Source organism: Dipteris shenzhenensis, chromosome 23 (assembly GCF_047967505.1).
Source record: "Dipteris shenzhenensis isolate YYH24624 ecotype China chromosome 23, Dip_SZ_1.0, whole genome shotgun sequence".
Taxonomy (NCBI): domain Eukaryota; kingdom Viridiplantae; phylum Streptophyta; class Polypodiopsida; order Gleicheniales; family Dipteridaceae; genus Dipteris; species Dipteris shenzhenensis.
The window spans coordinates 4063327-4191591 of record NC_141618.1 but is presented as its reverse complement, the minus strand read 5'-3'; the positions used below and the strand labels follow the sequence as shown (position 1 = coordinate 4191591).

Sequence of the window (128265 nt, the reverse complement as noted above, 5' to 3'; positions counted from 1 at the left end):
TAAACCCTCGCAACAAAGAAATATATTCGCAAAGCCCACTTGTGGAGCGATGTAGAGGCTTGCGCACATGCACACGAGGCACGTACATACATACATGTACATACATACATACATGTACATATGTATAAAGGCATGCTTGCAAAAATTGTGTACATGCATATGCATATATGTATGTTTGTGAAATGTACACAATTAACTTTCACTCATCGAAGGCGATGACACAACTTTGTTGCTCTCAGCCAACCTTCATGACAACAAGCTCAATTCAAAATCCCACGTTAGTTCACTTGCATGCTGTATAAAGCCCATAACTCCTTAGATGGTTCTACATGCTACATGTCACAATCCTAGGGCCATCCTTAGGTGTATCATTTATCCCTCTCTTGGAGTACCACGTAATTCCATTTGCCTCTTGGCAATTACACAATTCGGTGCACCTAGGTCCTTGATCTCAGAACTATCTAGTCAATGCCAATTCGCCCTCACTAAGGACTTTGACATTGATTCCTTTAACAATATACTTGAAGCGCTATAAAATAAAATACAACGATTGGTCCTCTAAAGAAAAATGTCCATTGATTCTTTTGAGGTCACGTTATCTCGGCTTGAGCATAACATTCATGTCCTCTTTAGGTATCAGCGGCCTCGATAAAATCTGGGAAGGCTCTTTGCATTTGGTATACAGATTCTCAGGTAGCCTTAGATAGAGGTAGACAATGCCATGTAACCAACACCATGGGTATCTTTCAATTATGTACTTGCATTGTTCCTCAGTCTAAAATTCTTGTTGGTTTGCGTCTTGCATTATCCTCTATCTCATGAAATAAGACAATACTCTTGATTAGTGAGTCACGTAGGTAGACCTACAATAAATTTCATGGAAATGCTCTTCCACCTACCGAGTGGTATTTTCAAGGGCAGTAAAGGTTTGGGTGGCTTCACCCGCTTTGCCTTACTCACTTGTCGCGAAAAAGGTCACATATTCATGAATATGTTTTCTCATTTTTGGTCAAAAATCTCGTTTCACGACTTCTCAACTCTTGGATGTTCCACACACAGGTTATCATGGCACTGTTGCATGACTCTTTGCTTGAGATCAAGGTAGTTGCATGACTCTTTGCCTGAGATCATTTTGATACTACCTTGCCATTTCTTTTTAGCATACCATCCCTTATGGTATATCTTACATAAGTTTGGTCTTTTTTGGATGCTAGGTCATCCTTTTTCCCAAGTTTAAGCACATATACCTTTTAAGTTTTCCCAATCTCGGCTATTAGAGCACAATGCATGACAACGCATTAGCAACTTTATTATCCTTCCCTCTTCGGTACTGAACTGGCAAGTTAAACTCCTACATGAGCTCTGCCCACTTAGCTCGGCGGTCTCTCAAGTTAGATTGTTTATAGAAATGTTTCAAAGTATCATAATCAACATCAACATAAAACTCTAATCCATATAAATAATGTCTCCATGCTTTTAAAGCATGGAAAATGACATACAACTCTAATTCATGAGTTGGCCAATTTCGTTGAGAGGAAGAAAGCTTCTTGCTTTCAAAGGCTATTGGCCTTCCCCTGGAGGAGAAGTGGTCCTACCACAATGCCACTTGCATTGGTTTCTATGAAAAACGGTTTTTGGGAAGTAACTATTTTTAACACCGGTCTTGAGACCACAACTTATTTTATGGCATTAAAACTTTTATGTTGATTTTGTCCCCATACAAAAGGTACTTTATCTAAGGTCATATCAGTCAATGGCGATACTATCTCGGAATATCCTTTGATATGCCTTCGATAAAACTACATAAATCCTAAAAATGATCGCAAGGCGGTCAAACTATGAGAGATAGGCCAAGTTAATATCGCGACGGTCACTTTCTTTGGATCCATTTCCACCCCCTTAGGAGTAATAATGAATCTAAATATTCAAGTTTTACCATGCATAACACAATTTTCTTTTTATTTACGTATAGAATGGCTTTCGTCAAAGTACGGAACACTATTCTTAAGTGTTTATGACGCTCAGTAATACTTTAGCTGAAAATAAGGATATCGTCAATAAAATGTACTACAAACTTGATATCGTCAATAAAATGTACTACAAACTTCTCGATATGTAGGCGTAGTAAATCGTTCATAAGCATGATGAATGTAGTTGGAGCATTGGTAAGTCCAAATGGCATTACCAAAAACTCATAATGTCCAAACTTGCTCCTAAAGCAGTTTTATGCACATCCTTGGCTCTAATACGGATCTGATGATAGCCACACTTAAGATCTATCTTGTTGAAAATGATGGCTCCATGTAATGCATCTAGCAAGTCATCGATCTGAGCCATTGGATACCTATGCTTAGCAGTGATATTATTCAGTGCTCTGTAATCTATACAGAGGCGAAAAATATCATCTTTCTTTTTCTTCAATATCACTGGCAAAGACAAGTTTGTGGTCAGAGAAAGGGAGAAAGAAAGAAAAGAAAGAAAGAAAGAAAGTTTATTAAAGTCTTCAGAAGACCGATGGGTCTATGAGACTGTGAAAAACCTGTTACAAACAAGCTGTGGTGGTGGAGCTACTAAATAAGCATCCACACTAATGCAAAATGCAAAAAATACAGAATGATAGTACTAAGTCCTAAGTACAACATAGTCATGTCCGTGGTCGACTGTATATTAACCTCATCATCATCATCATCATCATTAGGACATCAGGGTGGATGAGGCAATAAGGGCATGAAATTGGTGATAGAGTGTTGCCGACCACTCATAGGTATAGCCTTGGCTTGTCTCTTGGTCATAGCTCTACGTCTAACCAAGGCTACTGTGACCCCTGTCGGTCCGGGCTTCGACTCTAAATAGGGAGGGGATGTCCCCAAGTGTGATTTGTGTGTCAACCCTCTGTTTGAGCTGTCGGGTCATTGGCTCCAGGTCATGGTCATGTCGAGGCCTCGTCTCGTGGGGGTCCATATGATCTGGCTGAAAAACTTCGTGATAGAGCTCTGAGAGGGATCAGCCAAGGAAAAAGGCTGCTCCTGTCTCCGTGCTCGAAGTATCCTCTCGTAGTGTTTGAGTACCTCATGAATGAAACCTGCCAAACATCACTAGACTGGGTAGGAGAGGAATTGGGCAAGAATCCCATAGCTATGTGTGAAGAGGCAGTAGAAATGCCCTTGGATCTCATAGTAAACAGGACACCTGAAGATGAAGTGCTCCTCTATCTCAACCTATTGCATGTCACATAATGTGCATATGCGCCTCTCCCTGGGTAGTCACTCTGCTTTGCCGCTCTCGATACGAAGTCTTTGTGAAGAGACTAATAGAGATCCTTAGTGAGTGGGGTAAGTAGATCTGTGTGTATCCTGGGGGGTCAATGAAACCCTCCTATGTAATATGTAAGCAGTGATCTTTGTAGAAGCTAAGCTTCACTAGGAGTTTACTCGGTCCCAACCAGGTCCGAAATGTGTGTAGCTATAAGAGATCCTCACAGATAACCTGGTTGACCTCATGTGCTAGGAGGGGAGAAAACGGAGCATCCATGGTGTACTAGAAGGGAGGTAGTCTATCCATATGGAGCCCCAGTCGCTCAAACCATCTCTTTGTGCATGCATACCAACACCTCTGGTCCCCTCCCGCTGCAAGTTCCATAGAAGAGGACAGTGCTAGCCATCGTAGCCTGCTACGCCTAGAGGTGTAATCCCAATATTCACTGACTCAGTACATTCTTGAACAAAAGACAACAAATGATTTGATGAGCATGTTGGATACATTGTATGAAAAACCATCAGCTTCAATAAGATATTTCTTGTGAGGCATCTATTGAATCTGAAGAAGTCAGAAGGTGGCTCTATAGCAATCATTTAAATCAATTCAAAACAAATAGATGTCAACTAAGGTTTCTAGAAGTAAACTTTGATGATGAGGTTTGAGCTCTCCTAATCTGAGGAACAGATGGCTTACGATGAATCATCCACGCTAACATGAGAACTTGTAGTCGCTCCACACGGGCCCACTCTGTATCCGACAAGTCTGGCCCTCAACATGAGCTGTCGTACATCCCCGCTGGACGGAGCAAGGAGTCAAAAAGCAACCCCTTGGTCCATGGATCTTGGAAGTGCGAGCGGAAGCCCTGCCTCTCTAGTCTGTCCAATGAAGCATATCCTTTGCCCAAGCGTGCCTGTGTCATGGGTCTCATAGTGAAGATGGTTCCGGAAAAGACAACCCCAAGATAAGTATATGATGAAACTATCTCAACAGGTGACCCATCAAATTTGAACTACTCCTCGTGCATGACGGCTCGAGATGTATTGAAGATCATAACCTTGGTTTTACCCAGGTTGACCGTCAAATCATGAGACTCACAAAAGGACTGGAGTGCGTCAAGGTCTCTCTGGAGTCCCTTTGCTGAGGAAGACAAGAGAGCCACATCATCTATGAAAAGCAATATCCGAATAAGCGTGCCCGCAAGAGAGCAACCTACCCCCCCTACGTTTGCGTCACTATCTCAAGCTCATCAATGTAGGTGATAATGGACACCCTTGTTTGACCCCAACAGTGCTCATGATCTCATCTGTCTAGCTAGATCCTACCCAGACTTTGCCTGAAACTCTGTCATAAAGTGCCATGATAGCCCAAATGAACCCAAATCCTATAGGTGCCGTATGAGGCGGGCTCTCGGAACCGTGTCAAATGCCTTGCGAAAATCCACAAAGCAACAATAAACCCTCTGCTTTCATGCCCTTGCCCCCTCGATGATACATCTGAGCCTGAGAATGTGGTCCCCATGGTTCCATGATCAATCCGGCCTATCCTGCTGCTCTAAGTCCTCGACACTCCACAAATCTGTTGACCTCGAAATCAAGTACTGATGCATAAATCTTGGACATGGCATGTCCAATCATAATGGTCATGTAGTTCTTCGGGCTCATGGGATCCCCTGCCTTGTGGATGGGTGAGATAGTGTTAATGGTCTAGGTGCGTGGAAACCCCAAACAAACAGCTTCATTAAAGAGCTTTGTTAAGATCGGGGCTAGGAGGTGCATAGAGCCTCATGATCCTTCGCTCGGCCATTATGAAGTTTCATTACGGGATCCTTTACCCCCCCTAGTGAGATGTGGGGTGTGGCATATGTGGGAGGTTAGGGACTAGCTAATTTGGGATGTCATAAAGTGTGTGTGCATAATCATACTAGACTTGAGTGTCAGTGAGTATGAGGGGGACCGTCCCTCTAGAAATCTCGGCCAAAAGTCCTTAGAGTGTTACTAAACAAAATGTTCAGTAGCTCCTCCTCGTTCCGACGAAAGAATTCTACATACCAGTCGACGATACTCGCATAGCGTCTCTAGCTTGCTTGAAAAACTATTTTTGGTTTCGAATCTGAGCTGACGGCGTAAAGCCTTACACTCATTATTGTACCAGCTATTATAGGGTACGGTCCTAGGGGGTGGTGGGCGGATGGAGTGGGTGGTGTGAGGGAAGGCATGAAGGGTAGCCTTGTGTAGTGAGCGGGTGACAAGGGCAGCGTGATCCTCTAATAGGGGTATAAAGTCAATATAAGTGAGAAGTATGTAAAGACGACGAGAGTAAGTAGGTGAGTATCATGGTTAAAGCGTATATCATGATAGGAGGAGTAAAAACTCAGCGGAGTGGAGGGTGTTGTGCGAAGGGGAGTGGAAGTGCTAAAGAAAAGATAGGTATGATCAACCCCTGGAGGGAGAGGTACTATGGTAAAATCAGTGATGCGAGATGAGAAGGCAGGGGATCCCATGATCTAATCAACAACGCTGGAACCTCCCCCATGTGGAAAGCACATGCAACCAATAGAGGCAGGCCATCTGTCAAGACCATTATAATAATGAGATCATGCATCCTGCTGAGGTCTAATAGGGCCTGCCGATAAGATGTGATCGGACCTCGTCTGTCAGTCGAAACTTGTAGCATACCTACATGCTCAAGGTCAATGTCTGGTAATAGAGTGGAATCATCCTTGAAGTCGAGGAGTGGTACCTGATGGGCTCCTGTCCTCGCGTTGAAGTCCCCAACTAGGAGGACTTCTCCATGGTTAGAAAAGTCAGCAATGGACTAACAAAGAGCAGCAAATGGAGATGTCTCATCCTCACCTTGAGTATCTCTAGCAAAGTGGGAGGTCTCGAGGGGAAGTAGCAAACTACAACAAACAGATCCCAGCTATCCATGTGCCGAATCCAGATCCAAAGATACCTGGAATGTGCATCTCTCTGCTCTACTGAAATGGTCCCCAAAAGTGTGGATCTGTAAAGGATTGCTACTCCACCTGACCCTTGAACTCCCCCTGTATCCCGCGTCTCATCTTGTAGGAAGACTCCCATGTACACATGTTGACTATTGGTAGTGGGCGCTCTAGACTCTGATGTGTCTCTGTGTAAAAGACTATGTCGTGACTTAGTTTTAACTATAAGGTACCATTACAGTTCCAAATGGTGCAGGAGAGGGTCTTGGATATCTGAGTCTCATAGACCCCCCTTCCCTATGTAGGGGAGGGGGCTGGTGCCCTATGGGTTCCTGTAAGAAGACGTCCCTCTCATACCACTTCCCAATTCCCCTCCTTCCGGGCCAGATCTGGCTGATGCAACAAAGAGCATCTCTCCTCAACCGGTATCTTCATCCATTGAGATCGTTGGCTGGTCTCAAAGGACTAACCTGCGTTGTAAAGTAGAAAGTCGTGCCTGAGTGTTATGGAACCGTATGATCAGGGGTTGCTCTCAGTTGGAGTCTCTCCCCACTCACCATGCCCTCTCCCTGTGCTCAACCACACCCAGAGTAGCAGCCACAAAAGCAGTCGCATTTGCCACATTGGTGAAGTCTCAGTGCGTGGGATCCCACGTACTCTGATGTTGAGAGCCTTGCTGGCTCTCTACTGTTGCTGTTGCTCCATGAGGGTAGCCTAAATGGTTACCCTTCTAGGTTCTCGTTTAGCCATGTCATCCCATCTGCCCAATAACACATTGCATGCTCACAATATGTGCCTCGACAACTGGGGTACTCCTTAGGACTATGTGTATGGCTGTGACCTCCTGTCGGAGCTGTGAGATATCTTGTCTGAGTCCCTGAATGAGACCAGCCTGCTCCCGAATGGTGCGAGCCTGTTCCTATATGATGTGGCTCTGCTCCTGGTTGAAGCGGACCTGTATAATGTGGCTCTGCTCCTGGTTGAAGCAGACCTGCTCTTGTGCAAAGCGTGTCAACTCCATCTCACACTCACGGATACTGTGTACCTCCTTGAGCAAGGTCTCCCAAGCCTCTGGTGTGCTAGGCCGCGCCCGTGTCCTAGCTAAAACTAGAATGGCTGTGACATGAAAGTATGGGGATGAGTTTGAAAACTGTGTGGTGACTGGGTGAGGTATGGAGTGCATCGTTAAGAATCCTTTTAGAAAGGTACACCCTATCAAGATGAGCTTCCCTATGACGAAGACCAATCTAGCTATTCATCGAAGTGAAATAAGTGTCTTTAGAAGCATCTACCAAGCAGGCTCTAAGCAGTCACAGCTCTCCACCTCTTAAGAAAGTTCCTAAACCATTCCATCTATCTCTTCTTGTTGCTACCATGTTGAATTCTCCAAGTAGAATAGTGTTGTCGTGAAGGACTTTACCATCCAAAGTGCTCTTTCCCTGGCGAAGTTAGGCACATAAATCGAGAAGATCTGACAAGATAGGTTTGGGTGAATAAATTCCAACCCTACTCCATTGATACCAAAGGTTGGAAGGGCCCTTCCTACTACTGCTTGAGCCAGATGCATCGAAACACCCAGTGGAGCTCCCCCCCTTCCCTCTTCATGATCTGTGTCATACCATACTCTCTTGTTATCAACCTGATTAAGCTGCCACCTCAGTTTAGCTCCTCCTACTTTAACTTCTTAGAGGGCTAAGAAATCAATAATAATACCTCTTGCTCTCGCAGCCATCTTTTGAGTATAGTGGGTCTAAGATCATTGGTCAATCTTTGAACATTGACACTAAGAAAAGAAAATTTATATTGGGATATACTTTGCATCATTGGGAAGCACTTTTATTTCTTTTCTTATTAAAGTTCATCAGATTGAGCTGAGGGGAAAGAGAAAAATCTCTCAACATTCTCTCTCGATAGGGATTGGGTCATTGGATTTGCTTGCTAATGCACTAAGCAGTTGACTTCTTTTCTCTACCAGTAGAGCTTTTTTTCCTTTCACTAAAATAAAAGGAGTGTCTTCCTTTTCCAACCCTTCATGCTTTGCTTGTTCCAGCTAGGCTTCAAAGTCTTATGTCTTAGCAACAAATTCTTCTTCATCTTCTGAACTCTCAGCCATCTTCTCCTTTGCAACCAGCGGGGTTTCATCTAAAATCTTCTTACCCATTTCCTTGTTCATTTCAAGGTCTTTGTCTATTATTGGTTCTTGAGGTTCTGCAATGGGATCCTTTTTATCTGATTTTTTAGTCTGAGTCATCTGAATAGGCTCTTCAGCTTTTTCCTTCCTATAGTTGGCCCTGGCTGGACAGTTGTTAATGAAATGGCCTCCCAAACCACACAAGAAGTAGAAATTGGGTGTATTCTTATAGATAACTTTTTGGATCAGTTCGGCACCATCACGATCCAACACATGGATGGCTTTTGGATGCTCAACTGCGAAACCCATCAGGACATAGGCTTGAGGGTTGCCCCTCGAACTGATGAACCTTTTAGCTTTGAGCTCTAGAAATTGGCCTAGAGGTGCATAGAGGGACTCTAATTAAGGCAATAGGGACAGTAGCAAATCATGAAACTCCACCTAGATTGGGGCTTTGGAGGGGGGAGGCGAGTCCGAATTAAAAGATGGCTCTACTTTAGTTGGGCTCGTTGAAAATCTTTCTTGCCTGTGGAGTGAGTTGTTCCCATGCCATCTGTTTCGGCACTGAGGGAGCTTTAAACAAGCTTCGGCTACCTCCTTGGAGAGCACCAGCATAGGATCCTCGAGGCACCTCTTGCATGGTTTTCCCGACATGACCTGGGGCACTGGAGTTTGCTTGGGAGCTCCATTGGTCTGACGATTCTGGTGAGGAGCTGCAAAAGAGACGGCTTTCACGTTTTGTATTCTACTTGCCCCTTAGTTGAAGACTAGAAAGTTGTCCAGAGCAGCTCTAAACACCACTAGCTATTTTCTTAGTTATGAATCCAATGTATCTTTTTGCAAACTTTGCATGTCGCTTTCCTCCAGGTGGAGTGTGAAGCCAGGTAGTCTAAGAGGGGCTTTTGGATTCGATATTGCCATCTTATCTCATCCGAAATCCTGCATGCCAACATCTTGAGTGTTGTTCAGGTTTGTTCTATGATTGGTTCTGAGCCTAGTAGTCTCTAGCTCACGAGTACTAGGGGCAATGTTGGTGGCAGAGTAAGCGGCAACCCTATTTTCTCCACCATCGCTAGAGGAAACCATTTATTGTAATGAAGTTAAATTCTACACCTCTATAAATCTCAAAATGAGGAAATGTGACATTGTTAGATTCTTTTTATATTTTGAGTATATCATATCACGCTTAACACACTCTTTTTACTTAAGTTCTATAAAATTGTAAACTATTGTCAACGTGATTATTACAAATGCAAATAAAAGTATGAAGATGGTTATAACTACAAGGTGTCCTAGGCCCCACTAGCATTAATTTCTTTTGAGTAGGTTCCTTTGACTAGGGAAATTTTCATCAATATATTAAAAGATAGGTCCGCATTATTGCAAGCATGCTTGTTCAAAACTCAACTGAATGTAGTAGCTCCCTAGTAGGATGTAAAGAAAGCTCGCTTTGACCATCTCGATCTCTTGCACGTTGGGCATGGCTCTATATGCAAGGCTTTACTTGCTCGCACCCACCCATTCATGTTTGTTCAAGCTTCTTACTTTGCCCTTTCTTTCTTTCTACAGGGTTTTTGTTGCGTTAAGGTGATGGTTTCTGTACTTGAATATGAATTGCGTTCTTGCAATGGTTGACCCCCTCGCTCACCCCAAGCACCTCAACCCAAATCTTAGGCCACTCCAAGGCTTCTCCCGATGTTTAGCACTCAGAATATGACATGCGAGCTATGGTGTGAGTTTTGGCATCTCCTTTCCCATTTTGACAATATAATTGATAATAAAAACACCGACATTGAAATCGAAATCAAATTTCTGCACTAGATGGTGCTTCAATGCTTTGGTATTGGAGGGTGGGGTGTGGGTTTGCGATTATTAAAGCTTGCGATTGTTGAAGTTCTATGATTTCAAGTTGTCGCTAAGTTTGTGCACACTTGTGATGGAGGTGCCCAGATGTCGTTGCATTTTATTACATGTTGGTTGCACCAAGCTTCCCTTGCTCTCCTTGCTTCCTATTGCAACATGTGTGTCACGTCCTCTCACATGCATTTCTTTGTATCGTACGCTCTTCTAGGACATTGCGGTTACCTCTTGTCGGCCCCTCTCTTCCTCTCATATACATGTCTTCACACAGTCTTCGAGGAACTTGCGGGTACCTCTAGTCGGTCCCCTCTCTTTCTCACGATAGTAAGCACTTGTATTGAATCTTTATTTAGCCCCTTACATTGCCTTGATAAAAATAAAGGTTTGAAATATACACCAAGATTTGAAACTTTTATGAGAAAATTTAAAGTTATGCCAAAATTCATAACTTTTTCGTTAAAATGCAAAAGAAAATATATAAAATTGTAATATGTTTTACAAATATTGTGAAATTGAAAAACCTAGCTCGATAAACTTTCGCCAAGAGTTTATATTAATATATAAGTATAGCTTTGATAAAAACATTCTTGGCCATGCTGCTGCTATTTTACGTCGTGTTGGGGAGTATACATCTCTATCTAAGTGGGATAAATATCCACATCCACGTCTATGTGAGCGTGTCATGAAACTTGTTTTTCAGTGATTGCCAGTCAAGAAAACAAAGTGAAAGAAAGTAACATTGTGAAATTCTAAAGTGCACCTTCAAGCAAGCGAGTGACTACGAAGTATCTAGTTTTGTCCTAAGCTCATAACATGAATATGAACGCATGCATGCCAAACATAATGAATGTATGCATCTCTTGTGTTGTACATGAGAATGTTGAATATTTAGCTTGTTGCCATTACAACTCATAGTTTGGTGGTTAAGGGGAACATTTTGTCTGATCCGAGAGGTCATAAGGTCTAATCTTGCTTACCACTAGTTATATTTTAACTTTGGTCCCAACTGGAAGCTTTGTACTGTTGGTGTGAAAGCGTGTTGGTTGGTGATTTGTGGCATGGTTTGTTATGCTATTTGGTTGACCTATAAACAATGCTATTTGGTTGACCTGTAAACAATTGGTGTTTGGTGAGAAGCCTACTATGGGCTTCAGGGAGTCAGTTATCAATCATCAGAAGCATGAAGGAATTCCTGAGTGATGTGGCAGAGATACTATGGTGAGCTGGTGTGTGGAGATAGTTTTGAGAGTATGACTTGCTTTTTCTTTCTTTTGAGTTTAGTTCTGCTCCCTAAGCGTAGGTCTAAGGCTTATTCCTTGTATGGGCCAATTTTTGTATTGGTTCTTTTGGGTTTGACCCCCCCTTTTTCTTTAATAAATTCGGTTCGTTTATTAGCACAGCCTTCCAAGCAGCGCTCTACTTACATTTTCTTTTAAAAAGTGTCTCACACAACCTTTTGCCACATGGATTATTTCTAATTTTGTGCTCTCTCTCTCTCTCTCTCTCTCTCTCTCTCTCTCTCTCCCCCCCTCTCTTTCCCCCACCCCCCTCCCTTGCTAGTAGTCCTTCTCTGCCTCCTCCTCCATCTCTCCCGTAGTAAAGGTAGTGCTCATGAGTACTTGTACTCGCTTGTTTTATTACTCAAAGGTAGTGCTCATGAGTACTTGTACTCGCTTGTTTTATTACTCAGGCAGCCTCTTAGTCAACCACATGTAAGAGCCTTAGACGTTGATCTTCCAAAGATCAATGGCCTAAATTTTGCCTCCTTTCTGGGTGTGGATGGCTCTTTTTTCTTCCCCCCCCTTCCTTTTATGTCCAATGAGCATGCAGGTTGCTTTCCACGTGGCCATTACATGTTTCTCTCTCACCCTTTGGTTTCTCATCGCAATTCGATAACGCAAACCTGCTTTCGAGATGTAGTTTTCTCAGCTTTGATCTTGTCATTCGCCATGGTTTTCTGTAGAAGCTCTTTCATCTCATCAGTCCATCGATCCATGGCTTCCTCCATCGCGATCCTTGGTTGCCTCAATGCTGCGCCGACTCCCTCCACCGCCCTTACTCCTCCCGCCATTCCAGCCATCTCCCCCTAATGCTGCTTCCTTCTCCCTCCCTTTCCTACTTGTGAAGCTTTCGATCTTGAATTCAGCCAGTGTCTCAGCCACTTGCAACGTTCGGCGGTTAATGAAAACGCTCTGTGTGACGGCCAATTGTGGCAACCGATTTCTCTCTCCTGTTCAATGATTGAGCATGTGTACTAGCTCTAAGGTCTGAAGTTGTGGCAACATGCAGCTGCGAAAATAAACTTACCCATTTAGAGCCAAATGTAAACTTCATGGCCATGCCCACATCCTTTGCAATCTTTTCCTTGTATGATTGCACTGTTCTTGTGTCCACCATGCTGCAATCCATGTCTTCAAGTTGTGGTGTTTCAATGCATTGAAGATGGCCGTAGCCTAATGCCGTCCTTGGAGTAATGTACTTGGCATTATACCAATATATATTTTTGTGTTTCAAAGCAAAGGACTTCTCTCTAGCATGCATTTGCCTTCCTAAATCCTCATGAATGGCAGTAAACTTACCTAAGAAGCACTCGAATGGTTTCCACTCCTCAAAGTCTGAAGGAATTACATCTGCTATGCACAAGTGCTATTTCAAAATACAATTTCAAACTCACTCATTACACTAGTGCTATTTCAAAATACAATTTCAAACTGACTCCAAAAGCGAACGGACGGAGTCCATTTCTCAGGAGAGAAGTGCTTTATGAAATTTGGAGCTTGGAACAAAGCCTGAGAGGACCACTTGATTTTGGGTCTGTTCCTGGATCGTCTTTTGTTGCCCTGAGGACGTCCATCGAAGTGCAAAGCCCAGTAAGTTCTTGTCTTCTCTTGTAAGTTACGATCAAGTCCAAGAGTTTTCTTCGAGTAGATTTTTCATGTTCGTGTACTGCTTGCAATCATCATCGCGAGTTTCGGGTAGTAATGCTCGTAAAAAATCTGTCTCAAGTGGAAAATCTGCAAAGAAACTCGCATGTCCTATTATTCGTTAATGCCAGTATGTGGAGATATTGATTCTTGCTTTACATGTTAGCAGAGCAGTAGTATAACATTCGGGTGATCTTAATCTGTGGACAAGCGAGCGCCAAAAGGTTGCGTGGCATTGCACATAGCTAGGGGAGGAGCAAGAGCGCTTCATCATTCCTATATCTTGTCTAAATCATCCGGCACTTCTAGAGCTATCGAAGGAGGCAGATCACGAATTTGCATTCACGCAGAAGGTTGGACTGACAATACCGTATCTCAAATCGTGAATCGTACAGTTCCAATTGCATACTCCGTATTCTTTAATAATATTGTATGCTACTTCTTGTCCATCTTTGCATTTTTGGTTTTGCTCGTCTCGGCACTTTCGACTGCCACAACAGCCGTCCCAACGCAGCAGCGCTAGCTGCTAGAGATCTTTCTTTTAATTATAGCCAAGTTAACCTTTAAAAAAGCTTGTAGCTTCGTGGTCTCAGTTCTTCTTCACCTTCCATTGTGTCCTTGCTCAAAGAAGCTTTCTACTTATTTGGTGAAAACTGTAGCTTTTGCTGCTTCTAGCTGAAAGAAGCTTATTTGGTGAAAATTGCAGCTTTCTACTGCTGTTGTTTCTTCACCTTGCATTCTATCCTTGCTCAAAGAAGTTGCAGGCTTTTCTTACTCAAGAGATTCACAACATTCAAGGCACAAAGGGCAATAACAAGCAGAAATAATATCTAAATAATGTTAGGAATGTCATGGCGGACGAGATGCGATGGCAAGGCTAGTCGCAGTGGGCATGAGAGCACAATTTAGGTTCATCTTGATCTAAACCATGTAAAGATTTGAAGGCAAGTATTGTTCCAAAAATTTCTTCTGATTTCCAATCTCCCTACACGGATTCACTAAGCTTTTCAGACGCCAAAAGCCTCTTTTCGGTTAGAGAGGAATCATGGTGAGAGAAGGTCGACATCTGACATGACCGGAATGATTTAAGTCTCTTGGAGGTTCCTTCCCGAAGATGAGGAAGCCAGGAATGAAGTTATTGGAAAAGGGAATTTTCTTGATCAAGCTTCACAGACTGTTAGGAGAGTGAAAGTCCATCGCAATGTAGCAATAGGTGATCCAGCCTTGACCGCTGAAATAAAGTCTTGAACCCCGACTTGTGTGAAACAAGGAGCATAACAAGTATGAAATCCCCCTGCGCATCAACCACGTGAGCAGGTATGGTAAGCCTTGCGCTTAATCTGTCCAAGTTTCTATGCATGTGGAGCTCAAGAAAAGGTTGATGTAGAATCGGCAAGCTGAAGTTCTTCAATTCATGAAAGCACCTTGCCATGAAGTAGCAAAGGTGCAAAGTCTAGCTGAAGTGTATTTAACGTGGCGATGACATACATGTGTTGAATTGTATTTAATTTGGTGATAGATAGGCATGTTGATGGAGGGTCTCCCTCTTTACGTAGGCAGCCTAAGGGAAATTTTAGTTTCTTGAGATCTCCTTGAGCCACTTGTTCGAATTGTTAGCCCTTTCCTACAACACTCAAATCAAAAGCTTTGAAGAGGAAAAGCTAAAACCACTTTTTTTATCATCTACCTTGACATCAAAAGGTATGACTTCTTACACAAAGAACAACCCATAGTGTTCATGCTTAACAAGTATATTTATGTACCTCGCTATTTCTGTAAGTTGCCATGAGAACCTATGCTCCCAACCCTGAACGTAGAGCTGAGGCAGAGACGTCTGCTGCACACGATTCTATAAGGGATGGAAGATCGATGAAATGGAGGAAGCATGAGGATCGAGGACGAGGGACATACAATTTCGAAGAGCACAAAAATCTCTCTCTCATAAAGGCTCTCCATAGGAAAACTGACCCAGTTCCAGGATGAGGCGATTGAGGAACAACGCGACATCACCCGGCCAAGAAACTACATTTTGATTTTTCAAGCTGCATTGTAGTAGCATTTCCTCGATTTGATGAAGAAAACATAAAGGATTGCCTAGATGCACAGCAAACAACTGAGGATGCTTGTAGTCATCGCTTTTGCGATCACAGAAAGGGCTTATAGCTACTATCGTCCCTGCTTTCGCCTTCCTCGTCCCTCGAATTATTCAATAAGGAGCTGCATTAACAGGTATGTCCATGGGAGTGCACAATTGGAGCAGATTCCTATTGGAACATCTCCAACAGCCGCCTATAATCAGCTTGTGGCATCGGGTGCAATCCAAAGAGACGAACATCAAGGTGCCGTACTACAACCTTTCGAGCACTTGTATAGAGAGTTGGAAGATTACGAGCCTCCAACTTATAAGGGCTTAGCGTCACGACTTTTACGGGCTGTGGGTGCTTGTACATCCTGGGAAGCTCCTCGAGGGTGCGCCTTTCACTTATTTAGCAACCGCTTACTTACATTTCGATACCAAAACGTTCTTCAACAAATACCGTCGAGCAGCGAAAGGAGCAGTGCGACAGTTCTAGTGCACTAACTAGTTGCTCATAAGAATTGGAATTCACCACACATCTTTCATCTCTCTAACCATTGATCTGCTTTTGACGGGTGAAACAGGGCTCTATGTTTGCTCCCTTTATTCTTACAGAAGAAATTGGGCGCATTCTTACAATAGAAATGGGAAGTGGAAGGTACTAGTTGCAGAACTTGGAACCCAGCTTGCGAGTTTTCAAGGGTCCAGTCAAACAACCTTTCCACGTCCTGTGATCCGTCAATAGGAACAAACAAATTAGGTCCATGATTACTTGGCCAGCACTAGAACGTTTTTTCAAATTCTTAAATCCTGTGCTTCCACATGGCACAATATACACCCTTAGATTTAAATTCTGAAAGCCCAAAAGCTTTGCTTTGAAAGCTTTTGAAAAGCCATCTGCGTAAAAAGCCAAGCTTTGAAAGCCAAGTAAAAAGCCAACTGCACCTTTAAATATAGGTGAAACATACCGCTTGTCCCTATAATCACCAGTTTCAAGTCCTGCTACTTCACTTCTCTCACGGAAACCAAGACTTTAGCTTAAGGTTTCTCGAACGCGACAATCTGCTAACGCAGCGATCTGCGATCTCTTTCAAGAAACTTTGGTGAGTTGATCTTCTGCTATCACGAACTTCTTTCAATTCCATGCAGCAGGAACTAGGTTGGTTGAGTCCCTTCCCGTTGCGTTGCTTTAAGGCTACGCTGCTCCCTCAGCTTGAAGCCGTTACACAGGCCTAAAGATAATATTCACCGTGGTGCGTTTGTCGTTTCTGAAGGATCCCACCTCCCAATTGACCTGGACCTGCACATGGGACCCAGGGATTTGACCCGACGGAGCTTTACCAGTTCGTTTTGATTGCCAGCCAGCCACTCATTACATTTAATGCACCGTAGTGGGATTCAAATTGTAGCGGGCTCATGGACCTGTGGGTTTATGCTGCGTCTACAGAAATGAATTGGGTTCAAGAACCTGGAGCGCGACTTGACCCATCCGATCCTTTTCTCCAACCCGATTCACAAGACAACAATGACACTAACGTGTAGCGTAACACTTGTGAACGAGATAATCAGCTATTTTCATTCTTCGAGAGAGAAAAGGAACTTGGATCTGTAGAACCAGTAGCAAGTTACGTTTCTAATCCAGTGTAGAAGACAGAGATGATGGGTAATGCAACCTACGATCTCCATTTCAAACGACAGATACCACGCATATGTCAACTAAGTGCCTTTCATTGGCAACGGACCTCCATTATCATTGAGCGTAGTATATTAGCTGCAGCTGATGGCGCTTGTCGCTCAAAAATTCCGAGTTCAGCCCTTCCTTTGCTTGCTGGTTCTTTCACCGTCTATAAAGCCAAAGCATCCCAAACTCGTTTTTCAAAGTTTGTAGTTTCTATTGTTGGGACACCTGATCATATCGTGTGGATCAACGATCAGCGATTTAGGAAGCTGAATCGATGCGAAGTTGCCAACTCCATCTCGGCGTGTCGGCAGAGTTTCTAAATTGATTCCGACAAGGGAGATAACAAAAAGAAATGAGCAACAAAGAAATGAGTAACAAAGATGGTTGGACGGTGTAGGGTTGCCGAGGTAGGTGTGTCAGGGAATTTGAAATCCCTGAACGAGAGATGGGCAGGATAATTCACGGGCAGTGGTGAAGGCGGGTTGTCCCGGGTAATTCCATGCTCCATTCTGTTGAGACTGGAAGGGTCCAATTATCAAGTTGACCCCACAAGTCAGCAACCTTGGAGCAACGACAAACGATGCACGATGAGGATTATCCTCAGGCGTTACACAGATAATCCTTGATCGCAAAACGCAAGAGTCGCTGCACTACTTTCTTGTTTGAACGATACTTGCTTGCTTGCATGGCTTTCTCATGTGGTTTCCTCTTGTTTTGGAGACTGAGCATTGCTACGTTTCAAGGTTGGCAGCCAGCTCTCTTGCCTTCGTCGCCACTGGCCACCTCCTGTCGACCATTCCTTCAATGAAACAAGCGTGATGCTATTCGGTGAGCCAGATGAAAAACTTGGCATGCTGATATTCCCGCTTTGTTGTCTTCTTGAGTTAATATTGTGAGACTGCGTGACATCTTCTCGTGCTGATATTGTGTGGGCTATTGTGTGGCTGCGTGATATCTAAATCGGAAGATGGGGACGCCTCGGCCCAATTAAATGATCAAGGGGAATTGGAATGTTATTTGTCGATGTTGTGCAGCTGTGAAACGTTCCCAATCATGGAGGACTGATTATATAACATAATAGCCTAGAAGCGCAGAGGAAATGAATTCCTTGTCGTCTTTCTGTAGTCCCGCAACTCAAGGATGCGATCAATTCATTTTCCTGATGTTTCTTCAAACGAATTCCTTGTCGTCTTTCTGTAGTCCCGCAACTCAAGGACGCGATCAATTCCAAGCATCTTGGGCTATGTTTCTTCAAACGAATTCCTTGTCGTCTTTCTGTAGTCCCGTAACTCAAGGACACGATTAATTCATTTTCCTGATGTTTCTTCAAACGAATTCCTTGTCGTCTTTCTGTAGTCCCGCAACTCAAGGACGCGATCAATTCCAAGCATCTTGGGTTATGTGATCAACTATAGCTCATGATCCACGGCTATATGCTTAATTGTGCAGGGCTTTTACTGTGTGATCAATTGTAGCGGATAATGTCCAACAGTCCAACGTTGTCTCATCAATTACACTTAATGATCTTTATCAGCTACATAATCAACTTCAGCGGATGATGTTCTTCAGCCTATTCCATTATTTATTAGCAAAACAGAGAATGTTGCTGGTAGTGGAACTGAGCCTCCGAGAGATAGATATCAACACACGGACGATGTCTGACGTTGGATTGTGTATAGCTTTTGTGCTAGAATTTATCATCTTTAGGAAATTGCACATATGCTAACCAACATATCCAAACATGCAAAACACGAGGAATGCATATTGACTAATCATATTTGTTTTTCAGATTCCAACATTCCAGCAAAGAAATAGGCGACTTCTCGTCGAGTTGTGGACATCACAAAGGACACTCCACGTAAGTAGAATGTACGGTCATTTCAATTCTGAAATGTTTCTGCACCGTCTATTGCTCTGGTCCACATTAATGCGCTACACCTCCAACACTGGAGGTGACTATTCGAAACGGGGGGATGGCACGTTCCCCTATGATATATAATTTTTGGAGAGACATGTGCCAGCTCTCCACCATACATTACGTATGGTTTTTTTTTTTTTACTCCTCATCTTGAGCACGCACACTTCTTCGCACATTCTGTTTCCGCAAGGAAACATTACATTTGCTTGGTTCGACCAACATACTAATCATGTCTGCAACACTTCTATTTTCGAGATGTTTGCAGCCTCCAAATGAGTGTCTTCTCCTAAAGGTATGCATAACAAAATGTATTTGCTTTATTCAAGTTATTTTATCAATTCTTTCACCTTCTAAAGATAGATGTTCAGTCCATTTTGGTTTTCCTGTTGCGTTTAGACAAAACCATGTGAGTGAAATTATAGCAAAGTTTCGAATGTTTTTTATTATTAATCCCTGTAGGTGTTTAAACCCGAACATAAGACATCGATTCATGTCACGATGTAGAAATGACCACCGGAAACTCCTTCGAACATGACCATTCGTCAACGCTCAGAGCAGCCAGAGGTCGAGCTCATTAGGAAAAAAGGGAGCTCATTTTGGGGCCTTTTACGGTTTGGAAAAATAAGCTCTCAACCAATCAATAGAAGGCCAACGTAACGTTGAAAATTCACGAAAATAAGAGAAAATAGAAAAAAGAAACAATACTTTATGTAAGTACAAGCGTGCTACATTAATGAGGAGATTGGTTTTTTATTCTTAGAAGATCTTTGGACAAGAAGATAGAATCTAAACTGACATTTTATCTGACAAGATCCTTCCCGCTTCCACCTTCCTTTGAATTTTCAAATGTTGTGCCGCCTTTCGTGCGAAAGGTCTACCATTCTACACCATTGCCTCATTGTGCAACAGCCTTTCTTTTCCAAAACTGCTCCCTTGATCCTGTTTCGCGTAGAGTAAGATGTTTCTCGTCAACTGTCTGTTTGCCCACTTTCTCTTTCTTGAAACTTCAAATTGTTATCTTAGTTACATTACTTTGCTATTGTTACAGATTCAGAAAATCTCCATGGTGAACCAAAACCACGGCCGTTCTTGTGGAAGACGCTCTGTGGATGATAATGCTACGAAGGCAGAATTATACCAAACATCCTTACCCCGTCGACTTGCTTCTTCTATTTCGTCGGTAGAGAATTCAAGTACAGTCAAAACAGAAGGAACTTGGGAAAGGTTTAGTGTTTCGAAAGGAGCATGGGTGCTCATGTAACCTAGCAAAAGAAAAAGACCCCAGACAAAAAACATTTTCTTGGCATCGTGGAAGGGAAGAGTACGAGATTTTAAAATCACCAAAGGGAAGATATCCGTGAAAGAAGTTTTGATTCAGCACGTGTACATGCATAAAGAACTTGTCTTGCGAGACTATCCAAAAAATCTTCCGCAACACAGGCCTAATTGTATATTTTTCTATTGTGGTTTTTTCCTTCATGAGGTGTATGGATTTTTAAGATGAAGCTTTCTCTCTTAACTTATTGACATTCTTGTGTTGTTTTATTTCAGATTTATATCCTTCATCGTATGAGACATGGCAAAACATCGATTGTATTCTGGGATTTATAGATGTTCTGCATGGATCGATAGGAGAACAACAATACCAAGGTCGATGTGCAACGGAGCTAGCTCAATCGGGTATATTTTTTACTGATCATTTTTATCAGTTGTTGGACAAAGCTAACACACATGGTGTATTAATAAAACAAGACCTTCCGGCGTGGAATTCGGTGGATTGGCCTCACCCACATTCTAGTGTTACAGAGGCATATAGGGCGAAGCTTTTTACAGAAGTACAGAAAGCTCTGAGGCCCAATATTGCCACTAGGATAGTAAAAATTTCTTTGTGCATGCCTCTCACAGTTTTTGTAGACTTGTTTAATACCTTTCCAGTAAAGGTTTCAAAAACAATGTTCACAGTTAAAGCAACAAATTCGGCATGCATGCCACAATTTTTGGATAAAGGTTGGGATAAGAAGACATGTAGTTCAGTGTTTTGTGAGGTGGTCCAACCTTCTATGCAACTGAAGTACATGGTTGCATCACAAAATTTTATTTTCTCTTTTTATTACAAGCGCAGTCGAATGCTAGGCACAAAGCTTGTCCCAATGGACCAAGATGAAGAGTCGTTTGGTGCACAAAATAAACTTATTGATATTGATGTTGTTGAGAATGGTGATGTGGTAGCCAATATCTCGTTAAGAGAATGTTGCTCCCTAGCTCAATTGCACAGTGACATTCTGTTTGAGACTGAAGGTTCTATCTCAAACGACTTTTTATTTATCTACAAGAACAGAAAGGTACACCATCTGATTTATCCTAGTCTCTATAAGCATTGCTATTAGTTTAATTTACCACTCTAATTCATATTGCTTTTTTGCAGTTACTCAGAAGAAGAGAGAGCTCAGTTAAATGCAAAGACATAGAAAATTTTAAAATTGAGATAACACAGACTCCATAAAGAAAGGTTTTGTATTCAATCAAGTAAGATTTTGTACAGAATTGTTTAGCTGAATCTGTAGAACATATTTCTAACATCCATTTTCTATTTATGTACAGTTTCATCCAGAGGCTGCTCTACATTTTCTGGAGGATCTTCTCTCTGCTGCTCCATCCTGTCCGTGCTCCATCCTGTCTCCTCCACTGCCCCAGAAGCCTCTCTTTGCTGCTTCTCCACCTTCTCCTCAACATCACCAGCAGGTCTTTGTTCCTGTGTCTGCTCCTCCTCAGCACTCTGTGATTGCTCCTGTGGCTTCTGGTCCTCAACATTAGGTGCTTCATATGTGGGATCAAGGTGTATGACACCTTCTTGTACTTTAGAGCTTTCACCCAGCTCCACAGTAGCTGCTACAATAGGTTTGGGGGAGGCATAGCTCAAAAACCTCCAAATTGTATGAGCTCTAAAATTATGTACATAGTTGGGGCTGAAGCTATCCTCTTTCATCTGCAATGGCAGAGGATAATTTAGAACACTTTGTATCATTATGAATTATCTTCAAGCTAAATGAAAAGTATTTTTCCTTACCAGATCTGGCTGTTCCTTTTCAAAGTAGCTTGAAAGTATATATTTTGCATTGATCAGCACCCTCCATCCACAACTACTTGAATCATTTTGTTGTGGTGTCTGTACAGTTAGAAAAAAATGTTAGAAATTGTGAGCATCAGCACAAAACAAAATTATTCAATAAGTTCAAAGACATAGCATTTAATAGACTTTTTACCTCTAGACTTAATGGCTCTATTGAATCCAACAGAGAGACATTTGGAGGACAATGATCCAATGCATCTAATAGCTTTCTAATACAACTGCAATATGTATAATTTAGTTAGTATGGTATCAAAATAATGAAGTTTTGAGTTCAAAAAGCACACACAGCACTTACAATTTCAGCTCTCTGTGTGTGTTTTTTAGAGAGTTGAATAGAAAGCATTGCTTCTGCTGGATGTCAATAGACACAAAACTCCAGTGGTCACTGCATAAGGAAAAAAGCATAAGAAAATGAAAGGCTACAAGAGTTCCCAATATTAAAGAAGAATCTTAAAAGAAGTAGTCACCCACATACCTGCTATGATATGGAAGTAGCAAAATGTCAATTACTTCAAAATTGCAGTGTTTGAACCAGCTGGAAATACTCATGGGAGTCTCCTTTGCATCTCTTAATCTAGAAGAAATGGCTGGATCAACAATATGGACTGTATGTTGTACAGAGGGGTGAAGCCAGCTGCTCATCATGCTGCATATGATCAGAACATAATTAGGGTAGGTTATAAAAGAGTTACAAGGAGGATTGATTTGCAAAAAATGTAAAATTTAAAGACACTTACTAGAGCATTGCAAGAATGATAGTATCTGAGCAATACTCATTCTTGTTAGCCAATGCTGCTAAGCATTGTTTTGTCAAATCAAAATCATTGACTAAAACTTCATCCTCAATATGTACAACTACATCAGGGCCCAGCTCCTTCAACCTTCTATGTATGTGTAGCTCCTTCTTTCCAGTCTCCACATCTATAACAGATTTTGTTTCTTTTATTTGCTGCTTCAGTGAGTCCTCATAAGCAGCCTTCCCTCTGGTGTTCTTTGAGTGTGTTACCTCAACAACCTTTACCTCATCAACCTTCACCTTCCTTGTAGGTGGAATTAGCAATATATCTCTCATTTTGATGTCCTGCCATTCCACAGGATGAACCAGCTTGTCATATCTCCATCTCACTCTGGACAAAGTGTTGAAATCTTTGGCCATCAAAGTCACCCTGTGAGCATGAGCTGCTACAAGCATTGCATCCTCAAAATATTTCTCCAGGTAATCCTCTGCCATTTCCTGCAAGGAAAGAATGGCAGTTCTATTCCACCTGAACCCAAGGTTCCAACTGTCACAAATTTCTCTCACCAGTCTTTGAAAGGGTGCTTTGGGTATTGCAAAACCTATGGCTTTCTGTTGCCTCCTTATCTCCCTTAGCACACCTGCACCCTTATTCAATCTTTTGGCCTTTTGCTTGAGCAAGCTCATTGGCTTACCCTTCCTGCCATGTGAAGCTCTTCCCTTTGGAGGCACACTAAACTTCTTGGAACCTATCCCAGCTGCTGTTGCTGCAAGACCTGGTCCTTTGCCAACTTGCCTTGCAGTTGATTTGGTTCTTGCCATCACTCTGAAAAACTGCATACAAAGGATTGGAAAGAGATCACAGACATGAAGAACATGTTCTAACAAAGAAAAGGCAATCACAGGGGTGGAAGAAGCCAAATAGAGAAATTTGCAATAAAATGCGATATGAGCAGTTTGGAATTTCAAACAGGTCCACATCGCATTTTGCTGCAAATTTTTTAAATGACATGCTGGTGCACTCCTACAGTGATTTCTATGTTTCTCCAACCAAATACAGTATGAATGGAGGTTATGCAAGAAGATCACATGCAAATATCACACTTGAAGATCTGCATTCCTTCAGTGATTTCACTGTCTTGGTTTGAGCCTATGCATTTCCATACAAGATGTAATTTTTCTATTTTAGGCAAGAAGATTGCAGAGACTAAGGGGAGTCACAAAACCAGAACATGTTCTCACAAAGAAAAGGCAATCACAGGGGTGGAAGAAGCCAAATAGAGAAATTTGCAATAAAATGCAATATGAGCAGTTTGGAATTTCAAACAGGTTCACATCGCATTTTGCTGCAAATTTCTGAAATGACATGTTGGTGAACTTCTACAGTGATTTCTTTGTCTCTCCAGCCAAATACAGTATGAATGGAGTTTATGCAAGAAGATTACAGCTATGGAAGTCAAAAAACCAGAACATGTTCTCACAAAGAGAAGGCAATCACAGGGGTGGAAGGAGTGCACCAGCATGTCATTTAAAAAATTTGCAATAAAATGCGATATGAGCAGTTTGGAATTTCAAACAGGTCCACATCGCATTTTGCTGCAAATTTTTTAAATGACATGCTGGTGCACTCCTACAGTGATTTCTATGTTTCTCCAACCAAATACAGTATGAATGGAGGCTATGCAAGAAGATCACATGCAAATATCACACTTGAAGATCTGCATTCCTACAGTGATTTCTCTGTCTTGGTTTGAGTCTATGCATTTCCATACAGGATGTATTTTTTCTATTTTAGGCAAAAAGATTGCAGAGACTAAGGGGAGAACCCATTGTTACTGACCTGGAATCTATCTGTGGATGTGCTATGCTGCTGAGGAGTAATCTGTGCTGAGGATGATTCTGTGCTGCTGGACAAGATGCTGATGCTGCAGAGTATGGAGGTAGGGAGGCAAGAGAGCAGAGACTGGAGGGCAAGAGTTCTAAAACAGGATACCACAAAGAAGTGCAAATAGAATTAAAGAATCACTAAATCCCACACGTGTGGAATCTAGTCGTTTTTCACACGTGTGGATGGGACCCAGATCTCTTGGAGTTTGAAATTTGGCACGTGTGAAAGTACGCTTTATTCCTTGGAACTTGTGCCATTCATGATTTCATCATCAATACCACAACCACTTTTCCCTCCCCTGGATTCCAATCTCTCATCCCTGCCACGACTCTCTCCTGATCCTTTCTCTCTGATCCTTTCCTACCCAGCACACTCCATCCAGACTGCAACCTGCCTGAAGACAGTACTGCCAGATCTCCAAGAGTGCAAAGTTCAAGCTAGAGAAAGAGCAGGAGATTTACCAGTGCAACTCAATCAGCATGGAAAAGGAAAAAAAAGGCCAGAGTTCTAGTTTGGTTTCAATGTTTTTCAACATTTATTTCTTCCATCCATTGGATTTTTGATGTCCCAATGTCTTTACTCAGCTCCATCCTTCTTCCACAATGTGGTAAATCACCCAGAAATTAGATTGTAGGTAGATATGAATAGAAACAAGAAATTTGCAACAAAATGCGAGGAGAGTGGTTTATAATTCTCTAAACAGCCCATATCGCATTTTGCTGCAAATTCCTGTTGTGGACTCCTTGCTCATGAAAAGTTTCACTCATTCCATTATTTCTCTTGCATATGAGATCATAGTGTCCAGGAATCACTGAGATGAACCAAGTGCTTGATTTGACATGCACATGAATAGAACTTGAGAATTTGCAACAAAATGCGAGGAGAGTGGTTTATAGTTCTCTAAACAGCCCATATCGCATTTTGCTGCAAATTCCTGTTGTTGGCACATTCCTCATGAATAGTTTCACTCATTCCATTATTTCTCTTGCATATGAGATCATAGTGTCTAGGAATCACTGAGATGAACCAAGTGCTTGATTTGACATGCACATGAACAGAATTTGAGAATTTGCAACAAAATGCGAGGAGAGTGGTTTACAATTCTCTAAACAGCCCATATCGCATTTTGCTGCAAATTCCTGTGTATTATTTGTTTCTCACTTCTACCTCATTAATTTGCTATCTTTAGCCCTGTGGAAATCTTCCTTGATGATGAGAAATGTTTTTGTTTTGGAACAGCTGGCTCCCAGGCCCCACCTTTCAAGAGGAAGCTGGACTTTTCTGCTGCTATTATTAGACCACAGCAATCACCAGGTGAGTGATGAGATGTCATGAAGGAATTATCTGGTGATATACAATGCATTCACTGATTGCATATGTCAGCATATAGAATTCATAGTATATAAGTTTTTGAACAGGCAAAAAGAAGAGGCTGGAGCAGAGTGCTGATTCTTCCATCAAAAAACAAATGGAACCAGAAGAGGACAGTTCTCCAGATTTGCTCCTATTTGAGTTTCTTCACAAATGCAAGGCTCAGAGTAACTTCCATTTATACCACAGTATTTTCAACATGGATCTCACAATGAGCTCTGTACTGGAGCAGCACAAAGATTTTCTTTCAGACTATTGGGATGCCTTCAAAGAACTGACAGAGGTAGGAAGAATTGTGGGAGGAGAAAAGGTTTTTGTGCACCTTAATCATATTGTCTCCAATGACAGGCTGAGGTACCATGTGAACAGAAGATTTGACAGCCTGCCTGATCACTATAAATTCAACTGTACTTTGCACACCAGAAAGTGCAGAGTGCTGGAGGAGAGCATGGCATTTCTTATGTACATTGTCTTCAGTCAGGAGTCTTTGGATGAACAAGGGCAGGAAATAGAAGAAGAAGACACATCTGAAGCTTCTGAAAAGGAGGATGTTTCTTTGGTCTCTGAAATGGCAGAGCAAGAAGAAGATATCAACCTTCAGGATGAGGGGCTGCAAGTGGCTGCTCTTGACCTTGTTCAACTGAGGAAAAAAACTCTGAGGGGAGCAGAGCCAGTTGAAGATTTTGATGTTCAGAGCAGCAACTATGCAGTGCCCATGCTTCCAGGTGTGTTGATTGGTGGAAAGGATTATGTTTTCCTCCATGATATAGAGTGTATGTTTGATTTGAGGGAGGACTATGCCATTTCCCTTATTGCCCAGGCTTCAAGGCTTGACAAGAAGGTTGGCATAGAGGATGACCATTCACTACTGGCTTTGGAAACAATGTTTGATCCTGTAGAGGCCCTTTCATTTTGTTTCAAAGAGGCTGAAAAGTTCCAAGAGCCAGATGAAGCTGCCTTCCAGCTCACACAGGAAGCTATGAATCTCTCAGCACTATACACAGAAAAGACTAGAGAAGAGGCTGGACAAGAAGGGAGAGGGATAAATCTTTGGAAAGATGAACTGCTTGTTGCTGATGAAAATGAGAAGGTACTTCAAATCATATACTTTGACTTCTGCTTAACTTTAGTTTTGTAGGTTGTGTATTGTCTCACTCCAATCCTTTGATATGTTGCAGCTACAAATTGAGGATGACACATTCCTCCAGAGATCAAGTGGAAGCAGGCAGGTTGGGTTTCGCAAAATGTCAGGCCTAGCTCATTATATTCATGATCTAGGCAGTGCCAAGATCTTGATTTACCATAGGCAGTTGAGCAACAATGGAGAAGCCATTGTTTACTTCCTAAAATGTTTGTCCAGGGCTTTAGGTGGACATGCTCTTTCATGGCAAAAGGAAAAGATCATTTTGATAGAGAGGTTGTCTGTCATAGATATATTTGGAGATTATGTGAATAAGCAGGCCTCTAGGGCCGCTTACTTTTTGTCTTACACTTCTTATGCATTAGCATGTGGTGTTAAGGACCCCAAATTTTTGGAGGGCTATGGAAAACACCAGCTCGTAAGGTTTCAAGAGCCACCCATGATTGCATCAGGCCACACAGTCCAAGAAGAGGAACAGGTGGAGAGAGCTGAAGAAAAGGATAAAGAGACAGTCGACATCAAGCCAATAAAGAAGAAAAAGACTCCAATCAAGATCAAAAAGAGAGTTCCGATCGGCAGGCCCTGGGAGAAATAGGATTTAGTCATCGAATATAGCACAAACATTATATTAAATTTGAACTGATTTGTATAAAGTCTTTGATATCTGGTATGATCTTGTATAAATGATTAATAAGTTGATGATGAAATGATTTGTACATTTACATAGAGTGGTGTCGTTAAATATTAAATGAACAATATATTGAAATTGTAAACAAATTGTATTAAGTTCAGATCATATGTTTCACATTGAAATTTTTTTCATGCATAACACCAAGAGTCACTTGTTCCACTAAAAAAATTTCTATTGAATGAGTTTGAAAACATGTGGACATAACACCAATAAGTTACAAATGAGTCCTATTCATGTTTACTTGTCCATTTATGGTTTCTAAATATCTTCGATTCCCTCCATTGTCTATGTCTCTCTGCTGCAATTGAATTGTCTAGAGCTTGTCTTCGTCTTTGCTTTTGGGCTAGAAGAAAAGCAAGCTTGATTTTGGAGCTAGCAACTTTTCTTTTAGCATGCAGCCTCTGTAGTATGCCTCAGTAAAACCATTGGAAGACTTCCTTCAGACTATTCGCCTTCTGACTCCCTCCATAGTGTTGTGTGTGTCTAAAAAATGCATTACGTGCCATATAGTGAGACTTCTCCATGCCTTGGGTAGACCAAATAGCTGGGCATCCATACTTTTTGACAAAATAGGGAAGGTGGTTGTATATGATATGCTGTAAGACATAAGAATGCATAGTAAGTAATAAAAAAAAAGAAGATCACACTTAAGTAAAAGAAAAAGACATAACCTTACCATGTAGTGAGTTATATTGCAGGTTGTCCACGCGTCTTTCATTGACTTTCCAAAATGTTTAATTGCCTCCTCAAAGTTCTTGTAATCACTCTTTGTCCATGTTACTTTGTCACAGAACATGAAGAGTTGATCAAGAGACCTCCACACCTCTGCCTTCCTATTTCGTGCTTCCCCATCTGCCTCATGATCTTTCACAGCATTATGGACTTGCTTCCACAATCCATAATTAATCTTTGAAACTGCTCTACCTTGCCTTACTTGCTTACTGTGTTTGGGTCGAGACAAGAATCTTCTTGCCTTAACACCACCAATAGAGGGCTTGATTGGTACCTCCTTGCCATTGGTAGACTTTTTAAAATCCTTTGTGATTTGAACATCTCCTCCATGCAGACCTATATCGGATAACACTTTTTCCAATGCTTGAAGAGCATCCTTTCTATTTTTTTCGGGACGGAGTTTCCAAGCAAATCCAATATATTAAAATACCAATTTCTCAATAATTCGACATAGACCATGCAATGTGCAGATGTGAACATTACATAGTGGAATGTCCAGAATGGCCTTGAAGTCAGGGTCAACTTTATCTCTATTAGGTGCTCTCTTCCACCATTTTGAATCCATTACTTGAGCTGATTCTTTGCAGTAAAGACAAGGAGACTTTGAGTTGCCTCCTTTACTAATGTTATACATGCACATAAGTGTTTTAAGATCCCCGGCCATGTGCCACTCTACTTGAAAATCACCTTTTCCTGCAACATGGAGATTCTCGCCTTGCACTTGTCTTTTGATTATTGTTGGTATTTCCGTGTGATGAAACACCCAATCTAGTGTTTCATGGTCTTCGGTCTTCACCTGTGAGATTATAGAAAACAAAAGTATTACTATATCAGATTTGAAAACAATGACCAAAATCAAGTATAAAACAACCCATGATCATACCTGGAACGAGCCTAACCACCATATGTGTTTCTCTGACTGCACACTAAAATACTTCGAACTCGCTTCAGTTAATGATGTATCAATTGCTCCATTCATCAATGTAATAGTAACTCTTTCCATTTTCTTTTCCTTTACAACCTCACACTCATCCAGTTTGATAACAAATTTCAAAATGCCTTTGCACTCCTCAAATGTTATTCCATAAAACTCGACCATTCTTTTTTGAAGTTGTTGCAGATCTAAAAATATATTGTTCCAAGGATCATACACAGTGGTTCCTTTAACACCATGAAATATTTCTTCAATATGGATATATTGCCCAATAAATTCATCTATACTTTCATTCAAATGACCTCTTATCCTCCACACGGTTGCTGGATTTGGCAGTAAAACTCGTTTAATCCTTTGATCTTTCAAAGTTGAGGATATCGCATGGAAAATCGAACTATATCCCTTCCTGCTAACTCCACTAACATCAAGAGCCTCTTGGATTATAGTGCCATCAACTTGATTATTGGATACAAAGTCCTCTACAACATTGTGTTTGACTGTTTTGTATTTTTTTTCCTCAATCAAACCTTTTGCTACACCGCAAGAAAGCAATCCTTTCATTTGTTTAACAGGAAGAAGGTTCGGGTCCATATTTTCTTTTGCAGGCTCCAATAATTTCCTGTAATAACAACACAATATGACTATATTATTCAGCACCTCCATTCTTGTTTTGCGACAATCAACGAAATAGATATAGTCTGGAAGAGAGCCTTTTTGAGTATACAAAATGATAAATTTCAATCTAACCTTGCTTCCTGAATTCGTCGCTTGCATCCACCAGTCCCAGCAGCTAAAAGAGAGCCGGGAGGCTTGAGATTCGCAAATGGTGCGTAATGCTTCCGAAAATTAAAAAAAAACCGCAACAGTTGAGAAACAGAATTAACGAGTTGCAAGAACAACATACTCATCCTGGATTGCACTTCTCCTGCAGGACTCCTCAAAGAGATCCTTGTCGAGCTTGACATTGAGTTCGATGAGACCGATAGGATGATGGAAAGTTTGGAGGGGCAGAAGCTACTAGACACGAAGATGAAAGGGATCACAGCGTATGCGTGCGAGCTGCTGCATTACGGGTACAACGTATCCTTGGAGTTGCTGAGGGACACGACGCGCGATCAAGCACGCGCGATCAAGCAACGGCTATACTCGAACAATTCATGGAACAATTTGGAGGGACGCACGACTCGACGCACCCGGTGACGACAATGGAGAAGCTTACGTATATTTTCGACAGGGACTTATACGAGGAGTGCTTCGGTATTGGAAACGATCCTTTCACGGCAATAGAGAAAAACCAGGGCAAGTAAATAAATGCATTCTATTATGGACGTCAAACCAAAAAAAAAAAGACCGAAAACCTCGATGACTAACGTAATTGTCAATGTTTACGCAGGTACGACATTGAAAGATGCGAGCCTCGAGATGAAGGAGGAGCCTCCACTGAAGCGGCCGCACAAGGGAATCGCGCAAGCCTCGTCGTCTACTGCATCACGTGCAAGCCCAACAACAGAAAGTACATAGGGAGCACGACGGACCTGCCGCGGAGGATCAAACAGCACAATAAAAAACCACCGGCGAAAATGAAAGAGGACTTGCAACATTACAAGCCCTTCGAAGAAAATTTCGAAATCAAAGTTTTGGAAACAACAGACACCATAGACAAAGCACGAACTTTAGAGCAGTACTACATAAGGAGCCACAACACAGTAGGTCCATTAGGTTACAACACGCTCGAGGGCCATCCGGCCAGAGCGCGGAAGTACTATTTCCTAAAGCGTAGGAACATAATTTGACCCAAAAAATAAACATTTGTGCCTTCGAAAAAAGGGATCCAATGAAGTTGCAAATGGTGCTGGAACTTTTGTCGTACATGCAATGCAGCTTTGGGTTTGGATTTTTCCTGTCACAGTTGCATGCTTCTGGCTCAATTTCGTTTTGATTTATTATTTATACATTTCTAAAATACATCTCCTCGTCGTTTCGCTCGAAGTGGAATGACAATAGATTTGCTTACAATGCAAAGAATAGGAATTTGTCTTTCTCCGAAAAAAAGAAAAACTACGTTTTACTGTCGACATGAACAACATCTCTAAAAAAGGTTGCATGCAATTGAACATCAATCTTCTGCATCATTTCTGACAACGTGACTCATGTGAACCTCAACAAGATAGCAAAAGAGAGAAGTATTCATCAAGAGCCCAGCTGGACAAGCACTCTAGTTCACATATTGTTTCGCATATATGTAGAGAATGCCATCTAGAGGAGCTCAATTACCTACAACTCTCTAGGTTTTGGGAAGACAACTCCTCGCTTTAATCAATGTTCTACACCTATACTAAACAATAAATTTGCCATGAAATTACAAGTAAGGCAGCAAAAGAGAGTGATTGGAAGGATGCGAGAAGGGCGTGCATGATGTCTCAAAAATTCTCTCCAAGAAAATATGTCAGGTTGAAAGTATGCTCACATGATGAGCGGATATGAAGGATTCAAGGGCCTGAGTGGAAACTCTCAAAGTTCTCTGTGTAAGTCCATCCAGATCATATTCTTTTTTGTTGTACAACTGACTAGTTCTAGTTTGTTTGTAGCAAAACCTGGAGCAAAAAAGATATTAGCAGTCGCTCGTGGTGATTTTATCGGTGTTCGACTACGATTATGACTATTGACATTTCAATAATATGTCAATATCTTATCCATTCACGAGACTTATTCTCAGCGCTTAGATTCTCGACTTTTATATTCTCATTGCTTATATTCTTGATGCGCAAAGAAAGGGCGCTTTCCCTCTAATTATAACTCTTTGGGAAAGGAAGCACACCACCTCCCCACCCACACACTGTGCAGTTATAATAATTATATATTATCATACAAATATTTTCAATTTCTCATCCATTCAAAATTGCTTGTTTTCAATCTGAATTCTTACAGCATTCCTCTCTTTTGATGCATGTTGTCGATGCGAGGGAGCAAGGAAATCCAAGATGGATGCAAGATCAAAAGATATCGATACCTTTATTTATATGATTGTAGTACATGTCACAATATTGTATAGACTGCAATGAGGATCCATTATAAGCTCTTATGAGCATCGTCTTATTCATATATTTATTGGGCTTCAACTCCTAAAATGCACAAACAATATGGACATCACCAAGTCAATAATAAATCACCACCCCTGACATTTGCAAGGAGGATCGGGTCCTAACAAACACTGTGTTGTGTTCAAGAGTACGTGAATAATCACAACAAGGCATGGCCTTGCTCTCAACTGAATCCAAGTGAAGTTAAACGATAACTGGGAGCCTTAGTGAGTAGCTCAGAAAAACAGATCGTGTTTTATTCGTAGAGATGCTATTGACTTCTTGGACTTTTGCATGTCATGGTTTGAAGTGTTTATTTGGAGCACATCCAGAGAAACAAAAGTAAACAAAATCCTTCATGTATGCTTTCCACAACATTTTGAAAAGATAACAATTCTGGCTCAAGAAGACTGTTATAATGCTGGACTCGTGGTGAACAGAAATGGAGAGTTGTTGAGTGAGAAGCCTGTTATCTTCAAGGACTTGCCAACCATTTGGAACCAGTCCATGCACTTCTCGACAGCCAACAGTATTATTTTGGATGACTCCTTATACAAGATTTGTAGAAACCCATCGAGAACATGGAGAGTACTTACAAAGTTTGAGATGCAAGGTCTTGAAGAAATATGCTCCTATTTGATGGATGATGTTGCACCGTGGCTATTTTTCTGGCTTCAAATGGAGGATCGATAGTCCTACACAGCATGACATGTTCCATGATACGAAATCCACTAACATTTTGGAGTATATGGTCAAATAAAACTGCTGGATTGAGTTATGAAGATGGAAGCAAAGGCATATAGTGGATACCAACTTCTTTTGTATATAAATATTCAATTTAATGAATTACTTCTTTTTTGCTCCCATGTTGCCTATTTGGAAATCGCAGACTAATTGGATTCCTTTTCTTGTTGCAAAATAGACTCGTTTGAAGTGTTCTTATTTCAACTCTTGCTTCGTGTCTTCAAAAGTTTTATTATATTCAAGCTATTCCAATATAACGTTGTTGCTTAGAAAGGCAATGTTGCTATTATAGTGTAATGTAAATATAATTAATACAATGTCCTTGGAATGCACATAGCATAACAAGCTATCATCTTCTAATGCTATGTAGTAGCACTAGTAGTAGCACCAACCACTAGCAACAGCACTAACTATTAGTAGCATCCCTAACCACTAGTAGCAGCACTGACAACTAGGAGTAGCACTAATAATAGCACTAGAAGCAGCACCAACCACTAGCAACTACACTAACAACAGCAATAGAAGCAGCACCAATCACTAGCAGTTGCACTAGCAAAAGCACTATAGTAGCTACACCAAACACTAGCAGTACTACAGTAGCACTAGCAGCACTAACCACTAGGAACTGCACTAGTAGCAGCAACTGCACCAACCACTACCAGCAGCATTAACCACTAGCAGCAACATCAGTAACCACTAGCAGCAACCAATCACTATGTATATGTCCTAAAAAGATGGTAGCCATTTAGAGTATGAGAAAAGAACCATTATAAGAGGGATGCATGCCAATATTATAGCAACACACACTACTGTAGGGACAATATGTTTATGAGTACATCTACTATTAAATGATGTCAAGGATTATAAGGATGCAAAGAAAAGGAACCATTGATAGTATGATGGACAAACCTGAATAGATTTAAGCAAATCATAGTCAGATTTGAAATAAACATATGAGCATAATGAACCATAAGAAAAGGATGTAGGCTGAAACAACTTTGCAATATACAGAATACCACTTTGCATTGAGGGGTTCTGTTTCATGTCAATATGGCCCTTGAGGGGTCCCCTTTAAGGGCAAGGGCCATATGGACATGCCACATATGTCCAATGGCCAGTTGATATGGACAGAATACACTTTGCATTGAGGAGTTCCATTTCACGTCAATATGTCCCGTGAGGAGTCCCCTTTAGGGGCAAGGGCCATATGGACATGCCACATATGTCCAATGGCAAGTCGATATGGTCCTTGCCCCTAAAGGGACCCCTCAAGGGTCATATCGATTACTTATGTTAGCATACTTGTTAACACACTTATGTCAGGATACTAATGTTAGCATAGCACAAGGTGCAAGAGTATGTGGACTGTCGATTGAGTTGTGAGGAGTTTAAAGGAATAGTGATTTATTTCTTTGTAGAAGATACCTTTAATGACATAAGAATCCCTCGCTATGACGTTTCCCCAATCATCAAGATAGTCCTGATCATATTGCTATTTTTATGCACTGCATTTAAGTAGGCAAAAATCTACACCCTCAACATTATTGGTCTCAGCGTTGGCTGCAAAAGTGTCACCAACACAAAAAGCATTGCTTAACACATCATGATGGCCTTCAAAAGTTGTAGATGTGTATGCATCTTCCTCATCTGTAGTAGGTTGTATATCTTGCAAAGGTGCCAATGTGTGAAAACCCCAACGTTGCACATGTGCTTTGTTGGTACATCTATTCCAAAGCCCATGCATGCATGCATCACAAAAGCATGACAAATTTTTGGTAGCAAGGCCTAATGGATCTTGTGGGTTGTGACCACAAAAAACATGTCAGCTTCACAGTTTCACTTATTTTTCCTGTTCACATCTCCTACCTTTATCTCCCAAAATACACAAGCACACTCCCTTTGTTTGGATGCATAAGAGGCTACAACTCCCTCAGTTAAGTTGGCCTACAGGAAAGCAACAACATTGCTTGCACACTTTAAAATAGTAGCGTCTTTCTTTAGTTTTTCATGCATCAAAGTTCTTTTAATAACAGCCTTTGCTCCATCGTGCTCTCCTTTGCCATGCCCACTTGCAAAGATGTTTCGTTATTTCCATGCCTATCATTCTGCCATACCTAGCAACAAAATAGAAGGGCCTGCAAGCCTTGAACTAGGAGGCAATCCCATCAGATCAAACCCAATGCCATTTCAATGCAACTTCTTATTCTTTCAACCACATCTCATGTAACATGAAACAATGTTATACAAATAATGTGTCATGCTGCCTATCATCTGAAATGAAGAAGTGAACTGTTTTAATATTCTTTCCTACCTTACAGTAGTAAGTTATATGAACAAAAATTGAGACTTGTACTAAATGCCAATGCATTGACTGAATCTCATTCTGCTCTTTGAAAGCATAATTTTCTGCAAAGTCTACAACTGAGACAACCACGTCATCAGGGAATTTGAGAATACATTCCTTTGAATTGAAGCACTTGCCATTGGGCTATGTAGTTGTGTTTGATAAAGGCTTCATTTTACTTTTCAAGAACTGTAAAAAATCCCAACATTGCATGTCTTTGTTCATAATATCTTTCCTCTTCTTCTTATTTCCATGCTTGTCTACAGTATCCACATATTCAAATACTTTCACAGTGATGGTTTTCCCTTCATTGTCTCTAAGGGGCAGTAGGCCAACTTCTTCATGCCACAATCCTTGCATTCACCCATCAATGACTCCCACAAATGAGTGACACATTTGTAAGTGTGCAGAGTAGATGTTGCTTGTGTCATCACTAGTATAGACAATGCATTTGCATTGACATTTCAAATGAATGCCAAATTTTTATTGTGCATCGCATTCAGTGCATCTTTCAGAAAGGACATCTGCACATGGTATTCACAGCAACATGTGTAGTGGTCCTTAACTTGCATACAAATAGAGGCTTCAAATATTCAAATGACTGTAATTGAATCTTGCACTCTGGATTTTTTTATTTAAATCAGTGAAAGAGCTCAACCTGCCATCAAAAGAAAGTTGTTTGTTAGCAATTGTAGGTGTTGATGACCAATCGTAAGTGCTGAAAGGTAGTGCAGGTGCTAAGAGGCAATGCAGGTGCTAACAGGTAGTGAAAATGCTAATTAAAATAGCTAGTAGGTGCAACAACAAGCATTGTAGATGCTAACAGGAATTCCAGTTGCTAATAGGCATAGCAAGTGCTAATTAGCACAATTAGTAGGTGGAATAACAGGCATTGCATGTGCTAACTAGCATCTAGCAGTGGTAGATGAAAATTCTAATATTCATTGCAAGTGTATGTGCTAAAACCCAAACTGGAAGTGTATGTTGCTAGCACATGCATGTTATTGCATGTGCTAACAAGTTACAAGCATTGCATGTGCTAACTAGCATCTGGCAGTGGTAGATGAAAGTGATAATAAGCATTGCACTTGTGCTAACAAGGATGGAAGGCACTAACAAGCATTGCAGGTGTTAGCAACCACAAGTGGCACTAGTAGGAAGTATAGGTGCTAACTAGCATATGGAAGTGGTAGATGAGAGGCAAGAATGGCATGTGCTAACATGCACAAACATTTCTTAGCAACACATGCTAACAAGCACATGAAATTCTTATTAGCACATGTCTGTTATTGCATGTGCTAACAAGCACCTGTAATTACAAGCATTGCATGTGCTAACTAGCATCTGGCAATGGTAGATGAAAGTGCTAATATTCATTGTGAGTGTATGTGCTAAAACCCAAACTAGAAGTGTTTGTTGCCAGCACATGCAATTGTTATTTAGCACATGCATGTTATTGCATGTGCTAACAAGCACATGCAATTACAAGCATTGCATGTGCTAACTAGCATCTGGCAGTGGTAGATAAAAGTGCTAATAAGCATTGCACTTATGCTAACAAGGATGGAAGGTATTGCATGTGCTAGCAACCACAAGTGGTGCTAGCAAGAATTATAGGTGCTAACTAGCTTATGGCAATGGTAGATGAGACTACTAATAAGCATTGCAGCTACTAACAAGGACTAGAGGTGCTAACAAGCATGGTGCTAGCAAGCAGTGTAGGTGCTAGCAATAATGGCATGTCCTAACATGCACAAACATTTCTTGCCAGAACATGCTAACAAGGACATGCAATTCTTGTGAGCACATGCCTATTATTGCATGTGCTAGCAAGCACCTGCAATTACAAGCATTGCATGTGCTAACTAGCATCTGCCAGTTAGCACTCTCATCTCACAACAAACACTTGTAGATGAAAGTGCTAAGAAGCATTGCAAGTGCTAATAAGGGTTGCCAACCAATGCAGGTGCTAACATCTACAAGTGTTTGTTGTGAGATGAGTGCTAATTACAAGTTCTAGCCAAGATTTATAGTGCTAACAAGCATTGCAGGTGTTGGCAAGCATTGATTGTGGTAGCAAGCATTGTATGTGCCAAGAAGCTTATGACATTGGTAGAAGAGAGTGCTAATCAGAATATGACAATTATATAACTAGCATATGACATCGACCAAATGTGAGAGCAAACCATCCCATGGTTTCAGTTAATAGCATATGACAGTGGAAATCAACATATCATATTGTAACTATCATGTTAGTGTGGTAAGTCACAGAGTAGGCACTATCAAACATGCACTTTAGTAGGGCAGTACCTGAGGCTCCTCGAGAAGGTGCACTGTGTGCTTGATGTAAATATTTTTGCCAACTCTTTCTCAGCACACATCCTTCTTGTTGAGGGAAACATGCATCTCGGCCTCCCAAAATGATTGCACAAGTTCCTTTATTTCATCCACTGATTGGGCTAGTGCAGTGTTGATTCCAACATGCAGCCAATGAGAATAGTCCATTACCATCATTAGCCCATGCATAGACTCTGGATCTTGCCTCATACAAGCTATGTCTAGGAACTTGAAGTACTCTTGAGACCTTTGCCAAGGGACTACATTGATTAGAGTTCATCAGCATAGTCAATGCACTTTTCTTCAACAAAGACAGCTCATCTTTGGAAGCTGGCTGCTTTACAATGGCTAGTGTACTGCGAACATTGTCAATTAGGCATGCTTGAATGTCACCTTTTTCTCTTGATGAAAGGTCGCGAAGGCATTGGACCCGAGGATGTTCCAATATTGAATTGAAAAGTTCAGTCCTGAGTTCTACACCCATGCCAGTCATCATGCTATCAAAAAAGTTCACAATTTAACAATCCTTCACTTCTGCAAGTCATCAATTCCATGTATAGTAACCTCCCTCCTGTGTTTGTCTCTTGCACGTTGCTCTCTTTTCTTTCCAGCTTCATAATCCCTTATGACATTGTCCCATACTATTGGTTCAATGGATCTTCCCATGTTGCCTTACATTGGCTCACCTTGTTGGTAGCTCAAATGTAAACCCAAACCCTGCAATTCAGTGCAGGCTAAAACTAAGCAATGCTCTCAATGGTTAACGTGCATCTATCATACAACAGCAACATCGTAGACAATTTCAATAAGATAGGGCACAACATGTATGCACTATACAACATTATATGTGCTATACAAGGCTATACACCCCACAAAATCTTCTACGTAGTGCATAGTGAGTGCACACATAGATGTGGAGCTATGTATACTATATAGCTCACTCTTTGTGCTACTCAAACGTATATAGCAGAGACAATTTCAATATACATAGACGGGCACACCATGTATTCTCTGTAGCACACTATTTGTGCTATTTAGCCCACAGGTCCTACCTCATAAGGCTTCAACTTTCATTGTTCCCACTGTCAATTGCTTAATCAAGCTAATAGAACAACATTTCCTAGTTTTGTGACTTTGAATAATGTAGAGATAATTAACTTGGAGAGGATAGGACTTGGGCAAAAAGCTTTTGATATGATGATTGTTTTCAAGGACTTCAAAAGCAAGTCCCTAGCATCATACTTCAAGTCCTAACTAGCATTAACTAGCATATGACAATCTAGATCTTCAGCACATGAAAACAAACCCACTATATAGCCTTCATGAAATTATAGATATCTCCCATACACTTAGGAGATAGTAATATTCCTTGTAATCCTCTCTTCCTCTTCATCTTGTTCCATTGGCTACCGAAGTGTACTTGGAAGGATCTATAATTTCATTAAAGGATAGCACACAACACAGGCTTCCATGAAAATATAGATCTCTTGTACACCTAGGAGATAGTAATATTCTTTGTAATCCTCTCTTCTTCTTGATCTTGTTCATAGATTGGGGGTTTCTTTTCAGAGGATTGGGACTCTAGACAATAGGGCAAGTGAGGAGACAAAGATGAAGATGCCTAACATAGTGAAGAGGAGACAAAGACTTCAAGACTGTGAGTAATGATTCTATGTAGCACACAGACAAAAATGTGGAACTAAGCAATGCTTTGAGTGATGAACAATATAAACCAAGAATCCATATAACTTTTTGCATCAGCTTACAAAGATTTTGGATGCAAACATCAAGGTTGCAAATATAAGAGAGCCCAAGAGATTTATGCAAAAGTTGGATTCAAGTTATGATCTGGTGACTACATATCATGAGCATACTTACCAAAGCATCAAGAAAGCTTGATTGCAAGGAGATCCTAACAAGAGTGTGGTAGCCCCTTCAATGTAGTCTGAAATGATTTGTCTCATTGGAGAGAGAGTGAGTCCACATGAGAGAATACCCCAACTCAACAAGGATTCTTGGTAATGGAGCAAGCAGGATGAAGACTACACCTCTATGCATGAGAGAGTGATAATGAGAGATAGAGATAGAGACAGAGACAAACACACACACATACACACACACACACACACACACAAAACCTATAACTGAAATTCAAATTCAAAAGATATATACACTCCACGTATGGGCTAAGTGTAATTGCCAGTTAACATTATGCTCACTTATAAACAAAGCCAAAACATGCTATTCAATTGTGCTTCTTAGCATTGTCCATGGACATGCTTTTTTGAGCGGGTTAACGTGCTTCCACCCTTAATAATGTATTGCAAGTTCTAGAGGGGTGTGGTCCTATCAACTACTTTTGCTTAGAATGGCCATATTAGAACTAGGGTGGAGGGAAATTCCTCAAAATCCATCAAGGGAATGCCAACATCATCACATATTGCAACTCACAATCAGCCCCTATCCTCTTACACTCTTTTCCAAATTATACCACAAAGCTAGTAGTATCATATACACCCAAAACAAACTTAGATTGTGCTCCAAGGCTCTTTTGTAGAGTACACATCTCGAAACGACAATGGCCAGTTTTCCAATAGGTTCCTCAGAGGTAATCAATTGTGAATGAGATTCTAGACGAAGAAGGTGATTCCATATATTCACAAAATTTGCCTTCACTAGTTTCCCCCTCTTCTTGTATTCCATACATCCTTCCACTTTACTAGATTCTTAATAGGGATAATTTTTTCACGTTAGTTTCCCATTAGTTTTTTATGGCTTGTGAAAGTTTATATGCTCTTATAAAAATAGAAGCTTAGTATATTCACCACAGTTTGAAACTAAAGTTAAAAAAAGAGCTAGGTTTAGACTTTAAGATTAAAATTTTAAAAATAAACTCCACGAAAATTCGCCAAAGTTTTATATAATAAATATGTATATTTGAAAATTTTTACCAGCATATTAAATATAATTTTTAAAAATTTGGCCAGAGAATTAAGCACCAAAAGAATACTTGTGCAATCAAGTACAATCTAGTGTTAACATTTTATGTTTGTTAGAATGATAATAGTGTGGAGGTTTTATCTATTTGAACATGAAGTCGTTTGATATTGCATAAAATGTAAATGCAGTGTACTATTGTTGCCAATATATCCGAGATAGTACAATTCAATACTCAATCAATACCTTAATTGGGCCAATGCATGGCCTTATATCCAAGCTATATTTGGCTAACTTAAGCCTATGGTGGGCCCATCACCATCACTATGTCTACCCCTGGTCAAGTCATATAGTAGAGATATATGTCTTCATGCTTCTATCTTCAACAAGGACATGGAAGGACACTATATACATAGGTAAGCATAAGCAACAAGTAGATTCTTAGCAAGAAGAATCAAATTATTCAAATGACAAAATTAGAGAATAGCATTTTCTCTGTGGATTTCTTAGGTGAGATTTTCTATGTAGAGTCTGTTAATGTGGATCCATATGGTGGCATATGAGATTAAAAGATGTGTACATGGAGTGTAATGTGTGTGTGTGTGGTTGTTTCTTTGTCATGTATGTGTTTATTAAACTTTATACATATATATGTGTGTACACACACACACAATCCAAGTTTGTAATTAAATAGAGGGATTTGCGGGGTTAGTCATAAATTGGTTTGAGTGTGCCATGTTAGTTAATTTGTAATGATTCGTGATGGGTTGGACAAGGCTATTATCAAGTAAACATCTTGATTCGAATTAAATGGATGTTTTTTCTATATGTTGCATGTCAGTCTACTCCTATAGATTCTGTTATGTCCCATGCTTATTGTCCTACTTATGCTCATATGAAAGAGTGTGGATACTGGCGTGAGAGAGTGTGGGTGAGATGAAGGCATAAATTACCTCTATTGGAAAAAGAGCCCTATTTTCTTGTGTAAGGCTAGCTGGTCGAATGCCATATACTCCTTGTCATAGTGAGCACTAGAGGAGCCACTCAAGTCATTGCATGTTTAGCAAGATAATATTTTTGGTAGTGAGAACTTGTAAGTGCTCAACAAAGCATCAATCACAATATTGTAAGACTGGAACCTTGTATTGAAAAGTAAAGAATGCATCCCTATTCCCAACAAAGATTAGCTTCAACGTCCAATCATCTCAAAGATCCATCCAAAAAAATTGTGTGATAAACAATGATACAGTGCTTATAAGCTCATTGAGTAGTGGAAAAATAGAAAGAATGCAAGAGGTCATAAGCTCACTGAGTAGAGGAAACATAGAAAGAATGCAAGAGGTCCTAGGTAAGCATATGTAAAAATAATTTCAAAACTCTTCCCAGGTCACGTAGCTCTTTGAAAAGGTATATACACATGAGACGCATCCAAGCAAGGAATATTGAAAATGTATCTGCAATTTATGTGAGACGCCTTCAAGCAAAGATTAGAGAATTCAACCTGGTTACTAATTTTGTTCTAAGTGCTATTGGTGCTCTTCATTCTAAATCACCAGAACCTTTCAAAAGAGTCATCAAGCCATCATGGATATCTTATATGTTTTCCTACCTTAATATGACAACATATAAGGGCATAAGCTATTATGAGTCTTCTCTCCTCCCTCCCATATTCCCTCTCCACGAGAGTTAAATTTTAGTGTCAGGTTGGAAGGAAGATGCAAAGTGATGGTTCAAATGATGGGAAGCAAAAGCACTATTGGCATATTTTGATAGAAGAAAAACAAGTTGGAGAGGCCTTTTTGAGAAAACATTTGTTAGGTGTCATGGTAGCATGCAATTCCCCACACAAGATCTTAGTACTACTCTCAAACAATATGTTTACATTATCACATTTACAATATTGTAGGAAGATGAAGCCAAAGAGAAGCTTATATATTTTTGGGATGTATGCAATCAAAAGCTATCTTAAGGTGGCATTTACATAGGATTCCATAAACACCATCAAGATACCCTCTCATGAAAAGAACCCAAAAGTTCAAACATTGAGGAATATGAGGGGCTTTAAAATTAGCGTGAGCATACCAATAGTATACCAACAAAGTTACTATAAAGATTTTTCTAGAAAAGAGAATATGGATTGAGTCAATGCAATGTACACTTCTAAAGAAGAGAAATGGAGTGAGTAATGACATGTACTTCCAAAACATGTTGGTGCCATTCAAATTATCATCTTTACGTATTCCCTTGTACTTTCATAAAATACATGTTTGAATACTTTATTGTAGCCAATAGGAAGTAGTGGCACTTAAAGTTCTACCAAGTACTAAAAAGATTTAAATGCCATAATTATCTTGTTTATTGTGGTTTTAAGTGACAATGTAAATGGCTTAGAAAGCAATTAGTTACTATTGTTCTTTTTGAAATCAAGCAAGTGCTCAACTTCTCCATGGTTGCCACCTTAATCAACATCTATCTGCAGGATTTTGGCTAGTGTGTATCCTTTCCAGCTTCAGCTACCCATCCTCCAAAACAGATCAAATGAAATGATATCTAAGTTGCAAATGTTTGGTTCTTGAATGGAAGGATGAATTCTTTGCTAGATGAATAGCACTCTGGCTATCACTATACAAGCTACAATTTTCATGCTTCTTCCCAAGCTCCTCCATAAACCTCTGCAACCAAATCATCTCTTTACTAACCTTTGTAACTGTAACATATTCTGCTTCTGTTGTAGAAAGTGCAACAACATTTTGCGACTTTGAAACCCAACTTACTGTTGTTTCACCTACAGTGAAAACATACCTGATGGTGCTCCTTCTTCCATCTTTATCACCAGTCATATCTGAATCAACATATCCTTATAGAGAAATGTTTGAGCCTTTGCGGGGAGCCTTCTTGTTATAGAGAGGCTATGATGCGTGAGGATCAATGCAAGTGGGAGTATGCTATGCAATCAGAGATGAGTTCACTTATGAAGAATAAGACTTGGGACTTGGTTTCTTTGCCACATGGAAAGAAAGCATTGCCATGTAAATGGGTCTACAAAATGAAGGTCACAGGTGATGATGTGCCTAGGTACAAGGCCCGTTTGGTTGCTAAAGGGTTCAAGCAAGAGAAGGGTGTGGACTTTGATGAGATATTCTCTCCAGTTGTGAAGATGACCACACTTAGATGCATGCTTGGACTAGTGGCAGTAGAGGATATGGAGCTTATGCAGATTGATGGCAAGACAACTTTCTTGCATGGCGATTTGCATGAGGAAATTTACATGATGCAGCCGGAAGGCTTTGAAGAAAAGGGCAAAGAGCATTTAGTTTGCAAGCTGAAGAAGAGTCTCTATGGTCTTAAGCAAGCGCCTAGAGAATGGTATCAGAAGTTTGATGCTTTCATTCGGTCCCAGGGTTTTAGAAGGAGTGAAATTGATCACTGCCTCTACACTAAAAGGGCTAAGGATAGTAGCTTGATAATCCTGGCACTATATGTGGATGATATGCTATTGGCTAGCAAGAATACTTATGAGCTAGATGCATTAAAGGCCAAGTTGCATGAGGCCTTTGATATGAAGGATTTGGGACTTGCAGGTCATATTCTTGGTATGCGCATCACGCGTGATCGGAGTAGGAAACTCCTTTGGCTTTCACAAAAAGAGTATGTTACAAAAGTATTGCAGCGTTTCAATATGGAGGGGGGGAAGGCAGTGAGTACTCCATTGCCTCCATATGTGAAACTGAGTCATACAGATAGTCCCAAATTAGATGACGAAAGGGCCATGATGGCCAAGGTTCCTTATGCATCAGCAGTTGGGAGTCTTATGTATGCTATGATAGCTACTAGACCAGACATTGCATTTGCAGTGGGAGTTGTTAGCCGGTATATGGCTAATCCAGAAAAGAGGCATTGGGAGGCAGTTAAGTGCATCATGAGGTACATGAAGGGTACCAAGGAGATGTGCATCTGCTTTGGTAAAGGAGACATGTGTGTACTTGGGTACACAGATTCAGACTATGCAGGGCATGTGGATAGTAGGAGATCCACTTCTGCTTATGTGTTCACCTTTTTAGGTGGTGCAGTGTCGTGGATGTCTCGCGCACAGAAGTGCATTGCTTTGTCTACCACAGAGGCTGAGTATGTTGCAGCCATAGAGGGTTGCAAGGAGGCTATATGGCTTGATCGGCTAGTGGGAGATTTGGGGATTCATATAGGTGTACCGACATTGCATAGTGATTCCATGAGTGCTATTCAGCTAGCACGGAATCCAGTCTTTCATGCAAAGACCAAACACATTGAGGTTAGGTACCATTTCATTAGGGAGGTACTTGAGGACAAGCGCATAGAGCTTGTCAAGGTTCATACAGATGATAACCTTGCAGATATGTTGACGAAGAGTCTACCTAGTCAGCGGTTTGAGTATTGTCATGTATTGATGGGCATTGGATAGTATGCTCACTGGTTGTTCTCCCTTAAAGGCACATTGTCCTTTAAGTGGGAGGTTGTGGGGGTTAAAGGTCACTGTGCCTTTACCCCGGTTATGTACAATACTCAAACACATATATAAATGAATGAAAAAGAAGATTAGGGTGGTTCTGCACCCACCGAAACTTGTGTGGCTCTTTGTTTCTCTCTCTCCCTCTTCCGTTCTTGCTTCCGTTGAGAGCACTCTCACATCTCTGCTCCTAATGATTTTGTTATTTTCATAATCCCACAGATGATAACCAAACTCACTACCTCCATATCCAATAAAGATGCACTTCTTGGATTTTGCCTCAAGCTTTGCACTCAATTCCTTATCAACATGGACAATGCTTCACAACCAAAAATCTTAAGAAAAGAACAGTTAACCTTTTTACTTGTCCATGCCTCTTCTAGAATGCCACGATCTAAGGAAGTTGAAGGTGATCTGTTAATCAAGTAAATAATTGTATTCACTGCTTCAACCCAAAGCTGCAAGGGCAGCCCTCCATCTAGTCTCATGCTCCTTGCTACACGCTCCATGATTGTTCTATTCATCCTCTCTAACACAGGATTTTCTTGTGGTGTTCTTAGAGTTGTCTTCTCTCTACGAATTCCATTGTATGAACAGTAACTATCAAACTATTTGCTGCATTATTCACCTCCATTCTTAGATCTGAGAGCCTTCAACTTCTTTCCTACCTCATTTTTAGCCAAAGCTTTCCATTTCTTAAAAGTTTCAAAGACATTAGATTTTCTTTGAATGCAATAAACCCAAGTTTTTCTAGTTGCATCATCAATATAAGTAACATAATAGTGAGAACCACCAAGAGATGATACATTAGCAGGACCCCATACATATGTATGCACAAGCTCTAACTTTTCTCTCTTCTTTTCTTTCCCAACTCTGAGAAATTTGACTCTCTTTTGTTTTCCATAAACACAGTTCTCCCAAAATTCCAAATCTACATGATTCAAACTTGGAAACAACTTTCTTGAGTGAAGAATTTGTATCCCCTTCTCACTCATGTGTCCAATCCTATGATGCCATAGAGCTGTATCTACTCCTATAGAAGCTAAAGCAATAAGGAATGAGCATTACCGGTACATAAATACAACGTACCTTCCTTGGGTCCTTTTGCTATTACCATTGACCCTTTTGTAACCTTCCACAAATTTGCTGCAAATGTGGTTGTGCAGCCTTCATCATCCAATTGTCCTACTGAAATTAAGTTTCTTTTTAAATCAAGAACATGCCTTACCTCCTTCAGCAACCATTGATTTCCATTCTACAATTTTATCAACACCTTGTCCTTTGCAAAAACCTTCAATGCTTCATCGTGACCTAAATGAACAACTCTAAAATCACCTTGAACGTAGTCTTGAAAGTATTTTCAATGAGGTGTAGCATGAATGAAGCCCCGAAGTCCACTATCCATGCATCAATGATAGTATCCAATGAAATAATTAAGGCATCTTGCAACACACTACTTGCCTGCTAAATTTGTTTCTTGCATATTCTTTTATTGTCCATCTCCTTCCTTTTTCTTTTGTGACCAACAGTCTTTCTTCAAGTGCCCTTTCTTCCCACAATGCCAGCACTCCAGGTTCCCTTTGGATTTGGATTTGCTTTTGAATCTTGACTTGTCGTGATGTCTTGGGCTCTTTCCTCTCTCCCTGTGTCTTCTGTTGTTCTCAAGAGTCAAAACATTACTTGATGTTTCACCTGTGCTTTTCCGTTGCATTTTCTTGCTAAGGAAAACACCAACAACATCAAACTTTAAAGTGTTTGACCAAAAGAAAAAGTTACTCATAGTAGCCATGACCAAGCTATCCCAACTTTCTGGCAATGAGCACAAAATCAAGATAGCTCAAACCTCCTCATCAAATTTTACTCCTACAGACCTTAGTTGGCTTGTGTTCATATTGAACTGATTCAAATGATCAACTATCGACCCACCTTTTGACATCTTTAGATTGAATAGGCACTTCATAAGAAATACCTTCTTAGAAGTTGATGGTTTTTTTTATAGTATATCCAATGTACTCATCAAGTCCTTTGTTGTCTTCTGTTCAAGAATGTTGAAAGCCATTGACGCTCCCAAACACACCCATATTGTTCCTAGTGCCTTTCTATCAAGAACCTCCCAATTTTTTGACTGACATACTCGCACACTTATTTGCGATCCCATCTAATGGCAAGAAAAGGTCCTTCTGGTATAGATAGTCCTCAATCTGCTTCTTCCAATGTTGTTAGTTCTTGCCATTGAATTTCTCAATTTTTAGCTTGCCTTCTTTCGTCATTGTCCCACTCGAATCAGGAACCTTCTTCCAAATGAGTCAATAGATGTTGCTCAAACAAACGCTCCGATACCAATTGTTGCAACAATGCAAGACGCAGAATGCATAAAATACACAATCCAAAAAGTGTGCAAAATGGGGAGACAAAGAGATACCAATATATATGGTTCACTCAGTGTGGGCTACGTCCACGGAGAAACTACCAGAGTCCTGCGTCTTTCTTATCAAGCAAGCAAGAAGATACAAAATACAAGCAGTATATCCACTACTTTTTTGCCATGTGAGCCAAACCCTTATCTTACAATTTTGACCACACAACTCATGCACCAATTTTCATGTATTTTTGGCTTCGAGGGCGCTACCCCCGCCCAAGGGGGGCCTAATGCATGTCATCGGCCCCCCCTTGGAACCTCCCGATGATGTCTTAAGGGGGGTGTTGCCCCCCCTACCTAGCCTTCATAGAATGGGTACAAGCATGCCTAGGTCCAAAGCATAATCTCTAAAAGAAGATTAGGCTCCACATACAACAATAACCCCTACACATGGAGCGCATACAAGGATGCTAGCCAATAGAGCAAGGATTAATTTGAATTGGCATCCTTTAAGCTTCTTACCCTTGAAATAAAAGTAATTATATGGAAAACTACGTCTATCACCATGGGGTTGTGGCAAAGTCCACCTAAATGTCATAATGTGGCACACTAACTTGCTCTTTCTTAGCCTCCAAATTAGAAAGATATGGAGCTTTCAAAATGCAACCAATCCATGTCAATAGATGTTGGTCTCTAGTAAAGCAAATTGAAAAGCTTTATTGCTTTACATCTTAGAAGTGAGCCAAAAACATCACCGCCCCTAAAAGTCTCCTTATCTAATCATGTACTCTTGCAAGTTTGACATTGGCATGCCACTCAAATTGCTCAATAAGAAATAGGACTCCATATCCCTTTCCAATTAATGTGTAGTCACTTGAACTTCACAAGAAGGTAGGTACATGATGTATCATTCTCCCCCAAATTTCCATTTAAAAATAAGGGAGAAAACATGTTAATCTTGCATGAAAGGTGTTGAATACTATTACTTTGTTTTAGATTATCTTTGAGAGCTTGTTCTTGACCCTTTGAAATTATATTGCAATAAGAATCACACCATTAGCATAGATCAAAATTGATCCACCCCCTACATTGCATACGTACATCTAGGTCCATTAAAAGTTAATGTATGAACTAGAAAGGACAAGGGACAAAGAGCATGCATGTTTCCCTTTATTGTCATCAAAATTGGCTTGAGTGACATCAAAATGGACTTGGACTTGGTACTTACATTCTCGTATATTTTATCCATAAATGATTCCATATGGGATTCCAAGGTCTCTAGACGGTACATGCATTGTCTAGGATACAAAGTCAAAGACCTTGTTGAGAGAGAGAGAGAGAGAGAGAGAGAGAGAGAGAGAGAGAGAGAGTTTAGATTGAGATATGTCCTGCCAAGTGCAAGCTATGTGAAGGAAATTTTTTTATGCCTACAATGGTTCTATGGGATAATTATGCATGTATTAATATTGTTTTTACTACATCCTTCCTTCACAACATTATATAATAGATTTTTAATGTGTAAAACTAGGTATATTAAAAATACATTTAAGAAATACTTTACATAATTTGGAAGCTTGCAACGCCAATCTAAAAGCATTTTTCCTACACAATTACGACATTTGAGACACATAACATGTCTCCTTTTCTCAAAAAGGATGCACACTAAATATCACAAGCTAGATTGAATTGCATATCACTTGTGATTATGTAGCCAAAGAGGGAAGCTTATATATTTTTGGGACATATGTAAGCAAAAGCTATCTTAAGGTTGCATTTACATATGATTCCATAAAAACACACCATCAAGATACCCTCTCATGAAAAGAGCCCAAAAGTTCAAACATTGAGAAATATGAGGGGCTCTAAAATTAGTGTGAGCATACCAACAAAGTTACTATAAGGATTTTCTTAGAAAAGAGAACATGGGATTGCGTCAATGCAATGTACACTTCTAAAGAAGAGAATTGGAGTGAGCTAATGAAATGTACTTCCAAAACATGTTGGTGCCATCCATATTCACATCTTTACAAATTCCCTTGTACTTTCATAAAATACATGTTTGAATACTTTATTGTAGCCAATAGGAAGCAGTGGCACTTAAAGTTCAACCAAGTACTAAAAATATTTGAATGCCATAATATCTATAGAAAAAAGAGTATGACATAAGGACACAAGTTAGAAGATACCTTTTAGTATAGGTCCGTCATGGAATTTTGATGTCAAAATCATTTTATCTTATCGTATTTATAAAAAACAACTTGCAAAGTAGCTAGAAATCAAAAGATGGGAAAATAACTCTTCAACATATGTCAATTTATTATGGTCAAGACATGATAGTGATACTAGCCTTTTGGATATGCTTTGTAATATTGTGAGCTCTCCCATTCAAAAGCCTTGTAAGGCTAGACAACCTTTGATGAAAAGAACATCAAGTATAAGCTCGAAGATCTTTGCTTTTTAGATTTCTTTTGTATGTTTAGGGCTTTTGGACCTAGAGATTCTCCTCTTTTTAGGACGTAAAGGACATCAATATTAAACTGCTTGAGAGTTATGTTCAATGTTGCCTCTTTTTAACAGTGGATCTCTCAATTCTACCTTCATTAAACATTCCTTCCATAATAATGAATCATGGTTTATATGTCCTTGCACAATGAATTGTATAGGAGAGAAGATTGTTATGTTATTTCTCTATATGGTATTATCATGATATCTTTGTTTTGTCTTTATCAAAAGTGCAATTTGTCTCTAGAGATATCCAATACACCTTCAAATCCATTTTACACACTTGCAACACTAAATGAGAGGAAATGCACATTATAGCTTTCTATATAAGATAAACTAGATGAAATAGTTGTTGCATTTATTTACATAATAAATATAGAGGATTTGAGGTTGAAACAACATAGTCTTACAATGGTAGAAAATCACCCATTGTGATTGTTGTGATGCCAAAGCTAGCATGGCAATAGAAATGAAATATAGTTCATGTGGTAATATGCTTATTGTGTTGTGTAAGGAATTTTGTGAGATTATATTTTATGGTAGGGGCTTGCATTGGCATGTGCTTATAGTGATAGAGATTTCTATTTATTCCTTCTACACAAAATTAAAAGATAATAATTGTTACAAAGTAAGAAAGATGAGAATGGGAAATCATGCAAGGAAGAGAAATTATCTCGAGGGACTGTGAGGAGGAAGGGACAAGTGCACATCATGTTTTAATGCATGCATGTCTTGGTCTTTTATGTTTGCAAGCTAAGGGAGCCGCATAGTGTGTGGTAATGAAGGATTTTGCATGCAACTTATTTCTTATGGAGCTCATCATTGGGGTGAGAAATCTCCAAGAAAGAGAGGGATGCTATATCATTAATAAAGAAGACAATTTTAAGATGAGCAACAATCTGGAGAAATACAAACAATGCGAAAATATTTTTTAGCCTAGCTACATATCATATATAGGCATCAATATGATTGTTATAAATATTGTTGGTTGTGCTGAGATCAAAAGACGGTGACTCCATTTTGGTTACAATGATAGCGTGTTGCTTTAAAAAGAGATAAATGGCATGTGGGCTAGACTTAATGACCAAACCTAGAGCTAGGGATGGCATCCTTGTTGTCTTTAACCACCATGCCATGATTTCTCTATGAGGGAAATGTGTTGGAATGTGGGAAAGATGCTCTGGATATACAATTTTGTGTTGCCATAGGAAACATAACATAATCTAGGTAACTGATGCTAGTGATGGCATCCATGTTATGGTTGCTTCCTCTACTTATGCTTAATGCGCCATGCATTCTATGTGTGAGGGCCATGTGCTTGATTAATGGTAGTAGGTGATAGAGGATTGATGCAATAAACATAAATGCAATTTGGGTGAATGAACCTGCTATCGTTAAAGTGAATGTACTACATAATTTGGGAGGCATGCATAGGGTGCAATGGATGGGGATGATAACAATGGTGATGTGGGAAAGATAATGGCATCTTGGTCAAAGACCCCTTTGACAAGTTGGGGATGGCATCCTATTATTGTTGCCCACCTCTTTTGAGGTGATTGCATGATGTCTTATATGAGTTAGCAAAGTGATGTGGCCACGAGGGTCAACAAGGGGGCAAGCGTAGTGCACTCACTCCCTTAAGGTTTCCAAGGGAGACATTGTTGAGAGTTGTGGTGCCATGAGCACATAGATTAAAGGGCAAATGTATGTGATCAGGAATGTATTAAAGTAGCCACCCTAGGATGTGGACTACATGCTGTGGAGATGTGGATTGAGGATATCCACAAGGAGAGATGTGGATGAGAGGATCCCACATGTGTTGACTATTCAAGGGGCACTCTCTATATAAGAGGCCTATCATGTATTTTTGAGTACAAGAGAAGAATGCACATTCACTCAAGATTCTGTTTATGAGTCCAAGCTAATCTATCTTGGAACTTGTTTGACTTGAGGTACATGTCATGAGCATTCTCTTCATCATGTTTGCACATAGGTTCCATCCACCTTAGAGTGCTCCATAGATCCTGAGACACTCGAGTTGTAATATGGTATCAGAGCATAGGTTTAGCTCATTAGTAGTTCACTAGGATTGCTCCCATTCCTAGATTAGTTGTAAGCACGACTTAGGAACTCATGAGTTCTCCTAGGTTAGTTTTAGTTTTAGATTGAGAGTTCTCTTCCGCTGAGCAAATCTTAGTTCATTTGAGCTATTTCCGTTCACGTGAGAAAGGGTTATCTTCTTTCCTTGTTGTAAGAGAGAGAGAGAGAGAGAGATAGGGAGTGCAACTTCACGGTCATCTCCATCTCCATGATGTGTATCAAAGGCTTCAATGAGCTTCACAGCCATTTCGGGTTTACTTCCTAGTTATTTGGTCCTCTGCTCCTACACTAGTAACCCTCTCTGCACTCAAGGCCACTCCCTCATCCATGTATTGATGCGTGAGCTTCTCTTTCGAAGCCCAGCAACAAGCAAAATGAGATGCAACAAGCATCTATGAAGCTGCAAAGGCCTCTTTCATTGTGGCGGCTCCATCTACTTCTACAACAGCCCTACAACATCTCTAAGTCTCTAAGGCTCTAAGCCCAAAGCTCCAACCTCACAGCAACGAGCAACACAACGCGGTCTCCTGCAGCAGACTATTCAACTGTCGAGTGTGTAGTAGGCTATTCGCCTTCGCAAAGCAGTGGCTACGTTCAATGCCAGGCCTTCAGCTTCCATGCCCATGCACAGTCGCCTCCATAGTCAGGCCCCGAAGCCTACATGACTGTAGCTCTTGTTCTCCAACATCCAACCGACTAAGGATGGACACAGCGCCATTGATGGATTGCATGCACACAAAGGCCCCCTCGAAGCCCACGAGCTCTTTGTCCTCCTCTCTTCCTCCAATTTGTCTCTTGAATGCTTGAGTTTCATCTCTAGCTCTGCAATGCGAGATCTACACTCGAGTATCCTCGATGGCCTCTGAGTGAGCACCTGCCTTAAAAAGCTCATCTGCGTGAGATCGAATTTGTGGGATGCTTCCCTAGTGACCATCTAAGAGCAGCTAGCGCTCCTGCTTCGCGACACTGCCATAGACGTTCTAGTCGACTCAGCTGCCTGGCTCTCCATCCCGCAACAAAGAACAATGCCCTCTACACTCCATCGCCAAAGCTACTCTCCAGCCCGCGTTTACACTCTGTGGCTCTCTCGGCCCTCGGCTCTGTGGCTGTAGCTCAAACGAAAAAGGCAGCTTCCTCAAAAACTTAAACGACAGTCTGTCGCTTCTTCACGACACCGCCTCAGAAACTCAAAGGTTTCTTGAGTCACAAGGTTCTCCACAAACACACCTAGCCAACCCAGGTTAAGTGAAGGAGAAATGAGGTTAAGAGATTGGTTAGTTTTTTGCCATGTGGTAGATAATAACTTACCAGGGTTAGCTAAAAGTACCCGTGGTTAAGTTATTTAACTGTGGTTAGGTTAATGCCACATCATCATGCCACCCAAGCACAGTCCCTTTCTAAATCCTGCAAGCAGCATGTGAACAGCCAAGCCACATCATCAATTGCCCCTCTTCTTCATAAAACTTCGACAAGTCGTAACTTCCAATCCAGGAAGAATTTGGACACGCTCCAAAAAGAGAAAGTGATCATCTTTTCGAGCTCTACGCGTCTATCAAGTTAGAATAATTATTAGCAATTAGACACTGCTATTGAAGCAAAACAAAGTGCTCATGGCAAGACCTTTGCAACAAATGGAAAAGTGACGCATGAATGCAATAAGCATGCCAAAAGCACAAGTGCATGAGATGACCATAGCACGAAGCATGGCATCCACACATAAAGCATCAAGGCACATGGAAGAACAAAGCATCATGCATGAAGCTACACAAGGAAGAAGATTGCAGATTGAATAACCAGCAGGTCAACTACATAGCATCGTCATCAAGCCATGAGCCAAACGGTGACATCAATGGAATGTATTAAGAAACAAATACCTTGCCAACCTTGCCTATGTTTTGTAAATCAAACCTGACCACCTAAGAGTAGCTATGAAAGCACCCAGGGGAGGTATTGACATGTAAAAGCCACACTTTACCACCTTAAGTAGCAATGTATGCACTAAGGGGAGGTGATGGATTTGTAACTCACACCTGACCACCTTATAGTAGCCAAAGGATCATGGCACCAAGGGGAGGTGTTGAGAGTTGTGGTGCCATGAGCACATAGATTAAAGGGCAAAGGTATGTGATAAGGAATGTATTAAAGTAGCCACCCTAGGATGTGGACTACATGCTGTGGAGATGTAGATTGAGGATATCCACAAGGAGAGATGTGGATGAGAGGATCCCACATGTGTTGACTATTCAAGGGGCACTCTCTATATAAGAGGCCTATCATGTATTGTTGAGTACAAGAGAAGAATGCACATTCACTCAAGATTCTATTTATGAGTCCAAGCTAATCTATCTTGGAACCTAATTGACTTGAGGTACATGTCATGAGCATTCTCTTCATCATGTTTCCACATAGGTTCCATCCACCTTAGAGCGCTCCATAGATCCTGAGACACTCGAGTTTTAACAGACGTAACTACAATAACCTACCAAGAGGGTTAGAATTTGAATGAGGTTCGTTTAAAGTTCTAATTCCTTAGTATGGTTAAGAAAGCTATGCTGGTTTTTGGTTTTGTTCCTGAGTAACATGCACAAAGAGAGAGGGAGAGAGATGAAGGTTGCTAGTAGTAAAGTACCAAAGGGCTTCGATATGCTTATTGTTGTGTTACCCACTATGTTAAGAAACTCAAAACTATTCATATTTTGCTAAATAAATGTTACAAAAACACCCTTTTTTGTTGGGTTACCCACTATGTTGAGAAACTCAAAACTATTCATATTTTGCTAAATATTTTTAATTAAAACACCGTTTTTGCTAAGAAATAAGCCTCAAGATGTTTTTGAGAAAACAACATCAAAGTAATTGTCGGTATATATTTGATATGTTTAGATTTTTCCATAATTATATAGATGAATATATTGATCCTCCTTAGCAACAATTTTCATATGTATAGTTTGACTCCTTCACATTTTAATTTACAACATCAATGTAAATTCCATGAAAAACTTAATATAGCAAAAGGTGCAAATACTACTAGTAGAAGTTTTTCTCAAAACTAGGCACTTCCCCTACTAGTGGCCCCTAGTAGTGGAGTACACACAAGCACTCGATGCTAGCCCCATTATTTAAAGTGGCATCCTCTTAGCTTCTAACTCTTTACATAAAAGTAACTATCTAAAAAACTACATCTATATTCATGCGGTGGTGGCATTCTCCACCCAAATGATGCAATGTGGCACAAGCTTGCTCCTAATAAGTGTTCAAATGAAAAAGACATGGAGGCTCTCAAAATGCAGCCAATCCATATCATAGATGTTGGTCCCCACCAAATGGTCCAACATACCAATAAATCAAATCGAAAAGTTTTGTTGTTTTACACCTAGGAAGCGAGCCAAAAACATCACCTCTCTAGCATTTCTCTTCATGTACTCTTGGTTTGACATTGGGCTTCCACTCAAACATCACACTATGCAATAGGGCTCCATATCCCTATTCGATTATGTGCTCATAATTTAATAATTTGGGCCACTCAAACTTCACAAGAAGGTAGGTACCTGATGCATCAATCTCCCCAAATTTTCCATGAAAAAAAAGCAAAAAACATTATTAATCTTGCATAAAAGGTGTTGAACACAGTGACTTCTTTTGGACAAGCTCATTAGAATTTGTTCCTAACCCTTTGGAACTAGATGAAACGATGACCACACCCTCATCATAGTCCAAAATTGATCCACCCCCTACATTGCATACATGTACTAATGTATAGCACATGGGACAAAGAGCATGCGTGTTTCCCTTTCATGTCATCACAGTTGTCTTGAGTCACATTGTTGTGAATGGACATGGTACTTACATTCTCATATAAGTGTCAATGCACAAATGCTTTCATTTAGGATCCTAAGTTCTCTAAATGGTGCATACCAAATGGTACATGAGCATTACCCACAAGACAAGTCAAAGAGCTTGTGCTTGTGGTTGTGTGTGTGTGTGTGCGTGTGCGTGTGTGCGTGAGTGCGTGCATGTGTGTGTGTGTGTATGTGTGTGTGTGTGTGTGTGTGTGTGTGTGTGTGTGTGTGTGTGTGTGTGTGTGTGTGTGTGTGTGTGTGTGTGTGTGTGTGTGTGTGTGTGTGTGTGTGTGTGTGTGTGAGTGAGTGAGAGAGAGAGAGAGAGAGAGAGAGAGAGAGAGAGAGAGAGAGATTGATTTCACCCAAAAAAGTGTGTGTGTGTGCATGCGTGCGTGCGCGCACATGCGTGTGTGTGTGTGTGTGAGAGAGAGAGAGAGAGAGAGAGAGAGAGAGAGAGAGAGTTTTCATTGAGATACACTAAAGCACACATTATTATATATTGAAGAATTGAGACCCTTAGGTTCAAGCATCAAGCATCTACAAAAGGGCCACTTTCATTATGTGATTCTTAAATAACTCGCTCCTTGTGCTAGCTTGAAATGAAAATAGTTTTTCTAATGTTGACTTAGCTCTCTATGAACCCTTAGATTCAAGCATCTATAAAAGGGTTCACTTTGATTATGTGATTCCTACTACTAGCTTGAAATGAAAGCAGTTTTTATAATGGTGGCTTAGCTCGCTATGATCAAACATTTTTTGGGCTAGTTTCTTAATTGTAATATAAAAGCCTAGTAATTTAAACGACTTACTTAACCGATGTTTTTCCTAACCTCTTGTTTCACACTTTCTTTAGATTGAGATATGTGTCCTATTAAGTGTGAGCGACATCAAGGGAGACTTTTTATGCCTACAATGGTTCTTTGGGGTGTTTTGCATGTATTAATAAGGCTTTCACTACATCCTTCCTTTAATAAAATCATATAATAGATTTCTAATCAATAATAATTGATATATCAAAGAAGTTTAAGATATACTTTACATAGTTTGGAAGCTTGCATCTTGTCCATTCAGTTTCCAGATGCTATTGATTGGACTCGAATATCAATCTACAAGTATTAGGACCACACAATTAAGGCATTTCAGATACATCATGTGTCGGATGCTAAAAATAATACATACTAAATATCACTTATTAAATTCAATTGGGTACACTGAATATTATGCATTAGATTCAATTGGGTATAACTTTTGACTATGCATCCAAGGAGAAGTTTATATATTTGTGAGACACACACAATTGAAGGCATTTACATAGGATTCCATAAAACACACCATCAAGAGATACCTTCTCACAAAAGAAACCCAAAAGAGTCTAATGTTGAGAGATAATGAGGGGCTCTAAAATGTGTAGTGAGCATACCAACAGCTTTATTATAAGGACTTTCCTAAAAAATAGAATATGGAGTGAGTCAATGCAATATACACTTCCATAACATGCAGCACATTGGGCATCTTTACATATTCGCTTGTCTTTTCATAAAGTATGTGTCTTAATACTTTATTGTAGCCAATAGGAAAGTAGTCACTTAAAGTTCAACCAAGTATGTGTTGGAATACTTGATTGCCAATAGGAAAGTAGTTACTTAAAAAGCTCAGCCAAGTACCAAAAAGATTTGAATGCCATAATTATCATGTTGGTATAGTTCTAAGCGACAATGTAAACTCCTTAGAAGGTGACGTGATAAAATGAATGCTTTAAAAGTACATTCCATCATGGGTCGTTCCGTGCACCAATAACATATATATATTAGAAAGTGTATGACATAAGGACGCAAGTTAGACAATACCTTTTTGTATAGCTACTTCTTGCAGTTTTGATGTCAAAAGCTTCTTATCTCATTATCTTTACTTGCAAAGGAGGTACAAATCACAAAATAGAAAAGCAACTCTTTAATTTATGTCAATATAAAATTGTTAAGACATGATAGTGGTACTAGCCTTTTGGATATGTTTTGTACTATTGTGATCTCTCCCATTAAAAAAACCTTGGAAGGTTGGACAACTTTTGATGAAAAGATCATCAAGTACAGCTCGAAGATCTTTGCTTTTTAGATTTCATTTGTACAAGTGGGGCTTTTGGATATAGAGATTCTCTTCTCTTTTTAGAAAATAAAGAGAAAACTATGTTCCATTCTCCATCCTGTAAAAGGTGGGGTTTGTTTTTAATCATCATTCAACATTCTCTCCATAAGAACGAAGGATACTTTGTAAGTAAACACAAGGAACTCTACAAGAGAGTAGATTCATACCTTATTGTAGGTGTTATGTTATTTCTGTATGTAGTATCACGATGTTATTTTTATTTTGTCTTTATCAAAGGTGCAATTCATCTCTAAAGGTCTCCAAGACACATTCAAATCCATTCTATATACTTGAAAAAAAAGGTGTGCATCTATTTACATAATCAATATAGAGGATTTAAGTTTGAAACAACATAGTCTTACAATGGTAGAAAATCATCCATTGTGATTGTTTGATGCAGAACCTACAATAGTAACATACTAACATATTGCTCATGACAGTATGCTTATTGTGGTGTGTATGGTAATTTGTGACATTATATTTTATGGTAAAGGCTTGGGCATGTGCTTACAATGATAGAGATTTCTATTTATTGTGATGCAGACTCTCTACACAAGAATGAGAGATAATAGTGGTTACAAAGTGAGAAAAGATGACAAAGGGAATCATGTGAGGTAGAGAGACATTATCCCAAGGGACTACAAGGAGTACACATCATGTTTTTATGCATGCATGTCTTAGGATCTTTCCAAGTCAACATAACATCTATGTTTGCTAGTGAAGGGCAACACCCAATGTTTGGTAGTGAAAAAGAATATGGAGAGAGAAACAATTGCTAGGTAGGCTCGTGTATAGAAGGATGCGTCCAAGGAATCTCGTGCACCTTGTTTCTTATGGAGCTTATCATTGGGGGGACAGAATGTATGCACACATCGCAACTTAGGAAGGTAAGAGAAATCTCCAAGGAATGAGAGGGCTACTATATCATGAATAAATAAGCCAATTTTAAGACGAGTGACAATACGAAGAAAAATCAACAATGCCATCATATTTTCTAACCTAGCTACATATCATCTATAGTCATTGAAGTTATCGTTTTATCAATCTTCGTGGATGTGCTTAGGTTGGAAGATGGTGACTCCATTGCGTCTACAATGATAGCACGTTGCTTTGAAAGAAATAAGAAGCATGCGTACAACATGGCGACCTAACCTAGAGCTAGGGATGTCATCCTTGTTGTCTTTAGCCACGTCCCGATACTTTCTCTATGAGGGAAATGTTGTAAAGTGTGGGCAAGATGTAGAGGATTGTGCTGATATGGGAAAGATTATGGAATCTGGCCAAGTGACGCTAGTGTTGGGAATTGATCATCGTACCTATGTTGAATGTGCCATCCGTTCAATAAGGGCCCATGCATTAGATTATTGGTAGGAGGCGATCGAGCATCAATGTAGGAAAGATAATGGCACACGGGTCAACGGATTGTGCCAAAAGCTAGGGAGGAGCCCTTGTTATTGTCAAGGTAAATGTGCTATGAGGCCCATGCGGATGATAACAAGGTGAATGGCATGACCGTTATGGCATCCTATTATTGTTGCCCACCTATTGTAAAGTGGGCAAGGGTGCATTTGGCAATATCTTAGCAAGGTAAAACAAGATGAATGCTCATAAATCATTCATAAGGCTTGCCTGAGATGTGTAGTGTGGAAGGGTAGAAAGGAGAGAGAGAGAGAGAGAGAGAGAGAGAGAGAGAGAGGCGGGGCATTAGGATATGTCGAGATTAGGACTGAGTAGTTTTCGGGAATCAGAATCCTTAATTTCGCTTGGGGTCTGGAAGGCGAGTTTCATCACGAGGGCTATTGTTGAGCGAGAAACGTGAAGAGGGTAAGAATTGGAATGAGGTGAGGGTAAAAGGGCAAAAAAAAAAAAACCAAGGAGAATAAGAAACTCGAAGAGGGGGTTAGGATGGGAAAGGGTAAGGTAAGGGAAAGCTGGTATGGATTAGAAAGGAAGGTGGTATGGTGTAGCAAGCTATGGCGGTTTCCCGGTTTTGGTGGACAGATAAACATGCACAGAAGAAGAAGTTAGAAGAAGAAGAAGGAAGAAGAAGAAGAAGAGAAGCAGCAGCTATGGCGGACTGTAAGCATCGCCATGACGATGTTGATGAAGAAGCTGTTCAATCTTGGCTTCCCTGGTGCCGCTCTTTGCCCAAGATCGAGCTCCACGCTCACCTCAATGGCTCCATCCGCTCCTCCACCCTCCTGTGCGCTCCTCCCCCTTCCTTTCCTTGCCATTTCTCCCCCCCCCCCCTTCTTCTCCACACATTGCAATGTGTTTCCTGCCTTCCCGCTTTTCGAAGAACATTTATGCTCAGCTCGTTTTGCCCGTCTTTGTCTTTGCAGCGAGCTTGCCGCTGACTTGAGCAACAAAGGTCTTATCGTTCTCTCAGACGTTGAGACTATCATCATGAAGGGTACAATTCTGCTCTGGATACTCGCGGATTCTCAGTTGCATGAGTGAGTTCTTTTCACATTTCAATTCGCTTCTACCTCCTTACGCTTATCAGCTTGTCTCAAACGCTCGACGCATTCCCAGAGGATCGTTCCCTTTCGGAGTGCTTCAAGCTCTTTGACTTGATCCACTTAATTACCACCGAGCATAATACCATCTCCAGGATCACCAAAGAGGTAAATATGTTTCCACTCAACGTGCTGCCTGGTGAGACGTGAACGGTTAGTGGCTGATAGACTTTGTTCCGTTGGCTCAGGTCGTTGAAGACTTTGCGGCGGAGAATGTGGTCTATTTGGAATTGCGAACTACTCCAAAGGTATAACGGGTAAGCCCGCTCGGGCTTATTAATGGGCCCATCTCATTACGCGTTTTGCCGCGAAGAAAAGAAAGAATTTATTCAATTTGAACGTGGTTAATGTCGTGCGCAGTACTTCTACGCTTTAACCCCCAGTAAACAATGCGAACGTGAAATCGCATATGGATACGTCGACCTTCTTCACGGACGTCTAATTAGACACGAACTATTCGATTCTTAATCGCTGGTCAAAGTCAAAGCAGATGGATCAATTGACAAGTAATTAGTTACCGAAGGGTAAGAAAGGATAGACTTCACAGAGACTTTTGGATCAGTACAGTGAGAACGTGCTTTCCATAGCAGCAAAATTCCTCTAATAAACGTATACACAGGCCTAATACATACGACTAGGCATTTGTTTCCATGCAAACTTATTCCCATGTTCTCTGCATGTCTACATAATGCTGAAAGCATGTACCCCTACCTTAATATATAAACCGTGCACACCTGAGCACATGGCTGGACCAAGTACGATGAAGAAACTGTACTAGTCTATCTACGACCAGAAGTAATCAATCACTCTTGCCTGAACTTACTGTCTCCATGGACGCATTTTAATGTAATTAATAATCCCTGGCTGCAGCAAGTAAATCTTCATAAAGTTTTTGTTCTGACTGTCCCATAGGTTTTGTGACGAAGTTGTTTAAGTATTAATATTCTCTCTCTCTCTCTCGGGCTCGGTCACACGCATGCACACACGCACTTGCAGAATTTTCATGATCTTGATTTTATTTCTTACCTTTTCCAAATATGTACACACACACATGCATGCACGTGTGCGGCAAATGCTGATCACTAATAATCGGGCTAAAGATGGACACCATTTACAGGAGGGAATTCAGGAAGCCAGTAGGTATCCAAACAAGGGACGAACAGGCTGGCAACTAAAGGGTGGCTGATGAGTCAAGTTGAATGCCTATTAGCAAGCCACATGGCTCCTTTGAGCAGGCTGACTATGTGACTGTTAAGTTTATGTCATCTCATGTGTAGAAAGAGAGGGCTTCTTTGTTGGTGTGCCCGCCCAGAGAAAGGATAGGCACATATTGTTTTTTGGAGGGGGGGGGGGGAGGAACCTGAGCATATTTGCCAGCAGACTACAGCCTGGTTGGTGGCCTGGGTAAGGCTGGCTGGTAAAGGCCACCTAGGCCCAAGGTCAGGGCAGGGTTGGGGCTGAGTTTGGGCACCCAACCAGGTCGGGTCACCCGATCCGCCTGGTCGGCTCAAACTGACCTAACCTGACCCTGTTTGGGTCAGGTCAGGCCAACCTGCTGGTCAGGTCAGGCCGACCAGACTGGAATGGGGCCTATATACAGCCCCCCCCTCTCACACTTGTACTTCGTCACTTGGCTCCTCTTTCCCTAACTTGTTCATGGTCACTTGGGTCCTCTTTTCCTCACTTGTATTCCTCCTGGCTGAGGTTGCATTCCTGGATATATACAGTTGCCTTTGCATAACTCTTGTCAAATTCTCTCTCTCTCTCTCTCTCTCTTTCACATGCTTCCGCACGTGCAGTTCGTTCACATGGTATCAAAGCGTGAGGTTGACTAGGGACTGTAAGAGATTGGAGCTGGTGTAGTCCCATCTGTGTGACACAGATCTGAAGGGAAATCGAGTGGCTAATCAGTGTTTGGAGAGCCTGGGATAAGGTGATCTAAGGCCGAAGGCATAGGAGGCTGTTTGGAGCACCCTGCCCAAGGCGTGGGAGGTTACAAAGTTCGGAGAAGCCTGCCCAAGACGTGGACAGCCTAAGAGGTCCGCAGTTTGTCGGAGACAGCAGCAAGGCAGCCTCTTCTTTCCCACCTTCCCTCTCTTCTTCTCCGCCCTGAGGGCTGTTTTCTTTCAGGCTCAACAGAGATGTGTGAGGTCGGAGCAGTTCCATGGGACCCTATGTATGAGTAAGGAGGACAAGCTCGACCGCACAAATTATGCCCACAGGTCGGCTGAATATGAAACTTTGGTTCTTCACAAGGGCCTTTGGGATTCAAGAGAAAGCCCGAGCGTCCACGGAGCTCGATCGATTGGGATGCGGGCCACGAGGATGCTTTTCTGGAAGAATTACAAGATGGGGAGAAGTACGACTCCAAGGCACATTTTGTAACATGCACGAGGGTCAAAGCTGTAGCAGTGACACCTGGCTAGACCCCCAGCAACCCTGTTTGGGACCCAGCTGGGTGGGCCGGCACCAGCCCTTGAAGGCTGGTCTGGTTGGGTCGGCTGGTCCGACCACATGGTCAACCAGGTCAGCCTGGCCAGGTCATTCAGATCAACTGGCCTGGTCGGCCAAGTCGGTCAGAGGCCAGCCCTATATAAGGGCAGTCCAGTCCCCATTTGGGGTGTGCAGCCGCCCAATTTGCAGGCTTTTCCAGCATAGTCCATGCGGCCTTTTACTCCATGCAAGCAGCCGTACAGCAGTAGTTAGTTCTGCAATCAGTTCGTATGCTGATTTGGCAAGCATGTACAAGAGTAGTCAGGGCATTTGCGCCATCAGTATGAATAAAGCAGTGTACTATAGTTAGGTAGATCTCTTGTATCTCTCATGCTTGAGTTCTCCTTGTATGTTCATCTATGTTTTCCGCACAGCTAGTCCCCGCATGCTACTTTGGTATCAGAGCAGTATGTTCCTTCTGATCTGAAGTAGGTTGGAAGGAGTCCTAGCAGCAGAGCTTAGTTATGGGGACTCAGTTAGCAGAGGAGGGAGCAGTATGGTTCCTTCTGATTTGAAGTAGGTTGGAAGGAGTCCTTACAGCAGTGTTTATTTTGTCCCTACCCCGGACTAGTGGTAGCTCCATACTCCATTAGCCTCTCCCTCCCAACCTTCATCGTACATATAGGGCCGGCTCCCATCTTCACCCATATGCGTTTACACCTTGTGGGGCAAGGTTAGGAGGATTTTTTTTTCCTTAGGCAGTCAGTGTTGCAGCAGTTGAGGGGTTTACCAGTCTTTCATCATGGACCAGTCCAATAGAGCAGCTCTCAAGCAAGCATTCGGGAAGCAGGATCATCTCCTTGAGCAGAAGAGGCTCTTTTTTGAGCGGCCCGAGCAGGACAATAAGACAAAGGAGAATGCAATGACATTGGATTGTTTTCGGTGCTCTGTTGGAACAGGAACGCCTTGAGGCGGCCTCGCATCGATCTAGATGTCGTGTCAACTTGGCAGCATATGAGATCAAGTGCAGGCTAGACCGAGAGCAGATGCTTTTACAGCACTAGCAGTTTCTCATGGCCTGCTCACAGTTCCTCTCCTCTTTCACAATATCCACAGACCGTGCATCAACAGGAAGTCCTTTATCTGCTCAGGAGTCTTCTATCTCCGAGCAGAGTTCAGTGGACTATTTTGCAGCATGGTTTCCCTTGTGTCTACCAATCCAGGGGACCATGCAGTTTCCACAATAGCTGCATGCAGTGCCTCATGGTCTTCTACCCATGGGGGTAGTGCAGCCATTTTCACAGCGTGCTCTCTGGGGTCTTCCATCCCCGGGGCCAGCTGAGCTCATTCCGCACACCCAAATGATGAGACTCTTGGGTCTACCACCCACGGGGATCATCCAGCTTCAGCAGCTTATTCTCTTGGAGTTTCCACCTGAGAGGATCAGTCAATTCATGCAGTTACGTCGGATGGATCTTTTACTCGTCCATCAGCTTTATCATGTTCAGTTAGCTCCTCTGGGTCTTCCACCCTGGGAGGTCAGTGCGTTGGATCAGCTTTAGCAGGGGAGTAGATGGTTTTCACAGCTAGGTGTGATGGGTCTTCCACCCATCAGGCCTCTTCATGAGCTCTGATCGGTTCCTATCGGGCTTCCACCCTTGAAGCTCAGTTGGCCACATTAGTTTTAGTGGGCATGACTCACATTTCACCTTCTCATCAAGAGTGTTCAGGACTAGAGGGCTCAATTTCTAGTCTCATTGGCCGTGATGCTCAGTAGGAGAGGGTGTCTTAGGAGTTTGCTAGACCAGTGTCAGGCCTAGCAGGAGGGAGTACCCTCATAACTGCAGTCGTAGGTATAGCTATTATCAGTACGGAGGTTGACGATTCCTCGGCTGTCCGTGAGGATAGTCATGCAGCTCCCTCTGCAGCTCCCCTTCCTCAGTGTTTTTGAGAGGCAGCACTTGTAGTATCAGTCAACAAAGAGGTTGACGAGGCCTTTCCATTATTGTGTCTTGCACTTTGGGAGGTTAGTCATACAATGTCCTCTCCCTCAGATCGCGAGCCACTAGCCGTAGCAGTGACTTGTGTCTATACCGGTAGATTGACGAGGCCTTTCCATTATTGTGTCTTGCACTTTGGGAGGTTAGTCATACAGTGTCCTCTCCCTTAGATCGCGAGCCACCAGTAGTAGCAGTGACTTGTGTCTATACCGGCAGTTCCCTTGGTGTTGACAACAGTTTGGTCGATTCATCAGAGGTGTGCTCATCAGCCTTAGTACTTCCTCATTACCTCAAGGGGACATGCTCAGTCCCAGTATCTCGTCAGGAAGAAATGGTGCTGGCCATCTCTCACTCCCTTCGAGAGGCATACCAGTCATTCAGGTGTTCGTAGCAGTTTTGGACATCTCACAGTTCTTTTAGGCAGCATCCCATTCAATTGATCCATTAGAGGGGTGTCCAATAGCTCCTCTGTTCGTTCAGAGAGCATCTAGTACAGTCTCCTCCTTGGAGGGGTGCTCTGCAGTGCCAATCGCCACTCAGCTCCTTGGAGAGACATCCATAGTTCCATCTCTCTCGGAGTTTCTCAAAGAGACAGCTACAGTTTCCGCAGTTCCTGGCATCACTCAGGTTCTTTGAGAGACATTTCCATCCACAATTCCAGATTTTAGGAGGGTGGCAGAGTTTTTACTCTCAACAATTATCACGCCAGCAGAGCAGGCATGTGCATTTCAGCTTTTTCTCTCCGCAGGAGTACCATAGTGCCCAGGAGTGCATGTGAATATCCTGGAGTTTCCACGTTTGGTTGTTAGTGACTTTGTCGTTACCCCAGCACTTCCTTGAGTAGCACCAGCATTTTTATGTTGGTGGATGTTCCGCAATGGGGAGAATGCATGCCAACAGTTGGTAGCGAGTTTCATGCCATTGGACTTCCAGAGTACAGTGCCTTTGCATCAATAGCCAGGTCAATCCTCAACAGCTCACGAGGACAACATACAGTTCATATTTCCAGGAGCCTATTCGAGTGCCATACCACCCAAGGATCAGAATTTCTTAGTAGTAGCATGGTGGGATTGTTAGAGGTCATCATCTCCTAATGTCACCTAGAGAGAGAGGGCCTTGCTTGTGGGTGTGCTCGCCCAGTGAGTGAAGGTAGTTTAGAGAGAGGGCGTGTTGTGGGTGTACCTGCCCCCGTGAGAGTAGGTTGGTGTTGCTTTCCAGTGCCCCTTGCGGGCCCATGCAGTGCCACGGTGGCCATGGAGGTTCCCAGGAGGGGTGTTGAGGAGTATGGCCAGATCTGCCCTGAGGGGCTGCCATGGATGTGCCTTATAGGCACCCCATGTGGGGGCTGGAGAGCAGAGGGTGGGCCGACCTGCAGGTCAGCCACCTTGGCTGTATACAGCCCCTATTTTTGGGTGGGGTGTGCCCTCTTTATAGGGCCATGTGCAGCCCTAGTGGTGGGTTGGCCCAGCTAGGCTGGTCGGCCCTACTACTAGGGGTCGGCCCTCATGTTGCATAGCCGACTAGGCAGGGGGGCTGCCTATATCGGTTGGTTCGATGGTCAGTTAGATCGGCCTGGCCAGGTCGGTCAAATAGACCAGCCTGGTCGGCCAAGTCGACCAGAGGCCAGCCCTATATAAGGGCAGTCCAACCCCCATTTTGGGCATGCAGTTGCCGAATTTGCAGGCTTTTGCAGCACAGTTCATGCACCCTTTTGCTCCCTGCAAGCAGTCGTACAGCAGTAGATAGTTCTGCAGTCGGTTCGTATGCCGATTTGGCAAGCATATAAAATAATAGTCAGGGCATTTGCGCCATCAGTATGATACGTAGATCTCTTGTATCTCTCATGCTTGAGTTCTTTTTGTATGTCCATATATGTTTTCCGCATAGCTAGTCCCCACATGTTACACATTCTGCGATGGTGCGGACCATTTTGAAAGAGGTCTCTCCAGTAGTGCATACCTTGACCGACGCTTTGAAGGTGTGGTCCAAACTGGAGGATCTCTATGCGAGTGATTCATTCATGAGGGCTGTCACTTTGTAGGGGTAACGCTATGGTCTAGAACTAAAGGTAGTCTTATGCAGCCATTCCTAATGCATGGTCGGTGCATAACGAAGGCGGATGTCTCAGTAGACAATCTGCACGGGTGACAATTGATCGTCATTGTACTGTACGAATCACATCTTCAAGGATCATCTATTCCATGCCCTCCAAGAATCCAATTGCTTGACCATTGATTGGTTGGTGCTATCCAATAATTGTATGTGATAAAAAATGTACTTTATTCAGCCTATCCTTCCCATTCCCTATTAATTCAAACGGTGTTTCAAAAATGTTTTTGAACCACCATGTTTCTTGCTTAGAAACGTTTCGTGTAACTTTGGATTTCGATGACTTATGCTCCCTTCTCATAGAGGAGGATTTGGTTCTCGTATCTCAGGGCAAGATGAAGAAGTCTCATGATGGTGGTGAGGCATACGCAGTAGTACAAAAGAAAGGAAGGGAAAGGTGCTATGCACGTGGGAAGAGAGGCATTGGCCAAGGATTGTTAGTCCAAGAATAAAAGTAAGTCTCGGGTCGAGGACACTAAGTCAGATTCACCCGACAAGCGTGTTACTCCTGTCACAGGTTGTAAATATTCCAAAGTCAAAGCATAATTTGACCATTTATTGATTATAATTAATGAGTTCTTTTATTAAATTATGTTCAAAGAGTTACTTTCATTTGGTCAAAGTCTTGACTTCGGTCAAAGATACTCAACCTCGGTTAGGAAGATCTGGCTTCACCACGGTTAACCAAGCAACTAAAGTGCTGACCCTGGTTAGAGAGTATTGACTTCGGTCAATAAGATTAGGCTTATGCCAGAGATGTGCCAACTTCAGTTGGAGAGACCTGTTTATAATTAAGGCGCCTTGACCATTGGTCAAAACCCTTAATTATGAACAAGAAGGTTGACTCCGATCAGTCAGAGAATTAAAAGTATATGTGCTGACGTGTTTTGTTCAGTGGGGATGCCCACAAGTGACTAGGATTAGTCTATAGTTTATTTGCATCCAAAAGCGCTAACGATTAATTGGTGCCATGGCGATGTGTGCTTTGCTAAGGAAGATCATGGCATAGAACTCATTCGTGGCAGTGAGCCACCCAATAGGCCCCCATACAGAGTTAGTGCAACTCAGTGAGAGGAGATTATGGCTTAGGTGCAGGACTTGTTGTCCAAGGGGCTGATTTAGGCCAATTCTTCTCCTTTTTTCTCTCCTGTATTGCTGGTACAGAAGAAAGATGGTTCATTCTGTATGTGCGTTGGTTACCGTGCACTAAATAAAATGACCATCAAGAATAGATTCCCTATTCCACGCATTGATGATTTGCTGGATCAGTTAAATGGGGCTTCAGTTTTCAGCAAGATAGACTTAAAGAGTGGCTATCAATAAGTGAGGATACAGCCTCAGAATGTGCATAAGACAGCGTTCTGCACTACTTTTGGGTTGTACAAGTAACTGGTGATGTGTTTTGGATTAACTAATGCCCCAGCTACTTTCAATAGGATGATGGATTGTATCTTCCAACCCTACAGACAGTTCACTGGTACCTTCTGCGGTGACATTATCGTCTTTTCTAAGTCCGAAGAAGAGCACAAGGAACATCTTGCTGCAGTATTTTTAGAGCTAAGAAATCACCTGCTCTATGTAAACAGCAAGAAAAGTGAATTCTTCCTGGGAGAGATGCATTACTTGGGGCATATAATATCGAACTAGATTTGCGGCAGGCAGTCTTTCCATCGTGGAGCACATAACTACTAACTTGAAATTGAAGCTGAATCCTAGCATTATATCAAATTTTTTAGGGAAAAAAGCCAATGATTAAAATGGTGGACATAAATATCAAGGGTGGTAATTTATATTGATTTTGTGATGTGCATATATTTGAAGCTGAAGTCCAACAAATACATGAATAAGGCGATGATCTATAACAAACCGATCCTCGTTGCAGTCTATGCAATATTGTCACATGGACCACAACCATATGAACAAAGGTGTCATCATCCTTCCCATCTTGGATTTCCTTGCTTCCTCGCATTGATAACATCCATGAAAAGAGAGGAATGTTGTAAGATTTCAGATTGAAAGCAAGTAATTTTGAATTGACGAGCAATTGAAAATATTTATATGATAACATATAATATATATTTATTATAACCACACATAGTGTGGGCAGGGAGGCGGCGTGCTTCCTTCCCCAAAGAGTTATAATCCAAGGGAATGGGCCCTTGGGTGTTGAGATAACATCGAGAATATTAACGCCGAGGCACTCATCTCTTGGGCTGGCTAGGGGAGGTCTACATGCTAATGTTTACTACCTACATCTCCGGAGTCTCGCGAATGGATAAGATACTGGCATATTCCCTAGCTGTCAGTTGCCGTAATCGTATTTCTGCATATTGGCCATAAAGCCTACATCTTTCGTACGACTCCCATGTTAACTTGCGCCCATAAATAGAAAACAAGCAAAGCACATGAGGGTGCTAAAATCAAATTTGGCAAAGTGGTAGTGATGACTCTGCCTCGGAGTTCGAGGGATTCGCAAGTCACGAGAAGAGTGTTGCCACTTCCCCCCCCTCGTTTGCAAACGTATTGATATCTAAATATAGAGTAGGCTTTTCCCCTCTGGAACCAGACGAGGCATTGAAGCTACTGCATGCTCATATCATCCAGTGAGCCAAAGAAATGGACAGCAAAGCATTGTTTGAATCGGGCAAGAAACACTTTGCATGCTGTGAGATCCAATTGGAGGACATCATGCCCGCCAAGCTAGAGCGCCTGGTTTGAGGTGGGGTCTACCTCTTCTTCACAAGACGTATTCCATCATTGGAGATGCGCCAATTTCTCTCGTTTGAATGTAATCTCCCCACTTGTGAAACATAGCTTTTATCAATACTTTAGATATAAATTAGCAGGTGGATCATTGGATTGAAAGCCAAAACTTGGAGGATACATTTGCTACTAAACTAAAAAAAGACATTGCTAGAAGAAATCCTTTTGGGACCAATTTATTGTTGACTTTTGGAGCTATTGTTGTTGATGCCGAATCTCCTGGCGTTGGGTTGCAGAGTGCACACAATTAGTTTAGTCTATGCGGGAAGGGCTTAACTCCTCTCCTGTAGTCTTGCTATTGTCTCGCAAAATTTATAGCGCCAAGGTCTGCAAAGGATCGATTCCCCTTGCTTGAAGCTATTCAGAAAACTCTGATGATGCATTGAGGAAGCCATCTAGGATTGTCAAGAATATTGTTCATTCTCATGATGGTTCCCAAACTTTACGAGCTTCAAGCAGCTCCGCGCAAGCAATGCAAACTAATGCTAGTTTAGACAATCACCTAACTTATCGTATGTAAAGTGGATGGACTTCTTTCGACGGAAAATCTGAAACTGCTCTGGCCAAACAATTCCATAGAGGTTGACTCATTAACTGTCTAGGTTCTGGCTACGATATAACTCAGGGAAGAGTTTGCAGAACTTACCCATGAATCCTTCATGGTTGATCGTTGGATTGAATACTTCTTTCATGTTCCTTTCGTAAACTAACTTAGACAGTTGTAGCACATAGTACCCTGAAAATCATAATGCAGGAATTAGCATCTCGTGAGCATGAAAGTTTTCCAAATTAGTTATGCGACCAAAGAATCCATGGACCCAATCTAATCTTGAAATTTATGGAAGGCATCTACAAAAATAGATTGATTTGAAGTCTATGCCAATCGTTGTGCTTTGTAGTGAAATCTATAATCTTCATATAATGGCTACCATTTCACTCGTAAAGGTGGCCTATTGGCTCGTAGTATGACCTCTTGAGTGTGTTCCTGGAGTATATGTACTTTGGATTTTTTGCAAGCACATGAAGGGCATAATCTCTTCCTTTGGATTTTTTCTACCAAGTGGCCTAGTGTCCTCTTTGCCAACTCCTATGAGTATTGTTCCTCCTCATTGTAAACCAATACTCCTCATTGTAAACGAAAGGTTGTCTTGATTGCAGCTCTCAACACAACCATCCTCATTGTAAATGAAAGGCTCAGTCCTCACGAGTGTTTGTCTCGCGATCCATCAATGATCTTCTTCTTCTTTTGATCCTTGAATCGAATTGATGGATTTTCTTGCAGTGCTCTACAATAGACGGCTCACATGGGGGTGGAGGAAGTGCTGGCAGAGAGAGACGAGGGAGGAGGAGGACATTGCTAAAGACTTTATGGTTACAGCAGCTTGCAGCCGATGACACCCTTCTCTCAAAGCATATTCATGGAGTCTCTTGCGAACGCTCCATGCCCGTAGGAACGTGCGCACCCGCTATCTATCACCGAGGGTTCACTACGTCTGAACGCTCCATTCGAGTGGCCGAAAGGTAAGTTGCTGCAAAGGAGAAGGTCGTTGGCTGAATGGGACTTGTAGAAGAGATGACGAGCATTTATTGGATTTTTGGTCTGGTTTTACCATGCTCTCGACCGAATTCGGAGCTGTAAAGTCAATCGAAGCTGGGATGCATTCATCGATCCTTTAGCACGTAACCTCGTCAATTTAAGTAAGCCTCGTGAAGATCGCTAGACGCTTGTGGATGGGGAAAAGACTAGGGAAAACCTCAAAAGATTGCCAGATGCCTGTGGATAACCTCCGAATCAAATCTACCATCTTCTTGAGCTAGCTGTCGAAAGGTGAAGGTTTGAGCGATGTCTTGGTGCATTTGTCTATTTTGCCTACTCAGTATCTTCCTATTCAGTAGTGTAGAAGCTCTTACTTTCCGTCCAGCTGAGCGAAACATGCCAGATATTGTATCCATTGATTCCAAGAATGCATTCCATAGAGCCAATCAACAACTTGTCTAGGCCTTGTGCACAAGCAAGCACCAAAAGATCGCCAGGCCTGTGGAGGAGAGAATGTAGAAAGATTAGGAAAACCTCAATTCTCATAAATTTGCAGATAATCGTCAATCCTCTGCTACTATAGACAGTCCGCAACCATCTGCTCCCATGAATTACTGAAGATCTTCACCACTACGGAGTTGCAGTGTTCGTGATTGCAAACGCCTTGTCTTCCTTCCCCTTCGTAGTCCTACTGTCTCTCATCCTTGGAGCAATCCTCTACTCAATGGGCAGCCTACACCCTAATTTTGCTCACTTATTTTGCTTCTTTCTCAGCCCTTTCAGCTGCAGAGTTTGCCTCGGGATCTATTTCCGCCCTCTCGAATACATGCCTTGTCTGCTTCTACAATCTATCTCCTCCGTACGTCCACCAACATGCTAGAATCAACATCATGCTCGTTGCTTTTCCTGCGTTTAAAAAAACAAGGAATCCGGCTAAAGGTCCATACTTTAGAAGCCAAAGCTCAGTCATGACTGGTAGGAAAGCTGACGCATTACCCAAAATCGACTGGCTTCCTTGTCAGTCTCAACAAAGAACCAGTTGCTCTTCATGCCTAGTAGATGCTTGCCATGCTTTCTAGTAGATTTCAATATCCAGAGCTTTTATGAGCTCCAACTATGGCGTCGGGTTGAGGTACACGAGCTTGCTTATGAGCTCCGCTGCCATTGACTGAGGTTCTTGGGCAGCAGATGCTCATTTTCATCGCCACCTGTTTGCTTGCTTGCTGGATCTTCGCTTGTTGCCTGCTTTAATTTGTTCTCTGCTTGCTTACTTGCTTACTCCTTACCTATTGCCTCGTTCTACCGTTTTGTTCTCTTTCTTTTGGTAGCTTGGAGTGAGATATTCAGACTGGGGGGTTGGCCAGATCTGGTCGGGTATTTTGGGGGGCCTATGGCCCTAGCCTCTCGAGGGCTCATAGTTCATTCTTTCAAAGATGTTGGGCAGATTGGGGCTGAAGAGAGCCTACCTCAAGGACTATGTCTGGATCAAGGGAGGTGGCTGTTTGGAGCTGACAAAGAGCTACACAGAGGACTTCATCCTAGGCTGACTTTCAGGGCAGCAAGGAGGACAGATCAAAGGGGGAGCTTGGGCCTCATCATTGGCTGTGTTCTAGAGCAGCGAGGAGGCCAAGCATCCAGGTCAAGCACTGCCTTATTTTGTTGCTGTCTGGGAGGTCAGCTTGAAGGTGTGTTTGTGGGGCCCGACAATGAGGCCCACCTAAGCTCAGAGGGAGCATGCAGGCGGAGTGTTTTGGGAGTGCCATGGAGGTAGGAGAACAGTTGTTTTGTTTATGTATAGGGGTTGCACATCTTGATAGCACTCTGCTACTAGAGGGTGTCACATTGGGCATTACTTTTGTATTGTGGCCATTGAGGATGGAAATATGAGTTTTGTTGGTCCACCTCTCTCCTGTGCATAGGTCATTAACTTACTGCACAAATCTGTTAGGAAAGAAGTTTTGGATTCCACATATCTAACACCGCTGTGTGAGTCCCTGGTCTCTATTAGTCTTCCGCTGTGTATACCTGCTATTATGTCGATTTATAACCCTCCCACTCAGTTTACTCCCCCTCTGGCTCCCAAATTATTGTGCCCCTCCCCACTTACGTAAATTATCTCTCCCTTTCATCCTTCTCGCCCCCTTCTCAGCCCTCTCCTCTTCCACCTTCGCTCCCTTTTCATCCCTCTCCTCTCCCTAGTACCTTATCCCCTAATGGGGATTTTGTTGGTTTTTTCACCTTGATCGAGGCATATATGCAGGCCATTGAATGTGTCGCACAAGCTATCTTTTCATCCACAAGTAGTTTTAAAAGTCTTAAGGATAGTAAGCACCTGGGGCTTGGGAGCTATTTTAGCCTGAATATACAATGGTTGAAGAAACTCAGCTGCTTGCTCACATTTTTAGTCCACCATACTCAGGAGGTGAAGTCTTACAAGTGAGTTTGGGTTTAGGACCTTTGAGGAACTGGTGAACTGAGAATGGTACTTAAACAGAAGCTTTCTACCCTGATAGGTAGAGTTTGACAGGCTTTATTTACGTTTAGGGACGTGGTTATTAGCAGATTGTGGACAGGGAATCGGTGCCACAAGATTGATGAGTTGCCTATTCTTTTGTTGGCAGCCTGTCTACTTGGTTGAATAGACTCGAGATACCACCAATATCAGGGGCATTGATGCATTTTTAGTGCTCTTTAAAAGAATGAAACAAATAACAAAAGAACACTGGCTGGCCAACCCTATGGCTGTCTACTTCTATTGTATCATGCCTCCTTGGTGCTCGACATCATTGTTCAGATGCACATTGGTATGCCATAGCTCTCCAATCCACGACTTGCTGTTCTTTTCCAACTCAGAAAGAAAGAACAATGGCTGGCCTGTTAGAATTATTATCATATTCGAGGCAATGGCCAATGTATTGTAATAAGTAGGTTAGGGGCACTTTTCCCTCTTTGAGGTTTTTCCCCCTAACCATAGTCCAATCCCTAAGTACGGTTAGTGGATAGGATAGGGTTTTGTCACTTAGACGAAACCCCTCACTCTTTCTTTGTACTCACTTCATTCCACTATTCTATTCAGTACACTTACGTTTGCTCACTCTCACTCTTGCTCTCCATTGTGCTCACATTTGGTATCAGAGCGGGTTCTCCTTGCTCTTGCTCCTGCTACACAACTGCTTCCAGCTCCAGCCCATTCTGTACAGTCCGTACGACTGTACGGATTCCGTATTGCCTGCTTGTACCGTTGTACGGTTCTGCACGTCACATTCTGCATCAGTGCCGCCATCTGTCAGCCCGTTCGTACAACAGTACGGTCAGCAGCACTATTCTGTTGCTTTCATACACCGCACTGTCAGTCGTACTGTACTGTAGGTTCCGTACTTTCGGTTCCGTAGTGCATTTCATACAGTTGACAAGGCATTCCATACTAGACTACGCCAGTCGTCCGCACAATAGGTCGTGTGGGTGTCCGTACAGTGCAGCGCTCCGTAGATCTGTGCCTTACGTACAAGTTGAAGGTGTCTGTTCTTTTTGGCAGGGTCCATTTGCAGGCATTTGTGCATTAAGCCATTGTTTGGCTGTGGACTCTAGCAGGCATTTCTTTCTAGCAGGTGGAAATATTGGGGCTTTTGCAGGAGACTTGAAATTTGAGTGACATTTGCTCAATTTCAACCCAAAATGTGGGGCTTTTGGTTTTGAGCTGCAATTCAGGCGTTTTTGGGGCTTTCAGTTAATTTGCCCTCTTTTGGATGCAATTTCTTCGAAGAAATTAGGGCTTTTGGCATTCGGATGCAATTTGGCAGTTGAAAGACCATTTGGGAGATTTGCAAGCAGTTTTGGACTTAGTGTGAGTCAATTTGCAGACTTTTGCCACTTTTTGCAGATTTACTTTGCAAATTTTTGGGCATTTGCAGAGTATTGTGGTGCATTTTAACCCTTTGATAGGCTGTGACAATATTTGTCACTGTGGACAGATTTTTTTTGGCAAACTTTGGTTGCGCATTTTACTTGTCTAGTTTGTTGTGTTTTTTGAGTTTATCTGGCAAAAATGGCTCAGAACAACCCCAATGAGGTGTTTGGAGTCCTCACACAAGAGGATAATTTGGATGGCACCAACTACTCCTTGTGGAGTTTTATGGTTCGCAACATCTTGGTTGGCAGACATCTTTGGGACTATGTCAATGGAGATGAGGCAAGGCTAGATTCTGTGGCTACACCTGTCACTCCTACAGCTAGAGGCAGGGGTAGAGGTCAAAATGCAGCACAAGTAATTGGAGCAGCTGTTGCTCCAGTGGCTCCCACAGCATAGCAGAAAAGATGGGATTCTAGAGATGCACAAGCTCTATCTGTAATTTCTCTTTTTGTCAAGAGGTTCATTATTCCTCACATTCGGTGATGCAAGACGTTAAAGGCAGCTTGGGAGATATTAGAGAGTATGTTTGCAGCAAGAAATGATGCAAGAGTTTCCTTCCTGAAGAGAGAGCTATCTCATACGCATATGGATGAGGGAGATTCCAGGAATGCTCACCTCACAAAGCTTTAGGATTCGAGGGAGCAGTTGCTGAATATAGATAAAGTTATTCCGGATTCAGAGATGATTACCACCACTCTGAATTCTCTTCCTGAGTCTTATCTTGGTTTCCACACCTCGCTGAATTTGTCATTAAGGGAGGGTAGCAATCCCTCCTCTTTTCACGAGTTGGTAGGAGTTCTGCTTTAGGAAGAGTAGACCAGAAGAAATATGGCAACATGGGCTAGCAAGCATGCCATGCTTTCTAAGTTTAAGCCCAAGGGAAAAGGATAGCAAAAGCAACATGCCAATCAGCCCACACATCGATTCAGGACAGCCCTCTTATAAGGCTAAAGGTGATGCAGATAAGCCTACGAAGAAGGCCATTTGTCACTACTGCAAGAAGCCAGGTCATTACATTGGTGAATGCAAGAAGCGCATAGTTAAAGAAAAGAAAAGGAATTCAGGTATGGTTGTGTCAGATGCATCAGCTCCTAATGCACATGATGGGGGAGATGTTACAACCAACTTTGTGGAAGAACACTATGCCTTTTTGTCTTGCATTTCAGATTTTTCAGTGGATAGTTAAGATACTGCGGCCTCTATTGAGGATGATCCATATGCTTTCTTGACTTGTAGTTATGATCCTTCAAAGGATGCATGCTCTCTCAATGTCAATGAGACACTGAATACATGGTATTTTGATAGTGGTGCTTCTAAGCACATCACTTCTAAGAAGAGTCTTTTTGCATCTCTGCATCCTCCACCTACTAAAAAGAAGGTGACTTGTGGAAATAATTATTCTTATTCAGTGTGTGGAGTGGGGGACATCGTCCTCACCTCCACTGATGGCATAGATTTCAGAATTTCAGATGTTCTTTATGTGCCAGGTATAAAGAAAAAATTGCTTTCAGTGTCCTCTCTTAATAGAGGAGGATTTCAGGTTATATTCGATGATGCTAAGTGTGCAGTCAGAGACAAAGAAAATGACTATGCTTTGATGTTGTCTGACACTTTGTATCGGGGTCTTTTTCAGCTTGATATATATGAGAAAAGATCCGATCTTGCACTTTCAGTGAGCACTCCCACTGCTGTGATACAGAATGCGGAGTTATGGCATGCCAGGTATGGGCACAGGAGCTATGGCAGCTTAATGACACTTCAGAAGCATGCTATGGTTGATGCATTGCCTTTTTTGGAGTCACCTCCTTCTCATGCATGTGAGGGTTGCATCCTTGGCAAGATGCATAGATTTCCTTTTAAGAAGGATGGTGTAGTGAGAGCTACACGTAAATTGCAGCTCATACACAGTGATGTCTGCGGTCCCATGAGGACACCTACTTTTGGTGGTTATCTCTATTATGTTACATTCATAGATGACTTCACCAATTATACTTGGGTCTATGGTCTTAAGGCAAAATCAGAAGTGTTTATGCATTTCAAACACTTTGTGGCTATGGTGGAGAATGAGATAGGACTCAAGGTGCAGACACTTTGCACACAAAGAGGGTGGGAGTATATGTCTCATGAGTTTGAGGCATTTTTGAAGGAGAAAGGCATCATGCATCAGCTTACAGTGAGGCTTACACCTCAGCAAAATGGCAAAGTTGAGCGCAAGAATCGCACTCTTATGGAGATGGATAGATGCATTGGATAGATGCATGCTCACTAGTAAAAAGTTGCCTCATAGGTTTTGGCTCGAAGGCCTCATGTGTGTAAATTATGTTTTGAATCGGGCTCCCACAAAGGCTTTGAAGACAATCACTTTCTATGAGGCATGGCATGGTAGAAAGCCTTCAATGGATCACGTCAGAGTTTTTGGTTGTGTTGCATATGCCCACGTGCCTGTGGAGTTTCGACACAAGTTGTTCTTAAATGCATTTTTGTTGGGTATAGTGCACAAAGCAAAGGCTATCGTCTCTACAATCTTGCTTCTCGCAAGATTTTTGTGAGTAGAGATGTTATTTTTTCCGAGAATTCAGCACATACACATGCTGAATTTACTATTCCAGCTTCTTCAGATGATGTTTTTGAGGGGATGCTTCCTATAGCATTTAGTTCCTCAGCTGAGGCTCATGCTGAAAATCAGAATTTACAGCAGTCTCCTCTTGATCCACATGCCCCGATTCAGCCACATGCTGATTTTGTTCCTCCACAGGGTGTGGATGAAGTTGTTGGGCAAGAGATTCAAGAAATACATGCAGCCAAAACAGTTTTGGTTGCTACAGTCTCTCAAGGAGAGTAGGCTTGAGGCACCATTGCCTGGCAGGACTCGTAGTGCAGTAAGGCATGCAAGGGGGACTCTTTCAGTTGAGACAGCTTATGCAGGTACTCTTCTTGATGAAGAAGAACCTGACTTATGCAGGTACTCTTATTGATGTAGTTCCATTGAGAAAAATTAGACTTGGGATGTTGTGGATTTGCCACCAGGTAAGCATGCCATTGGTACCAAGTGGGTTTACAAAGTGAAACAGAAGCCAGATGGGTCCATTGACAAGTACAAGGCAAGGCTGGTTGCTAAAGGCTATGCATAGAGGAAGGGCATAGATTATGAGGAGACTTTTGCTCCTACATCCCGGATGATCACCATAACGTCAATTATTGCCATGGCTGCAAATTTTGTTTGGAATGTCCATCAGTTGGACATAAAAACAGCTTTCCTTAATAGAGACTTGCAGGAAGAGATTTATGTCAAACAACCTCCTGGATTTGAACTTCTGGTAATGCACTTTAGGTTTGCAAGCTAAACAAATCCTTATAGACTAAAACAAGCTTCACATGCATGGTATGCCAAGATCGATGCATTCTTGGCACGTAAGGGGTTACATAATAGTCCCACGGAAAGCACCCTCTACATCAAGAAGGATGGGGGGGATATTTTGGTCACCAATCTTTATGTAGATGACATGCTGCTCACAGGGTCAAATGAGGAAATAATTGCAGATTTCAAAGCTGAATTTGACATGACAGATTTGGGCATGTTAAATTTTTATTTGGGGATCCAGTTTATACAAGACAAGCATGACATCGTTATGTCTCAATCCAAGTATGTGCAAAAGCTCTTGGATAGGTTCAACATGCATGATTATAAGCCTATAGCCACTCCCATGGAGCCGGGGCTGAAGCTTACTATGTATGATGTAGGTGAATTAGTGGATGTCACACTTTACAGCCAGGCTGTTGGATGCCTCATCTATTTGTGCAATACTAGGCCCGATGCAATATCTCAAGTGAGCAGGTATATGCACAGCCCAAAGACGCATCTTCCGTTATTTACAAGGCACAAAGTCTTATGGCTTGATGTTTCCCAGGGGGGGTGACTTGCAGATGCATGCTTACAGTGATTCAGATTGGGCTCAGACTATGATACTAGGCAGTCCACTAGTGGTAATTGTTTCTTTTTGGGCAAAGCTTGCATTTCTTGGTTGAGCAAGAAGCAATCTATAGTGGCTACTTCCTCATGTGAAGCTGAGTACAGGGCAGCTTTCACATCAACAGTTGAATGTGCTTGGCTGCGACGTTTGTTTGCTGATCTTCGTCTCTTATTGGAGGTCCTTCTCCCATTCTCACTGATAGTCAGAGTGCTATAGCAGCAAAGAATCCTGTGTTTCATGCTAGCACGAAGCACATTGAGATTCATTATCATTATGTCAGAGAGAAGTTGCATGCAGGGGAGATCAGTATGATCTATGTGTCAACACATGACAATGTTGCAGACATCTTCACCAAAGCACTTCCACGTGAGAAGTTTGAGGCATTTCGCAGTGTCCTAAACTTATCTCCTTTTGGTGATTGATCACGACCTTGTACACCACATTGGCACTGCAGGGGATGTGTTAGAATTATTATCATATTCTAGGCAGTGGCCAATGTATTGTAATAAGTAGGTTAGGGGCACTTTTCCCTCTTTGAGGTTTTTCCCCCTTACCACAGTCCAATCCCTACCTACGGTTAGTGGATAGGATAGGGTTTTGTCACTTAGACAAAACCCCTCACTCTTTCTTTGTACTCACTGCATTCCACTATTCTATTCTGTACACTTACGTTTGCTCACTCTCACTCTTGCTCTCCATTGTGCTCACATGGCCAACCCTATGGCTGTCTACCTTGTATTGTATCATGCCTCCTTGGTGCTCATCATCATTGTTCTGATGCACACTGGTATGCTTGTCAGAGGTCAGCATCTCCTGATGTCACCTGTGAGAGAGGGCTAGTGCTTGTGGGTGTGCCAGCCCAGTTTGAGGATAGGTCAGTCTGGAGAGAGGGCCTTGTTGTGGGTGTGCCCCCCCCCCCCCCCCCCCCCCCCCTCCCCCGTGAGGACAGAGTAGGATAGAGGGAAGTAATGTGTGGCTATCCAGTGCCTCTTCCATGTGCTGCCACGATGGCCATGGAGGATCCGGGAGGGGTGTGGATCTGTGCAGGTATGTCAGCCCTGTTGTGCTGCCATGGGACAGCTCCTGGAGGTGCCTCTTATAGGACCTAGATAAAGGCTTTGGAGCAGGGGGTGGGCTGACTGGCAGGTTGGCCACCTTGGCTGGAGAGCAGCCCCCCATAGGCTGGGGGTGAGCCCTCTTTATAGGGCTGTGGGCAGCCCTAGGGGTGGGTCGGCTCACCTAGGCTGGTCGGCCCCTACAGTAGGGGGTCGGCCCCCCTTCTACATGGACTAGGGAGGGGGAGGCTGCCTATATATAAGCCCCCCCTTTCCTCCTTGTTTTCATCTTCGGGTGGAGCAGTTCTTCCACACGTGGACCAGCCCCTTGGAGCAGTTCTTCCAAGCGTCTTCTGGAGTAGTCCTTCCAGCCCTGGGGTGGAGCAGTTCTTCCATCCTTGTTCATTTGAGTTGTGGAGGTTGTTGAGCAGCGTTCCCGGCTCTTGAGCAGCCTGTTGTGCAGACGTTTCCCCCCAGGTTTAGAGGGGCTTTTGCTAGATATGACTTGCAGTTCTCTTGTTTCCTTCTCTCCCTCTCGGTGTGGGGTGTGTGTGATGCGTGTTCTCTCTCTCTGTTCATTTCTGCTGCACTTCTCACATGGTATCAGAGCCACGGGAGTGGAGCGAGTGTTGAGCTAGGACACAGAGAGGGGGTTTAGGGTGCTGTTCGGAGGTGTCTTTGAGAAGCGTGTGCGAGGTGTGGACTGTTTGGGTGCCTAGCAAGGGGTGACTTTGAAGGGTGTTTCAGATAATAAAGAGGTGTTCCCGATGGACGGATAGCGAGGCGTGAAGGTACATTGGGCTGCCAGCCCCGTCAGCCTCTTCTCCAGCCCTCTCCTTTCTTCCACCTTCTATCACTGTCTATCCCATCCACCTCTTGCAGCTGAGCTTTCTCCTCGACATGGCGACTTTGTCCGAGATGGCAGAGAACAAGACTAGAATTCTAGTTTTGCCCACGTTCTCGGTTGACTGTCAGCTTGATGGGCTCAATTACGATGTCTGGCGGGTCATGATGGAGTCTGTGTTACAGTCATATGATCTTGTAGATTTCATATTGATAGGCGTTGCTAGACCAGATCCCTTTGTGTCCAATCTTGGCATCCTGGAGTAGAAGGAGGTCGAGACCTTGTCTCAGCTCTGGGACCATGTCAATGCAAGTGTAAGTTCGTTTCTTTCCCTTAACGGTACTCCTCAGGTGATTAATCACGTGAAGCACATGACAGTGGCCAAGAGTATATGGGAGCACTTGCTGTCCCTGTATAATCGAACCTCTCCCATGAAGAGGGTCCAGATGAGGTTGTTGGATCCAAATAAGTCTTCATCGATGAGGGACCGCATCAACAAGTTACAAGAACTTCAGCAGGATATCCTCTAGGTAGGGAAACCGATATTGTCTGAGGACATGGCCATAACTCTCCTATCCTAGCTATCCTCTCAGTGTGGGGCCTTCTATTCGTCCTTGATCACAAGTGGCAAGATGAATGAGTTGACTTAGTAGGAATTGGTCTCGATGGTGCTTGACCAGGAGGAGCGATTTGTAGATCGCACCTATGAGAGTCAGCTTGAGGCTTTGAGCTGAGCAGAAAGGCCGAAAGCAGTTGATAGCTAAGGAACGAGAAGCACTCAAGGCATCCTGTACGTGTAACCGATGTGTCAAGAAAGGTCATTATTGGCGGCAATGTCCCCAAAAGAATGGTGAGGGGCCAAGTAACCTGTTGGCCAATGTTACTGCCATGCCGACGTATACTCCAGCCTTTTAGTAGCATGAGGCAGGTGCTGCCAGTTGGCTTTCCGAATTCAGATGGAGGATTCCTTGCTTGTTTGTGGTAGCGAGACTTGCCAATCAGGAGCAAGGGGAATCATTGATCAAGGTAGGCTTTTAGGAAAGACCTCGAGCCAAGAATTGTTCTCGTTGACTCAGTGGGCAGTATGCTACAATTGTGTATTTTGTTTGGACAAAATGACGTGGCAGATCTAGAGGGGTTCTCCTAGTGTTCTGTTGCAGCTATTGTCTGATGCTCTTGGAGATCTGGATGGGTCAGCAGATTGCTAGTGTGGGAATCGTGATAGATGATTGATCCTTGTGAGGTGTTATTTGCCCATTGTCCTTGGAGCACTGAAGCTCATCGATTTGGCGACATTGTAACAGTTTGGACTTGAGAGGGGGCTATCTAGCTCTGCCATGCAAGGAAGTAGACCTTGCATCGGTGGCAGTATCAGTTGGATTATTGTTCAAGTACCTTATATTGGAGTGATGTACCAGTACCAGTAGTTGGATTGTTGTACCGGATGACATATAGTACCAGTTCTAGACCAGAGGAGTGTACCTAGCACCTATGGCCTGGGAGCAACAGTTTCAGGTTTCTCGTGATCGTGTTGAGGCGGTTCGTGCCAAGAGGGGGCTTCTTCGACAGTACCTGAGGTGGTCTTCAACGATGGAGTATCACGATGGATTTCTCCATTTGTCCTAGCGGCACACCCAGCTCCCTAGCGTTTGTGTTCCATCCAGGAGCTGAGAGGGGTTGTTAGAGTTCAACATCTCCTAATGTCACGTGTGAGAGAGTGCCAGTGCTTGTGGGTGTGCCTGCCCAGTGTGAGGATAGGTTAGTCCGGATAGAGGGCCTTGTTGTGGGTGTGCCCGCCCCCTTGTGAGCACAGAGTAGGATAGAGGACAAGACTGCGTGGCTATCTAGTGCCTCTTGATGGTCCATGTGCTGCCAAGATGGCCATGGAGGATCTCGGGAGGAGTGTGGTCTGTGCGGGTAGGCACAACCCCGTTGTGCTACCACGGGACAGCTCTTGGAGGTGCCTCTTATAGGCCTTAGATGCAGGCTTTGGAGCAGGGGGTGTTAGCCACCTTGGCTGGAGAGAAGCCCCTCGTAGGATGGGGCTGAGCCCTCTTTATAGGGATGTGGGCAGCCGTAGAGATGAGTCAGTCCACCTAGGTTGGTTGGCCCCTACAGTAGTGGGTCGGCCCCACTTCTACATCAGCCGACTAAGGAGGCCTCCCTTTTCTCGTTTTCATCTTCGGGTGGAGCAGTTCTTCCACACCTCGACCAGCCCCTTGTGCATCACCTAGAGTAGTTTTTCCAGGCGTCTTTTGGAATGGTCCTTCTAGCCTTGGGGTGGAGCGGTTCTTCCATCCTTGTTCATCTTAGCTGTGGAGGTTGTTGAGCATTGTTCCCGGCTCTTGAGCAGCCTATTGTGCAGAGGTTTCCCCCCAGGTGTAGAGGGGCTTTTGCGAGAGATGACTTGTAGTTCTCTTGTTTCCTTCTCTCCCTCTCAGTGTGGTGTGTGTGTGTGTGAGGCGTGCTCTCTCTCTTTCTATTCATTTCCGCTGCACTTCTCACAATGCCATACCTCTCCAATCCACGACTTGCTGTTCTTTTCCAACTCAGAGCTCTTTGCTTCATAGCTCTCCTTTGTGCTCAGCCATGTGTATTCTCTCGATGCTTTTGGCCTAGATCTCCTCTCATCTGCTTGTAGTTTGTGCTACAGTTGTCACTTGATACTTGTAAGGAAGGCCAAAATTGGGGCAAGTTAGTGAGGGTTAGGTTAAGTTGGCTAGGGGATGTTTAGGCCTAGAGAGGGGCAAAATGGAGATATAGTGCATGGGACTAAATAAGTACACCTCCCCACCCTTTGTCCTCACTTTTGATGTGACACCTAATCCTATCTACTCTCTCTCCTCCTCCCTCCTATTTCGAGCCTACTCTCTCTCTCTCTTCCCCCCCCCCCTCTACCCCTTCTCCTTCCTTCTGCCCCTCATTCTCTCTCCCTTCTGCTTATCTATCCCCCTTTCTATAATCTGTCCCCTACCCCTTTTCTACATGGGTATTCGAACTAGGGAGCCCACGGATGGCCTGGAGATCGAATCGCTTCACCCAAAGCAAGGAGCCTGGTGTTGGAAAATCTGTACTCTCCTTGAAAATCGTGCTGGGATGTGGGAATCAAATTGACTTCATGATAGAGGACTAGAAAGGAACAAAACACAGCGCTAGGGCCCAGAAACAAGGGCTGGACTCCCCCGAGGTCTTATTGCAATTTTATAAGGCTTTCTACAACTGGCACTCACAGGAGTGTAAACCGAGAAAAATCTTAATGATCTAGAGCTCTGAGGCTCTTCTTTTATAGACTTAGCCTTCAACCCGAAAGCAAGAACTTTCTAATAAGCTAGGGCTAGCTTTTAGCTTTTTTGAAGCCTAAATTAGGAATACTTTTCTCAAAAAGTTGAGCTTTCCAAAAAACCAGCTTTAGGAGGTTTTAATGAAAATGGATTTTTTTGCTGATTTTGACTTGTGTGGTCCTCTTGAGTCCTTAAAGTAGGCGCCCAGATTCTTGGTGCTTTTTGCTTTGTAGGATCTGCTTTTTGCACTTTGTCCTTAATTCTAGGGCCTTTTTGCACTCCTCTTGGTCCTACGTAATACCACAAACAAATACCAACCCTTTAACCCATTAGAGGTTAGTCTAATGCATGCATTCTAGTTCTTGGACTATTTCTAGTCCCTTGTGGGCATCCCCACAGTTCTCTTTTTACCAATGCAAGGCAAAAGTAAAAACAATAAAACTTATTCTTGGTTAATGAGCTTCACCATTCTTTGATTGGAGTGAATTCTAATAAAGATTACTCTTTATTTTCTTAGGAGAAGTCCCAAATGGTGACATCCCGTTGGCTTCTAAACAATTGTCCTTAACTGAAAAGCTTCTTGATACAACTGTAGAACTCGAGGATATTTTGAGAAGAATTCCTCATCTACCCAATTGGCATCAAGTGCCGAATAATTCTTAAACTTGACAAGGTATCTACGGGTAATCTTGTCTCTGCGTCCTTTCTTCTCTGTATGATATACAACTTGTTCTGGTTGAAGGATCTCCTCCATTTCCCCACCTCAGGTGGCTCTTCTTGAACTGGTCTTGTGGGTTCTGGTCCTTGATACTTTTTTAGAAGACTCACATGAAAAGCATTGTGAATCTTCCAAGTCTCGGGCAGCTCTAGTTGAAAACCGACTTCATTTATGGGCTCACTAACTCTGAATGGTCCATAATACCTGGGAGACAACTTTGGGTATACTTTATCTTTTCCTTCCATCTTTCTGAGTCCTTGAACTCTCAATGGCTTGTGTAGTAGACAAAATACCTCGATGCCCTACATAAGGAGGAGCATGACATTCTTCCAAAGCTTTGGCTCGATGTCTTGAGTCACACAAAGATGATCATCTTTCATGAGAAATCCGTCTTTTTAAATCAATACGGCTGAAAATCATGGCTCCCTTTAGTCTGTCCAAAATATGATCTATGCGAGGGATTGGAAACGTGTTCTTGACTATCATTTTATTAAGAGCTCTATAATCCACACACATACGATAAGAGCCATCCTTCTTTTGAACTAAGAGCACTGGTGAACAAAAGGGGGAGGAGTTGGGACTGATAAGTCCTTTGGAGAGCAAATCCTGTACCTGTGCCATAATTTCTTCAGTCTAGGCTGTGCTCACACGATAAGGCGTCTGATACAGGGGCTCACTTCTTGGAAGGAGCTCTATAACATGATCTTCAGCCCGTTCTCTCCTGGTAGAGAATCTGAAAAACAATCTTTGAAAGATTCTAGAAAGTGAAAGTTTTCTTTTTCTATAGGACTTATTTCCACTTGAGGTTCACCCTCTTTCTCTGAAATTGGAACCAAACCTTATAAACAGCCTTTAACCCTGATTTACAGCAACTCAGAGGCTCTGGGGAGACTGGATACCCAAACTACAGCAAGAAAACACCTCCTGGATGAGACAGGGTCTTTTGGAACTGATTCATGGGCCCTTTAGGCATAAATCCAGGCTAGAACAGGAAAGGAGGCTGGAACAGAAATCGCAGCAACTAGGGAGCCCATGGATGGCCTGGAGATCAAATCGCTTCACCCAAAGCAAGGAGCCTGGTGCTGTTCTAAATGCTTAAATAGATATGCTAAGAAAGAAGTTATTATCAACCATACGTACAAAAGGGAGATAGTCATTATGGTTAGTAGTACTCCTAATGGTTGCTTCATTTGGTTAGAATCCAAGGTGAACCCTAAGGGTCTCTACCATTTGCTCGTAGTCACCAGAAACGTTTCGAAATGCGAAACGTTTCGAAATGCTTGAGTTTCTAGACCCAAGGTTTTGTTCAGGTATAGGGAAACAGTGTGAAGTATGCCCGCGATGCCCCATAGGCCTAGGGAACACATAAATAGGTCCAAAACATGCAAAAAACATTAGTACTATTGAGTACAACAGCTGAATAGTGGGGTATGTTATTTTCTGCCACAATGTCACTGACTCTGAAATGTTTTGAAACGTTTCAAAATCAATTGAAATGTTCTTTTTTAGTGACCATGCCTTTGCTAAACGCCTTTGTAAAGATCGTTGTTGGAGTATCAATGCTCCACCCTTTTCCTCTAGGTGAGTCTCACTAAGAGGCTTGCAACTGTTGAGGGCCAAAAGCATGTCAAGATTGTCCATGACAATGGAGCTTGGGCTTGTGGGGTTTTGATAGGATCCATCCAAATGCACGTGTTAGGATTGGTGATGACAAAGGTAGGCTGTGTTGTGGGGGTTCCATATAGAACCCATCCAATCACACATGGTCTAATCCCTTCAAGGACAATTATGTGGCCATAGGGGACGCCATACTATGCCTCTAGCAGCTCACATGGGGCTGCCAAGCTGCCAAAATCCTGGCCAGATGGGTGTCGCCAGTGTCGGTAGACCAACTGGTCAGCTAAGCTGTCTAGGTTAACTGTGTAGTAAGGTCTACTAGGCGTCCAATTATGGCTGCACCAAGTCTAAATAGTGGGGCCTTTGCCCTGGATTCACCAATGTATTGAAGCCTTTTGGTTGAGTGCGCAGTTGGAGAAAGCCTCTACTAGTACTCTAGCAAGGCCAACATCAGTGTCAATGTATTATTCTCTCTTGTCCAAATGTATCTTGATCTGGTATTGTAGCCTCTACATGTATGGCTTTAGGGAAGGGAGAAGGGAGGATCCATACTTTAATGATGGCAGGAGTGGTATGGTACGGTCAATGGTTGAATTTTGGATAGAGCTTCCACTTAAGTCTTGTACCCAGCTTCACATCAACCATCTTTTGAGGCAGCTACAAGAAGATCAGTTTTAGAATATCTTATTTGTATGGTTGGATATATTCTGGTCCTATGAAGGCATATGTCAGTTTCGACATGTTGTTCCCTATTGCGCACTTGCTTGGTCTCTTTTAAATTGGGTTTGGTGGCCTCCCCACTTCTGTGTAGCATCCATTCTTTGGTTTATTTTGGTTTCGTATACAGGCCAATTCTGATAAAGAAAACCTTGTGCTGAGTACATTTTCTGTGGGAAATGCCTTGCAACAAGCTGTTAGAGTTTAGGGCATCTCATGGTTTAGTCTAGAGAGAAAGGGCTTCTATGTGGGTGTGCCCGCCCCCTTTAAGGCTAGATTAAGGAGAGGAGAGAACTAGGGTATAGGGCCGGAGGCAGGGCAATTTATGCAAGAGAGGCTTGTGGGCCAGCCATCAGGCTGACCATTTGTGCCCTCTAGCCCCTTTTATAGAGGGCTTGGACTGAGCCAACACACTACTGATGTCAGCCCTCCAGTCGGCTGATGTCAGCCTCCCCCTTTGCCCTATTTATAGGGCTCCTCCACTCCCCTTCAGATCATCACTTGGAGCCGTGTCTTTTTCCCTCTTTTGGGTGTTCCCCTTGCTATATACAGAGTTTCCTTTGCCTCTAACAGTGTCTATTCTGTGTGTGTGTGTGCGCGCACACACACTGCATGCTTCCGCTCATTTGCACTCTCACATGGTATCAGACTTCAGGTTTGCACGGAGCCAGAGAGGGAAGCAACATACGCGATCTGCTCCGAGGCTTTGTGATGGTGCACACGGGAGGACCTTTATGCGAGGGACTCAGAGATGCGGGCTGTTACTCTAATGGTGCAGCTTTATAGTCTTGAGTTCTCCAGCGCTAGTACTATGCAGCCCTTTTTGATGAAGGCTAAGGTCATCCATAACCAGATTTTCTCCATGGGAGTTGCACTGACTTCTCTGCAGTTGGCGGAACTTATTCTTATCAAGCTACCTCCAACTTATGACATGGTCTCTGGGGCCTTGCGCTGTAAGGTCTCAGCTTGTCCTCTCTATTGCTCGAAAAGGAGTCAATACTTTTGTCCCAGGGCAAGCTATAGGTCACTCGAGGCCCTTTTATCTCAGGAGAAGAGCAAGAAATATAGTTACAAGTGTGGAAAAAGAGGCCATTTGGCGAAGGGCTACAAGTCCAAGGGTAATCTCAGGATCAGGACTCCTCATCAGACTCTGACCACTGAGGAAGTACCAAGGTAGTTGCAGCAAACCTCAAGATAATACCATCTTTTTTACAGTAAGAAGTCTCCCCCCACGGGTCATAGCCAGAGAGGGCATGTGAGAGGGTGGATGGGTTGCTTCTGACCCTATTCAGTAGACAGTCTAGCAGGCATAAGAGACAGTGTGGAGCTGTGGACCGGATGTGTTTGGGGTTCACTGTTTCAAGTTACAGTGACTATGGACCGAGGAGCGTGAGTTCATTGTACGGGGTTTCTGTATGTGGTGAGTTCACCGACAGGATATTGGACGTGGTGTGTTCCACAGTTCATTGTCCTCCGTTGGGAACCCATAGTGACTGGTTCGGGATATTGCAGAATGCATGACTTCTTTGGAGAATTAGGTGACATTTCTACAAGGTACCAGGAGGAGGAAGAATCTCCTAGTCCAGGTACTCATGTCTCCACTTTTATCGATGAAAGCTTCATCATGAATCTATTAACTGTTTGGCCACCCATGGCTCATAGGATTCATTCCTAGCACAAAATCCCCAAGAGAGAGAGGCAGGTGAGAGGGGAGGGAAGGGAAGGGAGAAGAAATTCTCTCTATTTTTCTCCTAAACCTATAATGCCTGTTAGCATAGTTAGTGCACCTACTAACTATGTTAATTAGCACTTGTAATGCCTATTTGCACATGCAGTGCCCAAAATGCCTGTTAGCACATGCAATGCCTGTCAATGTACCAACTTACTATGATAATTAGCATCTTTAATGCATGTTAGCACCTACAATGCCTGTTAGTGCACGTGTTTCCCCCAACAAGAAGGATGTTTGTTGAAAAAGAGTTGGTAGAAACAAATAGAGTTGGCACTTGCTAATTAATACTTTCATCTACCACTGCCATATGCTAGTTATCACATGCAGTGCTAAACTGTCATATGCTAGTTAGCACATCCAATGCTTGTTAGGACCAATAGGTGCTTTTAAGCACATACTAATTAGCACTCTCATCTACCAATGGCATATGCTAGTTAGCTATCTTCCACCGGAGAGTCCATGGTGGCATCTTCATTGGCCGGCTCCCTCAGATCATTGTACATCATGAGCTGCAGAGAGGGTGTTAGAGTTTAGGGCATCTCATGGTTTAGCCTAGAGAGAGAGGGCTTCTATGTGGGTGTGCCCGCCCCCTTCAGGCTAGATTAGGAAGAGGAGAAAGAAAGAGTTTATTAAAGTCTTCGGAAAACCGATGGGTCTATGAGATTGTGAAAACCTGGTACAAAACGAGTTGTGAGGGTGGAGCTACTAAACGAGCATCCACACCAATGCAGAATGCAAAAATGCAAAATGATAGTACTAAGTACAACATAGTCATGTCAGTGGTCGACTACATATCAATCTCATCATCATCATCATGAAATCAGGGTGGATAAGGCAATGGAGGCATGAAATCGGCGATAGGGTGCTGTCGGCTGCTCACGGGTGCAGCCCTGTGACGTCTCCTGGTCATAGATCTGCACCTAACAAGGGCTACAGTAACCCTTGTCGGCCGGGCTCCGACTTTGAACAGAGAGGGGATATCCCCAAGTGTAATCTGCGCGTCAGTCCCCTGTCTGAGCTGTCGGGTAACTGGCTCTGGGTCACGATCATGTTGAGGCCTCGTCTCATGGGTGTCCATGTGATATGGCAGGAAGAACTCCATAATAGAGCTCTGAGAGGGATCTGCCAAGGAAGAAGTCTGCTCCTGTCTCCGTGATTGAAGTATCCTCTTGCGGTGCCTGACTACCTCATGGATGAAGCACGCCAAACATCTCTGGTCTGGGTAGGAGAGGAATTGGGACAAAACCCTAGAGCTATCTCTGAAGAGGCAGTAGAAACGCCCTCGGATCTCATAGTAAATAGGGTACCTGAAGAGAGCAAGGGTATAGGGCTGGAGGTAGGGCAATATATGCTAGATGGAGAGGCTTGTGGGCCAGCCATTAGGCTGCCTATCTTTGCCCTCTAGCCCCTTTTATAGAGGGCTAGGACTGAGCCAACTCAGCTGACTGGACAGCTGGCTGATGTCAATCCTCCAGTCGGCTGATGTCAGCCTTCCTCTTTGCCCTATTTATAGGGCTCCTCCACTCCCTTCAGATCATCAACTTGGAGCATTGTGTGTGTGTGCGTGTGTGCACGCGTGTACTGCATGCTTCTGCTCATTTGCATACTCTCACACAAGCATCTATGATACTGAAAATAACATTTTTCATATTCCTTCAATAAGCTTACCCTTTAGCTGGGTTGAAAAGGGGGCGAATATTGCTTTAGAATGACACCTAGCAAAATGCTGCTAAGTTCTTTTTTTGCGGTTGTGGAAGGTAGGCATAGCTTTCCTTGCTATGTAGTTTTCTTTTCTACTTTTTAGTTTTGTTTTCTCTCTTTTCTAAAATCATTCCCTCTTTTGCTCTCACTTTTACTTTGTTCTATACCTCTTCATCTCTCTCTTTCTCCATTTCCCTCTTTCTGTTTCTTTTCTGTCTTACCTTGTTTTTCAAAAACTTTTTCAATTCGCAGGATTATATATTTTTATAGACCTTATGAAGATTTATCACTTATTGGGCTATATCATGCTCTGTATATTTCAATATATGCAGTAGATGTTGGCCCAAGGGGTCAAGTCGAGCTAATTTCTGATCAAGTGGTCTACAAGTTGAAATTGAAGAAAGTCTATTGGAGACATTAGACTAGAAAAGGTTGTTAAGAGGAATCCTTTTATGCTTGGTTTTTAACCTAGTCTTGGCTACTTTGATCAGTTTTCTATACAGTGAATGTCCCTGGGCGATTCTTGGGCTGCTCAGGGTGCTGTCCACTTTTTTTCTTTTTCTTTTTGTATTGATCTAAGAGCCTATCTATTGATAATAGCAGCAGGCAGAAATATGAAATGAATTTCAAATGTGAAAAATATTATGCAAAAGATATCTTGTCTGGCATTCAATGACCTGCAATGGAAGTTAAGTTACCATTGCTGCTTCTAGATCAGATTTTTTCACAGACGCGCGATTTTTATTTTAAATTGACATCTTTCATTGTTGTAATACCATTGCTGCTTCCAGTATTTCACAGACACATGATAATAGCTCTACATTGATTTTTTCATATTATAGCGGCCAAACATATGGTTATTGATGTACATGTGGTGGCATTTTCTTAGTGTAATGTGTCAGTGGGAATGACCAAGAGGTCCTATGTGGAGGCTGTGCTTGCTGGATTGAAAGCAGTGGAAACTGCTATGGTCTTGGGTGGTCCCACATTCCAGGCAGAATGTGATCCAGGGCATCACTGTCCTCCTATGGAAGATGAAAGGAAGATGCCAAAAATTCATGTAAAACTTCTGCTGAGCATTGATCGTCGCGAGAGCACGGAGGCAGCAATGGATACAGTGTGTACAAAAAGTTCTAAACTTCTGTACCCTAATTTTGTCCCTTTGTGTGCCTTTTGCTTTGAGCGGCAATGTCTTAATGCCTAGCTGCTTATTACAGGTGCAACTTGCAGTGGAGATGCAAAAGTTTGGAGTTGTTGGAGTGGACCTTTCAGGGAATCCTCGAGTTGGGGATTGGTGTGTATCTGTAGTTTGAGTGGGTCATGCAGTTCTTTACTTATCAAGCAGTTTTTTGGCCTGCTTGCTTTGTAGAAGTTTTCTGTTCATTTTATATTTGACATATGAAAGAGGTTTCGTTCCTACTGGCTTTGTTCTAGGCAGACTTTTGCTCCTGCATTGACTTGGGCTAGGAAGCAGGGGCTTCCAATAACTCTTCATTGTGGTGAGGTGTGTCATTGAACTTCTTATAGACTTAAATAGTTATAGCACTGTTTAGCCTTCAAATCAGCAGAAGTCGTAGAAAGCAAGATTGTGTAGCTATACAGCTGCCAAAGGTAAGCTAGTTTTAACAGAGCGTTTGTCAATGTCTCACAGGTGCCAAATCCTGAGGAAGTGCAATGCATGCTGTCTTTCCAGCCTGAGAGAATAGGACATGGGTGCTGTCTTGAAGAATCGGAATGGACAACACTCTTGGTGTCAACTATTCCAGTAAGGAATTTTCGAAGTTGAGGATTGCAGCAGCTATGAATCAAACGGCATTTTTCGAAAACTTGTTTAGCCACTACATTATACATGGTGGACATATCCTTGTGTTATATCCCTCTTATTAGCGTCTAAATTGTGGGTTGCTTTAGTGATACAAAGCAGTGGAGGGTACCTTCATGATAAGTACAACCATATTGCAAAAGAAACGTAGTTACAAAGTTATCAACGATGGAAGAGGAATTGCAGCAGGGTGAAAGAGTACTTGAACCAAGTCAATGCTTGATGAGCCAATAGTCACTCAGACTTGACACCAAAATATGTCGAGTTAACACAGTTCTACATGACCAGAAAGCATGGTCCTGATAATACTGTCGGTTTATGCTTCACCCATGCTAGAATTTAACTTCTTTCTGGTTTGGGCAGGTTTTCAGATTCATCCTGCTGAATATTTCTGCAGTTTTACCAGACGTGTAGATATCGCCCTGCAAATTTCCATCTAAGTATCTTCTATTTTGAAGCAGATAGCGTGAACGAAAGAATGTGTATCTAATGTTTAGTACGAGCATTAATCTTGCATAACAGAGGTTGTTTCTTCTTAGAACTTAGTGGCACAAGCCAGGTGAACTGAAACTTACACGGGCTGAAATTGACACTGATATCTCAATAGTACTTAATTGCAAGGGAAATGGTCCTCAATTTTATAGAGAAAGGACTGGGGAGAGGTGCTTCTTTTGTGTAATTCATCTCTCATTGGTAAGGTAGAGCAGTGCTATACTTGAACCATGCCCTTTCCTGCGCGAGGCTTCTTGCTAGGGGTTTGCTCAGTGGGGCAGGCTTGGAAGCATTTTTTTAAATGGATCGTCCATCCCTATGCTTAGTATCTCATCGGCTTCTCTGTATTGCTATGGACGGCTCATCCCTTACACTCATATTTAGAAAACGACAAGAACACGCTTGGTTTGTATACTATCTGTGATAGAGAGGTGGTTTCCAAGCATCCCTTGTCTCCAAATCATCATGCTTAGGTTGATGGCTAGCCGTTAGAGATACAGGTAGAACCAGGTTGGCTGAATGGTGCAGATATGTGGCATCATTCATTCGGGTAGAGATGGTTCCCTTGTGGTGCCTATCCTGGGCACATCATTTAAGTATTCTCTATGGTTTTTTCCCCTCATTTGAAAGAGGGATTCTTCATGATTGACTCATCGGTGTGATATGAACAAAGCCATTGCTTGCGTTAGTGTGTCAAAATTATACATAATTAAAAAGTTTTGGTTTAACTTTTCTATTGAACACTTATAATTGGCAGTTTTTAACTAGAACTAGGAGGTCTTGTTGATATAAAGGTTAGCTTCTTGTCCATAGAGACCTCAAAGAGTATCTTTATAATTGTCTTGTGAAATGGTTTAGAGAGCCCAAAGAGCTAGGTGGGCTAGACACCTTGTTGGCATAAAGGCTTTCAATCGGCCTTAAGAGACCCAAATAGTATCTTCATGATTATCTTGTGACATGGTTTGAGGATTACATATATTGTCATCAACCCTTGTGATTAAAGAGACATAAAATGTCTTTAAGATTAGGATCTATTACATGATTGGTGTGCGTGCATTGGTTGTAGTGCTTGTGTGGAATGCAAGTTTGGAATGCTTGCCTTCAAATACATGATGCTTTTTATGCATGACCAGAAAGATGCTTTGAAGACATGCTTCTAATCATTGCATTGGTTTGAATATCAATGATTGAAGGTTTTTTTTGGAATGCAATTTTGAAATGATTACCTTCAAATAAAAATGCATCCTTCCAACCTTTGCATTGGTTTGAAGATGTGCATGCTTCCAGTCAGTCAAATGCTTCCAATCACCACATTGTTTCAAAGATTAATGCATGTTTAGAATACTATGAATATGCTACCACACAAGAATATATCATTTGAAACCCTTACCCTCTTTACTTGAGCTCTAAATCAATGTCCTAGATCCTTGCCAACTAACCTTACTTTTAAAGTGATCATGGATCAAGGGTTGTGTTATAAGTGTTGCTCAACACATGTGAGTCTTATATCATGTGAAGTCCCCCAATAGTTGTGTTATATAATGTTCGAAAAAATGACAAAAAAAATCAAGTCCCCCGAGCTCTGGCCAAGAAAAGCTCGCAATCAAAGCTCACAAAAAATAAACACCCCTTAGGATGGGGTTGAAGATCATGACCTTCGTATTACCTAGGTTGACCTTCAAATCATGTGTCTCATAGAAATATTGGAGTGCATCTAAATGCCATTGGGGAAATCTATGTATGGTAGAATCAGATTAAAGGGGACAACTAAGGGAGAACACACGTCGTGATGAAGCATTCGAGGTCATTAATGTATATCCAAACAAGGTCAATGATAATTAACAATCTTGTTTTGATCCGAATTGTGCTCATGATCTCCTCTATCCACCTCATTGAAGCCCTAACTCTTGCTGGTACATGCTTGTAAAAGGTCCAATTGCCCAAATGATATCCTAAATTACGCTAAATCAAGTAATTGTCTAAATAGTCAAGCTTGCGGTTTTGCACTCGAAATCTTGGACTGGTTTTCCTCATTCCTTCCCTTTTTTCAAATGTTTTGAATTCCAACCTACTTTTTTGAGTTGGATAAGCACACACATAAAATTTTTGGCTCATTGTGTGATCTATGAAGGAGTACATTTTAAAACATGCTCTCTTATGCTCAATAGGCTAAAGGATTTCACATATTGCATTGGGATACATGCTTTATAGAATGAGCTTGCAAAATACACATCAGCTAGGTCATATTGTATCATCTGAACAAACTTTCACTCTATGGAAGAATAATTTATTCCAGGTCATGTATTGAGCTCTCAACTCCTTAATTAAACGTTCTAATCTGATCACTTTGAGAATCCCTATCTGCTCTTTCCTTTCTGGACTTTTTTCCATAATGACCAAAGTATATATTGGCCTTGCATAGCTGTTTTAGGAATCTATATTGGTCTTGCATAGCCACAGAAATTGATACCAATCCAAATCTCGAAGTCAAATTCTTGCATCACCTTTTTCCATTTGGCCTTATGTCTAAGCAAATAAGATTTTTCACAAAAGTACTTAAAAGGGTTTTATGATTAAGAGCCATCACTTGCAATTCGGATACATACAGATAACGTCTGGACAATTTTAAAGCATGCATTACCACAAACAATTGTCTTTCTGGGGGGAATTAATCTATAAGCTTCCTATGTTGGTTTCCCATCTTGGAACAAGATGGGTCGTATAGCAAAATCTCTAGCATCTATGTCTGCCATAACGGGCTGACTTAAAAGTTTTATTAAACTCTTTATCCAAAGTAAAATGTTGGTTGCATTTCTTCTTCAACCCCTTAAGTTATTGGTCAATGGGAGGATGTTGGACACTCTAGAACTTCCCTATTTTTAAGCATCAATTTGCAACCTTTTCCAGGTCTGATGTGTTCAAGATAAGAACAACTTTTTTTCTTCAACAATTTGCACTCCTATATATGTATGTTTGTATAGATATATACACATGTATGTATATATGTGTGTATGTATATATGTGTTTCTCAATATTTGTACTATAGACTAGTATATCATCCAAAAACACCCTACACATTCCCCAAATATGAGAAAACATCTTCCATTGGTTTTTAGTTGCCAAATGGCAACACTGAGAATTGATTGTCATCCTTGTGTGTGTGGAAGCCAGTTTTGTGAACATCTGGTCCCCTTGATTTTAATGAAGTAATGCACTTTGGTCTATCATCAAGGTTGTCCATCTTGAGTAAAGGATATTGTAAACCCTTTTTAGTTTCTTAGAAATTTTACACATTCTTATTTCCCTATATTTCTTATTGACAGAATAGTGGTTCTCCCCATGGGACTTAATCTCTCACATTGTAAGAAGTTCAGCCTATTGCCAAGTAATTTATACAAGGGAGTGAAGTGCAGACAGTTCTTCATCCTATCATGCTTTCACTGGATTCTTTTGCTGTCTTCAAATCCCAATCCTGAATATCACACAGTCTTTGTGGTGCTTCTGCTAGAGTTTTGATTTGCTTCAAGCAGAAAATTTATTTTTCTTGCTTCTTTCCCTTTTGTGTCTTCCAAAGCCCTATCCTCTATCCATCATGCTGCAGTCATTTCCTTGTGAAAACTTTGCAGGGAGTTCTCCTTTATAATTAATCCATTCTAATGTGAGGAATTTCATCTACTCTGTGATTTTTTCTTGTCTTCTTAATGAAAAGTTCGAGTTTTAGCTCTTAATGGCAAGTCTGGTGATGACAATCGTCTGTTTCTCACTGTCTGACGTTGCAGGTTGAAGTATGCCTCACATCGAATGTTCGGACTGAGACTGTGCCTCAAATACGAGATCACCATTTTGGTATGCTGGCTTTGCTTTAAGTAAAAGATCTATTGTTTTTCTATCGTCTGATTAAAATTTTTCTCCCTTGCAATTTTCATGTTCCTAGTGGTTCTCATAAGTTTTCTTAGGTTTTTCTTGTACTCTTGCTAAATTTTTTTACTGTGTCAGTCTGGTTAAAAGTTGACCTCATCTCACTTTGGAGTTGTGGAAGGCCATGCTGTTTTCCTAATTTTAAAAAATGAATTGCAAAGAGTGATTATTTTGACTTTTGTTTGCACAGTTTTGAATGTGTTTAGAGTACTAAGAGTGGCTCAATTGTAGATGAAGTGATGATGACTTGTGGCTATGACCAATGAGGCTGTGTAGTCTGGAAACTTGGGAACTGCCATGGCAGACACTACTCAACTACCAAATAGTTCTGAATATGGGTTGTGGCGTGTGAAAGCACACCAAGCAACAATAAGGTCTTATGTTTTCGTGATTGTCCAAGCTGCCTTTCAAATTGTCATTTTTCTTCAGCTGGTCAAATGGGGTTGAGAGATGGACTCTCCTGGATGTTGTTTATATCTTCTAGGAGGATTTTTGCTGCAGGGAGAGAGTTTTGCAGTTCAGTTTGGACTGGTCGTTGATACTGAATCTTACTTTTTGTGATTTGCCAACCATATGACTGGCAAAAGCAGATCTTTATAGGGAGACTAGAGAGTGGTTTAAATTATACGTTTGATTTCATGAGGGTTTGGAGTTAGGTCTAGTATTCTCTATTAAGACGCTACTGATTTGGCATTACTGATTTAGTGCAACTAAGATCACCTTGCTATTCAAAAAGTCAAGACTTTGTAGACTTTATGAAATGTTGATTGGAAGTAAGGTCTGATTTTGGGCAAAGACCTATCGCTGTCAAGGACCATCGTGTAGCCTATTAGGGTCATCTCCTGGTTGTGTGTCGTAAACATTTAGACTTTCATCTTTGTTTACCATGGGACAATTCAGGGTCTCCTCGTACCAAATGGACGTTGGGTCCCTTTCAAGGAGTAGAGACTTTGTAGACTTTGTGAGATGTGGATGTAGAGGACGAGGGTTTGCTTTATAGATTTTTTGATTTGTTGCAAGGTGATTCCAGTTCAGTTCCATTGGCATCTTGTGATTAGGTGCGTATTGCCCCTCTTTCCCCAGGTGGCATGCCTACCTTGGGGGACGTTTCTTATGTGTAGCTTTAGGGAGGGGATTCTGCAATCAAACCAGCAGTATACCAATGTGCCAAGTGAAAATAGACAGTATTTTTCTATTGACATGAAAGGAAGTGTAAAGGAAACATTCATCAACATAAACGGAATGAAAAGGAAACATTCATTATATGCTTACAAGCATAAGGTGGGTCTTTGTCCAAGGACAAATGTGCATGCAAAAATGGAATACTCTGGGGTTAAATCACCAATTATTTACAGTTGAAGGCATAAGGAACACGTACTTTGATGATTACGAAGGAGCAAGGATAATGCTTCTTTGAGATTGTTTAAGGTTTTGAGATGGTGAAGCAAGTCCCCTTGGCTGATGAAAACGAGTTTTATGTAAGAGACTGTCAGCTTTTCAAGAACAAAAGATCTTAAATTTTGAGTTGAGTCTTCTATGACCTCACGAGAAAGAACATTTATTAATGTACTATCCTTTTATCATTGGGAGGTGATGACCTCACGAGAAAGAACATTTATTAATGTACTATCCTTTTATCATTGGGAGCTGTAACTCGGGTGTCACATTTGCTAATAAATATTGAAAGAGGGCTGGTAACTATTGGCAGAACGCTTGGGCTCATTTAAATTATAAAAATCATGAAGGAAGTGTTTCGTACTAGAGACAGTAAGAGAGGGGAGATGAGTGTGTGTTTAACAAGGAATCACGGATATCCAAAATCACAAAGGGTTAATTTGAGTATCCTACATTACTTTACCATGGTCATTAACCCTTTAGGCTGAAGTACTCAGAGAAACGTGTCAAGTGTATTTAGTTACCCCTTGCAATCAATCATGCAAGATGTAGAGGTGACTTCCTCCACATTCCGAAGACATCGTCTTTATTTTTTGTGCAAAATGAGCATGCTTCCTTGACTTTTAATTGTGTGATGTATCTGCAACAGAATGCTGCTCTCAGTGCCCACTCCCGTTTTTTCTTCTGATTGGCATCCCTATTGGGACATTCTGCAATGACTTGATCAAAATGTTTGCAGTAAGTACATGTACCTTTCTTGAATTTCGATCTATCCTATCTTTGAATTATGAGCCTGTCTAAAGTACATGTACCTTTCTTGAATTTCGATCTATCCCTATTTTTGAATTATGAGCCTGTCTAGCAACAACGAATCCATCACTCTTTTCCTTATTGCATTTCTGAAGCTTTCCCTTGCCTCGGGCTGTACAATCTTGCTTAGCCGACTAGAAGCGTTAGGAAAGTTGAGACTCTTTGCTTCTCTTTCAACAACAATCCAACCAGCTCATCAATCGTGCATGGAACCCCCCTTAGGAAATATACTGAGAGCTATAACCATTATACGAAATGATGGAGCCAAGTTGAGTGTCATGTGTGCACACAAGTGTGGAATCGGTCCAAATTCATGGCCAAGGTTTAACAAGCACGTGACCTACTTCTTCTTAAGTTATGACAAAACTCTTTTAATTTAATCAACAAATGCTTGACAATTGAATAATGTAGAATGCACTATAATGTGCGATGATCTTGAAAACAAATGCTTCAGACAAGCCAATGTAGGTTCTAAAGGAGCTCCGTATGCTGTTTTTATTGATTGTGACCTCAAAGCTCATGATAGGTTGAATTTTCTGTCTCTTGTTTGAAAAACACATTTGCCCAGAGTTTGATTGAAATTTCAGTCGAACTTGCAAGAAGTTGCACCACAATGCTATGGTTAATGTTTATTTGCGCAAGTGACATTGTTTGGTAAGGGCAGAATGTCACAATCAAGATAAATGGATCATAATGTTCTTTAATCAAGAAAGCAAAGCCAAGTCACATCATTTGGTTTTCTTATCATCTATGTTTGTCCTAAGTACAAGGTTACCTTCGTATGAATGGATGCTCATGTTTGTCGATACGCACATGTGTGAGGCATATATGATGGTCTACACCCACTATGCCCAGTCCCTGCTATGAGTGACGGAATTTATGATTTTCAACCTTGTGGATGATTGCCATGAAGTTAAAAACACTTGTCCATCTGAATGAGTTTAGGCATTTGTTGAATTGATCTAGATAGATACCTCTTTTCTTTAGTTTTTGACATATGGTGTAGTTCATTTATGTACATAGACATCCATATATTGTTGCACACATTTCATCATGTGTCGTAAAATGTGCAATGTGTTCAAGCCATTGAAATATAAACGCCCCTGGCTCATAATCTTTATTTGCTGTTATAGTGCAAACTAGGGCTTGATTTTCCCAGGGGTTTGTTTCTAACTGAATGGTGTGTTACAAATGAAACATCAATAATTGTGGTGACCAGGGATTTATACAAGGTTTGCTCTAGAGGTTTGTTCTAGATGGAATACATGAAGGGCCATGATGAGAACACAACACTCATGTGACCATTCTTTCTATTCTCAGCCCGAAAACAGGCTGAGCAGAGCTGAATCCGAGTTTAGGGACGGGCAGCAAAAAGGGTGGTGGCTGAAGGCTTCCAAGCCAAGAAATGGGCTGGATACAGCTCAAAAAAGGAGCTGAGGAGGGGCAAAACTGAGGGAAAGGCAGCAAAAAGACACCCGTCCCAAACTGAGGCTTGAAGAAGCTCAAAAAAGGTGTTGGAGGGGTTGCCCAAAGAAGGGTTGATAGGACCAGAAACATAAGAGGGAAGGGGGCGCCCAGGAAGGAGGTGAAGAGGGAAGGAAAAAGAGCAAAAAGAGCTGCAAGGAGGTGGGTTCAGGTGAATAATCTTCACCGAAATGTGAGTGACATTCATCAGCGAACAGACAATCATCAGTGAGACAGACAATCATCCGGCTGCAACAGGCCTAAACAGGTTGCACCAAACCCTGGAAAAGGGTGGAAAAGCGCGGAAGGGAAGGGAGGAGTGGTGTGCAGAGAGGGGAGGGGGAAGGGAGGAGGGAGGGTAGGTGGCAAGAGCAAAGCTGAGGGACCAGCCACCTAAATTCTTCACCCTTAGAACAAGGAGAGATTCTCAAAGCACACTTGGTTCTTTACAAGACACTTGATCATTCATTTCATCACCTTTTTTCAATCTTTTAACTTCTGATTCCATAAGAAATCGTGGCATACATGATGGATGAAGTGTAAGTGCTCAGATTTGCTTCGAATTATATATTGAGTCTGTATTTTGACTCGAGAATGGTTTCACAACTACTACTTCAACCACTAACTGTGGTTAGGGGAAAAAAACTTGGAAGGAAAAAGTGCCCCTAACCCTCCTAACTAACTAATACATTGGCCACTGCCTTAAATAGTATAATATTTGTAACAAACTATCTTCACATTGGATCTACTTTTTAAATCTTAAAAAGTCACACGTAAGGGTCGACTGTGCTTATAGCTTAAGCTAGATGTTTCAGAATTCTGAATGTCCTATATTATTGCCAAGGTTATCCCTCAAGCTGGTAAAGAAAGATGGCATATAGATGAGTGACTAGGTCCTTCCATCCAATTCCAATGTGTACACTGATACAATAATGACGTGGAGGGTGGTCTGGGTATGGTCATTGTATGACCAAAGAGTTGAGTCTCTATACGACTTGTTGCCTCTGCATGGCTCTAAATTCTTGCCAAAGGACCCACCAGATGCACTAGCCTAAGTCACCAACTGACATCCCATGTCATTTGATGAATTTTAAGACTCCTTGAATTGAATTCAATGACAATGATTGTGTAAGTTCTTGTAACAAGGAAGCTGCCAGAATGCATGTGCACAAAATATTTAGTGTCTAAATAATGCCACAACAAAATGGCATAAATTTATTATGATGCTGTAACCGGATTTAGTAATATGGGCAAATAGCCTGGGTTATCAGCATGGTGGCCTAATAAGCTTAATTAAGGTCTCTAATTTGGAGAGCTTAGTTGTGGAAGCCTAACAATAGTTAGATCATACATAGTATAACCAATGGGGGTGTGTTTTGATTTAGGGCGAAGGTTGGTCATTAGTTAAACACATGCTTTTGTGAGCTTCAGCTACCTGAGGTGGTGACTATTTATAGTTGAATCCGAAGGGCGGTTTCGGAAAACCTTATGTTCTATAGTTGACTCGGATATAAGTTTACATTGGGATACTGAAAACAATTTTTGATTGCAGCTTCCTTATATAGATCAAGACATCCATTGATTATCTGTACTGATGATCCTGGCATATTTGGAACTGATATTTCCCGAGAATATGCTCTTGCTGCTGTTTGCTTTGGTAAGTTATGCACTTTTTTCATTAGTTCTTTTGAAGATAATTAGTTTATATGGACTGTGTCAAGACCGGTGCTATGCCCGAAGCAGACCAAGGCTTGCACCAACTGTTCTAGAGTTTCTTACAGTACATTAGCCACAATGATGTTTTGAAGTGTCAATGTGTTTTGCAGTATTTGTATGGGCATGGGATCAACTGCTTGTCTACTTCTTATGCTTGCAAGGCGTGGACAATTATTTTGCATGATGCATTTGGCTTGTGGTTTGTTTAAACAGACTTGACGAGATCAAAGTTACGTAGCTTGGCAAAGGATGCAGTCAAGTATATTTTTGCCGAGCATGATGTAAAAACAGATCTCCAAGGCATTTTCGATGCAGCTGAAAAAGATCCAAGTCATACTTAATGAAGATTTTAAGAGCTGTACAGCTCTCAGAAAAGATTCGATTCTTTCATTGTAGCAGATGCAGCTTATTGACTTTTGGAAGACCAATTATGGTCTGCTGTAAAACAAGTGAGCTCTTAATGAAGTAAACATTATATAGTATCCTGTTCATTGATTAACTGTTGTTGCTTGCTGTGCTATTGTGTTGTCTCTCTTTCGGGCTTTTGGATGGCCCACGTGTGCCTTTGAAACAATTGCCGGAACCCTTATGAGTGGCAGAGGAAAGGAGTGGCTTAGCTGTGTCACACATGTTGAATGAAGAACAGGTTGGGAACAAGAAAAAGTTATTATTGGAAATCAAAAAAATAAATCTGTTCCATAGCAGTCTTCCAATATTACAAATTTGGTTGAAGTTTAGCTACATCCAAATGTTTGAAAGGTCCATATGTTTGGTAAGATCCAAATGGCACCCTCCCTTATCCCACCTTAACTGGACTCCACTCTGTACAAATAGCTGATACAGATATGTAGCAAATTCATGGATGTTTTTGCATGGACCTACATCTTTCTGGACCAAAGGGAAAGAAAACCCTCAGTTTGAGCGAGATGAAACTGTCTTGGAGCTGGCTTCTAAGACCTCTTCCAACTAGTCTCTTTTTGGTCTCTAAAATATTAGTCCATTACTTTCTCGTTTAGAAGGAATTTATAAGTTTGATTTTCGAATTACCAACAATATAGTCATCCATCTTGTCATATGATTTTGCCATACACAACAACAATTGTAAAACTACAAATAATGCCTAGAATATGCCAAAAGCACAAGAAGATTCTTATATGATAATGTGATCACATGGTATGGATGTCACAAACAACTTGCAACACTTGCACAAGCATGTGGCCTTTCCCTTTGGGTACATGTTACCATTGCATCTCTTGTCACTCAAATTTGTAATAGGCACATCCTTTCCCTTCATGTGCATGTTTCCTTGAGAGCTTTTTTCTTGCACACTTTCATAAGGCACAACATCTTCATTTGTGTACATCCCTCATGTGCTCCCTCCTTGTGCCTCGTGTGCTCCCTATCTATGCCTCACCTACTCCCTCCTTATGTCTCATGTGTTCCCTCATTGTAATCTTTGGTGATCAGTCCTCATCCCTAGATTGTGTGGTTGTCAATGCATATATATGCATAATTCAAAACATGGAAAGAACATATAATTGAAGCTTTGTTCCAAAATAGATATTTACAGGACGAATATTTCTTTCAATTGAAAAAACACTTTTGATTACCACCCTGTTGTGCTTTTTTAGTCATAGTCTTGTGCAACTGCAAAGCCTTTCGAGTATGAAATGTGGATGTTACTCTCAAGTGGATGTAGAATCTTGATCTCAATAACTATATCAATCTTGTACAAGAATCATCCCACAAGATCTCTTGCAAAAATGTTTTAACAATGTCAAACCCATCTTTTTCTAGAATCCAAATTCATGTATGACATGAAAGGCACTCATCTCGAGGTCCATGATATGAGCATCTATCACATTTATGGTCTTCTGCAAAAGAATTTAGACTCTCCAAAACTATGAAAATCTAAAAGAATAAAAATCTGCTTTTTCCAAATGCAAGCTTGTTTTTCCAAATATTGTCACTTTTAAAAATAAACTCACTTTTAAAAAATTGCATGCTTTTTGTCAAATAGAAGTGCCATCTATTTTAAAAATGCTTCTCCCATTAAAAAAAGGAAACACTGGAAAGTATATGCCACTTTGGAATCTCATAGCTTCCAGACAAAGTTCAAAATTATTCATATCTTAGGGTGAATTCCATCATCCTAGGTCTCAAATGTGCATGGCAATTTCTCACTTCCTTTACGTGTTTTCACATTCATAATATTATGTTCATATAGAATACATACAATCAAAATTGTGGTTATCCAAAGAGATCTAAACTCTCATATAAACTTTTTGGAATAAGGTTCTCACATATGTATGAACCTTCCAAAATGTCTTACATAGATGTATACAATGAAAAATTATGCAGAAGTCATGAATAATCAACATAAAAACTAGGAAGTCATGGAGTGACATGAGGGCTCATGTAGAACATATCAAACCATGCCTTCCAATGAGGCATAGTGTTTTCACCCCCCATTTACATCTCTCTTGTGAAGTAGTCTAATGCACTCATGCCTCCCCAACCTTCTCGCTTGTGATTTGGATTGAGATGAGCTATGTTGAGATACTCTATCTTCTCTAGTTCCATCTTTATATTTTTCTCGAGCACCCATGGCCTTTTGTGTTTGCACCTACCTTAGTTATATATTGTTCCCTCTGTAGCTTGAGAGGAGAGCTACAATTTTCCTTCAGATAGTTCCTATTCTAAGTCTTCTATTAAAATTTATGGTGATTGAAGCCTTTAGATTCTTAGTCCATAGTTTTCATAAGCTTGATAGTTATGTTCATCACCATTTGGAGAGAGCGTTTTCTTTGTGAGAGAGGCTCATTGGGGGACAGAAGCTTTGTCTTTGTTAGCCAGTCAAATTTTGACATTCTTTATTCTATAAGAGACCTCACAAAGAGGACACCCTTGTTGCACAATATATATGATTATGGCTCTCATTGAATTTTCTAACTCCATGTGTAGTTTTTGCCATGTTCCACACTCTCCCCACCACTGCCCATGCATTGTGGATTATGTGCACTTGCAGTAGCCACCTCTTAGCTCATTGCATTTAATACCCTACAAATGGTTCCACATCCACAACCTTTGTGGGATAGACCCTCTAGTGGGCTGACCTAATAATGCTAGTACTAATGCACCCAAACACCCACTACCTAGTGAGCCTCCTTTGCACATTGCCTCTACCCCGTAGGAATTTGGTAGCCCTACTACGGCCCTAGTGCGTTTAGAACCATCGTGCTACCCTTCTTGCCACATACTCCACCTTGTGCCTTGTCCTCAACTCTCACCAACTCTGCCATTTGACTCATCATCAACTCTCATGAACTCGAGAGCTCTAAAAAACCCATGACAGTTTCATCCATGGCCCCATGGCCTCATCCACAACATATATTGTCCCTTGAAGCCATTGTTACCATTGGGTTTTTTGCTCACCTAGCCCTATATTACATTCTCCACCAGCTAGTCTCTTAGTAGTCTTGGTTGTATTCAATGATGGTTGACCCATCTGCACTACCCAACATGTGGAGCATAGTCCAGTAGTAGCTGATGAACTCCTATCTCCACCACATGCTGCAGAAGGTGCTGCTTTGACCTGTAGCCTCTTTTAGTATATATTTGCCATAGTAGATGCCTTCCTCACCATGTTCAATGGTGAATTTATGCTCATAGACTGTCATATAACTTGACATTGTGCCGATTTTGTGGAGGACTAATGTCAACATCATGTTTATGTTGTTTATGGCACAATCATAAAAGTTTTCTAAAAAGGCAAAAGGGCTACAGAACCCCTAAAGGGGTTTAACTCTATCGAGATAGGTAACCACTTTGAAGACTGCATTGAGTAGTGGAGGGGTAACCCCATACTTTGCTAATATGATCTGGGATTGGTGAATTCCTCCATGGATGATTTGAGAAAGAAGCCAAACTTGAAGTCTCTCTATGTCGAACCAATCTATCTCCATAAGTTTGTCCCTCATGAAGGACTACCGTACGTCCCCACTAGATGAACAAGTGAGTTGAAGAGAAGACTCTTGGTACTAAGGTCCTGAAAATGTGAGTGCAAGCACTAACACTCGAGTCTGGCTAATGCATCATGTCCCCTACTCAAATGGGTGTGCACAATTGGTCACATCATAAAGATCTGACCTGAAAAGAGAACCCCCAAGTTTGTATGGCATGCAACAATTTCCACCAGGGAGCCTCATTCGAATGTAAATTGCTCTTTCTCCATGGTTGCTTAGGATGGGGGGATATCTTTTTGCGAGCTTTGCATGTGAGCTTTTGCATTTTTTTTGCGAGCTTTTTTTGAGTTGTGAATGGAAAAAACATGAAAAGGAACACTAAAAAATACACATTTGTGAGCTTAAGGGTTTTCTTGCTATCTTTATTTAAGCTTCAAAGTAAGGATTTTGTGTAGTGAACAAAAAAGAAATGAAATTGGGGGACCCATGAAGCTCCCTCCCGAATTCCCTCTGAAACAACTTTCTGCAACTCGCTGAATTTTTGCTATCCACATGATCAAGGAATGACTAATTAATATGATAGTAAGGATAATTAATGCACATGAGTAAAATGTGTAATAATACAACCAATAAATCATTGATCACCTTATAACCATTACGGACACCAATTATGGATCCCCTTCATGTCACCATGAGCAAGAATAAACTTGTGTGATGGAGCCCCTAGAGCTAGGGATTGTGTTGATCTAGGGCTCCTTTTATTGTCTTTGTTTAGGACAATCTTCCCATGATGCCCTTTTAGTATCATTGATTATGATTTTTTTGAAATTATTGATTATTAATAGCTACTAAGTATATATGTTCAAACTATTGATATACAATGATGGTTGGCAAAACATTATGTCCATGTGTAGCATGATAAGTTCAAGCTCTTATAAACAAAAACCTTGACCGAAACAAACATGGACTACAAACATGACCATATTTGGAGTTATTGGCCAAAATAAGATTAGTTGTTCAAGCCCCCCAAGCCCAGTAGTCAATAAGACTCCAAACATGGTTATGTTTGTAGTCCTTGGCAATGGCAAATGGCATTCTCTACATAGAAATCTTGCATGCACAAACACCCCAAAGCAAAAAACGTGCATAGGGTGGTAGCACGTAGGCCATCGGATCATGTACTCATCTATGATGGGGGTATGGCAAACCATACATTTTGGACCCTGCTACGTAGCAAGATAGCCATTCGATTTAACTATTGTGGCTGTCAATACCACAAACTTGCTCTGTACATGACGAAGTTGCTTCTTGATTTCTTCCTCCCTCATCCTAAGGCACCCAAAGGCTTTCAAATGGGATACATGTGGCTTTCTCATTGAATAACTTTCCTCCGATGTCTTATTATGCACTGCCATTGTAGGCATAACGTAAACTGCACATTGTATTGCTTCTGCCCAATAGTACATAGGCATATTCTTTTCATTCAACGATGCACTTCCTACTTTTGCAATGCTACAATTTTTGTTTCTGCCATGCCATTCTACTCTAATGTGTATGGGCATGAAACTTGTCATTGAATGCCATGCTACTATAAATATGCAATAAACTCTTTAGACATATATTCTTCCCTTCCATCTAAACAGATGGTTATGATTTGCATTCCAGTTTCACGCTCAACCATAGCTCTAAATTGATGAACCTTCAAAATACCTCAAACTTCTCACACATGAAATAAACCCATGTCTTCCGTGAGTAATCATTAATGAATGAGATAATATTTCAGCCACTCATGCTGAGCTGTGAGGCTATCCATGGATCTGATTAAGTAACTTCAAGCTCTAAAATTACCCTCAGTGGGTGGCCAAATGCATCCATAAGTTGCTCCAATTGAGCATAAACAAAGCATTCATGCTGAACTAGAATTAGGCCTTCATATAATCATGCATCCAATTGTGTTTTGCTTCAATGTCAGTGCATTCCCAAGGAATTCAAAGACATGCTACCAAAACTATCACAATACTCATGGTATAATGTTAAAGGCTTTGTAGAAATCCACAAATGGTATAATGTTAAAGCCTACCTCATCGCTCTGAATCCCTTACACTTTACCTCTTAGGTAACATGAGTGTCAAGTATTATTATGCAGATCTGGGGCATAACATGTTGCGATCATGATGGTCATGTAGTTTTTTGAGCTCATGGGATCCCTTGCCATATGGATTGGGATAAGGCTCCAGCGCAAGGAAACTGGTGCAAGCTATCTCATTGAATAGCTCTGCCAAGATTAGGGCTAGAGTGCCAATCCCTCTTGCAATGTACTCAGTGCATAGAACCTCATGATCTTTAGCTCTATCATTTTATAGCTTGAGGGTTGTGTGTTTGATATCACTGGTAGGAAGTAAGGCTTGGTAGATGTGTACGCTAACCGAGAAATTTGTAAAGTGTGAAAAAATAGTGTGCTAGATGATTGGGTTAGTGAGAGGGGATGTGAACTTCCATTCAAAGAAGCTTCCACAAAATATTATCATATAGAATGTATTCTTCCTCATTCTCATAGATAGAATCTCTCTTCTTTCGACGAAGCAGACAACGATAATCTCATTTGGTCTCCATCTTAGTCAGGATGCGAGACGCTCTTGAATCTGAGCTAATTGCGTAAGGCCCCACACTATTACAAGGGATCGGCCCAATAGGTGATGGGCCAGTAAATCTCACTGGTGCGAGAAAAAGGCTAGTGGCATCATGCAAGGAGCTGGCCATAAGTGTAACTTTGTGCTTGAAAGGAGGGATATCTTCAAGATCCTCAAACATAATGGAGAGGTAGGCAACATAGGTATGGGCTAGTGTGTGAAATGATTCTCCTAGAAAGTGATATAAGTGGTGTGTGATGAACTCGGTGGTGGTAGTGTGATGGATAAGCTACAAAGACTATATATACGAGCACCTCTAGGAGGGGTCCGAGGAATATAGGAGTTTGTGATATGAGAGGCGCATGAGAGAGTCATCAACTATGCTAGTCCCTCCTTTGTGTGGAAACCAGGTTCGCCCATTGGAAGGTGGCCATCTCTCTAGAATATTGTATATAATTAGGCCTTGCATCCTACCCATATCAATAAAGGCATGCCCATATGAGGTGACTAGAGATCTTTGATCTGCGGTTGAGAAATACCTTCTTCATGTAAATCAATGTCATGTAACATAATTGAGTCATGTTGAAAATTAATAATTGGTACCTGGTAGGCAGCAGCTCTGGCATTGAAGTGTTCAAGAAAGAGGACTTCTCCATGAATAAAAAAGCCCATGATATCCAGGTATGAGATAGAGTATGGAGATGCCTCTCGAATCTGTGTTAGGTTTCTAGAGGAAAGTACTAGACTGTGATGAAGCATCTTGCCAAATCCAATGAATCTAGCATATGGTCTCATCTCACCGATGTGATCATCCTTTTGAGAGATGATTTATATAAAACAATGACCCCATTGAATCCACGTACTCCTTCACTCTTCTTGGGCTCATCTCGAAAAGCAAACTTCCATGTGTACCCCAAGATTGGTGGTAGCAGATTTTTGTGTAGAAGACAATGTTTGATCCTATGTATGGCTCCAAGAAATTCCCTAGCTCTGATCATCAGGTTCCATTATAGTTCCAAATGGTACACGCTAAGGTCATATCTTGCGAGTCTCCAAGACCAAGTCTAGATTCTACTGAGAGTCTTACTATAGCTAAGACAAACCTAAAGCAATGACGATAAGAAACTACGTGTGGTCCATAGTTTCTTGGTCTACGTATGGTCCATAGTTTCTTGGTCTAAAAAAACAATAAGAAACTATGGACCACACGTAGACCCAGATGTGACCACAAACAAGATGCAGGCCAGCAAGACACAGCATAGCGACTTGCAAGGCTAGATGCGATATGCACATAGTAATGCCTATGCTAAGCGACTTGAATGTTATAACAATTCAAGGCCTACACCACTGGGATTACAACATACAAGCAACACACAAATATAGATCGATCAATGGGCATACATACAAGAAGGGGCAGTGACCAAGAAGCTATCAGTGCAATTGTGACACACAGTAAACGAGCGATGATGGATGCATCTACAAGTAGCATTCAATGACACCCATATTGAGTCGCTCTACTTAATTAAATTAGTCCCTCACCCTTCACTCACACTCAATTAACCTAATCTCATTGCTCATTTAATTAACTTGCTTTCTCCTATAGTTGCCTTGCCCCCTCTCCTCCTCCCTCGCTTAGTGCCCTACTTCTTGCCTTGCTTTCGCCTCTCCTCTACATTGCCTCTGCATCCCCTTCCTTGTCTCCCTCCCTCTCCCTCTGACTCACCCTCCTCTCCCCCTCCCTCTCTTTATAGCTGCGCATGGGCGGTCTCTGAAAGGTTCTCGGCTAAGCACTCTCTCGAAAGTTTGCTAGCCGACTCACATCAGATTAATGCCAATATATGCTTAGCTTAATATGTCCCCTGGTGCCTACTGCCCATGTATGCTTAGCTTAAATTTTTCTCCCTCCCCCTGGACTGATACTAATGTAGGAATAAACCTCATCGTGGGTGCCTACTGACTCTACAATGGTGTATATAACCAAGCAACAACATGAAGTGATGCTAGACACTTCTACCATGACTACTGCAACAAGTGCAAGCATCAAATAGCCAAGAAATTGAGTAGAAACCTCTTATTGGCACCTTGGGGGAAGGTCCTAGGGGATATTGGTCTAGCAACATGGGATAGTAGCCCCACTTGGACTTAAACAAACTCGCGATGGAGCACCTAGGCTTTGATGCATATGTAAGGGTCTAGAGAGGCAACTATAGCAAAGGCTTAGAAAGAGGCCAAAACGGGGGGCTAAAATAGGCATACAAGTGACCCCCCATGCAATTTTGATATACGAGGGTCTGATAGAGGAGATAGGGGCAACCATCCTAGAGGCTTGGATAGAGGGCCTAAGATAGGAAGGTGAACATTCCCTAGAGGCGCATTAGATAGGACATCTTTATAGGAATAAAGTCTCTCTTCAAGGGAGCTACCTTGCCTATTTAAAATTGGGAACATCTTATGGTACTATGATATGAGGATTAAGAAGCCATCTATAATCTGGGATTAATTGAGCCATTGCAATTCAAGCAAGAGGAATATTGTAGGCTCTTTCTGCATAGGCCCTCTACTACTTGTAGGAATCTATAATAGACCCTCCACTACTATTAGGAATGGCATCTCTTAGATATGAAGACCATAAGAGTAGGTCTTTTGATGCACAAGTGTGTCCTTTTAAGATCTTTTTTCTGAGAGCAGCAAATATGCACATGGTCAGGTAAAGTAGATGGCCAAAATAAACCCCCTCCCTTAATAAAGAACACACATGCCATTTCTCATAATCATGATCAACAATATCACAGTTTTAAGGCTATTGTGAGAGAGAGAGAGGAGAGAGAGAGAGAGAGAGAGAGAGAGAGAGAGAGAGAGAGAGAGAGAGAGAGAGAGAGAGAGAGAGAGAAATATTAATGTCCACAGGAGGCCTTGTGGGCCCATGGGACAAAGTATGGAATCAAGTAACTCATATAGACCACTGTGGGCTGGGGCAAACGGCTGGCTAAGGCCCTTGCTGATTGAGTACTAAAATGCTATACTAGTACAAAATATCAAGTGCTCAGAGCTAGAGTCCCAAGTGCATGAATCGGCTCCATGTATCTAGGCTCCATGGTGGCTCTCTGATGAGATGCAAAGATGTTGCTCACATGAGATCAAGTACAATCCAAGTTAATAATTATATGGCTTCTGTCACCAATGACATGAATATAGGGCTCTTCTCCAACCCACCTTTAAAAAGAAGAATGGTTATTTGCTAGAAAGAGATTGAACCACAATGCAAGTTCCAGGGATGTACATTGCTCAACCTACAATGACATAATGCACCATCAACATACACCAATCTAGTAGGTAGGATGCAATCACGTGACCAACACATTAGATATATTGATACAAGCAAGAATGCCCAAAGTTATATAAGGTTTCAAACAACTAGCTATAGAAACTATTTCGTAATTTGGAGTAAGGTTTGCCCATCTACTCATGAGAGTTGCCTACTTGAGGAAGTTAGCTCAAAGAAAGTACTAGTATTTTTACTACAAATGTATTGGTTTGATTTTAAAAGAAATATATAAGCTTATATACTTTGTCTTGGAATTGGTCTAAGAATTTAAATATAACTTAATATGAGAAATCATCGAACCTACCATTCAGGATCTAGTAACACAATGCTTGATTTTGAATCGAATCTGACACACAATAAGAATCTAAGCAACAATAGTAGTCACCAAAATCTAGCCAACAACCTACTACCTAGCCTCCCAAGAGAAGACGAGCTGAATCTTTCGTAGCTCCTCAATTCTATACCGAGCGATGGATCTTTTGATCGACTCCCCACTGGGCCAGCAATGGATCAACTCCTTGGGTCGTATGGTAGTCCACTCTCAGTTCCGCAACAAGCGAACTAGGACTTCAAGATTTTTTATCCTAATGTGACATGCTATCAGGCCCTTTAGGATCCACAAGTGGTACCCCACCCTAAACCTAGTAGCATTTACCAAAACGAAATAGGATAAAGACAATGCAAATTGATAAAGATAATACAGTACATTATTTCATATCATATGAAGTTTCTCGATTCAATTCCAAGGTCTCATTCAAGTACATGCTGATTTATAGTGCCATCTTATGGTTGCTTATGAAACTACTTGAAAGACTCTCTATGGGGAGAACAAATATATGGCCACTATGATAAATAGCCAAGTCTATCACATCATCCAAAAGCTAAGGGTTGACGTCATTCCAACTTGGTATAGAACATTTGAAAGTGTACTTATAATTTTGATCATAATCTTATAAATTCAAATTTAAATTCCTTCTTTTAAATGCACTTGCTATCCTAGATATTCCTTATTGAAATTCTTGGGATTTTGACATGTCAACTTTGCATATGTCCATCAAGATAGGAATTCCATTTGCAAAGCTTATTTTAGCCCTATTGCCCAAGACATCAAGTCCATAATCTTGTATGATTTCAAGAGGCTTATGCTCAAGCAATGTCTAGGCTACCCCCAAAGAGTAGCTCATTTTTGGGTTAAAGCACAATAAATCTAATATTTTTCTACAACTAGTGAAGTTTAATGTGGAGCTATATTTTGGAGCTCAATACAAACTTAGTTAGCAAAATACCTCTTGAATGCCACCCCAAAGCAATCGTTTTCCCATCAAGTAGTTATGGCGCTATGAATAGTGCTCAGTGTTCATGGGCTCAATGAAGAAAGACACCATCATTGATCTCAATGAATAGTCCTTATCATCATTGATCTCAATGAAGAGAGACATCATCTAATTTTGCAATTGAGAGATGCACTCACATTGCAATTACAAACCAATAACCTTTATTTGAGTTAAAGTTTTTTAATTTCACCACTCCTCACTCAAATAGGAACTTAGACTAAGCAAAATCTTGCCTAATAAAATCACATTTGCAATATGCATTCATAGGTAAAGATGTGCGTAGGCTCTTTTTTAATCTTGTTATGCATGCATCAAAGATCAAAGCAAAGAGAAAATGGCCTTGTGCCCAATGATTAGCTAGCAAATTTGGGGGTTGGAAGCTTGAGTTGAGCTTGGCCAGTAAGAGTTGGTAGATTTTGCCATAAAAATGGCAACCATAAACTAGTGATTTGAGGCAACTCAAGCATACCACAACATAACAAAATAAATTGAGCAAGGATGAGCTCAAATGTATTTCAAAAGATGCCTACTCTACACTCTCGAGGGAGTATTTATGTGCCTTGATCATGGATAAAGCTTTCTTTATATTAATGGGCCATTTTCTTAGATTTGGTGATGATTCACTACCAAATTTGCTTGGATTCAACAGCTCTTCATGTCATATTCGGCAATTATTTACTTTGGATTCAATGATCAATCTTATTGGAGCAATTCCAAAACCCAATATTTAAGGCCTAGATTGAAAATTTAGGTGGATCAACTTATCTCTAAGACAACTTTCAAAACCCAATATCAAAGGTCTAGAGATAATTTTGTATCAACTCATCTCCAAAGATAACGTACATTAAATCCACACCAATGGGAATATTGTCCTTCATCCTAGGGATAAGTCATGATTACATGAAAAAGGGTTTATCTCTAGCATAAATGAATAGTAGAAAGATGCTCCTATGAAAAGCGAAGCACACTTTGTGATATAAGGAGGGATCAATAAAAACTCCATTAGCAAAGAGGAGTGAGCATTGGTAAAGAGAAGCTGCATATCCATGAGGCTCTAGATCCATTTAGCTCCATAGACACAATAACAATATCCATACATAAAGGAGGAGATGCTAGAGCGCATTTGAATAGCCTTTAGCACAAGAAGAAAAAAGAAACATGGAATCCTTAGCATATAACCCCTTTAGGCATGATGTAAATATAGCACACACACCTACACAAACAAAAATTTGTGCATAGATTCCACCACTAACCATATCCTTAGTCTAGCTAGTATGTACGGAAAGGGTAGTGCTTCAACTTGTAGATGACCAAGTTGATATAGAAGTGAAGATGCAAATGTTGCCTATGGAGTTGCAATATGGTGGCTAGATCAACATGAGGCGAGACATTGTGTAACAAAGGTAAAAAAGGGCAGATGAATAAATTCAAGTAGAGGTTAGGAATGTGCATGCTTTAATGCAATGCCATGCAAGAACACATCCTCATGTGTATCTACTAGGCATTAAGACAAACATGGATTGGAAGAATGCACAAAAAGGGGCCCATTTGTAGTTATGTGGGCCTTGTGGAGGAGGGAACTAGCAATTAGCTAATGGATCCAAAATATGGTAGCTCAAGATTATGTGCGAATAGATAGTGTAACAAGCTCTACTATACAACTACTAGATTCCTCAATCCAATTATAAAAGGTACCAAGGTACACATAATTTTGAGACACGTGTTGATGAGAGTGGAAATAGTTACGATTTGTTGCCCTGCATCAATAGGCTACAACATGCTACCCATATGTCGTACTTGCCATAATGCTACCAATAATCTTCGACACATTATCCTTGAGAAAACTTGAGTGGCATTGCCTAGGTTTATTTATTCCCACTCAATAAAGTACACAAGAGATACCATACCTAAGTGAAAAGAATGTCTCTTCCAAGTAAACACATGTTAAAAGTGCTATGAGATAGAGTGCACATTACTAGATTCCTTCTACTAATGGACAACTCCCACTATTCACGCATCATAGCCTCTTTATAGTAAGAAGGCTCCCCGCAATCAGTAAGCATCACATAGTCTACCCCTGGAACAAACCTATCAGACGCTCTAGACACTCTAGATGATCTTCTCAAGGGCATTTCAGCTTGCTGTCCCACCTGCATATCAGCCACATTTGGCTCATCATTTCCACCAATAGATGATCCATCATCTACCCTTGATTGTATACCTGTGGGAGTACTTGGTGGTACCATTTCTTGCACATTTGGTGCATGGACAGCTTGTTGTCTATCAACATATGCAGGTGGATTCACATCCTGGAAAGTGATTCTCCTCATTTCCACATCCCTCATGGGTGCCTTATGCATCTTCTTCTCATTGAAGACCACATCATGGCTGCGTATGATCTTCTTTGCTTCTGGATCCCAGAGACGATAGCCCATCTCTCCACTTTCACCATAACCCAGAAAGATGCATTTCCTAGACTTAGGATCTAGCTTCTTTCGAAGCTCTTTTGGCACATGTGCATATGCCTCACACCCAAATATACGCAAATGAGAGTAAGAGGGCTTCTTGCCACTCCATGCCTCTTCAGGAATACCACCATCCAGACTCTTACTAGGTGATCTATTGATCACATGCACTGCAGTCTTCATTGCCTCAGCCCAAAAACCACCAGAAAGACTTGCATTGGAAAGCATGCATTGCAACCTTTCTTGAATGGTACGGTTCATCTTTTCTGCAACTGGATTTTGCTCTGGAGTATGAGGGGATGTGAGCTCCCTCTTAATCCCACGTGTATCACAGAAATGCTCACTGGTTGTTCTCCCTTAAAGGCACATTGTCCTTTAAGTGGGAGGTTGTGGGGGTTAAAGGTCACTGTGCCTTTACCCTGGTTATGTACAATACTCAAAGACATATATAAATGAATGAAAAAGAAGATTAGGGTGATTCTGCACCCACCAAACTTGTGTGGCTCTCTGTCTCTCTCTCTCCTTCTTCTATGGGCTGATTTAGTCTGCTTCCCATAGAGACAATGCTCACAAAATTCAAAATCAGAGAAACTCAAATGCGGTACATAACCCAAACGGCATAAGAGTTTCATTCCATTCTGGCTCATGTGCCCCAACCTGCAATGCCACAAAGAAGTGCTTGGCTGCTCGGTTATTGCAACAACATGATCAAATACCCCTGATACATGTAAGGGATACAAAGTCCCACACTTGGCACCCCTGGCCAAAAGCATAGAGCCCTTCTGAATTTTCCAACTCTGAAAGCCAAAAGTGGTGTGAAAACTAGCATCATCTAGCTCACCCACTGAAATAAGACTCTTGGTCAGCTTAGGCACATGTCTCACATGTTTCAAAACAAATGCAGACCCATTTGCAAAAGAAAACTTTGTCACCTACTCCCACTATGTCACATGCATAGTCATTTCCAAGATGCACACAACCTGTCTTTCCACTATCATAAGTGGAGAACCATTCCCTATGGGGAGTAACATGGAATGAAGCACCAAAATCCAAAATCCAATCCTGGGAATATGCATCATTTGAAGTGGTAAGCAACTCTGCAGATAAACTAGACATGAAGAGAACGTCATTGTCACTATCATGTGTGACTGCATTGATCTCCTCGATCTTCACTTTTCCTTTGTCCTCCCTTGGACTCTCTTCCTTTTGATTTGCACCCCAATTTGCATTCTTTTTCTTATCCCTTTGCTCTCTTTTTAGCTTGTAGCAATCCTTTTTCATATGGCCCTTCTTGCCACAGTGGTAACACTCAATGTTTCGTGCCCTGGATTTGCTACGAGACTTCCCTCTTTCTTGGGACTTCCCCCTGAATTGTGATCTGCCCCTTTGCACATTTAAGGCTGCATCCTGCTTGTTGCCATCCATAGACTTCCGTCTAATCTCCTCGGCCAACAAGCTACCCACAACATCATCAAATTTCAGTACTCCACCAGGTGCAGAGTTATTGACAGCTGTACGGAAGGTATCCCATGAGGATGGCAATGAACATAAGAGAAATATTGCCTTAGTCTCCGCATCAAAATTCATTTTCTGAGCCTGAAGCTGGCTGAAAATAATATTGAATTCATTCAAGTGAGAAGCAATGGAGACCCCTTCCTTCATCTGCAGCTCAAACAACCTCTTCATGAGGTAAACTTTATTAGAGGCAGTTTCCTTCTCATAAGTGGCACACAGTTTCTTCCACAAATCTTCCGTAGTCTGCTCATTCACTACTGTGAAATAAACTGACTCTGCAAGATGAAGTCTAATAGTAGACTTTGCTAATGCATCCAACTCATTCCAATCATCCTTAGACATATTTGCAGGCTTAGCTTCAATCCCTGCCAAGGGTTTAATCTGCTTCTTTTGAATAAGCACATCCCTTATTTGTTCTTTCCACAAAGAAAAGTTTGTCCCATCAAACTTTTTAATGTTGAAAAACTCCGTTTCAGACATAGAAGAGGATGCCATGATGCAAATGAAACAAAATCCCAAATGCTAGTGCCTGCAAGAGAGAATCACACCAAATACCAAGTGCACCCAAATGTGTATGCCACAATAGAGTGAAATATCACCAAAACTCAAAGCTCAAAGCATCTGACTCATGTGCATATACTATGCATCCATATGAGCAAATCTGGCCCAAAAGAAAATGCCAATAAGTGCCAAATGACTCAAGCATGAACACCGTCCACTGGCATATGCATCAATAATGTCTCATCCAAGAGAGCATAGCACTATCAGTGCATCACCTGCAATGTGTCAAAGCTGTCCCTCAGCATAAAATAGCATCCATGTGCAAAGCGTCCATAAAAATAGCATCCCACAAGGCAATTTGGGCCTATCAGCGCATCCAATAAGGACCGCAATGCATCCAAATGGCCTATAAATCATCCACTGCAACCCAATGCACACCACGAATGAGCACACACTGCTCAAACTACAACCAGAGTGATCTGTATAAGGTATGCTCAAGAAATCATAGTCCCACGGTAATGAGCGCTACTGAAAATAGAACCTGAGATGCCTCAAAACATGGGCGCCATTGCATAATCGGACTCAGCAAGAAAATTTGCAAATATCTCTCTTCTGCCAAAACTCCAAAATCCCAACCGATGAGTGCGAAATGGGAGTCAACACTTATTCACTGCCATGTGGCATAAATCTAAGGTTTCAAAACCTTAGAATGAAAAATGCATAACAGAGAGACGAAATCGAATACACAGAGATCTATAACTCTGAAAATCCTCCACCGAATCGCGCAAGAACTAACAGGTAGGGGTTTTTGGGCGTCCGGAACGCAATGGGATAGACGGTTTTGGAAACCGTGGTCTCAATCACTGGGTCCAACACACGGACTGAAAAAACGTTTTTGGAAACAGAGCTGTTTGTAAACTCCACCGGAGTGCGAATGATGAGCAACATAGAAGTTTTAGGACCTCTTGAGTCCACCGGAACTGATAGATCTGCAAATGGTTGCTCCAAACTTGAGTTCCAACACCCGGGCAAAAAACGTAGAAACTGACACAGTGAGTCAGAAATCCAATGAAATGATCCCAGATTCAAGAATGAAGGTGTTTCCAAGCTCCTGAAGTAATGTGGACACTAAAAGCAAGCAATAGTTGCCTCTACAAGTCAATACGGAGTCTCTGTCATCGAACGGAATAGGGAAAAGCTCAAAAAACGACTTTTTCTTTGAAAACACTTAACAGGCTCTCAAAACCACTTCGCAAAGCCAAAGTGACTTTTCCAAAGGTTCCACCAAGGTCTCTGCACACTCGGATGCAAGTAAAGTCGCCCACAAAGCTTCCCACAAAGCTTCTCCTTCCTCCCACAGAGCTGCTAAGCTACAAGCATTCACGCATGCTCAACTACATCACCCGGGCTTTGATACCAGTTGAGAGTGCTCTCAACGAAAGCAAGAACGGAAGAAGGAGAGAGAGAGACAGAGAGCCACACAAGTTTGATGGGTGCAGAATCACCCTAATCTTCTTTTTCATTCATTTATATATGTCTTTGAGTATTGTACATAACCGGGGTAAAGGCACAGTGACCTTTAACCCCCACAGTGGATCCCTCGACATCTACTCTAGCATGATAGTGCCATCCCTCCTCATCTATTCTAGTGATCAGCCCATGCATACATGTGGTGCTATCCAAAAGCAATAAGACCTTTAAGGGTAGATATTGGTCAAAATCCATGACCAAAACATGTCATGAACTTAGTATGGTACCTATTGCTTGTCAATGTCCATCACATGATGATATCTATAGAAAGAATTCCAATTCTGTCCTTCTTCCAAATATGGAGTATAAGAAGGACACATGCAGAGCCCTTGTGTACATTTACCCTATGTATATAGGTCCGCCAATTGAGTCTCAATACATATCTTTGAGGGGGGTCCTTCCCACTCATAGAGGTACCACTATCTGTAGTAGTTGCTTGTTGGGCAAGGTTTGATGGTTTTGTGCTTGTCCCCAACATCCCCACAACTCTAATATAGTAAGTTAAGTGGGTGATCATTGAAAAGGTCCTTTAGATTAGTAGTTGGAGGGAATAAAACACCCCTTTTCTTTGACTACTATTTAAGACTTGGGGCAATTGATTCATTGTGTAATTGCATTTGTATTCCTATTCATCCATTGTTTTTCTTGACTTCGGAGTGATAGTGCACATGATAATACAAAAGCCATCCCTCACTAAGTTGGTGCTTTTGATAGGCTATCTAGAAATAAGAATACTGCATTTGGGGAGCCCATAGCATAGGGAGACTGAATTCATGTGTAAGAAAATTAATTAATATGTTAGTAGCAATTCAGAGCTAACATTTTCCATGATCCAATTGGGGAATCTACACTAGATGTGCCCGTGAAGGAAGATGGAGGGATGGATTCTGCAAGAATGGCAAAGAAACGTCAATACTAACAAAGGATCAAGATGGAAGAAAGTAATTCAAAGGTACTAGCAACTCCCAAAAAAGATGCAATCTTGAAACAACGCCAAGATGCAAGAAGCAACAATGCTAGTGTGGAAGTCCATGAGCAAATAACTGCTTAGAAAGCTACCATCACTACTACTCCTCCAATACAATTTGTATCCTAAGAAGATTGAGCTCATAGCCTTACATCAAATTGTGGAAGGGGAGTTACAATGATCAACATCAAGGTTAGATATCACATGGTTAAGGGAGTCCTCATTGATGGAGCATCTAGAGTCAACATTATCTCAAACAAAGTCCAACAATGTCTCATTGGAAACCATCACCATTTTAAATTCATATGGAAAATCAACAACGATTAGTGATGCTGAGGGGTGACTACTTCATGGTGACATTCAAAAAAATGGAAACGAGCAAGGATACCCGAGGCTACTAGGAAGGCCATGTTGAAACATACAAAAGCACTACACAACTGGGAAAATGATACACACAATTGAGAATGAAGGCAAAAAAGTGCAAATATTGACACAAAAATTCATAAGCATGAAATAATGCAATATTGAATTCTTAGAAGTTGAGGCAGCATAAGACATAAGATGCCATGAGAGTAGCAACATAGATGCCAATGGATGAAGAGGAGAAAAAAGCAACATTTACAAAGGGGATCATTGAAGATGAAGAGGGATAAAAAAACACCTAAGATGATTTTATGCATCATATTAATCAATGAGCAACAATGGATGAACCATTGAGGGGCAAGCCATCAAAGTAATCAAGGTGGGTTCATAAGTAGAGTAAAAGATGACACAAACTAATGAAGAATTTCTTGAAGGGTTCATCACATGAGCATATGAACTCTTCCCACTACAAAACAAAGATATTCATGCATGGGAGTACAAAGACTTAAAAGGTGTACCACCTGCATTAATTTGTCATCGAATCCCTCGGATCCTAGATGGAAAACCAAGGAACTAGTAGAGGTATTGTATGGACCCCAATTATCCAAAGTTGGCCAAAGGTGAAGTTTATTAGCTAGCAAGGGTAGGATTCATCTATGGAGTGAACCAAAACAAATAGTTGTTTCCCATCAAAAAAATGGAAAACTGATCATGCATGTTGACTATATTGTTCCCCATTATCATAGGGCCTAAGAAAAAGGGAAAGTTGAGCATGCATGTGGACTATAAGAAGCAAGTAGGAAGCTAAATGAGAAAGTTATCAAAGTTCCTTTTCCTCTACCCTTCACTCAACATAATAGATAAAGTGAAAGGACACATAATGTATTTGTTTGTGGTTGATACAGTGGACATGTCAAAGAATATAGAGAAAAGACTACCTTCATCACCAAATGGGGGGGTATAAGCAAGGTGATGCCATTAAGGTTGAAGAATGCATCAGCACATTCTAGAGATTCATGATGGAAACCTTTAGAGTAAATTGATAAATTCCTATCCATATTTTTAGATTATTTTTAGGCTATTATGTGAAGCCAATACAATTATATTGCTTAAAGAAAGTGCTCGAGAAATGGGAGAGACACAAATCTCTCTCAACCCATATAAGTACATGTTTACACACACACACACACACACACACACACACACACACACACATGGATACTTCCCTAACTATGAATTATTCTTTTATGTACCCCCGTGAAATCTTTCCTTTACACTTTCTTTTTAACCACCCCACATACCAAGCCCACTAATCATCCCATACCTTCTCTAATCCCTTCTTCACCCATGCACTCATTCGCTTCTTACTCCACTTGTGACTTAAACTTCACTTAAGAATCCATATAGTTGTCTATATTCCTAGGTAAAGCAATAACAAGATGGGGAAAACAGGCATTACTTGTCTACCCAAACATAACTATGATGTTCTAACACCTAGTTTCTTTGGATGGTGGTAGGTAAGTGGACCTCGACCTCAGAACCTGGACCTGCCTGAGGATTTGACATCATTTTTCAATATTATGTTTGTCAAACTCAATATTATTAAAAAATTCTTAATTTTGATCATAATTTTTGCAAACTCTAGTTGCATTTTTCAACTTAGATGTCTCAAACATATTTTCCTTATATGTTTCCCTTTTTTAAACTTTTTATCCAATTGATGGAATTAACTATATGGCTCAATTAATGATGGGACTTTCTAGTTATGTTGTGATCCATCTTAAATTTTACTAACTTTTATATCTATTTTGCAAAAGTGGTTTATGCTGTTAGATATCAATGCTCCACTCTCGTGTAACTACGCGAGAACCAACTAACTCTACTTGTAAGCCCCCCATATGAGGAGAAGGCATTTGAGTAGCTCGGTTATTCGGTAGGTCTTGGTTTGGACACCAGATGGTGGCCATGTGTGGCCTGATGGCTGGACGGCTTCAGATAGAGTTGGCACACCGCCAACTAGGCTATATGCAAGTGTGGGAAGGAATCCCTTGACTGACCGCACTGAGGGTAGATGGAGCATTTCTCAGGGTAGCCCACTCTCAGGTTGGGGGGCCCGCCGTTTGGAGCCTCAGATGATCCCGGATGGCTTTGGGCCGAACAGAACCGTAGGTAAGTTGCTCTGTTTTGTGCACCGGTTCTATCGTATGGTCGGTGGCTATTTCGGGACCGACCCCCAGTCGACCGTTTTGGGCAGACTGGGTCAGTCACCCAATTGAGCCTAACCGACTACGACTGGTGGCTATATAAGAGCAAGCCCTTGAAGCCCATTTCATCACTGGCTATAGGAACCCTGATTCCTTAGCATCCAGCCTCCGTCTTCTACTGTTTCCAGCATGCCATCGAAGCTTCTTTCACAGGAGCGCACGGTTGGGAGGTAGCGCCATCTATTGTATCGGTTCTACAGTAATCAAATTTTTGATTCTCCATACTATCTTGTTTTCTCTCTTGCATACGAGATCCTGTTATCTGTTGAGCACAGACGTTGTATTATTTTCTTACATGGTATCAGAGCTTGGACTCTAGTAAGAAGATTTGGTAGTGTGTTTTCTGTTTGCGAGCAAATTGTGAGAGATGGCCTAGCCCGCAAGACTGCGAATCCCACCGTTCGGCGAAAGCGAAAAGTTTTGGGTGGACTGGGTCGGTCACCTAATTGAGCCTAACTGACTACGACTTGTGGCTATATAAGAGCAAGCCCGTGAAGCCCATTTCATCACTGGCTATAGCAACCCTGATTCCTTAGCATCCAACCTCTGTTTTCTACTGTTTCTAGCACGCCAGTGAAGCTTCTTTCATAGGAGTGCACGGTTGAGAGGCAGCGCCATCTATTGTATCAATTTTACAGTAATCAAATTTTTGATTCTCTGTACTATCTTGTTTTCTCTCTTGTGTACGAGATCTTGTTATTTGTTGAGCACAGACGTCGTATTATTTTCTTACATATGCATATATTATTGGCATTATTTTTTCATTTTAACACTTATCATAGAGATCCACTTTTATTCACTTATTATCCAGTAGGTGGGGAGTAAGTTCCACATGGTGGGCTTACTCCCCACCATGTGGTCTTACCCTCTGGATTGGGGGTGGGCCACACACACACACACACACACACACATAATAAATTTGATTAGTAAATGTATCTCACACACAGAGACACTTATTTCTTTACACATACACACACATGAATACTTCCCTAACTATGAATTATTCTTTTATGTACCCCGTGAAATCTTCCCTTTACACTTTCTTTTTAACCACCCCACATACCAAGCCCACTAATCATCCCATACCTTCTCTAATCCCTTCTTAACCCATACACTCATTCGCTCCTTACTCCACTTGTGGCTTAAAACTTCACTTAAGGATCCATATGGTTGTCTATATTCCTAGGTAAAGCGATAACAAGCCGAGGAAAATAGGTAGTACCTATCTACCCAAACATAACTATGATGTTCTAACACCTAGTTTGTTTGGATGGTGATAGGTAAGTGGACCTCGACCTCAGAACCTGGCCTGCCTAAGGATTTAACATCTTTATTTAATATTATGTGTGTCAAACTCAATATTAAAATTTAAAAATTCTTAATTTTGATCATAATTTTTGCAAACTCTAGTTGCATTTTTCAACTTAGATGTCTCAAACATTTTTTCCTTATATGTTTCCCTTTTTTAAACTTTTTATCCAATTGATGGAATTAACTATATGGCTCAATTATTGATGGGACTTTTTAATCTACACACACACACACACACACACACACGTCTCTCCAATCCTTGTGTGTATCTTCAAAACCTTCATACATGACATCATAAACTAGCTAAGCCTCAAGAGAGGCATGAACAGGGTCATTCTGACCTAAGTCCTACTTTTTCTTCTCCTACTTTTTCTTCTTCTCAGTATAAGTCTTTGTATAGCTGCCATCAGGAACAATGAAAAAGACAGAGTAGATAAAGGATATAATGAGAGTATGGATAGCATAGAAGGGAAAAGAGAAAAGAGAGCATGGAATAGAGATTAGAACTAAGGAGCTGATATGCATAGAAAAAGAGAGCATGAAGAGATGAAAAAAGAAAGAGAAGACCCAAAACACGATGTGATGTACAAATAGAGGTGATAGATCCAAGAAATCATGCATAGTAAACGTGATGAGGAGCCAAAAAAACAAACCAAGAGCTAACTAAAGATGAAGTAGAAAACTGTAGAAATGATGGAAAGAAAGGGGCAAAAAAACCTATATAGACAAGGAAATCTAAAGCTCTCTCTCTCTCTCTCTCTCTCTCTCTCTCTCTCTCTCTCTCTCTCTCTCTCTCTCTCTCTCTTTCCCTCTCTCTCTCTCTCCCCCCCGCCTCTCTCTCTCTCTCTCTCTCTTGTGTGCGCGCGCGCACGCGCACACACACACACACACACACACACACACACACACACACACACACATTTTTCTCAAAAAAAATTTCACAGGAACATGCACACATCTCCTTGACTCTAACCCCATAATTTTTTTTTCCACACACACACAAACATTTTAAATTTTGCTTAAATAATTTAGTTCACTCTGTCTCACACACACACACACACACACACACACACACACAGTGCTATATTTTCTACATTTTTAATTTATTTTTTCCTGTAATTTTTATGCTCTCTTTTCTATGCTGTGAGAATAGTCCCACAATTAGGTGAATAATTGTATGTGACCTAACCCCCCTCTTGTTTCATTTAGTTACTAATAATTACTAACATTTTCTCAATTTGATTAATGTCACCCCCTTGCATTTCCTATTTTGAGTAGGGGTAGTCCCTTGCCCTTATCCCTTTTTTAAAAATGTTTTTTCTAATGCCTTAAAATAATTAAATTTTTTTCTAGTAAAGTTTTGGCCCCCCTTCCTTGTTACCACTCTCATTTATGAACTTTTTATTTTTACTCCAGTCCCTTTGTTTCTACTTTAATTTGCTTTTAAATTGTATCTTCCTTCTTAATTTTTCTTATTTCTTTTGCAACCCCCCAATTTCTAAATTTTTACCTTTAATAATTATTTCTAGTTTTAGCTCTTTCTTTAGTTAATGTTGGCTAGTGACCATGCTCCTTTTATACCAAAATATAGCATTCATTCGCATAGGAGCTTGCACTAGGCATGAGCTTGCACTAGCAAGGAATGTACACCATCATCCAATTGACTTAAAATGGAAGCTTTGAAAATGAAACCCTTTGAGCAACAAACCATTTTAAAATTCAAGCTCAAATTTATCATACTTTTCAAATTTTCACTTTTCTCAACCTCATTGTTTCAATTTAAAATTCCTATGTATGCGAGATGTAATCGTTTAGTCAAGCAACCTATGCTTACCCTCAATGCTGACTCCAATTGACTTAAGAAGCGAAACACAAAACAGCTTTTCACACAAAGAGAACTAAGAAGTACTTCAGAATCCTCATGAAAGGCAACCATCATCGAACACTGTGAAAGCACAGATCTAGCAAAACTTAGAACGTACAGCTTTGCCTCTTGTGTATAGCTGATCAACTAGCTGATATTTGGAGGCCACATACTCTATAAGTCAACAAAGCCAAGATGGTGAGACTTGGTGATAGGACAACCCTTAAGGTTGCACCTTCGTGTGATCTGATGCAAAAGCGAAGGTGAAGCTGTAGACAAATGCCAAAAACGTTCGGGAGAATATGGCAACCCATGGAATGCAGGGATGCTATGAACGGTGAAGGAGAGTGGATCATATGTTACTAGAATGCATGCATTGAACGAACAGCCTCCAGACTAGAAGCGCTACGAAGGGTGGATGATACAAAACACTGGACACCGAACATCACCTTCTTGACGTGCTCGCTATCGCTTCCACCGACGGACACTGAGATGCTTGGGGATGTAGGGTGCAACACAACAACGCTCCACGTCTACTGCAGCCAGCATAAATACACCATCATTAACAAATTACCATAGAAAAAGCATAAACGACGTGTCTATAGTACTTGCAAAGAAGGCCAAGAACAAAACGTACGTACCTTGAAGTGTTGGAGCGAACCAATGTAGCTTCGCAAGCTTGATATACACAAAAGGGTATTGATGGAGCCGTGGCGATTGGCGAGCTACTAGAGGGAATATCACTGGTTGTAGGAGGTACAAGCGATGGAGGCACCACAATATTGCCTGCCTGGAAAACCAAAATTGCCATCTCCCGCGGGGTAGTGAGGTGCTGCTTCCTAGCGTGGCATCCTCAGCATTCAAGGGTGGGAACATGGTAGGCTCTGGCATTCTGTAGCATTTTTGTGTGGAAATGCCATCACGGGAATGCGCTCTTAGAGCAAGTTCCCGCGTCACACTAGAGCTTGCCAACCATGGCAGTTGAATGCCAGGCTGCTGCAGCGTGGCGAGTGTTCCCGCATGTCTGCTAAGCGCCAGTGCTTGACGTGTATCAGATGTGCGAGAGGTCGCCACCTGTGATGGACTAGTCCAGTCGGTACTGCATGTGCTAGTCGACATTTCGTCCTACCTCTATGACCACATTAGTTTAAATTACCACTATTAACACATACGAAATATAGGTTACTACATTACCATCATTAACACATTACCACTATTAACACATTACCAAATATTAACACCTACAGTCAATATTAACACATTACCAAATATGAACACATGAACAATATTAGCAGTACGAAAAAATAACAAACATTCGTAGTCGACCTATGAAAGACCTTCAATTAGGAAGGACAAAATAGATACAAAAGCTGAGGAGAAAAATGGCTAGCTGTTGCGTAAAGCTTATGGTAATGGATTGATGAAAC

General features: G+C 41.6%; 1 protein-coding gene across 2 annotated transcripts; it reads left to right on the top strand.

The window, feature by feature from the left end:
* Positions 1–60324: 60324 nt before the first annotated feature.
* Positions 60325–103456, top strand: LOC147886883 (adenosine/AMP deaminase family protein). 2 transcript variants are annotated; one of them, XM_087394350.1, is made up of 11 exons: positions 60325–60483; positions 60623–60693; positions 60816–60907; positions 60988–61047; positions 92077–92304; positions 92405–92481; positions 92622–92691; positions 92839–92952; positions 97281–97347; positions 102641–102745; positions 103018–103456. In XM_087394350.1, exons 1-11 carry the CDS (start codon positions 60350–60352, stop codon positions 103143–103145), a joined length of 1146 nt encoding a protein of 381 aa, XP_087250476.1. In that variant the 5' UTR covers positions 60325–60349; the 3' UTR covers positions 103146–103456. The 2 variants fall into 2 exon arrangements, with proteins under 2 accessions (XP_087250476.1, XP_087250477.1); XM_087394351.1 differs by having other exon boundaries at positions 102915–103031.
* Positions 103457–128265: the final 24809 nt, after the last annotated feature.

Bases quoted from the DNA above. Each gene is read 5' to 3' on its own strand.
- LOC147886883 (XM_087394350.1), top strand. From the start codon at position 60,350: ATGGCGGACTGTAAGCATCGCCATGACGATGTTGATGAAGAAGCTGTT. The intron at 60,694-60,815 runs GTACAATTCTGC...ACGCATTCCCAG, and splicing joins TGAGACTATCATCATGAAGG to AGGATCGTTCCCTTTCGGAG. The intron at 92,482-92,621 runs GTGTGTATCTGT...GCTTTGTTCTAG, and splicing joins AATCCTCGAGTTGGGGATTG to GCAGACTTTTGCTCCTGCAT.